General features: G+C 50.7%; 5 protein-coding genes and 1 long non-coding RNA gene across 27 annotated transcripts; 4 read left to right on the top strand and 2 right to left on the bottom strand.

Annotated features, from left to right (window-relative positions):
* Positions 1–48,401: 48,401 nt before the first annotated feature.
* Positions 48,402–67,356, top strand: Kifc1 (kinesin family member C1). 3 transcript variants are annotated; one of them, XM_063239065.1, is made up of 11 exons: positions 48,402–48,711; positions 59,818–59,955; positions 60,044–60,143; positions 60,929–60,973; positions 61,063–61,113; positions 61,277–61,677; positions 62,297–63,076; positions 63,271–63,561; positions 63,652–63,725; positions 63,823–63,898; positions 67,011–67,356. In XM_063239065.1, the coding sequence occupies exons 2-11, from the start codon at positions 59,929–59,931 to the stop codon at positions 67,053–67,055; spliced, it is 1,890 nt and encodes a 629-aa protein (XP_063095135.1). In that variant the 5' UTR covers positions 48,402–48,711; positions 59,818–59,928; the 3' UTR covers positions 67,056–67,356. The 3 variants fall into 3 exon arrangements, with proteins under 3 accessions (XP_063095135.1, XP_063095134.1, XP_013012515.1); XM_063239064.1 differs by lacking the exon at positions 48,402–48,711 and adding an exon at positions 49,040–49,242; XM_013157061.2 differs by lacking the exon at positions 48,402–48,711 and adding an exon at positions 49,272–49,439.
* Positions 67,357–68,161: 805 nt separating this feature from the next.
* Phf1 (PHD finger protein 1) lies at positions 68,162–72,919 on the top strand. Of its 5 annotated transcripts, none has more exons than XM_013156969.3 (15): positions 68,162–68,342; positions 69,042–69,217; positions 69,293–69,374; positions 69,469–69,564; positions 70,017–70,117; positions 70,201–70,349; positions 70,454–70,549; positions 70,669–70,737; positions 70,853–70,976; positions 71,055–71,122; positions 71,272–71,376; positions 71,477–71,666; positions 71,759–71,853; positions 72,068–72,145; positions 72,310–72,919. In XM_013156969.3, exons 2-15 carry the CDS (start codon positions 69,062–69,064, stop codon positions 72,596–72,598), a joined length of 1,698 nt encoding a protein of 565 aa, XP_013012423.2. In that variant the 5' UTR covers positions 68,162–68,342; positions 69,042–69,061; the 3' UTR covers positions 72,599–72,919. The 5 variants fall into 5 exon arrangements, with proteins under 5 accessions (XP_013012423.2, XP_003473965.2, XP_013012425.2 ...); XM_003473917.5 differs by having other exon boundaries at positions 72,065–72,145; XM_013156971.3 differs by having other exon boundaries at positions 71,488–71,666; positions 71,785–71,853; positions 72,310–72,567.
* Positions 72,920–73,028: 109 nt separating this feature from the next.
* Cuta (cutA divalent cation tolerance homolog) lies at positions 73,029–74,559 on the bottom strand. 2 transcript variants are annotated; one of them, XM_003473705.5, is made up of 6 exons: positions 74,417–74,559; positions 73,891–74,099; positions 73,676–73,735; positions 73,546–73,591; positions 73,379–73,428; positions 73,029–73,247 (listed from the first exon to the last, which is right to left on the bottom strand). In XM_003473705.5, exons 2-6 carry the CDS (start codon positions 74,070–74,072, stop codon positions 73,121–73,123), a joined length of 465 nt encoding a protein of 154 aa, XP_003473753.2. In that variant the 5' UTR covers positions 74,073–74,099; positions 74,417–74,559; the 3' UTR covers positions 73,029–73,120. The 2 variants fall into 2 exon arrangements, with proteins under 2 accessions (XP_003473753.2, XP_005005492.1); XM_005005435.4 differs by having other exon boundaries at positions 74,284–74,446.
* A 1,873-nt stretch (positions 74,560–76,432) lies between these two features.
* On the top strand, positions 76,433–105,458 carry Syngap1 (synaptic Ras GTPase activating protein 1). 11 transcript variants are annotated; one of them, XR_010044143.1, is made up of 20 exons: positions 76,448–76,653; positions 79,677–79,798; positions 81,508–81,613; positions 87,609–87,700; positions 88,105–88,226; positions 89,825–89,978; positions 90,170–90,268; positions 92,202–92,825; positions 92,914–93,058; positions 93,260–93,404; positions 94,630–94,866; positions 95,012–95,213; positions 95,328–95,506; positions 96,005–96,046; positions 96,240–97,314; positions 97,691–97,864; positions 99,040–99,251; positions 100,276–100,366; positions 101,084–101,163; positions 103,554–105,458. XR_010044143.1 is itself a non-coding variant. In XM_063239054.1 (19 exons), exons 1-19 carry the CDS (start codon positions 76,587–76,589, stop codon positions 103,698–103,700), a joined length of 4,029 nt encoding a protein of 1,342 aa, XP_063095124.1. In that variant the 5' UTR covers positions 76,437–76,586; the 3' UTR covers positions 103,701–105,458. The 11 variants fall into 11 exon arrangements, 10 of the variants coding, with proteins under 10 accessions (XP_063095129.1, XP_063095126.1, XP_063095124.1 ...); XM_063239054.1 differs by lacking the exon at positions 101,084–101,163 and having other exon boundaries at positions 76,437–76,653; positions 99,046–99,251; XM_063239053.1 differs by lacking the exon at positions 101,084–101,163 and having other exon boundaries at positions 76,445–76,653.
* Positions 105,412–106,128, bottom strand: LOC101788769 (uncharacterized). Its single transcript, XR_216364.4, has 2 exons — positions 105,938–106,128; positions 105,412–105,690 (listed from the first exon to the last, which is right to left on the bottom strand). It is a non-coding gene; the product is annotated as an uncharacterized LOC101788769 (long non-coding RNA).
* A 27-nt stretch (positions 106,129–106,155) lies between these two features.
* Zbtb9 (zinc finger and BTB domain containing 9) lies at positions 106,156–136,848 on the top strand. 5 transcript variants are annotated; one of them, XM_003473916.5, is made up of 2 exons: positions 106,156–106,303; positions 106,646–110,390. In XM_003473916.5, exons 1-2 carry the CDS (start codon positions 106,156–106,158, stop codon positions 108,136–108,138), a joined length of 1,641 nt encoding a protein of 546 aa, XP_003473964.3. In that variant the 3' UTR covers positions 108,139–110,390. The 5 variants fall into 5 exon arrangements, 3 of the variants coding, with proteins under 3 accessions (XP_003473964.3, XP_013012411.1, XP_023422422.1); XR_010044144.1 differs by lacking the exon at positions 106,646–110,390 and adding an exon at positions 132,948–136,848 and having other exon boundaries at positions 106,208–106,303; XM_013156957.2 differs by having other exon boundaries at positions 106,229–106,307.
* Positions 136,849–138,224: the final 1,376 nt, after the last annotated feature.

Below are 138,224 nucleotides of genomic sequence, written 5' to 3'. Positions count from 1 at the left end.
CTCTCACAGGCAGAGCCGTTACTAAAATCCACGAGAAATCCACTGGATTTCTCAGTGATGACCAAGAAATGTGAGATTTGGAACTGATCATAACTACCATTTGCTCAAAAGGACAACAGGTGACAGCCTCACCTGGCTGTGACTCCGTGGGCCAGGCCCCACACCAGATTTTGTCTTAGGGACCACTTCCTGTCCCCCCCCCAAAAAAACCATACCTATTTATGGCTTATCACACTGACCACAAGTTTACAAAACTCTATCTTTAAGCCTTTATTTTGAGAATGTGTCCTTTCCCTTTCTCTCCTCCCCACACTGTGTGCGGACTCATTCCCCACCGAGATGGGGGACGTGCGCCCAAACAGTGTTGGGAGGTATGCGCAGGCCGCTTTAAGCTCTCACGCCACACCCCAGCTCTGCCCACCGTGCGCCACACCACACGCCCCTCCTGCCCCACCATCACTGTGCACCCGCCACCCAGCGCACTCTGCTTACACCACCCCCACCCTGCATGCAAGCTCAGAGCAGTTCTGGCTCCGCCCGAGTGCCAGAGTGCGCCCCACCCACTCTGCACGTGTGCGGTGTCCCCACCCTGGGCGCTCCGCCTATCCTAGGCGCGTCTCACCTGAGTGGTCCCAGCCCCCACCCCAAGCGCAAACACTGCTCTGACTGCGGCTGCTGATCTGATGGTGTATTCCTGCTTTCATATATAAAATTCAGATTGTTTCTGCTGCCTTTTTCTTGTGTTCCAGCCATGGCAAATGTTTTCTTTCAGATCCAGATATATGGTTAGAGATGTTTCACAAATTTCTTCGGCATTCAAATGTTAAAATGCTCATGGTTAACAGCCATTTAATGTTTTATATTAAGCTTATTGCCTATATTGTACTGTACCATTACCAGTCTCCTAGATGTTTAACAACTAAAATTAAGAGGTAATTATAAATTTCTTTTGCTGGGAACCACTAGCTCTTTTCCAAAAAAAAGGGTTATATGATACATGCAAAACAATGAAACCAACACTGCGGCAGAAGCCAAACTTAAACCTTTCCCAGCCTGTCTGCCTGCCCTGGCTCAGCCCTCCACTGAGCCATAATTAACTATATTCAACTGATATTAAATAACACCGTAGCTGATTTCTCTCCTAAATAAAAAGGAAAAATTAATTAAACAGGCCATTCTCCAAAAATCAGATGGCATTAGACATTTTAATAACATAAAGAGATACTTATATATGACATAAATGACATGTCAGTTCCTAAAATTCCCTGGATGTTGTCCTCCTTATGGGAAGCCATTAGTAAAATCATAAAGACCCTGTTGATTGTATTTGACTCCTGCATACTTACTTAATTCTATAGATACCTTCTATTGTAGACCAGATCCCAAAACAAAAAGGCAAAACCTGACCCTCAAACCCCAGAGACCACCTAAATATGGCTTTTGGTGTTTTCAACCACAGAGATAACAGTGACACTTGGAGTTCTGAGACAGGTAACCTGATACAAGGTGGAGCTGCCTGGGTCCCCCCATGGACCATGCCTCAAATGCAGCAGAAGGACATTGTGCAAGAGAGTGCTCTATCCTGGCGTTCCTTTGAGATCTTACCCCAGGGCTACTGGACTGTCCTAGCCACCAGAGAATGGGTAAGCCGTCCTAACTGCTAGCCCTCACAGGAAATGCCAACACTGCCAGATTCATTGCTGACAGATCTGCTTAAACTTGCTGCTGAAGACTGACGGGGCTCAGGGCCAGCAGCAGTCCACTTTAAGGTGTCTGTTTCAGGGTCCCAAGTCCCACTAAAAGTCTCAGGTAAGACATTATACTTGTGGACATAGAGGCCATATATATAGAGTTCTTCCTGAGTTTTCAGGCTGCTATAGTAAGTCTTCAATCTCTATAAGGGGATATTGAGGGTCATTTACAAACAGGGCCATTTACAAACAGGGCCTATTTCATGCAGGTTCCAGACTGCTTCTTCCCAATCCACCCAGTGGTGCCAAATCTTCCCTCCACCACTCACTCTACAGTCCTAATGTTAAAAATGCTTGTTATTCCCTTGTGTTTATACAAGCTGACCCAGACACTGAGGCCTCAACAGCTTACACCTGTTATCTCTAGTAAACCCTCTCTTCAGTGATATGTACCACCCCCTTCCTTTCTTATTCACTAATTTCTCACAACCCTGGTCAAGACTGACAGATAAATTTTGTCTTCTTACTTTGTTTATACTTTTTCAGGATACATAAAAGCCTTTCCCACAACCAGGGAAACTGCTGATATACTTACTAAAGTCCTCTTACAGCAAATCATTCCAAGAACTACAACCAAGATAAAATGGCCCTTACCTGGTCTTCTTGACAACCTCAACAGCGATCAAAGCTGCTAGACTGCCATCCTGGTTTCACATCACTCAGGCTAAGTGGTGCCCTTCCAGCCCTAGATCTAACCATCCTTTTGCCCACTCATCTCCACCTCACCAAGGCCTCCCAGCCACAACTCTCAGGCTGTCATGTTTTGTTATCCAATTTGGTTTCTAATTTCTTATCCTTTTTTAGAGCCGGACTCTCAACAGTATTTCCTAAAAACTCCCACGTCATGCATACCAGAGACAAGCCTTACCTACCTACCCTCTTAACTTTTATGCTTTTAGATGGGGGAATAATCACCTCCCATAACTTCACTCCTCCTAACCCCACACTTATTTTTCAGAATTCTACCTCACCGTGACAATGATCCTACCTCAGCGTGGTCCTGATATAATAACATGTCTAAATCAAAGGCACCGCCCCTTCTACCTCACCTGGGTCCTTAAATATGACAGTGCCATGCCTCCTCATAACATCGTGTCCCTTTGTTTTTCCAGTCTAACATACGTGCATTCACCAGTGATAAAGTTGTCCTGGCTAAAACACCTGGCACCAGCTTCTACATGGGCATCAACTGTCATCCCCTAAACCTCGACTCTCCTAAACCCCAGTACAGTGCCCCCTTCCAGCAGGAATCAGTAAAAGAAAGAAATCTCCGCCCTTTTTCCTAATAATCATAAGACAGGAATGAAAGAATCTTGCCCCAGTAAAGCCAAGGAGCTCCATCTTCCCCACCCCTAGGAATTTGCCTCTGGCACGAAATGAATACCAATGGGCTACCTGGGCATCACTAATGTCCCTCAGGCACCACCCTAAACCTAAGCTACATGTATGCCCCCACTCCACATGTCGGATGGAGAGATCACCAACCCTGGGGAGAGACTGCCAGCCCCCAGGGACTATACGGGACCCCAGTGGGTCGGGGGTGTCTCTCCCCACATTCTTAAAATGAAGGTCATTTATATTTCATACTTCTTATCTTTTCAGCTGCACCACAATTCTATCAGTATCCACCTGTAATCCCAGTACTCAGGAGGCTGAGACAGGAGGATCACCAGGAGTTCAAAACCAGTCTGGGCTACATGGTGAGCTCAAGGCCAGCCTGAGCTGCAGAGCAAGACCATGTGTCAAAGGAAAGAAAGACAGAAATGCAGATCAGCAGAAAGAAAGAAAGAAAGAAAGAAAGAAAGAAAGAAAGAAAGAGAAAGGAAGGTCTCAGACCTAGTTTGGAGGTCTTCAGTGTTTGCTATCCGGCTGTAAGAAATCAAAGGTTACCAAGGGTGCTCAGATATTGGGGTGCAGAGGCCCAGGGACAAGTGAGTGTTTCGTGAACCCGCCTGTGTCAGCCGCTGCTGAAACCCAGAGGAGGCCTGACTGGCTGTCACAGGGTGGGGCAGCCACCAAGGGATTCCCTGAATGAGGCTGAGCTGTCCCAGCAGAATGAGCTGGCACGGTGTGTGGGGATGGGGGTGGGGAGCAGCCCCACACATTCTCCCCCACTTTTGGCTGTGAGAAGAGGGTCGATAGGGATATTCCTTACTTGTTTCCTCCTCCTCTTCCTCCTCCTCCTCCTCTGACTTTTTGAGACAAGGTCTCCCTGAGTAATGCAGGCTGATCTTGAACTCACTATGTAGCCCAGGCTGGCCTCGAACTTGCAGCAATCCTCCTGCCTCAGCTTCCCAAGTGCTGAGATTACAGCTGTGCACCACCAGGCCCAGCTGGGTTTTCAAAGCATCGTTTGTCAGGAGGGCTGCCATTTCCTGCGGGCACCAGACCACTCCCCAGGTCCTTGGCGGCTCTGCCTTATGTTACTATTTAGTGAGGGCCAGCAGGTGCTGGAGAAAGACCGGATGTGAGAGAGGTGATGAGAGGAGCGGAGGAACAGACTCGAGACACATTTCACATAAACTTCCTCATAGATAAAACAGAAGTGTGTGAAGACATAGAATCTGTGACAGCAGAGGAGGAGCTAGACGAGAAACCAAAACTTGCGTCCCTTTTTCAGTACTGAGGGTTGAACACAGGACTGCTCACTGAGCTGCATTTTCAGCCTCTCACTTTTCACCTTCTGACACCCTAACTTGTCTGTTTCCCTAAATTGCCCTGGCTGGCTTCAAGCTGAAGATCCTCCTGAGTGTGGTGGTGCACTCCTGTAATACCAGCACACAGGAAGGTGAGGCAGGAGGATCTGCTGTGAGTTCAAGGCCAGCCTGAATTGCATAGCAAGGCCCTGACTCAAACTAACCAACAAATAAATAAAAGTTTTGATATGCAAAGCATGAACCAGAGTCCAGCGGGCATGGGTTACTCCTGGGCAGGTGTCTCAGTCAGCAACTGCTGTCACCTGAGAGGCCAGCGTCTCTGCTGCAGGTCCTGGGGACCAAGCCTGGGGCATGCTGGACCTTCAAGCATCCCCGTGGGCCTCTTCAGCCCCAAGACGGGTTTAAAGGCATCAGGAGAAGGGAGGAGAGGGGAGAGGGGGGAAAGAGGAGGGGAGGAGAACAGAGGGAAGGGCAGGGGAGAGGGAGAAGGGCTGCTCTTGACTACAGTGTGGAGGCTGCCAGGGTCAGTGCCTACTGCTGAAGGAGAACAAGGACCGGTGGGTGCAGTGAGGGGAAGGCCAGCGCAGGGGGATGGAGGCTGGGGGAGGCTAAGTGTTCAGGGGCTGGTGGGGCAGCTGGAAGAGGCTCCCTGGGCACCTGGAGGGGAGGAGGCGTAGCATCTCCTGGACCCAGAGTCCAAGGCTCTTCTCAGCCTGCATGTGCTGGTACTGGCTGCCTTTGTCTTCCTTTCTTCTCTCTCTTTTTTCTTTTTCTTTCTTTCATTCTTTTGAAAGGAGAAGGAGAGGAGGAGGAGGAGGCGGGGGAAACAAGTAAGGAATACCCCTATCGACCCTCTTCTCACAGCCAAAAGTGGGGGAGAATGTGTGTGGCTGCTCCCCCACCCCCACCCCCACACACCGTGCCCGCTCATTGTGCTGGGACAGCTCAGCCTCATTCAGGGAATCCCTTGGTGGCTGCCCCACCCCGTGACAGCCGTCAGGCCTCCTCTGGGTTTCAGCAGCCGGGTCTCCATGCAGTTCGGGCTGGCTTGAGCTCACTTTGTAGCCCAGGCTGGTCTCAAAGAAACAGTGATCCTTGGCCTCAGCCTCCCGAGTGCTGGGATCACAGGCGTGAGCCACCTTCCTCAACTTCACCCTGTTTGGAAGAGACAAGAAAAGAGAAGAAAAAAGGCCAGAATGCAGCTCAGCGGGGCTCCTGGGGTTCCATCCTATCACACACAGGCGCACAGCCTGGCCTGGTCCAGGGTCGCTTGATTTATGTCCCGTTTTAGAGACTCTTCCTTTCCTTACAGGCAGCCGAGTTAATTAGAAATATCACAGGCAGGCAGCCAGGGCGGGGCCCACGGAGGAGCCAGTGCAGAAGCCCAGATAGCCTGCGACTTTGGAGGAGACAGACACCACTGCTGCTGGCCAGACCTCAGGACAAAAGACAAAACAGATGCAGCCGCGCCTTCAGCATAAACCTCAACTCAGGATTGAGGGAACCAGGAGGAGCCACTAACCCAACCCCTTCCCCCAAAGGCGCTGTTCTGTATTCATGCCTCCCCCGTTGCTCCCAGGTAATCAATCTTACCTGGGTGATTAGGCTCCTAATCTTACTGATTGACCACAGTTCTGTCCCACCTCAGGCCGCCTGCCTTGCAAGTTCCAATTTCTCCCCACATTGGGCCCACCTCACCTTGTGGTTTTGCTCTATAAAAATCTCTGGAGAAGGTGGGGTCCTCAGCAGCCCTCTTGGGACACTCCTCTCTCTCTCTCTCTCTCTCTCTCTTTCTCTCTCTCTCTCAGACAGAAGCTTTGTTAAATATGTTCTGCTCTTAACCTCCATTGTTGCTAAAACTTATTCCTCGATTTTAGAGAGCACGGACTCCTACCATTGGGAGTTTCATTACCGAAGTCAGTTTCACTCAGTCAACAAATGTTTATCACTGGCCAGAAGCAGTGCGGGACAGCAGGAGAGGTGGCAAGACTTTCCACTGTGGCCAGTGGCTGCATTGGTGACAGAGCTGGGGCCCAAGTGAGTGTAAGGCAGGGCTGAGGTGCACACTTTGCACCGGGTCAGGGACAGTGTCCTTGCCAGTGTTAAAGGCAGACTAGCAAAAGAAAAACAAAAACAAAACAAATTAGCTGGGCATAGTGGCACACGTGTAATTTCAGGGAGGCACAGGCAGGAGCTTAGCAAATTTGAGACCAGTCTGGCCTGTGTAACCAAACTTCACCTCAAAATTACATTTAACTAAATTAAAAAATAAGGTTGGGAACATAGATCACTGTGAAGGTGCTGGGTTCAGCCCCAGCATGGGGAGAAAAGATGCCAAATGAAAAAAGAAATCAGGATTCTACTGAGCCTCATGTTCTGGGAGCTGATGGGATGCAGGGTGAGTGGAATGCCCAGACAGACTCACGCACATCCCAGTCCAATGTGGAGGTGATAAGCTGCAGAGGCTCCTTCCCCACAACCCCACCAGACATCATCGGGGAGTGGTAAGGATGAGTAGTTGCATGGCCCTTACCATTTAGTATGTGGCATTTGTTAGGATTTTTGGCGCAGTTGAGAGACAAAAGCAGATAAGAAAAACCTTTCTTGCCAGCACGTGAGGGCTGTTGAAGACTGCAAGGAGCCTCAGACAGGGATCTTATGGAGTTGGGCTGGGAGTGGAGACTGGATCATGGTGTCAGGAGAGGACTGGAGGATCTTTGGTGCAAAGCAAGAGCAGGAGTTCATTTTGGGCTTGGAAGAAGAACACAGACGTCAGCACTGGAGGGACGTGCTGTGGTTCTAGGGTCCAGCATCATGTTGGGCAGGCGCCATGTCAAGTCTGGCAGCGTCCCATACAAGCAGAACCTGTCATTCCTGACTTTTTGTTGATACAGGGTGATGACTCCAAACTGATTCCTGCTGACAAGGGACGTCGTGGTGGGGACTGTTGTCATCAAGATGATGGTGCCAGAGGTCTGGGCCAGGACAAGGAGTTCTCCGGTAGTGAAGGCCTATATCCTAGATTGAAGAAATCTCAAAAAAAAAAAAAAAAATTTAAAAACCAGGGTTCCATGAGCAGAAGGCTAACAAACACTGATAACCACCGCAACAGAAGGAAGATGTAAGGAATCCAGGATCCCCGTGGTAGCCAATGGGGAAACCAGGAGTCCTGTTGTCCTTGTTTTTTCTGTGTACTCTCTGATACGTTTTACCTTGTCCATGACGATTCCCAAATAGTTTGAGGATGAGGGGTCCATTAGTGATGGGGTTTCCTTGAATACTGATCAGCTGCTTTCCTGCTGGATGGGAACATGAGAATAAAGGATACTGAATGTGTATTTTGAGTCAGTATAGATATTTATGACTTTATATTTGACCAATGTGAGAGCTTGTGTAAGGGCGACAAGTTCTGCCTTTTGTGAAGGTGTCCCAGGTAGCAGTGGACTCGCCGCTATCACCTTAGAGCGCTAACTGTAGCATATCCTGCCCTTTTTTGAATGTGTGTTGTTTGAGCTACTGTCTGTGGACCATGTGCTGGAGGCTGCAGGGAGAGGGGAGCTATCAAGGTGGGGAGGGGGCGGGTCATCTGTAAGACCTCAATGCAAGTGCAGGGAGGAGTCACATCAGAAGTGGGGGGTAAGCTGGCTGGGTTGGGGGGACCTTGATGGAGATAACAGCTGAAAGGTGCTGCACGAGTATTAAGTAAGCCCGTTGTGGGTGGAAAAGAGTCATTAAGGTAGAGAGTGTTTCATGTGAAGGGGATGAGGTGAATGGACTGTGACTGATTGTCCTAAAGTGAACTTTTCTGCTTCTTGTGTTAATGTGGCTGCCTCAGTAAGAGCCCACAGTAAGAGGCCAGCCACGTACCGTGTTGTCTGATTGCTTTGAGAGGTAGGCTACTGCCTGGAAGCAGGGCCCCATTTTGTGTCTTAGGACTCCCACAGCGTTGTGACCCTCAGAAATAGTATACAGAGTAATGGGTGGGGTTGAGCTTGGGGGAATGAGAGCTGGGGTTCTTAAGAGGGCCTCTTCTAGCTTATAGAATGAAGAGCTTATAGAATGGGCAAGAATTGCAAAATTAAGAATCCAAAGGCAAAAGAAGTAGGCTACACCAAGAAAGGATAGAACTTGTTGTTTTGAAATGGCACCTGGAGGTCATGGGGAGGGCTTGGCAGTCAGGGGCAATCAGATGCATGGTTGGAGAAAGGGTGAGCCCCAGACATGTGCCTTTTGGTGAAGCTATTTGGGCTTTGGTGGGGGAACACTCTATACCCACAACCCAAGAGAAAGCTGAGAAGGGTAGCTGTATGACTAGAGCATAAGACAGGAAACAGAGAGGGAGATCATCCATATATTGAAGTAGAATGCTGGGTTTGAGGTCAAGAGTTTTAAGGTCAGTTGTAAGGACCTGGCCAAAGAAGTGAGGACTATCTCTGAATCCCAGAGGTAGGACTGTCCATGTAAGTTGTGAGGACTGGAGGGTGTCTGGCTCTGTCCACATGAAAGTGATGAGGTCCTGACAATCCGAGTGTAAGAGGATGGTGAAAAATGCATCTTTGAGATCTAGAACAATAAAGTGGGAAATATACAGGGGAATGTGGGAGGGCAGGTGTAAGGGTTTGGTGCCACTGGGTAAATCAGTGTCATAATACTGCTGATAGCCCTGAGATACTGACCTAGGAAGTAAGAGCTGTTGGGTTTGAGCACAGAAAGGATAGGGGTGTTGTAGGGTGAATGAGCAGTCCTAAGAAAGCTATGGGGTAATAGGCATTGAATTCAAGTCCCTGTTGGTGTTTGGGGACTATTAGATATTAGGATATGCAGGGAAAAGTTGTAGGATCTTTAAGGTGGATTAGCACAGGGCTGACATGGGTAGCGTGAGCGGGGCTAGAAGTGTCCCCAACTATAGAATCAACAAAGGAGGAGGGAGAGAGGGAATGGAACTGGTGACACATAGCAGGTGAGTTTGAAGGATGAGAGCCATGGGAGGGAAAAGGTGAGAGAGAAGTTGAGATTTTGAGCAAGTCTCTGCCCAAAAAGTATGTGGGGAACCTTGGGATAATGAGACAATTATGGGTAAAGAGAAGGGTTAGAAATCGGCAGGGGATGGGTCCTGTCTGAAGGAGTTGTGTAGGCTGGCCATCAGCTCCCACAATGGAGACCATGGATTAGGTACAATGGCCTGAAACACAGGAAGAACACTGGAGGTGGCCTCAGTGTCAGCAAGGAAGGACAGTCTCACCTGAGATATCCAGCAAGACTCGGGGCTCTGAGAAAGATACTTTGATGGGGGCTGTGGGCTCTGAGCCCCTCAGTCCTCTTCAGTAGTGAGACCATGTAGGCTGGATACAGATGAATCTACAGCAGTGACGAGACCTCCTGTGAGAGCAGTGAATTTGATGACTTACCCATTCTCTGGTGGACAGGACAGTTGTACTTCCAGTGACCCTCCTGGTTGCGGACGGGACAAGGTCCTGGTAGTGGCCATTGTTCGGGGCAGGCTTGTGTCTAATGTCCTTCTTTGCCGCACTTAAAACATGGTGTGGGGGCTCGAGTAGCACCATTTTGTTTTGGTTTAAGTTTCCCAGAAGCCTCAAGTGCTGCAGCCAAAAGTTGGCATTTAAGTTTGTCACATTTTTCCTGTTTTTTTATAGTTCTTTTTTTTTTTTTTTTTGGCTTTTTTCGTTTTTATCGGTACCAGGGATCGAACTCACGACTGCCTGCTTTCAAGGCAGGCGCTTATGCCACTGAGCTAAATCCCCAGCCCCTTTTCCTGTTTTTTTTTTTTGTTTTCTCTACTGTTGAAGACACAGGAGGCCAGATGAAGATATCTCCCTGTGGGGCCTGGGGGGCCAAGATCTGTCCTTTCTAATTTAGCATAGATTTTACAGGTAGACTGAGAAATGAAAAGGGATTTGATAAGGACCTCAGGGCCTGAGGGTTGACATTAGTGTATCAGGTTAAGGTAGAAGGGACACAAGAAAGAAACTCAACAGGGTTTTCACCAGGGCATTGGGTTTGTCCGTGAAGTCTGTTTAAGGGAAATTTTACTTAGGCCCACCAATCATTACATCATGCGTTGTGAGCTATTATTTCCCTGATAATCCCACTGCAGTGGCTCCAGCAGGATATTCAGGGCCAGTCTGGTGTCTGTGGATAGTTTTGGCTCGGACTGCTTCCCACAGTTGAGTTTTTTCTTGATGGGAAAGGGTGGATGTGGGGATGACATAAAGGGCTTTGTAACGTAGGTCATAGGAGTTAATCATGAATTGGAATTCTTTTATACAAATGTAAGGATCTGTGGAAAAGGAGCCTGGTTTATGAGATTTGGGATCAGTCAGAAAGAGGAAAAGGGACAGGAATGCATACCAGCCCATTAGGGCCGGCCACCTCAGAAGGAAGGAGGGGCTGGGGTTGAGGAAATGGCCGCTGGCTAGAAGATGGGGTGGCTGGTGAGAAGATGGCGGGAGGTGGAGGGAGTGAGACTCAGTGTGGTGTGGAGGAGAATATGGCGACAGAGAGGGCAGAGAATCCAGAGGAGAGAATAGCAATGGAGGGTGGAGGAAGAGGGAGTGGCGGGGGCTGTGGGGTGAGAAGGGGACAAGTGGGTAAGGCCGGTTGGAGAGGCTGAGGGGGTGACAGAACCAGGAAATGGCAGAGGGGAGGGACAAAAGCAGAGGGGATGTCATCAAGAGGACAGGTAGTGTTGTCAGGTAAGGGCTTTGGTATTTGGGCCGCTCCAAACACCTGAGTGAGGGAGGGACATGTCCTGAGAGCATGTAAAAAACGCTAGCATGTCGGTATCTCTGACCATTTGCACTGGAAAACATTGTCTAAGTCGTGGAGGACATTGAAATCAAAAGTGCCCTCCTCAGGCCAGGGGCTGCCACCATCAAGCTGGTGTTGGGTCCAAGCCATCTGGCAGTCAAGGATGATCCATTTGGGTTTGATGGTCTCCTGGAGTCCGAGGGTGACCAGAGTGTGTTTGGGGGAATGGAAGGAATATTTCCCACAGTGAGCTAATGGAAGACTGAAGCCAGTCACAGCCCCCAGGGAAGATCATCACCCTCATTGGAGGTGTGATAGAGGGAGGTACCCTGTCAGCCCCTGTAGATCACCACCCAGGGGATGGAGGGCATCCCAAAGGACGTGAGAGTCCTGACATGGCGCCCAGAATTTTTGAGAGAGAGAGAGAGAGAGAGAGAGAGAGAGAGAGAGAGAGAGAATGGCAGGAGTTCCTGGAATGAGGAGTGGCTCGCCTGTGACAGGTGGATTGGGCTGGTTTGGATGGAGGCTGGTAACAGCAGAGGCAGAGATGAGATGAGAGGGAGGTGGCTCATTGGCGGGGGGAGCTCAAACTAGGGTGGCTCCCAGGAGCTTCACGCCCCAACCAATCCGAGTCACGGCACCAAAATGTTAGGGTTTTTGGTGCAGTAGAGAGACAAAGAGATAGGAAAATCCTTTATTGCCAGCACATGAGGGCTGGTGGAGACAGCAAGGACCCCCAAAACAGGGCAAGCTGGGAAGTGGCCTTTATGGAGTTGGCTGGGGGTGGAGACTGGGTTGTGGTGTCAGGAGAGGATTAGAGGATCTTGGGCACGTGTGTAAAGGAGGGGAGGAAGTTCATTTTGAGCTTGGAAGAAGAACACAGAAGTTAGTACTGGCGGGACGTACTATCGTTCTAGGGCCCAGCGCCATGTTGGGCAGGCACCACATCAAGCCTGGCAGAGTCCCACAGGAGCGGAACCCAGCAGCATGTAGTGACATTTGGGATGTGAGTGCAGGTCTCCCCCAGGTGCAGTAAATCATCCTGCCAACCTAGAGGGGCAGAGCAGTAACTCCCTTTCCCTGTGGAGCAGGTAGGGATGGACCTCAGGCCGCTCTGGCAGCAGGGGTCACAGCAGTGACGGAGTCAGACAGGTCTCATTTCCCGAGCATCCTCATCCTGATATAAGGCCACCTCACAGTGCATTCCGTCAGGATGTTTCTCATCCCAAAGGGAAGGGACCGCCTGGCCCTGGGGTCTTACCATGCTGCGTGTGTGCAATTAACAGTCACTTTTGCTGAGAGCCTGCACCGAAAGCTTTACCCCTCCAACCCAGGCATTCACCTCCTTATATCCCATCTCCATTTCTGAGGTCTGCCTCGAGTCCTTCATTTTGGCTATTTTAACCTTTCAGGGTCATTGTTGTGGGAGCTGGGACCTAGGGTTGTGTAGCCTTTGGCTGAGATGAGTTCCGTTCACCCCAAGGACTAGCCTGCCAAAGTAATCCATAGTCTTGAGGTGGCACCTTATCAGGTCCTGGTCTAGTTTATCCCAAGTAATCTGACTCAGTCCACACCTCCCCCCTTCACTTTTGGTCCCTGTCTGCTAGTAGACTGAGCTAATTCCAAGAATAAAGGCTTATTAGAGTGGCTGGTGAAATACGGATCAGTGTAAATATTTTTGTCTCACAGTGCTGGGGTTTTGATTAGAATTACTCCCCAGCCAGTGCAATCAGGATCAAGCCTGAGGGCCTGAGGCAGCAACAACCCTCAGCTGGTGGGACACCAGGCAGGTCAGGTGCATCCGAGCTGGCCCAGTAGGGGTCTCCCTGGCCAGAGGAGCAAACTCTCCCCAAGCACACACAGCAGAAGCATCTGCACCCTCATGTAAAGCCTCTCTCTTCCCATCCCAGAGGTACAGAAGCCAACAGACAGTTTGATAGGAGATGGCGTCTACTACACGTGTAGCATTGTTTTCTTTGAAGTAGGGTCTTTCTAGGGAGTTCAGGCAGGCCTCAAACTCACTATGTAGCCCAGGCTGACCTCAAACACACAACGATCCTCCTGCCTCAGCTTCCCAAGCAGCAGGGACTATAGGGATGTGCCATCATGCCCTGCCATCAACTACCTTTTGCATATTTGCCCGGCTCTACTCTCCATCGCTGTGCTCCCCAACTCTCCTGTGCACCAGTCCCTTGTGGTTCCACATGCTGCTGAGCCTGACTCTGGCCTGCTGCTGGCCAGGGATACACATGGTAGACCAGACTGTCCTGATCATGTCACATGCATGATCCCTGTAATGGTTTGGAACTTAAATGTCACCCAAAGCCCACATGCTAAAAGGCTTACTGCCAGCAGGAGTGCAACGGAGAGTGGTGGGACCTTTGGGAGGCGGGGCCTAGTGGAAGGAGGTCACGGGGGCGTGGCCTCGAAGGAATCTTAGAAGTCAGTCCCAGCCTCCCTCCCCCTCATCAGGTACTGTGCAATTGCAGGCCCTGAGCGACAGGGACAACACACGGGGGGACTGGGCTAAAAAAACCATCAATCAAAATAAAACTTTTTGGTACCAGGGATCAAACTCACAACCTAGCACTTGCCAAGCAGGCGCTTGTGCTGCTGAGCTAAATCCCTGGCTCCTAAAACTATTTTATTTTTAAGATCGGGTTTTGCTGTGTTGTCCAAGATGGCCTTGAACTCACTATGCAACTCAGGCTGGTCTCAAACTCACAGTTCTCCGGCCTCACCTCTTGAGCGCTGGGTCACAGATGTGTGGCATCAACCCAACTACTTTCCCTCCTCTTAGTTTTTGTTGTTGTTGTTCGGTTTTGGTTTTGCCCTGAGACAGGGTCTTGCTAGACAGTTCAGGCTGGCCTTAAGTCACTGTGTAGTGCAGCCTGACCTCAAATTCACCGTGATCCTCCTGCCTCAGCCTGCTGAGTGCTGGGATTACAGACACGTGTTACCATGCCAGGCTCTTTCCTCCTTTTAAGTTGATTATCTAAGTTATTTGCACAGCAACAGAAAGCTAACAGCCTCCTGCCTAGCTAACAGTGGTGCTTCAGCTGTGTGCTGCTGCGCTGCGTAGAGAGTAAGGACTCTGAGGAAGGGCGGTCCCTGCCTCTCCGCCTTCTGCTGCAGTCCCCAGCCTCCAGCCAGCGTGGCCCCTTCACAGAGCCCTGGCTTCTCACCCTGGGCACACAACAGGCGCTTCTTACTCTGAATTTGCATCCTGCATAGAAATGAAGCAAGATATTATTGCTAGGATTATTTCCAAAAGATGAAAAATATTTCCAAAAGATGAGAAGTATAAAATAAAAAGCGGCCTTTATTCTGAGAACACGGAGAGAGATGACCGTCATCCCCCACCGCTGGCGACCGGGGATCTCTCCGGTGGACACGTGGCGTGGGGGCCTGTAAATAGCCTCGGTTTGGGGTGGAACCTAAGGCGGGCATTAGGGAGAAAGGTTCCTTTTCCCCCACAGCCCCACCAGCATTTTTCATTGTTTGATTTCTTGATGACACCCATTCTTTCTGAAGTGAGGTGGAATCTCAGTGTTGTTTTAATTTGCACTGCTTTAATGAGCAATGATGCTGAACATTTTTTCATGTATTTATTTGTCATTTTTAATTCATTATGTGAGAAGTGCCTATTCGTTTTAGATTGAGTCTTTAAATTTGGGGCAGTCTGATTTCTCTGTGTACTCTAGATAGTAGTCCTTTGTCAGAGGAACAGCTGGTAAAAATTTTTCCCACATTGCGAGTTATCTCTTCAGTCTGTGGTTTCTTAGGCTGTGCAAAATCTTTCTAATAAGATGATATCTCAATTGTTGATTCTTTGTGATGTCTCCTGTGTGAGCAAGGTTTTGTTCCTGAAGTCTTTGTCTACACTAATACGTACAAAGTCAGTTTTTCCAGAACTTCTTGTTAGAGAGGGCATCTTTCTTCCAGTGAAGATATTTAGTTCCTTTGTCAAAGATAAGGTGGCTAAGTGTGTTTGGAGTTGTTTCTGCATCTTCTAATCTGTTCCACTGACCCTTGGGTCTTTTTAAAAATTAATTAATTAACCAATCTCTTTTGCTAATATCAGACTGTTTTTTTTTCCCCACAATAGCTTTGTATTATAATTTCAAGTCAGGGATTGTGATCCCCTGCCTTGCCTTTGTTGCCCAGAACTGCTTTAGCTGTTTTAGGTCTCTTCTTGTTCCAAATGAATTTTAGGAATGTTTTCTCTAATTTTTTTGGACAGGTTTCACTATGCAGTTCAGGCTGGCCTTGAACTCATCTTGGAGCTCAGGTTATCCTGAAACTTGCAGCAATCCTCCTGCTCAGCTTCCATAGTGCTGGGATTACAGGCATGCACCACCACACCTGGCTGCTTTCTCTAATTCTATGAAGTGTGCTATTGGTATTTTGATTGAGATTGTGTTAAATCAGTATAACAATTTTGGAAGTATGGGCATTTGCACCGTATTAGTTCTTCCTGCCCAAGAACAAGGGATATTTCTCCATTTCTAATATCCTCCTTTTCTTCTTCAGAGTACTGTAGCTTTCAATGTAAAGGTCTTTTATTTCCTTTGTTAGATTGATTCATAGGTATTTCATTTTTTAAATGCCATTATGCATGGTGTTGTTTCTCTCATTTCTCTTTCTGTGACTTTGTTGCTTGTGTGCAAGCATGCTATTGATTTTTTTTTTTTTTTGTCTTTTTCGTTTTTATCGGTACCAGGGATTGAACTCACGACTGCACACTTGCAAGGCAGGTGCTTATGCCGCTGAGCTAAATCCCCAGCCTCTGATTTTTGCTGACTTTGTGTTTAGCTACATTATTGAGTTTGGTTATTAAATCTAGATGCCCTTTGGTGGAGTTTTGGGGGCTTTCTATATAGAGTTATCATGTCATCTGCAAATAATGATAATTTAACTTCTTCCTTTCCTATACTTGTCCCTTTTATTTTTCCTCTTGTCTAATTGCTCTAGCTAGTGTTTCCAGAACTATATTGAATAGGAGTGATGATACTCAACATCCTTATCTTGTTCCTGATTTTAGGCTGAAAACTTTCAGTGTTTGTTTATTTAGTATGTTGGCTGTTGGTTTGTCATGGATGGCTTTTATCAGAGTGATATAAAGACCATCTATTTCAATTTTCTGTAGAGTTTTAATCACGAATGGGTGTTGGACTTTCTTGAATGCTTCTTCTGCATCTATTGAGATGGTCATATGGTTTTGTCCTTGGATCTGTTAATATGGTGTATTATGTATATTGATTCACATATGTTGAACCATCCCTGCATCCCTGGGATGAACCCTACTTGGTTGTGGTGTATAATTTCTGGATGATCTGTTGCATGCTGTTTCTCACTATCTTATTGAGAACTTTTGCATTTGTGTTTATTAGGGAGGTTGGCCCGTAATTCTCTTTTTTGATTGGATCCTTCTCTGGCTTTGGTATCAGGGTAATGTTGCTTCCAGGAATGAGTTTAGTAGTATTGCTTCCCTTTCAATTTCATTAAAGAGTTTGAGAAGTAGCTGCATTAGATCATCTCTAAATTTCTTGCAGGTTTCAGCAGTAAATCCACCAGGGCCTGGGCGTTTCTTTTTTTGGTAAGATTTTACTTACAGCTCCAATTTCTGAATCACATGTAATTACATCTTCAAAATCTGATATTGGTTTATCTAGAATTTTTATATCTTCTTGATTCAGCTTTGATAATTCATATGTACATAGGAATCTATTTTCTATTTTCCATTTTATTAGACTAAAGGTCCTCATAGTAAATATTGATAATCTCTTGAGTTTCTACAAAATCTGCTCTCAACTTTTTCATTCCTAATTGCATGGATTTAAGTCTTTTATTTCCCTTTTTTTTTTTTACAAGATAAGGGTTTTAAATTTTCTTTAATCTTTCAAAGAGCCAACTCTTCAATTCACTGATTCTTTGTATTATTCTCTTACCCGCTATTGCATTAATTTCTGCTCTGAGTTTCATCATTTCTTCCCTTAAATGAGCTTTTGGCTTGACTTGCTTTTCTTTTTCTAGAAACTCAGGGTTTAGTATTAAGTTGTTTATTTGAGCTTGCTCTGTTTGTTTTTGTTTTTTTGCTCTTTTTCTAATATGGGAATTTATCACTATAAATTTCCCTCATAGGACTGCTTTCATTGTGTCCCATAAGTTCCAATATGTTGTATTATCAATATTGTTGAATTGTAGAAACTGTCTAATTTCTTTTTAAATTTCTGTGACCACGTGGTTGTTCAGGAGGGTTTTCTGTTGGAGGTGTTGAGGCTGAGTACACGTGCAGGGCTGTGGGGTGGCCGGGCATGGCTGAACTGAGAACCAGGAGACACCTCAGGGGGCAAGACAGGCCACAGCTGAGGCCACCTGGAGACTGTCTGGATAGTTTTCCTTAATTAGCATCTGTCAGTTGTTCTGAGGGGTCCTTAACCCCGCCCAAGATCCTGCTCAGGTTTCCTGAATTTTCCACTCAACTCCTCGCTTGTTCTGATTAAACACCGGCTAGCAGAGTTATGAGCTCTGCCAAGGATTTCAGTCCTCCCGCAGCCCTAAAGACCATGCTGCTGGTCTCATTCCTTTGGGCCTTTGCCGTGTACCTGTTTGGGGGATTGGGATCTAGGCACAGACCCCAACAGTTTTCCATGTGTTTATGAAGTTTCTGTGGTTTCTGTCGCCATTGATTTCCAATTTCATTGCACTATAGTCTGATAACATGCATGGGACAATTTCGATTCCTTTGCACTTAGTTAAGCATATTAATGAGCTTTGTGGTCTATTTTGAAGAACATCAGCGTGCAGCAGAGAAGAATGTGTATTCTGATGCTGTGGGGTGGGATGCTGCGGACCTCTACTAAGTCCACTGTTCAAAAGTTCGGTTCAGTTCTGATGTATCTTTGTGGATGCTTTGTCTAGTTGATCTGTCTGTTTGTGACAGTGGAGTATTGAGGTACTCCATTATTAGTGCTTATTTGATTTTTTTTTTTGTCTTTTTCCTTTTTATTGGTACCAGGGATTGAACGCACGACTGCCTGCTTGTAAGGCAGGCGCTTATGCCGCTGAGCTAAATCCCCGGCCCCGCTTATTTGATTTTTAATGTCATTATTTGTTGTATATAGTTGGGCTTGCTGGGATTTGGTGCATATGTATTTATGACTGTTATCTCTTCCTCTTGGACCATTCCCTTTGCAAGGATTAGTGACTGTCTTTGTGTCTCTTACACAGTGCTGACTTGAAATTCACTTGTCTGTAAGTAGAATTGCTATCTCTGCTTTTTTCTGGATTTCTGTTGCATGGAGTATTATTTTCATCCTTTTCCTTTAAGACTCTGAATTTCTTTTTACACTAAATGTGTTTCTTGTATGCAGGATATTGTTAGATCTTGTTTCTTGATCCAGTCTGCCAGACCGTTTTTTTGGGGGGGTTGTTGTTGCTGTTTATTTGGTGAATTGAGGCTGCTTACATTAATGAATATAACCGACATGAACTGACTTACCCTGGTCACATTATTTTCCTGGTTTTGACTCCCTTTTACCCCTCCTCTGCTTAGTTACTTGCTGTCGGGGTCGCTCCCGGCCGGCAGGAAAGACACACGACAAAGTCTGGCGGTGTGCAACCTTGCCTTTATTTGTCTCCGCGTGGGCCCCGCGAGGCCTCCTCTCTGCCACCAGCCCTTTCTCGCCGGTGGACTTTCTCTATCTCTCTCTGTGCTTCCTGTCTCGTGGCGGGAGAGGCATTCACTTTTATAGGGTGACAGTGGCCAATCAGTTCAAAGCGCGCGATGCGGGCTGATTGGCTAACATCAGTTGTTGCTAGGCAGACTATCTTACAGAGCGGGTTGTTTAAGTCGCCAGCGCAATCAGGGGGCAGGAAGCAGGCGCCAACTTGACTCACTCGATGGGAGGGGCAATCTAGCTCAGGCTCCGCTCCCACCCACAGGCCCTATGTCCGCCAAGTAAGGCGACCGGTGTTGGCCGCGGCTCCCAACAACTTGCTTTCCCTGGTAGATTCATTTTGTTGGAGTTCACAGAGCAGTAGTCCTTGTTACCTCTTTCTAGAATGTCCTGCAGAATATTTTGGTTCTCATGAATTTCTTCTGATGTTCTTTGTCATGGAAGTATCGTATTTCCTCATCAATTTTGAAAGGTAGTTCTGTGAGGTATATAAACCTGGGCTGGAGGACTATTTTAGGGCTTGAAATATTTTGCTTCAAGCTTTCCTTGACTTCAGAGTTTGTGTTGAGAAGTCTGCTAAGATTCTGATGTACTTTCCTTCATAGGTTATTTGTTCCTTTCCTCTAACAGCTTTTTCTTTTCTTTCTTTTTTTTTTTTTTTATCGGTACCGGGGATCGAACTCACGACCACCTGCTTGCAAGGCAGGTGCTTATGCCGCTGAGCTAAATCCCCAGCCCCACCTCTAACAGCTTTTAATATTCTGTTCATGTACTGAATTATAGAATGTAAACTATTAGATGCCATGGTGTAGTGTTTTTTTTTTTTTTTTGATCATGGTTAGTTGGAGTTCCATATGATTCACTTACTTGTATGTCAAATTCTTTTTCTTGCTTGAGAAGTTTTCTGCCATTGCTCTGTGAGCAGACTTATTTTTGGTTTTTGTTTTTGGGGGGTTTTTTTGGTACTGGGGATTGAACTCATGACCTTGTACTTACCAGGTAAACACTTAAGCTACTGAGCTGAATCTCCAGCCCTGAACAGACTTATCTTTAAACATCATTTGTGCTCTCTCTGGCTTTTTCATTGATGCTGCAGCCCGTGTTGCTCTTGAACTTCCCAGGATAAGGACTGCAAAGAGTGGTGAGAAGGCGAAGAAATAAAAACAAGACACAGAAATCTGGGATCCAAGCGCCTGCCTGGCAAGCGTGAGGTTGTGAGTTCAATCCCTGGTACCAAGAAAAAAAAAAAAGAAAAGAAAGCCGGGATCAGGTGGAGCCCTGTCTCCCAATGGGAAGAAAAGGAACACTTCAGTCAATGCAGTGTGTTTATTTGTACATTTAGGAAGTTAAAGCCACATGACACCCCATAGCCTAGCAATCTGCCTGCATGGCAACCTACGGGGGTGGTGTTCTCTGGACTGGGCCAGCTTGGTCGCGTGGCTTGCCTTGCTCTGTGTTCTAGGAATGTGTCCTTCTCCAGCCTCTGCACATGGGATGGACCTCCAGCTTCAGCTGCTCCCGTCACACTGACCTGATCAATCTTATGTTATTCTTCTTTGCTTCACATAGCAGTGGTTGGACTGATTTTTCATGATTATGTGCTGTTTTTCAGAAATTTTTCTTTTCATGAACTACAACTGAAATTCTATGTGTGATATTGTGTCCTCACATTGGCTCATTCTGCCATGCATACCTGCAGCGGAATTTTTATTTTCTTGATATCTGAATCTGTTTCACAGATTCCATTTCTTCCTACGTTGGATGTTCACAGTTACTATCATTTTCCTAAACTCCCCTGTCTTTAAAAACCTGTATGTGCTCTAGAGTCACCAAGGATGTCTTTCATTATGGCACCATCTCTGCAGTTATCTGAGAAATTGTTTCTGATTTGACTTTTCCTAGAGCCTCATTCATCTGCGCTTGCTCCACAGTTAATGCTTCAGAGTGTCCAGGTGGGGGCTGGACTGTCCCACCTCACTGCCTCCTGGCTTTGCCTTTGGTGAGCTGGAAGTGGGGTTACATCTTGCTTAAGTGCCATCCCATCTTCAATTATTTTAACACTGGATTGATGCTCGTATGGTGATTATGGCAAGTGACTTTTTTTGCTAGTATTTAGAGCCCGTCTTTCTCCAGCCTCTGCACATGGGATGGATCTCCAGGATTTAAGAAAATCCCTCTCAGAGATGTTGGCCAGTGTAGCTGCTGATTTTTGGGTTTTGAGTCTGTTGCAAGATCCTACCTCATCAATTTTTTGGAAATGAAAAGTTGCTGCTTATTTGGCACGGCCCCTGGTCCTTCGGCACTGGCCTGTAGTATTGTTTACAAGCCTTAGACAATCTCAGTCTCGGCACAGCAGGAGGAAAAACTGATTGGAACAATTATATCGTGTTTGCTAAAGAACTATACTCAGGAATAACAATAGCATGAAAGACAGCATAGAAACTGAAAAACTGGTAACTACTATTTGCCACCTTTAGCTGTATGAACTATATTTTAGTTATATAATAAACTTTAAAATGAACCAGAAAATTGTGTACAGTACACAGGCACTCAGTATGATGATTTTAATCTCAGGGCAGAAAATTTCAAAGGGACTGGGGGAGGAATAGTGAAATGGAAGAGGGAGAAATCAGAAGCAATGGAGGACAGAGGACCAGAACACAAACTGCTGGTGAAGAGACAGGAAGGAAAGAGAGGAGGAAGAAAAAAACCAGCAGAACATAGCCGGGTGTGGTGGCTCACGCCTGTAATCCCAGCACTCGGGAGGCTGAGGCAGGAGGATCATTGCGAGTTCGAGACCAGCCTGGGCTACAGAGTGAGCTCAAGGCCAGCCTGAACTGCATAGTGAGACCCTGGCTCAAAAAGACAAAAAAAAAAAAAAAACCCACAGAACAAGGAAAAACTAGAAACAAGGGTCACACTCATATAAAAACAAGAACCAACAATCAAGAAAAAAGAAAAAAAACTGAACAATAAACTGTCCACTTCAGGGTGTGTCTCTGCTGTCCCTGGAAGACAGAGTGGGCAGACAGAGCCACACTGGTGCTGATGAGTCCCAGCGACATACCTGTAGATTTATGGCAGGGTCATGGATAATCCCAGCACGCCTGCACCTTGAGGTCCACTGAAGTTCCGGCCAGTTTAAGGCCATGAGCCTAAAACCAGGTTTGTTCATCTTACAATGCTCCATGTGCCTCTTGCCAGCTTGAATCGGCTCTGCTTCACCCTGACACTGGGAGCCACTAGATGGAACAGCCCACAGCTGCTCTGAGGCCTGAGCTCAGCTGGCCTGTCCCTAAGGGGGCTCCCAGCCAATCGACCTGTCCTGGGAAACACCTGAACCTGAATAACTCACCAGTGACTGCAGTCAGCTGTGCCCGCTGTTTTCCTCCACTGGTGCGTTTCTCCATGCTGGTCTCTTGGGTCACCAGTGGTCACCATATTCTGCGGGTTTGAGCCACCCATACACAAACACACACAGAGTCAGGGCTCAGGGAGAAGGCACCGCCTGCCACCCCCTTCTTGAGTGAGGCGTCTCTCCACTCTCCTCTGGAGTTTAATTCTCACTTACATCCTGCTGGGTCCTGGGAACCCGCCTCCCTTCTCTTCCTCATGTTCCTATATTCCCGTGTCTGGACACCAGATCTCAGAGAGGCTCTTTCCCTGCTGTTCACCACTTGGATCAGTCAGGGTTTACTAGAGAAACAGATATAACACAAGATGTACAAATGCATCAGAAATGACAAGATTCGGCTTACAGTGGCCAGCCACAGAGTCATTAAGGAAGCTGCAGGCATGGCTGAAGAGTCCAGCCCAAAGGCAGAGCTCACTGCAGTGTCCCTCAGGTCTGTATCAGGAGGTCAATGGGTCTGTGATGGAAGACTGAAGAGCCCCAGGCAGAAGCCAAACAGTCTGTGCCAAAAGCCACAGATGACGTCCACACTGGGTGAGGACTGGAGCTTTTTCCAAGTCATCAGTCCATCCTCATTTGCCTTTTTCTGTATGCAGGCTGCTCCCCTCAGCTGGGTGTGGCACCCCCACATCTCCTGCCTTCTCTTACACAGGCTCAGGATGTTTACAAAGTGAGACCCCTCACTCCCTGCTGAGATGCTAGTAAAGCTGCTAGACTTCTCAAATTGACACAGTGTATCACCCATAACACCACTCCATCATCTTCCTGAAAGTCCCTTTTTATTTTAAAACTATTTCCTATCAGAGCAATTACATAAGTTCTAGGAAAGCACATTTCATTCTTCTGACACAACTTTTGGGCCACTTGAATGAACAGTGATTTCCAAAACTGGCTCGGAAATTGTGTATCATAAGAGACTTCAGGGCCTTCCGTCAGCCCTACTATACTACTGCAATTTCATGACACCTGCACGTGCTTAGAAATTACCTTCCACTAGGGCGGAGAGTGTAGCTCATTGGTAGAGCACTTGTCCAGCATGTACAAGGTCCTGGATTCGATCCCCAGCACTGGAAGAAAAAAGTGCCCTTGAGCTGAGGGTCATACAAAAGTTCTCAGTACCTAGTGTCTCCCATCCTGCTTATTGCAGTCAGCGCCTTCCGCTGCACTGGAATAGTTTGGGAGAGCAGGGAGAGAGAGACTGAGATGGCAAAAGAATCTCCAGCCATCTGTTTAGCATAAAAGGCAAGAGCTCTCTTATCACTCCAAGAACTGGAGTCACTAGGGAAATAAGCACCATGAACTAAAAAGCCCCTGCTAGTGTTTGGGTAGAAAAACAGAAGCAGAAAATTTCCACTGTCTCCCACTTGACCTTGTATTTCCCAAAAACATCTCAACTGATATCACTGGGCTGAGGGATAGTCACTCCTTGATTTCAAGGAAACCATTTGGAAATATTTCTTAGAACTCCATGTGTGGGTAAATGCTATAATCCCAGGGCTCTGGGAGGCTGAGTCAGAAAGATCAAAAGTCTCAGCCAGTCTTGGGCAATTTAACAATTTAGTGCCTCCCTGTCTGAAAAGAATTTGTTTTTTACTGCAGAGGCCAGGGATGAAGCTCAGAGGCGCAGAGCCTGTCCTGCAAGTGCAAGGCCTGAGTTCAATCCCTGGTACAAAATTTAAAAAAAGACTAAAGCATGCATTGTAGGTCTGAAGTGTATAGCTAAGTGGTTTCATACCTGTCTGGTGTATGCAAGGCCCTGAAGAAAATCACACCTAGTATTATAATGGTATCAGATGACATTTGAAAACAGTGAAAAAGTTTTGCATTTCAATAATGTCTCACTGTGAGTGTGTGTGTGTGTTTTGCTAGGGATGGAATCCAGGGCCTCCTGCTAGGCAAGTGCTCTACCCCCCAGCTGCATGCTCAGTTCTCTACTGTCTTATGTGTGTATCATCTACTTAGGTCTCAGTTTTGTGAAACGGGTCCTCCTATGTAGTACAGTCTGACCTTGAACTCACTATGTATTCCAGGCTGGATTCAAACTCTCAGTAATCCTGCTGCCTCAGCGTCCCAAGGGTGGGACAATAGCTGTGTGCCACCGCACTTAGCTCCACTGTACATTTTTATTCACTGATTAAAAGATTGACTGTGGTATTGTGGGTTCCACCTAAGGCCGGTGGTAGTCAGGGGCTATACTACTGAGCTACATCCCAGGCCTTACACTGTATTGCTCAGGCCATCATCATATATGTGGTCAGGCACTGACTGAAATGTTCTTATGCCCTGCACAATTGTAATTATAATGGGGTCAGTGAGATCATAGACTGATAGGACTATTTCCAGAAGATGAAAAATATTCCCAAAAGATGAGGAGTATAAAACAAAAGAGGCCTTTATTCTGAGAACACAGAGAGAGAGGACTGGTGCGCTGGCCGCTGAAATCTGGCGATCTCTCTCACGCGGACACGTGGCGTGGGGGAATATAAGTAGCCTAAGCTTAGGGCAGTGCCCTAAGGCCATTAGAGATGCACAGGTATTTCATTGGCATATGTTTGGCGCCAGGGGCAGGTTCCAAAGGGTGGGGGGTATAGGGGTACAGGTAAATCTCTAGGGGCGGGGGAGACAGGAGCTCCCTAATTCCAGCTGAGGCTTTTTCTGGCTACAGTGTCTGGTCTGGGTCAACAACCCTTTCATATCCCGTCTTATGATTATTATGAAAAGGGGTGAAGATTTCTCTCTTTAACTACTTCCTGCTGGCAGGGGGTGCTGTACTGGAGCCTAGGGGAGTTGACAGGATGACGGTTGATGCCCAGGTAGTCACTGACGCCAGGTGTTTTAGCCAGGACAACTTCACTGGTGAATGTATGTATGTCAGACTGAAAAAACAAAGAGACATGATGTTATTAGGAGACATGGCACTGTCATATTTAAGGACCCAGGTGAGGTAGAGAGGAAGGTGCCTTTGATTTAGACATGGTATTTTATCAGGATGATGTTGAGGTAGGATCATTATCACAGTGAGGTAGAATTTTGAAAAATAAGTGTGAGGTTAGAAGGAGTGAAATTATGAGAGGTGATTACTCCCCCATCCGAAGGCATAAAAGTTAGGAGGGTAGGTGTGTAAAACTTGTCTCCAGTCTAGGAGTTGAGCTGGAAAAAATAGGGGGAGTAGGGGAGACAGTGGCTGTACCAATATAGGGAAGGTGAGGGCCTAGGCTTTCAGGGATGTCACGTTTAACCAGACAGCTGACGGTAGAAAGAACCACGACAGTTATCACATAGAACATTATAGAGATGATCTTACACATGATGTGGGAAATTCTAGGAAAGACTGTCAAGAGTCCTGCCGTAAAAATGATCATTAATAGAGCGTAAGAGATTAGGAACCAAATTGGATAACAAAACATGACTTAGCCTGTTAACTGCGGCTGTGAGGCCTTCGTGAAATGGAAATGGGTGGGCGACAGAAGATGAGAGGACCACTCAGAATGATCAGATTTGGGGCTGGGAGGGCACCTCTTAGCCTGAGTGATGTGAAACCAGGATGGGAGTCCAGCAACTTTGACCGCTGTAGGGGTAGCCAAGTAGACCAGGTAAGGGCCACTCCACCTTGGTTGTAGTCCTGTGGATTTAGAACATTTGAGATAAATTAGATCTACTGGGGATATGGGAGGATCTGGTTTGGTCTCTCCAGAGTGTTGTGGAAGGCAGAGATCAGCATGTTGTCACAACAAGTGTCGAAGGAAGGAGAGGACTGGGACATAGTCAGCCAGGGGAGGGAGATTTGGGGGAGTAGGAAGATTGTGGAGTAATAATGGCCTGCTGTACATAAGTTCAAATGGACTTAAGAAAGTAGGAGCCCGGGGAAGTGCCCTGAGCTTGGCTAAGGCTAAGGGCAAAAGTTGAGGCCAAGGTTGGTGTAGTTCTAAAGTGAGTTTTGTAAGGTGTGTCTTTATGAGGCTATTTGCTTTTTCTACTTTTCTTGAGGACTGTGGATGGTATGGGATGTGTAGGTGCCAGCTGATGTGTAAGCTTGAGGATACCTGTTGAGTGATCTGAGAAATAAAGGTGGGACCATTATCTGATGGAATATTCTGAGGTAGACCAAACCTTGGAATGATTTCTTGTAATATGATTTTGGTAACTATATCAGCAGTTTCCCTGGTTGTAGGAAAGGCTTGTATCCATCCTGAAAAGGTACAAACAAAGGTGAGAAGATATTTGAGAGTCTTGTGACGGGGCATGGGTATAAAATCTATCTGCCAGTCCTGACCAGGAGCGTGTCCCCGAAATTGATGGGTAGGAAAGGAAGGGGATGCCATGCATCCCTGAGGAGAGGTCCTGGCACGGAGATCACAGGTGTGAGTAGTCTTAAGAATGATAGCTTTTAGAGAAGGGTGTGTGACTATTGGGGCTAAGAGTTTGTATAGGACCTGTGATCCTATATGAAAACAGTGGTGTAAGTTGGTGATGATGTCTGAGGCCTGTTGATGTGGGAGAACAAGTTTAGATCCCTGAAAAATCCATCCCTGAGTGTTTTGTGTGTAACCTGGTTTATGAAGTAACTGTAACTGCTCTGGTGAATAACTGGGCTGAGGTAGACTATTTGGGACTAACGGGAGAAGATGAGAAGGACAGGGCCTTTGTGCAGCTAACTTGGCTTGTGAGTCTGCAAAGGCATTGCCTCGAGCAATAGGATCTGTAGAGCTTTGGTGTCCTCTGCAATGGATGACTGCTGCCTGCTTTGGAAGTTGGGCTGCCTCTAGAAGCTTAAGGATAAGGGGAGCATTAATAATGGGGATTCCTGGAGTTTGGAGAACATGGAGGACAGATAGCAACAGCTACAGAGGCTCTCTGAAAGACCCAGCTTAGAATTCAGGAATGGTGCGGAGTAAGGAATCATAAGCAAGAGGAGATATGCCCTGCTGACCCAAGAATGAACTGGGCTGAGAGAAACCAACTGGGAATGCAATCCTGGTGCTATAACAGGAACAGAAAAGCCTCAATGTGGATGCTGGAGCCCATGCCATTGGAAACCGCGATTTGGGTTTCCTGCCGCCGTGGCTGCATCTACATCGGCTCAGCAGGAAGAGATACGCATGAAAGCTCTGAGAACGGGAATCCATGAACCGAGTTGAAAGCAGGATTGGCGGGGAGCTGTGCATTAACCTGCGGTGAGTGAGAGAAACTGGGACTCTTCACGGTCTAAGAGACTCCAACAGAGGACATTCTTGCACCAGGCAGACTTGCGGGAACAGGGCGCTGCAGTGACTTCAGTCACGTATCCCCCTCTCAAGCGGGATTGGTGAGCAGTGCCTAGCCTACGTGACGCTGCTGGCTGAGACCCAGTAGGCTAGCACAACCCGGGTCCAAGCACCTGAAGGTGACCTGGAGGGGCGGGCCCCACATAGGCAGCCTGGTCAGCAACTTCCTGGTGTGCTGCGGTGGGCAGGAACACCTAGCCAGCGCAATTCAGTCAGACTGTGGCTGACAGGGAAGGAAGCTGGGCCTCCTATATACACTTGCATATATAAGGAACAAAGAATATGGGAAGAGGGAGCAACAAGAAAGGCTCCTCAGCCCCCAATTCTGAGAAAGAGACAATAGCAGACACAGCACTAATAGATATAAAGCGCTATCTCCAGAGTCTCATAGACAAGTTCAGGAATGAAGTTATTAATGACCTGAAGCTAGACATAAGCAGAATAGTTAGAGAAATGCTAAGCACCACCCAAGAAAAAAACAGATGGTGGAATGGAAGAACAGAAAAAGAGAGGAGAATTGTTTGATGGAGAAAATAGGGAAAGCATAGAATATGTGAAGCAGGTTCAAAGAGATTACCAGGAAACTAAAAACTCTATCGAAAACTGGCATAACAGCTTGAAAGAAACTAAGGACAGATTATCTGAACTGGAGGGCAGATTTGTAATATGAGAGCATGAAATGAAAAACTTCTTAAAAATAACAAAGAAACAAACAGCAATAATACAAAGACTAGAAAATGATAAGAGGATCTATAACTTAAGAATTAAGAACATAAAATAAGAAGTAGGGACACAAACAAATGAACTACAAAAGCTACTCACAGAAATAATCCAGGAGAATTTTCATAATTTAGCAAAAGGTAAAGATACTCAGTTGTATGAAGCATACAGGACCCCAGCCACCTACAACCAAACAGAGCAACACCCAGGCATATAATAATTAAAATTCCAGAAATCCGATGCAAGAACAGAATATTAAAAGCTGTCAGAGACAAGAAACAGATCACTTACAAGGGAACACCCATCAGAATTACAGCAGACTTCTAGGCACAAACCATCAAATCATGAAGAGCATGGGGGGAAATAATTCAAGCTTTGAAAGATAATAACCTCTAGCCAAGATTGATATATTCTGCACAACTATCCCTGGAAACTGATGGAAAAACAAGGTGCTTCCAGGATAAAAGGAACTAGGGGAATATGTAACCACCAATTCAACTCTACAGAGAATACTGCAGAATATTCTAAAGAAGAAAAATACAAAGAATCCAGAAATAGTGGCAGAGAGGCCACAATGAATGGAGCAGAAAACAAAATGAAGAAGACAAACTGAAAACTAATGACAGAAAAAGAGCTCAACAGAAATGAGGCAGAGAAGATTGGATGATAGGAACAGCTATTTTGGAGAAAATGATGTCTTAATAGGGAATGCTGATTTAGTATCATCTTGTTTTGAAGTCTCATCAAGCTTTTGTTCTTCTGTCTCCATTGGTCTAAACAGGTTGTATCTTATTGGATTTTATTGTATATGGTAGTATAAGCAAAAACTTTTATAGACAAGGAGATTATACAGAAACCATTGTTCATTTTCTGTTAGTTGATTCTAAATACCCTGTAGTACTGTCATTCTTGTAAATGGTTTTACATTGTTTTGGTATATTTGATGCTACAGTATACGAAGTTATACTCAAAGATTTTAAGGAAAGAGACAATATGGTAACTACTTTTATGTTGGGATTATCTTGTGGTGAAACAATATTTTGCTTAAATGGTTATGTTTTGATCTGTGCTGTTTTGCTGTTATGCCCTCTTTTATCTGAATCTCCATTTTATTATTTACTTTTTTATTTTTATCCTTTTAATTAAGGGAAAAATAAATAAAAAATAGCAGGATATATTATAGTAACCCACTTTGACTTTCCATTATCTTGATTTAAAGCCCTGTATTACTCTCACCATCTTGTTTTTGACTGATGTCCCCCTATTCTGTTTTGCTTGATAGTACCAGGTTCGAAAGTTTAGGCAACAGCTGTGAAGATAGTGGGATTCATTATGATGCCCATTCTGGTTGACTATTATCTACTTTTGAAGACCTATAATGTCTCCAATGTTTTGGTTTTGTCGGTTTTGTTCTTTACTGTTTTGTTCAATTTTATTATAACTGATGATATAGGCATTTCTATTAGAGATAGAGGGAGGCATTATGGTAACCATTGTTGATCACCTTGTATTATGCTTTTACATTATCTATTATGTCCACCCTTTTGATTTGACTGATTCTGCTCTGTTATGTCACATTTGGTTCTACTCTCTTCCAAAAAAGTAATAAGAACTGTGGGAGCAACAAAACCCAAAATGTATAATTGTCATTGTACAAAAGAGAGGAAAAGAAAGTGATAAATGATATAACTGCATGTATATTTAAGTGTATAAGATAGATAATGATATTACTGAGTTTTGTTGGATCATTGAACAGAACTGTTTGCAGTCTCACTGTTGGAATGTCCACTTTATAAGCTTTAATTTTGTAACTTGAACAATTATTTCTAAGATGACAATATGTAATCCATTAACTAGTGATTTCCTACTGTTTATTTTTTTCTGTAAATCTGTATAACTTGTACCCTTTCTCTGCTTTTTTTCTTTTCTCCTTAAATAAATAAAAAATTAAAAAAAAACAAATATAAAAATTAGAAATCATTGAAACTTGCCACATTCCTAGGAAGCTGTGCAAGCCACCCTCCCTCCAGAGAAAAGTCAGCATCTCCAGAGAATTGATCATGCTGGGACTTGGAGGACCAACTAAGAAATCAACTAGCCAGCCTTCCTGGTAAGCTGTGCAAGCCATGTGCATTCCCGGGAGCGAACAGTCAGACAGCACCTCCTGTGAGCCTATCACGCGTGGATAGCAAATCAAACAGCATCTGTATCCCTCCCTGCCACTGCCTCAAGCAACTGGATCATTCTGAGGTCAGCCTGAGTTCTGAGCTCAGCAACTAAGGTAAAGCAACTGGATGCTTGTACTGTTTGGTTGATTATGCAGGCCTGGGGCTAGTGGTCTGAGCATCTCTTGGGAGGATGACAGCATGCATATAGCAAATAAGGGGGATTCCCTTCTAACTTGTCTTTGAAGTAAAATATTATTTTCATTCTTTTGCTTTGTTATGATTGTTTTGCTTTATTCAATGTTTTGTTTTGATTGATTTTATAGTGGGTTTTTTTTGTTTGATTTTGCTATATCTGATGGAATGGACAACTATTATGAAGATAACAAAATATACTATGGTAGCTATTATTGTTTTTCTGGTATCCTGCTTTGAAGTTCTGTACCAATTCTGCTGCATTGTTTTGATTGGCTTTGTTCTATCTTGTTTGGTTGGATTTTACTATCTTTAAAATTTAAAAAAAAATTTAAGAAATAAATGAAACTTGTATTAAAAAAAATAATGGGGGTTCCCTGAGTGGAAATAAAACCTCGTTCTTGCCAGATAGAGGCATGAGAGTGTAAAATGCTAAATGTATACTTTGAGTCAGTGTATATATTTATATTATTTTGCCTGAGACCTCCAGTGAGACTCGGGGCTCCGTCAAGGTGACTGGAGTGGGGGCCGTGAGCCCCAAGCCCCATCAATCTTCTGCAGCAAGTCCAAGCAGGTCAGTCAGTGACGAATCTGGCATTGACGAAGTCTCCTGTGAGGGTGAGGGATTAGAGGATGGCCTAGTCGCTTGCTGGTGCTTAGGACAATTGCTCTTCATCTTTGCAGTATGGGCAGGGCCCAGGAGGAATGCCAGGGTTGGGGCAGTCTCGTGCCCAATGTCCTTGTTTGTTGCATTTGAAGCATGGTTCGGGTGGGACTCGGGAAGCCACACCTTGTTGTGGATTTTTTGTTTTGGGAGCCCCGAGTGGCACTGATAAGAGGTCAGACTGATATTTAGCAAACTTTAACTTTTGACCTTGCTTTTCCTCTTTCTGAAGCTTTTCTCTATTATTGAAGATATGGAAGGCTAATTTAAGTAGATCTCCTTGTGGAGTTTGAGGGCCATGTTCAACCTTTTGTAATTTTGCACGAATATCAGGAGCAGACTGTGAAATAAAATAGGAGTTAACAACAATCATCCCTTCATGAGGGTCTGGGTTTACATTGGTATATTTAATTAAGGTTTCCCGAAGCCGATTTAGAAACACAGCCGGGTTTTCATTAGCCTCCTGGACCTGTTCTAAAAGCTTGTTATAATTAGTGTGTTTGTCAGCGATCTTATTAAGGCCCACAATCAGACACTCAATCATCTTATGTAATTTGTTGAACCTTGACCATTTTGATAGTTCCAGTTAGGGTCTTGGTCTGGCACAGCAACAGGCCCAGGGTCGTTGTCAGTGGTATTTGCCCTGTGCCTGCGGTCAGCTTCCTCTCGAGCTGCTTCCCACAGCTGATTTCGCTCTTGCGAGCTAAGGGTGGTATTTAAAAATCACATAAACATCTTTAAAATGCAAATCATAATAACTGGTGATAAATTCAAATTGCCTGATATAATTCTGTGGGTCAACAGAAAAGCTGCCTAATTTATGGGTAATCTGAGACAGATCAGAAAGAGAAAATGGCACATGGATATTAACAAGGCCTTCAGGGTTAGCTGAAGGGCCAGCTTGCTCCCGAAGTGGCAGCAGAGCCTGAGGAGAAGAATGTGGAGGAGAGTGCCATTGGGCAGCTATCCACCCAGTAGATGTGTGTGAGTAATTATCTGAAGAGCGGCTATAGAGCAGCAGCCGCTCACCCTGTGAGGAGGAAATACAGGCAGATGGGATTGTACTGTGTGCCTTGAAACAATAGGATTGGTGTGGGCCTTCACCGCGGTCATATGGACTGCGACAAGGTGGCTGTTGCTGTTCCCAAGAGGAGCCACAAGAGGGTACCCATTGACCGTGAGACCAGAACAACATGGTGGCACCCTGTTGCCATGGTAACCAAACAAACATGGCGGCACCCATGTGATCCCTCTGAGCATGGCGGAGGCCCGTCACCATAGCAACTATCTGAACATGGTGGCGCTCCATCACCACACGACCCATATGAACTTCCGGAACATGGTGGCGCCCCATCGCTATGGCAACTATCTGAACATGGTGGCACTATATCGTCACATGACCCGTCTGAACTTCCGGAATATGGTGGCACTGTGTTATCGCTACAGCTGCCTGAACATGGGGAGCATGGCGGCTGTTTATGGCGCAAGCTAGAAAAATCACGCTGTGTGCCAGAGGGGCACAATGAATGTGACCTAGTGTGGTAGGTGGGCGGTGAGAAGGTATCAGAGGGTAGAGCAGAGCTCCCGGGAGAGGCCTGTATCACGGAAGGTGGAGGGGGAGACGATCGCACAGCAGGAGGTAACTGTGACGCATTGGGACCAGGACTGCTGAGAGAATCAGGCATAGGGCGAGGGGAGAGCGATCCGGCAGGAGGTAACGGCAGGGAACGAGTTTGGGGGTAGGCAGACAGCGGCCCAGCAAACACCGGAGGGACGTCCTCAAGCAAATCCTGAGGGCAGGATGGAAAAGTTTGCGGCGCAGTAGAGTTAGCTAAAAGGATCTCAGCGGGAGCACAAGACTTGATGAGAGACTAGCGTGTTCTCAGAACCAAAAATGCCTCAATGTACAAGAGCTCTATGACTCTGTCACTGGCTCGACAGAAATCATGAAGTGTTTTTAGAATGGAAACATCAAATGTCCCTTCCCGAGGCCAGTGCTTGCCAAGGAGTGGGCATGTAGGCCAAACTTCCTGGCAGTAAAAAGTTAATAATTTAGTTTTTATGGTACTTTTAATTTTCAAGGTACATAAATTGGAAATTAAGCATTGTAACGGCATTTTTTTGGATGTAGGAAGTAAATTTCCCATTGTTGATTAAGGCAAGCAAAAAACCGGTTGCCCAGAGAAAAAGCCGTCACTGATCCTGTGGCGCCACGAGGTGGGGCTAGGGTTCCAAAACCCGCGTATTCCAGTCGTCACTGAGAAATGTACGAGTGGAGTTTGCGGAAGGTCAGTAGCAGCTTTGCCAGCGAAAGCATGAGGCTTTTGAGGAAAGCGAGGTATTTTTCAGTGTGGGTGGTCCAAAAATTTCTGCTTTGGACTATCAGAACCCAAAGAACATGAGAAATTTTAGTGTGGACACAGGCTAGCCCAGAAAAACCTGCTCAGGGCTGTCCTAGGGACGTGAAAATGCTAGAGACCCACGCAAACGGGGGAGACCAGTCTACTGGGGCCTGGCCCAGTGCCACGAGTCTTCAGGAGTGTGCTCACCTTAAATCAATCTGGGTGGTGGTGCGTGGAGATGGCCAGCGAGAGGCGAAATGCATCTTGGCAGAAGGAAAAGTGCAGAATCAAGCCAGGATGTTACCGGTTCATGAATCGGCTGCGGACCCAACTGGGCGTGTGTCCCAAGAGTCAATAGCCTGCCGATCAAGTCACGCGGCACCAAATGATAGGATTATTTCCAGAAGATGAAAAATATTCCCAAAAGATGAAGAGTATAAAACAAAAGAGGCCTTTATTCTGGGAACACAGAGAGAGAGGACTGGTGGGCTGGCCGATGAAATCTGGCCATCTCTCTCACGTGGACACGTGGCATGGGGGAATATAAGTAGCCTAAGCTTAGTGCAGTGCCCTAAGGCCATTAGAGATGCACAGGTATTTCATTGGCACACGTTTGGCGCCAGGGGCAGATTCCGAAGGGTGGGGGGTATAGGGGTACAGATAAATCTCTAGGGGTGGGGGAGACAGGAGCTCCCTAATTCCGGCTGAGACTTTTTCTGGCTACAATGTCCGGTCTGGGTCAACAACCCTTTCATAGACAGTGGGTTATCAACAGATGGTTACGATCAACATAACGGGTATGATCCACTTGAGATGAATAACTGCAGGATAGAACACTGAGTTCCACAAACACATGCCGTACTTTTCTACTGTAAATTTTCACTTTAGCGTGACAGGGTCTGGCAGTAGACTGTGCCTCAGTACCTTTCCTGAGGGATACAGGAAACAGTCTTTGTGTGTACCCATTTGGTATGGCGAGAAGCAAGTTGACTGTCAAGCCAGGATTTCACTGATACGATGCTCCTTCTAACGGGTTTGGGATGTATGTTTACCTAAGCATGACAGAGGGTATAGTGCACCCACACCACTTGGGGATTTGTTTTTGTTTTTGTTTCTTTGTCATTTATTTATTTATTTATTTATTTTGTCTTTTTCTTTTTTATCGGTACCAGGGATCGACCACACACTTGCAAGGCAGGCGCTTATGCCACTGAGCTAAATCTCCAGCCCCTCTTTGTCATTTTTTAAAAAAAGTTTTCTTTGAGTTCTCTGGTAGAAGTAGTCCAGTTCATGGTTGCAGTCTCACTGTTTGAATCCCCACGTTATATCTCCACTTCAGTATCTTGAATAACTATTTGTAAGAGGACAATCTGTAATCATCAACTAGTGATTTCTTACTGTTTATTTTTTTTAAAATATGTATTATTTCTACCCATTTTCTTTTTTGTTTAGTCTTTCTTTAAATAAAATTTAAAAAAAAAGAAGTAGCCCAGTATGTAGTAAATGGCACATAAAAAAATCAGTTTTGCAAGTTTTGGAGGAGGTTAAAAGATATTCATCAGATTACTCAAGCACGGGTGATGGAAATGCTCCATTACGGTAAAATGTTTATTTTCATAACAGAAGAGGGCGTGGGAGGCTGGTGATGATGATGATGATGACTTTGACATTGGCCATGTAAGCCAAAGTTTCTGTGACAGCGAAATGGAGCAAGAACAGACTGATGCAGACACATGGAAAGCAAACCTCTGGATTCAGATGACAAAGAAAACAGCAATCATCAGTGTCTGTGAGAGCTCCTGAGTTCCCGGGGGTGCAGGGCGAGAGTGATGAGAAGATGAAGAAAATACAGACAGAGACAGGACGCGGGGGCCAGGCAAAGCCCTTGTCCAGATGGGAGGAAGAGGCTGCTCGGCCACCACAGAACGTTTATTTGTACACTTTTCATATCACACCTCTTTGCTTAACCAGCTCGCTTCTTACACCCTGTGCTCTCAGGCTGGAACACCTGCTCACCTCCAGCACTCCATGCCCTCAGGGTGTTTCTTAGGTGCTCCATGCCCTTTGGGGCACTCCTGTTTGGGCCCTTGGGCTTTGAGCTCCACACATGTGAATAATCACTAACTCAGCGGCTCCCACCAAGCAATATGAGTACATATTTGACTAGTTGAAGTGTTTCAAAATTGTCACACAACCAAATGGGACAATGCAATGTTCAAAGTAGGTCTGAAAATAAAGTGAGAGTCTGGCAGGGGTGAAATGTAGTGGACAGAATGCTAACACTGTGATTCAGTGTTGGAAATTGTAACAGATGAAATGTTACAAAACTCTGTGAAATACACAAAGGTTTAAGTGGAAGTAAAACATTCTGTACACACCAGTAGCCATATTTAGAAATGTATTTATTATAACACCTCACTAGCTGAACTGAAAGCATTCATAGTCCCCTGTACTTAGCAGAATTTCTCACGGTGATAGCAGGAATGTAAAAGACCACAGAAAAGTGATAGGTCAAAATACGGTATAAAAATTTATGCTTTTTTAGATGCAAAGAGTTTTATGCTTTCATTTCAGAATTTATCCTGGAATTCAGCCATCAGGTCTTTATTCGTATAGTAAAAATCCAAATGATGTTGTGAACAGATTCCCAAACTAATAAGAATGTAATATTCAATAATTGGTGCACCAAGATGGGCATGCTGGGACACACTGTCATCCCAGCACATGACAGGCTGAGCAGGAGAACTGCCATGAGTTCAAGACCACCCTCAGCTACACAGTGAGTTCAAGGCCAGCCTGGACTACATAGCAAAACACTGTCTCAAAAAGATTGGTTTATCAGTTTCCAATGTTACATTTGCTAACAGGGCATAGGCTGACCAGCGCAGGAACTGTACACAGGAACAAAGCAGAAATTCCAAACGAAAGGTTGTAATTTGTTTTCTTTCTTTCTTTCTTTTTGGTTGCAATTTCAAAACAGAGAATTGTATAGTACAATCTTTGGATTTCAGAAAGGTTTACATTGGCCTCATATAGGACAATGAAAAACAAACTGGTACTGCTGATGTCACCATCGTACAATGAAGAAACTATGAAAAGGAAGCATCAACAGAACAGAAGCCTGACATGAAAACTTTCTACAACAAACCAACGGTAGAGCAGGTGCTGATGCCGAGTTATTTAGCAGCTATTATGTCACTCAAGGCACAAAGCACTGGCCAATGGTTGTGCTTTACTTGATCCTAAAAAGATGTGGAGCAAATAGTTTGATAGTTTAAAAAGAAAATAATGATTGCAAAAATACCACAGAGAAATTTTCTTAGAGGATTGGGACTGGAACTCAGAACATTTACAGCAGAGGAAATGTGTCTGCCCAGGGAACCACACTGGTAAGTGACAGGTGAATAGGCAGGTGCAGGATCCCAGAGGTCTACTATGACAACAGGGAAGCCAAAATGATGCCAGCTGTGCCCTACGAGAAAGGACGGGAAAACAAAACATACGTGCTATCAGTGAAAGCCAGACGTGTGCATGGAGCCTGTAGCTGTTACGTGTGAGGGCTGCCTTACCTGTGGCACTTAGAGCAATGATCATTTCTGTGGTGGTCTTTGGTTTGTGTTTACATTGCAGTTCACATAGGCTTTTTTCTGTGTGTGTCTTTTTCCTTTTTATTGGTACCGGGGATCGAACTCACGACTGCCTGCTTGCAAGGCAGGCGATTATGCCACTGAGCTAAATCCCCAGCCCCTCACATAGGTTTTTATTTGTGATGTTGCCTCTTAGGTTTTGTAAGCAAGTACACAGTAGACTTGATAATGTTGATGTCTTTCTAAGCACTCATGACACACATAATGTTTTATTTTATTTATATCTTATTCCCATTAGTGCATGTTGTACAACATGGTAGGAAGTTCCTGATGAAACAGGAAGAGAGGTGACAACACTGCCACATGGGAAAGGAGAGCTAAGCACACGTGCTCTGAGTGTGAGACGTATGCAGGGAATGTGCAGTTTTCACACGTGGAGACGTCCTTGAGTGTGACGGTTGAAGCAGACATTATTTCTGCGGTAGACTTCTGCTTGTGTTTCCATTGTAGCTCATGTAGGTTTTTATTTCTGAAGCTGTCTCTTAGGTTGTGCAAGCAAATACACAGCTGATGTGAGAATGTTGATGTTTATTCTAAACATGCAATACATATTAATAATTTAGTACTTTATCTTATTGGTATTTCATGTTCCTGTTAACTACACATTGTATAATATAATAAGAACCTCCTGATCATGAGATGCCAAGTATGTCCTACTGCTGTAGTCAGGGGTTGTACACAGAGAACAATTCAGATCAGTACATGGAGTTTATAATATTTTTATAATGGTCACTGCGAGTTAAAAATGCAGGAAATCTATTTGCAACACCAAAGACATAGATTATTTAGTCAAGAGCCTAAACCCCAAAGCAATGACACACGAGTCCAGATAAAAATCCAGAGCTCAGGACAATGCCTCCCACGAGTCCAACTGGAGGTCCAGAGCCCACAGGAAGGACTCACTCCAGTCTCTTTTATGGATCCGTGCTGGGACAGGGTCAGCGGTGGAAGCTAGAAAGTCTATGCCAGCAGGATGAAGGAGCTGTGCTAGTGGGATAAGGGTTTTACGCTGGAGCTGAGAAGTCACACTCACAACAAAGACCAGGGCTATCCTGAAGACACCACAGCTGTCAGTAGTGACACGGAGGCCCTGAGCTCCTCTGACGGCAAGCACAGTCGGGTATGTGCCAGGAAGCAGCGTGACGAGTTCATCCTGGAGACCAAGCAGCACATATCTTCCCCTCCAGAGCGAGGAAGCAATGCTTGATGTGAAGACCAAAGCTTCTCCAGGAGAACCAACAGCTCAGACAGCAACTCGTAGAAGAACCCACAATGCCTCCTTAATGCCTCAACCCTCTCACCTCCCTTCTTCTCCACCTATTTATCCTGGCAACCCTCCTCAGGTGGAGCATCTTCTCTCAATGCATGCTGATGTAATCCAGCTGGCGTTAAGTTGACCACCAGTTCTTGAACCATAACACCTACAAAAAAGGCCAGGAAAGCAAAACACATGTGCTGACAGTGTAAGTGATAGGTGTGTGTGGATCATGCTGTTGTCATGTGCCTTAGGTGTGATAACTGAAGTCAAGATTTTTTGACTTTTTGATGAGGGCCCAGTTCTTGGAGAGTGTTACTGGTATTTTCATTGTAGTTCATATATGAATTTATTTTTGTTGCTCTTTTGTAGACTTTATATACTTAAAACCAGTTGAAGTTGAAAATTTTGATGCTTGTTTTATAAACTCACAATAAATATTGGAAGTATAATACTTTAGTGATTTTTTTCTATTAATTACCCATGGTTTAATTTTTTTTTTTTTTGGTCTTTTTCATTTTTATCGGTACCGGGGATCGAACTCACGACTGCCTGCTTGCAAGGCCGGTGCTTATGCCACTGAGCTAAATCCCCAGGCCCCACCCATGGTTTAATTTTTTTTGTCTTTTTCCTTTTTATCGGTACTGGGGATCGAACTCACGACTGCCTGCTTGCAAGGCAGGTGCTTATGCTGCTGAGCTAAATCCCCAGCCCTTACCCATGGTTTAATTTTAAAAAATTACAATTGATAACTTATCAATAGAAATATTCCAAAGAATAAACTTGGGTTTGACATAATAATGTTTATGGACCTTTATGGCAAAAAATGTGCTATGCTTCATCTAAACACAACTCACTATAATAAATATTCCAGCAAACATAGTTTCTATTGCAATCATGCATTAAGTTTTGGAAAGAGTTCCAATTACTCTGGTGATGGCAACTTTTTGGCAGAGGAAGCTTTTTTTTTTTTTTTTTTTTTTTTTTTGGTCTTTTTCGTTTTTATCGGTACCAGGGATCGAACTCACGACTGCCTGCTTGCAAGGCAGGCGCTTATGCCGCTGAGCTAAATTCCCAGACCCTACAGAGGAAACTTTTGAAGTTAGAGAGTTTTGTTCCATTGTCTATCAGAAAAGTCACAAGTTGCCTCTGACTTTCGCAATGACACAGGCTCTTGGGGGCCCAATTTAATAGAATTTACCCTGTCCTACTCATCCAGGCCCAACAGGGCAAGGAAAGTTTCAATTTGAAGTGGGCCTGGATAGTCAGGTTTCTTTGTGTCTCAAAGACAGAGTGGGAGCATTGATTTTTGTGTTCATAGCCCATGTAACTCTTAGCAAGAGGCTATGGTCTTCTATCAGACTGAATTTTCTTGTGGACATCAGGTGCTTTTCTTTTATGTGTTTCTGGGTAACAGTGATTGGTGGGTTCTTTGAGAAATGCTGATCTTATACTTCTTGGGGGTGACCTTTGGGGGAGGCCATGGAACTCATTTGTCAAGGTCAACAGTCCAATTCTTCCTCAGTTAGAATGTGGAACTCAAAAGTACTTTCTGACAGCTATCTTTGGTGTGTGTTAGATGACACCATCTAACCAGGATAGGAGCAGAGGGCTCTGGAGAGAGGGCTTCTGTAACTGAATGCAAGCCATGGCTGCCAGTTCAATTGGCTGGAAGTAGACAAGTCAGGAGTGCGGAGTGAAGCTATAGGTGTTGGCAGCAATAGCAGTGGCCAACGAGGGTACTAATATGGAATTCTCAGGAAGAATATTTTCCTTTTTTTCCCTTGAGGTGATGGAAGCAATTTGGTTTCATTTTTAATTCCATAAAATCCCTACACTCAGGGTTGTGGATTTTGACTAATTGGTTCCCATCTCTGACTTCCTATGTGTGTGCTGTGTACCCTTGAACAATGGCACAACAGACAGAGGACGGGCACCCTCAGTGAGAGTGAGAGAGAGACCATCCAGATGCCCACCTGGCCATGTGCCTTGTGGGGATTAGTACAACTTAGCTAAGGCCTCTGTTTGCCATATGTCAGTCACCATGGATCTACAAATGAGGGCCCAGTTCTTCCTAGTCTTGGTGCAGACAGAGCAGCCTATTGCTTATGCTGTCCATTCCGCTCACACATTCATTCAGCAGGCTCTAAGAGGTTAAATCTTCCAATCCCCTTCCTTTGAGGGTGGTCCTGACTAATGAGAGTTGATCAGAATCCCCTTCTGCTCAAGCTGAGCAGGACTGACAGACAGACTACTTGGGGTGCCCTGGGGATTCTTAACAAATCAGGTAGGCTGGCTGGCAGATAGAAAGACTGCATCCTCCTCCCTTTGGGGTCAGATGTGAGCCACTGGAGCAGGGAGCCAGGAATTCTCCTCCAGACCTCTGAGGGGTTTCAAGTGTGCACCTTCCCATTGAAAGCTGGAGAAGTCCTTGCTCCATCCACAAGGGCCATGACTACAGCAAACAGAAATGCCAAGATGACATGTAGGATTTGGAGGCAGATTTATTTTTGTAGATGGATACCAATCAGGATCACTCTCCAAATATTAGAAGTACAGATACAGAATGGCTTGTCACTTGGAAATTGGTTCTCATACTATGTATCATAGTGAGCAGCTATTCATCACAGTGACCAATTCTTTTGTTCTTTCTTTCTTTTTATTTTTATTTTTGGTATCAAGAATAAAACTCAGTACCTCATGCTTACCAGGCAGGTACTGTGCCACTGAGCTATATCACCAGTCCCAGCCATTTCTAAGAAATAAAAGTAATAGGAACTGTAGCCAGAACTATTATCTGGGTGATTGACAAACTGAAGTATGCTGGCTGAGGGCAGAATCTTCTGCTATAGTCCTAGCCAATTCGTTGCATTTGCATTGCTGGGGATTGAAGCTACTTAGGGCTTTACATTTGATAGGCAGGCATTTTTACCTCTGAGCTACATCTCCAGCCCACCAACCAATTCTTTGGGTGAGACAGAAAGAGCCTGGAACCACTGGACACAGCACTTTCCAGCAATATTATTTTTATTTTTTAATTTTTGGTGCCAGGGATTGAACCCATGAACTTGCGTTTGCCAAGCAGGCACTTACGCTGCTGAACGCCCCTGGCCACTTTCCAGCAACATTAGCACTGGGCCCAAAGTGCATCATCAGCCCTTTGCTCCCAACGGGAGAAGTCTGGGGGTGAGGCAAGGCCTCCATATTCTCTAGGCTGAGTAGCAAGCACAGAACCAGATGACATGGAGTAAGGAGGGGAACACTTTTATATTTTTGAGCCATATTATGTAACTGGATAAATACGTGATGATGAAATAAATTTCTCAAAAATTCTGCTGGGAGTATAAATTGGCACTTGTTTCCTAGATGTTTAGGACAACTGAAAGCACAACACTTTTCAGGGGAAGTGCTGGGGCTTAAACCCAGGCTCTCACGCATCTTAAGCACAAGCTCAACTCCTGAACCACACACAGCCCTCTCCAGGCTGTGTACTAATCAACATCTCTCTCTGCCTCTGTCTGTTTCTGTCTCTACCTGTGTCTTTGTGTCTGTCTCTGTCTCTCTGTCTCTCTCTTTCTCTCCAGAATCTTACTGCGCAGTCCAAACTGGCTTGATCCTGCTTCTTCAGCCACCCAAGTGCTACAACACAGGCATGTGCCACCACACCCTGCTCCTAGCACCCTCCCTTAGTGCAGCATTCCAATTAAGTGTTTCATGCTGTGAAGTAAGGAAATAACCACACATTGCACCAGAATTTACAAAAATGAAGTACCAAAACAAAATTTTCACCAATGGATACTATTATATGAAACAGGACAAAACTGTCTTACATCATGTAAATTTGTGTAGATATCAGCACCACATACCTGCTGGTGATCCACCCTTGACCCCACTGCCGAGGCCTGGCCCTGGCCAGGGAACTTACAGTCCAGGATAGACCTTAAATATACACCCACACCATCCAGGGAATACTTGTAAAATGTGATGGATGCTGTGACAGGGAGACGTCTGGGAATGGGCGGAGCACAACACAGCTGTTAACAGCACTGATCTGAAGGCTCCATGGGATCAGTGTGCCACAAACATTACAAAAATTTAAAACTCAAAAGCATACTTGGTTCAAATAACATCAAGTCACAGTGATATTGAATGTTAAAGCCAAGAATATACTTTTCAGGTTGCTTTCATTAACTGTGCTCAGTGGTGGGTGCCAGTATTCCAGTTACTCAGGAGGCTGGTGCAGGGGAATCACAAGTTTGAAGCCACCTTGGGCCACAGGACAAGACCCTTAACTTAAAAATTACTTCTATGCATACTAGTAATGCTATGGCAAACATAAAAGACTGAAACAACTCCCAGAATTTGGAGGCAGATTTATTTTTGTCCATGTGCACTGATCAGGGTGATTCCCCAAATATCAGGCGCTGAACTGTGGTGCTCTAGCGCTTATACGGGATAGGCAAGCAGGAAATACAGGGGCAGAATGGTGTGTCAACTGGGGGTTGGTTCTTCTAAGATGCATCACAGGGACCAGCTGTGCATCACAGGGACCAGCTGTGCATCACGGGGACCAGCTGTGCATCACGAGGACCAGCTGTGCATCACGGGGACCAGCTGTGCATCACAGTGACCAGCTGTGCATCACGGGGACCAGCTGTGCATCACGGGGACCAGCTGTGCATCACGGGGACCAGCTGTGCATCACGGGGACCAGCCGTTTCTAAGAAACAAAAGTAACTGGCACTGTAACTGGAATATTATCTGGACAACTAAGAAAATGACATATGCTGGCTAGGGTAGGGGGCATCTTCTGTACAGGACAACCAATGAGGAGGTCAATGCAACGTTTGTTTGTTTGTTTGTTTATTTATTTATTTAGAATGTAGTGAAATACAACAAAACAAGACAGGACATAGCCAGTTGAGACAATGCAGTGAAGCTGGTACAGAACTGCACAGCGGGTTACTGGGATAACAGTAATAGGTGCCATAGTATATCTTGTTATCCTCACAACAGTTGTCCTTTCAATCAGGTACATGAAAATCAAACCAAATACAGAACATTATAAAACCTATCAAAACAGAATATTGAATAGAGCAATACCATTAACCAGAACAAAGCAAAACAGTGATAACAATATTTGCCTTCAAAGAGATGGTGGAAGGGGGAGATGGGATGTTTCATTCTCAGCCTGCGCAGCTGTGGGCTCACGGCTGCTTAACAGGGAGGCGGGCTGGTTGCTTGGTGTCTAGTGCCCTAAGTTCCAACATGGCGCAGATCTCGCAGATGCTGGGTGGTTCTTGTAACTTCTATTTAAAGTAAAGGAAGGAAAAGCAGAGAGTGAAGAAAAGAGAAAAAAGGAAGAGGAAAAAATAGTGAACAATAAAAGAGAGGCAAGAAGAGATATGTCCCGCAAGCAGGATGGACAAGCTTGCACAGGCGGCAAACTCATGGCCGCCATCTTTCATGTCCTCCAAAACTTGGGCCATTGGAAGTTGCTGTGCCGTGCATCTGGCTGTGATTGACAGACCCCATCCCGTTGCTCAGCCTCTCTTCTGCCTTGGGTTCCATCCTGTTTTCCAGCCACTCTGTCACGCCCTCATCTCCTGCCTCAGTAGTTCTTTTTGCCATGGGTACTGACAGTAGCATCACAGTGTATCTTGCCATCTCTCACAAGGCCTGGGAGATCTGTAAAGGAAACTGAAAGAGTTTTCGGTATGATAAAAGAGAGAATATAAAGAAAAAATAGTCTTTATTCCAAGGACGTGGAGAGAAGTCCATGACCATGGATGGCCTGGGTCCCTCTGACCGGAAACCTGGGCCATGGGATCTACATATAACCTCTGACCGGGGGTGGTGCTTAGGGCAGGCATTGATGACGCTCGAAGAGCTAATTGGAGTTTTCTTCCTGCACAAACAGGAACGGGGGTTGCAATTAAGCTGAAGAAGAAGCAGGAAGTGGTAGGCGTCCTGCTTTGGCCTTCCACCACGTTAGACCACCGCCATAATCGTACAGTAATTTATACCAGGGCAAGAACCTTTCATTCCCATCTTTGTATTGTTAGGATAAGGGCGAGGTCTCTCTCTTACTACTTCCTGCTGAAAAGGGGGCACCATATTGGGGTTCAGGAAGGTTGACGGGATGATAGTTGATGCCCATGTAGAAGCTGGTGCCAGGTGTTTCAGCCAGGACAACTTCATCACTGGTGAATGCCCGCATCTTAGACTGTAGAAACAAAGAGACAAGGTGCTCTGAGGAGAAAGGCCACTGTCATATTTAAGGACCAGAGGAGGTAGAAGGAAAGGTGTCTTTGATTTAAATATGCCATTCCATCAGGACCATGGTGAGGTAAAATTCTGGAAAATAAGTGTGGGGTTAGGAGGAATGAAGTTAAGTGATTATTCCCCCATCTGAAAGGGTAACAGCTAAGAGTGTAGGTAGGTGGGGCTCGTCTCTGGTCCAGGAGTTGAGCTGGAAAGAAAGGCATGAGAAATATAAGGCCTGAATGAATCAGAAACCAAGGGGAAAACAGAGGGAGGAAGGGACATGGGCTCTGAAAGCACACGTTCTAAATAAAAAATTCCCCCTAACCTGCAGGGTGGCTTTAGGAAAGTAAGGGACTGCCCAGGGCTGTGCCACTCAAACTGCTCCTGAGGTAGTCAGACTGGAGACTCAAGTAGCATCAGGCACAGAAGCATCTGCCACCAAGCTGGGCTAGTACCAAAGCATTGGAAGAAAAGTGGCTTTTTCACAACATCAAGTCTTCTTCTCCATGTATATAGTATGTATTTCCCTTTATTTAGATTTTATTTTGTATCTCATCATTTTCTCCACCAAGGGGTAACAATTTACTGCTGAATTGTTCCTAGCCAGGAGTGGTGGTATATGCTTTAATCTCATGACTTGGGATGCTGAGGCAGGAAGATCACTTCAAGTTTAAGGCCAGCCTGGGCTACATAGTTCACAGACAGCCTGATCCTGTCTCAAAAAACATTTTTATTACTGTTTTATATTTTTGTTTCTATCTTAAATGGTATATTTTTTATTAAAATTGTACTGAGGTACAAGATATAATACACAAATCAACAGTACAGTTTGATTTTTTTTTTTTTTTTTTGCCTTTTTATCGGTACCAGGGATCGAACTCACGACTGCCTGCTTGCAAGGCAGGTACTTATGCCACTGAGCTAAATCCCCAGCCCTACAGTTTGATTTTGACATGTATACATTCATATAATGAAACAGTACAGTGTTGCACTGTTGAAAGTTACTCTCTTTCATTCTTTTTTTTTTTTTTTTTTTTTGGTACTGGGGCTCAAACTCACAACCTAGCACTTGCCAGGCAGGCACTTAGGCCACTGAGCTAAATCCCTAGCTCTTTAAGGAGAAACTTTTTTTTTTTTTTGGTACTGGGGATTGAACTCACGACCTAGCACTTGCCAGGCAGATGCTTGTACTGCTGAGCTAAATTCCTGGCCTTTCATTCATTTTTGAGACAGGGTCTCACTGTGTAATTTGGGCTGACCCTGAATTCACCATGTAGCTCAGGAAGGTCTCAAACTCCTGCTTCAACCTCCTGAGTCCTGGGATTACAGGCATGCAGCACCACACCTGGCTTGTTTTTTGGGGCATGGCACTGGGGTTTTACACATTCGAGGCAAGGACTCTACCACAGAACCACACGCCCAGCCCTAATGTTACACTTTCTAAGGGGCCTCGCTGATAACAGAAATTGATTTTTTTTTCTCTTAAAGTTGACTTGGTATATCGATTTTGCCATATTTTTTTGTTTTTGTTTTTTATCAGTACCGGGGATCGAACTCACAACTGCCTGCTTGCATGGCAGGTGCTTATGCTGCTGAGCTAAATCCCCAGCCCACTGTATTTATTTTATATACAGTAATTTTGCTGAACTCACTAATTCTATCTGAATTTTCTTTTATGCTTACTACACATGCAACATGCAATAATTCCATTTGCAAATGCTGACATTCTTGCTTCTTTCCAATCCTTATACATGTGTTGCTATTGGACTAAAACTTCCACTTTGACATTGATGAGGACTATCAACAGCAGCCATCTTTGCCCTGAGCCTCATTTTAAGAGGAATACTTTCAGCTTCTCCCCTTTATGGTGCTATGTTTTGAAAATGTCCTTTATCAGGTTATAGGATTTTTTTTCTTTCTTTCCTTCTTTTTGTTTTTATTTTATTTTGGTTTTGGTTTTTTGAGATAGGGATTATATATGTATACAACCACACCTGATTCTATTTTTCTTTTTTTTTTTTTTTTTTTTTTTTTTTGTCTTTTTGAGACAGAGTCTCTATCCAGTTCAGGCTGGCCTTGAACTCACTTTGTAGCCCAGGCTGGTCTGGAATTTGCAACTTTTGATCCTCCTGCCTCAGCCTCCCAAGTGCTGCGATTATAGGCGTGTACCACTACACCCGGCTGACTCTATTTTTCTTTTAGTATCAAAAAACAGAATATTTTTCTGCATCAAGTGAAACGAATAGTCCAGTGTGGTGATGTACCCCTACAATCCGAGCATTTGAGTGGCTGAGGCAGGAGGATCACTTTGAGTTTATGCCCAGCCTGGGCTACATAGTGAGTTCAAGATAAGCCTTGAAAAAGATTTTGCCTAAATGGCAAGATTCTGTCTAACAACAACAACAACATAAAGAAATGTCCCCTTTTAATCTATAATGGGTCCTTATGTCTCCTACTCAAATATCTGTTTTAGCTTTTTAAAAAATTTATTTTATTTTTGGTGCTGGGGATCAAACTCATGACCTTAAGCTTGCCAGGCAGGTGCTTATGCCACAGAGCTAAATCCCCCGCCCATCTGTTTAGCTCTGATAAATGTCATTCGTTATCTACCCCTCAAGCCTCCCTTCTTACTATCCATTGAGTATTCTCCAGTTCTCTTTCTCCTCCTCCTCTTTCTCCTTCTCCTTTTTGTTCTTTGAGAACTCATTGAGGACTCTCCTGCCTCAGCCTCCTGAGTACTGGGATTACAATAATGCTTACCAAGCCTAGCTTTCCCTCTTTATGTCTTTTTAATGTCTCTCTTCAAGCTCCTGCTTTTTGACTCCTGGGGTATCAAAGAGAAATGATACCCTAGATGGCTGCCAGGCATGGTGGCACATGCCTTTAATCCTAGCACTCAGGAGGTTGAGGCAGCAGGGTTATTGCATGTTCAAGACCAACATATGCAACAAAGTGAACTCAAGGCCAGCCTGAACTGCATAGTGAGACCCTGTCTCACAAGACAGGAAAAAAAAAAAAAAGTCTGGGGATCCTAACAGGGATTTCACAGTGTCTCCCTGGTCTGCGCTCTTCCACAGTGGGTTTGAAGCCAAGTTGAAGCCAGGCAGCTCTCGTTTCAGTCCTAAATTCCTAGACTGACAGATCTTAAAGTCCCCTATGGTTTTTTGGTGGTTTTTTTTTTTTTTTTTTTTGGCTAGTCAAGTGAGGCAGTGTAGTGGAGAAAGAACAAAGAAATCTGTAACTGGTTGTGCTCAATTAGTTGTAAACACCACTACACTCGGACCAGCCAAGTCCCCTATGTTTTAAAAAAATGTTTTACAATGATAGTTTATTTAAGAGAAAAACTAACAATAAGAGTTTCAAGACAGATTAGTAGGGTGATTACAATAATTAATACGTTGCATACTGTCTTTGTAGTATTCAGAGTATGAGACACAGGTGTCCAAACAATTAGCACAAACCAAGTTCCCTAAGGTTTGCCCGTACATAAAGCCCTGTCCTGCCCGCAGGATTGGATGGAAACTCGGCAAAATCAATCAGTCTGGTAACTATTTGGCAAAGTAGTGGATTTTTTATACACAAGAGGTTCCTAGGACTGGCAGAGGGCATGTGGATCTGGTCCACCTCACAAACAGCAATGTGACCTTGTCCTGTATTTGACACCGATCCTTTCCAAATCTGTGCCCTTCAGCTATCTTGCAGATAAACGCGAAGCACTTGGTAAGAACTCAGTGAACTTTTGCCACTGGTGGACGAGATAATGCACATTCAGTCTGAAAAGCATAAAGCACTCCACAAGTGGAAGCAGTAAGCCCAGCGTGCGAGCCCCCAACGGTTCACCAGCACCAGCCACAGTGCCCAGCTTCGCAGAGGACGGGTGAGAGGGGACTGCAGAGAAACTTCCGGTTCCGTGGAGCTCCAGGTTGGTCCTTAAATTTGGTGAGAAATGACAAAATGACCGCGGCAGCGCTCACTGCCAGCACCGGTTCAACCCGACCAGCAGAGGCCGTGCTCGAGCTCCGGTCACGATGACCGGCTAAGGGATTAAGCGTGCGCTCCCCCACTGCGCCGCTAGGAGGCATACGCTCCGCCTTGCACCCGGCAAGAGTCCAGGTGCGCACGCGTAGTTCCCTTCCGGGGTCGTCCAGCCCGTCCCTCCACACCAGGTACGCTCAGCACTCAGCCCATTACGTTCGTGCGGCGTCTTCTGCGCATTCTTTGACGTAGTAGCGCCGGAGAGCCGAGCGGAAGTCCAGCGCGCCGAGCACAGGTGCAAGGGAGGCTGGAGGGAAAAGCGAGGCCGGAAGTGGGATCAGCTGCGCTGACGTCCCGGCCCGCGAAACTGGAAGGAGGAGGTGCCGGCCGCGTGGGTGTGGCCTTGGGTGGCGGAGGGCTATGTGATTGGCCCTCGGCTGTGGCGACAGCGACGATTGGCCCCTGCATGCGGAGCGTGGTGAGGCAGGGTGGTGACCGTTGAAATTCAAAAGTGGCGGGTGTGGTGGGGCGCGGGGTTGGTGTCTGCTGGTGACTGCCGGTGTCTGTCCGGGGCCGGAGTGCGCGTGCTGCGTGTCGCGAGCCTTGGGCGCGCGGTCCCTCCCCTCGCCTCGCACTCCCCGCGTGTGTGCGCCCGAGGCGGACATGGAGCGGCAGGTGAGTGCAGGCTCCGGCGGGGACGGCGCAGAGGCGGCCCGGCCTCGGGTCTGCGGGGCGTCCGGTTTGGGAGGCTCCGGTTCCGTACTTCCCGTGCGCGCGCGAGAAGGGAGAGTTCCGAGGCGACCCCAGCCCTTTGCGGAACGGTGTCTGAGCCCGAGTCCCTGCGGATCGCTTCTGTGCGGTCTGCTTTCTGAGTCAGTGTGCAGCAGAGAGGAGCGGGACTGGGCGATCCGGCCGAAGGAGGGCTCTCTCCTCGCCCGAGTCTTAGAGATCGCTGCTCAGTGGGATCACGGCTGGCCTAGGTCGCGTTGGTGACTGGCTACGCCTCGCAACCTTCTGCAGAACCCCTCTCCCGCGGTGCCAGCTGGGCGTGACAGCGTGCGCTGGTGCAGAGCCCTCGGGTCTGATCCTTTGTTTACCAGACTTTCACGTCGCGTTTTACCCATTTACCCGCAGGCAGGAGTCAGCCTGCTAGGAGAGGCTTTGTGCGCCGGCAGCCCAGGCAGAGCGCGTTGTCACATGACCGAGAACACTACGGGGAGTCAATTTTGATTTACTCACCAAATACAGTGAGCATCTGTCTTGTGCCCGGCACATCGCGGATACTTAAGGTGCAGCTGTAAGCCATACGAACCCAGCCCTCCCATGGGGATCTGTCACTCGCCTGGGAGAGACGGGCCATAAATGTAATAAGGAAGTTATGTAACTACTAGATAGCCTGAGTTCTGTGGAGAAAAGGACAAACTCAAGCGCGTTAAGAAGGAAGAGAGGCCAGCCGGCGCGGGATCCTGTTAGAGTGGTTGCAGCGAGCCCGCTGAGGTCCAGTGCTCCAATGGATGCCGAGGGCAGGGCAGAGGGCAGGGCAGTCCCGGCGGAGGGAATCTGCGAAAGCAGCTGCCAGGAGTCCAGAGCTATCCGCGTGGAGCGAGCTAGGTAGGGGTGGTCAGGGTTGCTGACTGCTGTTTGCTTCTTGCAACATCAAGTGGGAGGACCTCGACCTATTTGTTTTACGTGTTTTGCTTTCTATTTTTTGGCTGTACAGGGGATTGAACCGGAAACCTTCTCACTAAGCCACGTCCCCAGACTTGTTTTATTTTTCCAGACAGGGTGTTGAGCCAAATTGCGCCTGCTGGGTTTGATCCTCCTGCCTATGCCTCGCAGAGTGCAAGTTGCAGGCATGTCCCACCATGCCTAACTCTGTCGGTGGATTTCATGGCTACTAGACTGAAAAGGGGTAGGGAAGGATGGAAGCAAGGTGGTCTGTTATGAACGTAGCAGATTTTCTCAACTTACATTTTCAAAATGTAAAAAACTTTATTAGTCCATGTTGGCAGTAATCGCATTCATTGTGCCAGTTGATGCATGTACAGAATGCATCTTCTTTTTACTTCTCCTTCCTTCACCCTGCAGGTCTTTTCTTCTTACCATGTGTAAACGGTCTATCTTATTAGTATCTTTTTTATCTCTACATTTTGGGGGGCGGGTACCGGGGATACAACTTGCTGGCAAGCTTGAATGTCTTGATTTATTTCACTTAAAATTATGGTCTCAAGGTGCATCTATTTTCCTACAGATGATTCATTTGTCCTTTTCCCAGAGTAGTACTCTATGTGTGTAAATACCACATTTTTAATCTATTCGAGTGTTGATGGACATACAGGCTGCTTCGAGGATTTAGCTATTAAGCGTTATGCTGCTATGAACATGAGTATGCATGAATTACTGTGGTGGTCTAACTTTTCAGGAAGATACCTAGAAGGGAAATAGCTGGATCAAATAGAACTTCAATTCTGACTCTCTGAGGAATCTCCCTCGTGGTCACACTGGTTTATATTCCTGCCAACAATGTAGAATAGATCCTTTTTCCCCACATTCTCACCAATATTTGTTATTACTGATTTCTTGATGATGGCTGGTTTTTTGGAGTAAGATGGAATCTCTGTTGTTTTAATTTGCATTTCTCTAGTGGCCAGAGATGTGAACATTTCTGATGTGTTTATTGGTTATGTGTACTTTAGAGAAGTGTTTGTCTCTGTTGTCTTGTTTTTGTTTTTGTTTTGGTGGGGGATTTAAGACAGGGTCTCACTATGAAGTCCAGGTTGGCCTCAATTTGTGGGGATCCACCTTCCTCAGCCGTCCTCGTGTTGGAGATCCAGGTGTTCCATTGAATCTTTTATTTTGGGGAGGTCTAGTTTCTTGGAGTTCTTTATATATTCTAAATATCATTAACTATCTGAAGTGTAGCTGGCAAAAATTTTTCCCAATTCTTCACTTTTAAGTTCCTTTGATGTTCAAGAAGTTTTTATTTATTTTTTCCTTTGGTCTTTTTGTCTTTTTGAGACAGTGTTTCACTATGTAGTTCAGGCTGGCCTTAAACTCACTTTGTAGACCAGAGTGGCCCCCAACTCACAGTGATCATCTTGCCTCTGCCTCCTAAGTCCTGGAATTACAAGCATGCACTACCTTGCCTGGCTCAAGATGTTTTTTAATTTGATTTTTACTGCCCCAGGTGTGGCGGTGCACACCTGTAATCCCAGCACTTGGGAGACTGAGGCAGGAGGGTCACTGCAAGTTTGATGTTAGCCTGGGCTTCGGAGTGAGTCAGTGTCAGCTTGAGATATATAAGGAGGCTCTGTCTAAAAAAAAAAAAGCCAACCCCCCCTTCCTGGAGCTAAAGATTGTTTTTGTGAGTTCTACAGGGGGTGCTGCTGGTACTTTGATTGGGACTGCGTTAAGTTTAGATGCCACTTTTGGTAATGTGGCCATTTTGACAGTATTGGTTATTCCTACCTAGATACAAGGGTTATCTATTTCTATTTATTTTCCCTTTCTGGTTTTTTTTTTTTTCCTTCTGTTCTTTCTTCCAACAAGGACTTGCTGTGTAGCTCGTGATGACCTTGTACTTGTGGGGATCCTCCTGGTTCAGCCTCCCAAGTGCCGGGATTACATGCATATACCACCACACCTGGCTATTTCTATTTTCTGCCATCTTCTTTTTCAGAGTACCGTGTTTTTCATTGTAGCCTCCTTGGTTAGGTTAATTCCTAAGTGTTTAATTTTTCTTTATGGTATTGTGAATTGCGTTGTTTTTCTAAGTTCTCAGTGAGTTCATTATTGGTATATAGGGACCTATTGATTTTTGTGTGTTAATTTTGTATTGTGCTACATTGCTGAATTTGGTTATTCTAGGAGACTGTCGGTGGAATTTTTTGGGTCTTCTATGCAGAAGATCATGTCACTTGCAATGATGATTTGACTTCTTCCATGTATATATCCTTTTATTTTCTTCTGGTTGATTGCACTGGCTAATCTTTCAAGTACTATATTGAACAGGAATGATGATAGTGGGGATAGCCTTATGTTGTTCCTGATTCTATTGTTATTTATTCATTTATTTGGGTTTTTGAGCCAGGGTCTCACTGGGTAGTTCAGCTGGGCTTAAGCTCACTATGTAGCTCAGGCTGGCTTTGGAGGGTGGTTCTCCTGCCTCAGCCTTCGAAGTTTGAAATTATTGGCATGTGCTACCACACCGGCTTATTCTGATTTTAGAGAGAATGTTTTCAGCTTTTTTCAATTTAATATGATGGTGGCAGTAGCTTCGTCATAAATGACTTTTATCGAATTGAAATGAGGTCCTCTATACCTTTTTCCTTCAGTGTTTTTTTTTTTTTTTTTTAAATCATGAATGGATACTGGATTTCGCCAAAGGCTTTTTCTGTGTCTGTTGAAATGATTGAGTGGTTTTTGCCACTGTTTCTGTGGTATTGTTGATTTGCGTATGCTGAACCATCCCTGGGATGAAGGCTGTGTGTTCATGATGTATATATGACCTTTCAGCTAATTTGTTGCATTGTTCGCCAGTATCTTGTTGAGGGCTTTTGCATCTGTGCTCAATAAAGAGGTTGCCTGTAGTTCTTTATTGGGTCCTTTTCTGGTCTTGAGATCAGGGTAATGCCAGCTTCGGGGTTGACTTTAGCTGTACACCTTCCTTTCAGTTTCATTACAGACTCTGAGGAATATTGGTGATCTTCCCTGAAGTTCTTGTACAATTCAGTGGTGAAGCCACTGGGCCCTGGGCTTTACTTAGTATGTAGGTTTTTTTTATTAGTGTTGCATATTCATTGCCTGTTATTCATTATTCTGGGTTTTCATATCTGGGTTCAGTTTTGGTAATCTACATGTATTCAGGGATGTATCCATTCCTTTTAGAGTCTTCAGTTTACTAAAGTACAAGTATTCAAAGTAGTTACTAATTACCTTATAGATTTCTGAGGTGTCTGTTGTAATTTTAACGTTTTCATTGTTCATTTGGTACTTGGAATTGAACTCAGGACCTTGCGCTTGCTGGGCAGGCACTTAGGCCCCTGAGCTATAGCCCCAGCCCACCCTTTTCATTTTTAATTGCATTACATGACTTAGGGCCTTTTTATTTTCTTTTTTAATGGTTTTGTGTCTTGTTTTGGTTTGGTTTGGTTTGGCTTGGTTTTTTGAGATAGGGTCTTACTATATAGTTCAGGCTAGCTTTGAACTCACTATGTAGCCCAAGCTGGCCCGGAACTCATGGCAATCCTCCTGGCTCAGCCTCCAAAATGCTAGGATTACAGGTAAGATAGTGGGGTGAGGCCAGGGCCATGAGTTTGCAGATAACCCAGCCTGGTCTGAAATTTACAGTCCTCTTGCCTCAGCTTCCTGTGATTACACCTGTAATCCATGCCTGGCTCTGGATTCCGTATACATCTTAAAGACAGAATCAACTATGATTTGCTGACAGATGAGATGTAGTTAAGAGAGAAGCTAAAGGCTAGGGACTTAGGTCAGCGGCATAAGCACTGCCTGGCAAGCACAAGGTCATGAGATCTCCGACACCAAAAAAAAAAAAAAAAAAAAAGAGAGAGAGAGAGAGAGCCGCTCAAGTTCAAGGCCATCCTGGGCTACATAGGAAGTTCAAGGCCAGCCTGAATTGCATAGTGAGATCCTGTCCCCGTGGGAAAAAAAGAGAGACAGAGAGATGGAGACCAAACGTGGTAGCAAATAGCTCTAATCCCAGCACTCTGGGAGGCTGAGGCAGGAGGATTACAAATTTGAGCCCAGCTTGGGCAATTTAGTGATTTACCAAGACACAATCTCAAAGTAAAAAGGGGCAGTGGAGAGATGGGAAATGTAACTCAGTGCAGAGACCCTGGGTTCAGTCACAAGGACAGGGAAAAAGAGAGAGGACTCTGAGATTTTTGGCTTGAGCAACTGAAAAGTGAAATTATTACCTAATGAGGTAGAGAAACTGAAGTCTTGATCGGAGATAGAGCTCCAGAGCATCTCCATCCCGCCTCAGTGGTGCTGGTATCCCCCAAAAGAGGATGGTGTGGACCCCAAGAGCAGCACAGCCAGCCAGCGCTGCTCCGCGGTGGGAACACGCGGGCAGGGCAGGAAGACTGGCGCAGGATTCGGTGGAGTGCGCTGCTCAGGCGCTGCAGAAGGGTAACAGGAGCGGCCCTGCGCCCCACATCAGCAGTGGGACAGAAAGGTACAGCCCCGCTGGCCACTGCCTTGCGACACAGGAAACCAGATGCATCCGTGGCTTCTGCCTGGGCCGAGCCCCGTTCTTCCGTTCGAGTCTGGTTGGAAGCATGGCTGTGCCACACACCCAGCAGCCCGCCTGTGGCCTCACCTCGGTTTGCGCTGGCGTGCGGAGGCTGGGAGGCTGGGATCCCGAGCTTTAGCGGGCTGGGGTGCACAGCAGCCGCTGGGCGCCTGCCTGCAGCCTGCAGCCTGGCTGCGGGAGCACCTCCCCCTTTGAATCTTCTTGTGGACAGGGCATTGTCTATACAGGTCCATTGTCGTGGTTATAAAACATTTAGTGAAACAGCTTACATTTGTATTTATTTTCCATTTCATATTTCTTTCCCCCGTGTGTTTTTTTATCTTAAGCCATTTCCTTAAAAAGTAAATGTGAAGAGGAAAAAAAAAAAAATTGAGAGCGCTTAGCGTATCTTTGATACTTAGAGCCTTGGGAGAGGATGGTGAGAGACCCACGCGTGAGGTAGGACAGCCAAGGAAGGGGTCTTTAAAAAACTAAAGAAATGAGCAGTCTCGTGGGGCAAGATGATTGATGGCATCGGGTGCTGCTTGGCTGTCCAGAATCCTGAAGAGGAGGAACCGATTTAGCGGCGGAAGTTACCGCGCACTGGATCAGCGGCTGGGAGAAGGCGGGAATGGCAGCCTGGTTAGACAGCCAAGGACACCGAATACTTCACAGACTGTGTTTGAGGAGCTTCGTTGCAGGGGGCAACAAGGGAAAAGCCTAGGAATTGCCAGGGGAAGAATGATGGGGGAGCGTGCTTGTGTGATGAACTCTGAGGAATGAGGGGTGGAGGGGAAAAAGGGGTCACCGAGCCACGCCCTGAGCTGGTGAGACGGGGTGGGATCCAGGGCACACAGGAGGGTTTGCCTAGGAGCAGCATCTAGCCCAGATCTTGTGGTAAAGTGGATGGATGCAGATGACGGGAAAATATGGCGAATATTAATTTTTTTATGATCGAGGGAGGAGGATGTAAAAAGAATTAAATGTGTTAGGCACCTGCACCAACTCCCTGAGAGCAAGGTAACCTCTGTGGACTGCAAACGTGGACTGATAACATGTTTCCTGATTTTAAAATTGGGTTGCCGGACGTGGTGGCTCACACCTGTAATACCAGCACTTGGGAGGCTGAAGCAGGAGGATCACTGAGCTCAAGGCCAGCCTGCACTGCATAGTGAGATCTTGTCTCAAAAAAAGGAAAAAGTATTGCAGTAAAAGGCTCATTGCCATTAATCCCTCTAGTTTCAAAAACACTTATCCCATCATTCTTGCCACTCTCCCAAGCATTTCTGAAATTCTTCTTGAGTGCCTTGGTTCTGCTGTCTTGCTGCTTCTGACCCAAATCAATCCCAAACATTGACTTTTCTTGGTTATTTTGACTTTGGAGAAGAACCAGAAGTCCCATGGTGCCAGGTAGGGTGAATAAGGTAGCTGAGGCCACACAGTAATGTTTTTACAAACCCCCTTACTGTTGGATGGCACTTGGAATCAGCACACACCTTATTTTGTATCATATAAAGACACCAAAGAGGACTTCACAACCGGTGAGGGTTGTTTGTTTGTTTGTTTGGTACCAGGGATCAAACTCATGATGTTGCAATTACCAGGCAGGTGCTGGTGCCACTGAGCTAAATCCTGGGCCCTGTAGCTGTTCTTGGACTGTATGAGGGGTTGGGTGAAAATGCATTCATGTTGCAGCTTAGTTCTTTTTTTTTTTTTTTTTTTTTTTTTTTTAATTTTTTTATTGGTACCAGGGATCAAACTCATGACTGCCTGCTTGCAAGGCAGGCGCTTATGCCGCTGAGCTAAATCCCCAGCCCCTTGCAGCTTAGTTCTTATGTTTCCGGTTCTGGAAGTTGGGGATCATTGTGTTGTTTTATATGAGGAAGAAAAAGAAACACTGTACAATTTGAAGCTGACAGATCTTAAGTATAAATTCTGAGGAGGTAGCTCTATAGTAGATCTGCAGTAGTAGAGATCTACTGTTATAAAAAATTTTTAGTGTTTGATGTTGGAATACTTAATTAAAATTTAACTAATAATATTATTTGATTAACTTAAAGTTAATAATGGTACACATTTTTACAAGTAAGGAAGAACGAACCCAGGAAAATGCTACCTTTTTTTCCACCTTAGATGTATTGCAGTATATATATTCCCCCATTGATAGTTACTTTCTTTTTAAGTTGTAATATTTTTATTGGTACATGTTCACAGTACATAAGGGCCACACTCATTGTGGGGGGTTGGTTCCTGCACCAACACATCTCAGTTCTTCCCCCAGCTACCCCTTCCACCACCACCACCACCCCCTTTTTTTTTTTTGCAGCATCAAATTCATTTACTTGTAAGTCCTTATAATCATCATGCGCATAGATGAACAGCCAGGCTAATGGGCTGAAACAACAGGATATTTAATTTCATGCCTTCAAAAAGCACCGTGTAGCAGAGGTTATGCAGGAGACTTTGGCCGTGTAGTTAGGAACCAAACAGACGCGTTCTCACGGTGCACACAGTAACTCGGGAAAGACGCAAGCAAATGACACTGAACGAAACCTGCCTCGCGGTGTGCTTCCTGGTTTTCTCGGGCAGGCTTGCTGAACACTCTTGAATGTGTATCACTGTATCACAGGTTGCTCCAATTCCCTTTCTCCACTGAAGCTTAGCACCTCATAAAAATAAGTCTTCACATACTCTTGGATCTCATGTTCTTAACAACAGTTTTAAAGCGCCCCCCCCCCCTTTCAGCATGCAGCAAAATGTGAGGAGCCCTGCACGGTGCCAGCCTGGAACCCAGGGCTCAAGCGCTGGGGGCAGGAGGATCGTGAATCCTCGGCCAGCCTAGAATATCAGTGAGACTCTGTCTCAAATTTAATTGAAAAAAACTGAAAGCCACCCTTTCTCCTGCTGTGGGTCAGCGCCCCCCCCCACCACTGCCCCACATATACACACACTAGGGGGTATTACACTCTACTGCCCAAAGGAACCCTTGGCATCCAGTGAACTTTTGTATCCAGAATGCTAGGCGCTGAGAACATCGCTGTGGGAACTGAGAAAATACATTATTTTCTTTTTTGGTGGGGTGGGTGTGGTACCGGGAATCGAACTCAGCGCCTTGGCTTGCTAGGCAAGCACTTGTGCTGCTGCGGAGCTGAGTCCCTAGGCTCTTTTCTCAAGTTCAGTTCTTGCAGCGCCCCCGTGTGGAAAGCGAGCTGGTAGGGGGCCGGCCGTCCGTTCGCTGAGCCCTGCTCGGAGAGCCCATGCCTTGGGCTGTCCTGGGCTGCCCGGGATGCCGGCCTCTTCCCGCCGCCGCTGCTTTTGTCTCATTTCGTTTTGTTTTCTTAACTACAAACCTAGTTATAGTTTCCTGACTACAAGTCCTGAAAACCCTTACTCCGCGCAGGATCCCGAACCCTTTTCCAGTACCCGGCCTCCACAGACCCATCCCTCTGCCCCCCTCATCACCTCTTTGCCCACTGTGCACGTGCATCCCAGATGTGCAGAGGATAGAACCTGCCTGGCTTCCTGGCGTCTTTAAGACTCCATCTGAACTGTGACGCCCCACAGAGGGCTTCTGGGCCACCCCCACCAGAACCGCTGGTGCCAGTGCCGAAGGTCCTGGGTGCTTCAACCCCCCCCAATCAGACCGGTCATGCAGATGACAGCATCTTGGCACCAAGCGAGGCTGCCTAGAGGAGAGGCCTCCTTCCCACCCCAGCGGGGGGCTCAGCCCGCTGCCACCTCTGGGTCTTCCCGCACAAGTTGCCCACCTCATGACCTGTCGTAATTCTTTATCTTCCACACGTGGAGACATGGGTGATCAGAATGGAACTGGCTCTTCACTGTATGCAGGTGTGAAGCCTAGAGACCATAACCTGGCATCACAGCCTCACAAAGCACTGTGGTCTCCTGCGTCAGCACACGGCCCTGGCTGGGCATGGTGGCGCGTACCTGTAATCCCAGTGTTCTGGGAGGCTGAGGCAGGAGGGTCAGGACTTTGAGTCCGGCCTGGAGAAGGTACAACCTTCTAGAAATAAATTTACGGGGCGGGGTGAGATGTAGCTCAGCTCAGAGGCCCTAGGTTCAGTCTCCAGTTCCACAAAAAGGAAAGAAAGCAAGCTGTGCTTTCTGGGAACCCGACTGTCTAGATTCTTGCTGCCTGTTTGTTTTGTTTGTTGTTTCTAGCTTTTTGAAGAAGACAGGGCTTGCTATGCAGTCCAGGCTAACCCTGAGCTCATTATGTGGCTCATGCTGGCCTGGACCTCCCATTGACCCTTCCTGCCCCAGCCTTGTGAGTGCAGGGATCACAGGTGTGCACCACTACGGCTGCCCCTCTTGCTGGCTGATAGCCCTGGACCAGGTGGCTCCTGTCCTCATCTGCAGGATGGAGTTCACCCAGTGCCTCCTCCACTGGCCTCTGGGAGGCCAGGGCTAGTGGAGAGGAAGCTGCTGGATGCCTGCTCCTCCCGGCCCCCTGCAACCTCGCCTGTCCTCCATGCCCAGCGATTTATGGCTGCAGTTCTGCTGAAAGGCTGCTGCTTTCCAGCCCCATGGCACATGCCTGAGGCTTGCTTTCTAGAAAGAGTGAGGGTGTCTCTCACTGTCTGAGCCCCACCAAGAAGGCAGCTCAGGCTCATAGGCTGCCCCTGCCTTCAGGCTGGGGTCCATGTTTGAACATGCTACCTGGCTGGGCACAAACTGGGTTCAGTTAATTCTTGAGGTGATGTTGAGGATGAATGCTGGGGAAACGGAGGTTTTGCAGGGTGCTGGGTGACAGCTTGAGGTTCTCTTTCCCGTCAGAGGCCCCCGCTGCTGGAAGTGAAGGCAAACACAGAGCTGAAGAAGAGCCTGGCCAAGGCCCCCTCCCGGCTTCCTCTCTCGGGAAGCAGGCTCAAGAGGGGCCCAGAGCAGATGGAGCCGGCCTTGGAGCCTGCGAAGGTGAGCCGGGTGCGGGCGCTGGGCCTGGGCGCTGCCGGAGCAGAGGTGATGAGGTGGGTGAGTGGACCCCATCCTTGTCTTTCCCCAGAAACGGACGCGAGGCCTGGGTCCAGCACCCAAAATCGACACCTTGTGTCCAAGGGCACCGCCGCTCAGCACAGCTTCGCAGAGCCAAGGCCAAGCTGCAGGTGGGCTCGGGTGGAGGGGGACAGGACAGGGAAGGGCCATGCTCGCCCGCTCACTCTTTGAACCACAGTCTGCCTTCACAGAGGCAGTAATGCCGCACTGGGTTCACAACTCCAGCGGCAAGAAGATTGTTATGTAGGGACGTTTCCTTCCCATCCCATCCCTGAGCCATCTAGATCCCCTTCCCAGAGGAAACTGAGCCCTCTAGGAGATTCTTTTTGAAGGAAAGCGGAGGTGGGGGCAGTCTCACTGTGTAGCCCAGGCTGGCCCCGAACTTGATCCTCCTACCCCAACCTCCCAGTGCTGGGATTCCAGGTGTGCCCCACTACAGCCGGCTCTGCTGGGCAAATTCTGTTTATGTTCAAGCGAATGCAGACGTCACGCCCACTGTCCTCCCCTCAAATGATAGCGTCCTCTTCCGCAGCACTGCCTCCCTCCCCATTTTACTTAGCACACTCCAGCTTTCTTCTTGGCCTAGAGAGTCCTTGGTCCTCAGGGAGATGTCAGTTAGAGCTGGCTGGACCTAGGGGACAAAAGCAGTTAATTTATTTCCAGTGCTTAGAAAAAGCACCTCATTAGCTGGGCATGGTGGTGCGTACCTGTAATCTCAGCCCTCTTTCAGACTGAAGCAGGAAGATTGTGAGTTCAAGGACAGCTTGGACTACATAATAAGACACTGTCTCCGAAAAAGAAAAATCTCAAAAACCAAAACAAAACTCCTCCTGCTGGCATAGCCAGTCTGTGCCACCTAAGAGTTACTTTTCTACACCCCTCCCCATCTCTGCAGCTCAAAGATTTCCCAGGAAGACAGGACCATGCCCCCCAAGTACAGGTAATAGCTTCTGCTGAGAAAGTTTCCGGGCTGTGTGGTGGTAGAGGGAGCTGGTTCTGTTATCTTACGTTACCTCCTCAATCCCTTAGTGCTGAAGAATCAGAGGCTGGTCCCCCCTGCTCCTGCCCAGAAGCCTGCTGGTAAGTAACAAACAGGACCACTGGGTGACTTTGGGAAAGGGACGAGGCGGTGGTGAGTGCCTAGGAGCAGCCACTTGTCTCCTGGCTGTACAGAGGGGAAGGAGGGGTATGCAGCAATGGGAGAGCGAAGACCACAGACCCTGGCTGTTTCTGTGCCTGTCAGCATCCACTGCTCCTCCTGTGGTGGGAGGCAAGAAGCCTGGCAGACGTCCTGGCTGGGACCTAAAGGGTCAGCTATGCGACGTCAACGCAGAGCTGAAGCGCTGCCGAGAGAAGACACAGACACTGGACCAGGAGAACCAGCAGCTGCGGGCCCAGCTCCAAGAGGCCCAGCAGCAGGCCAGTGCCCTAGGGACGGAGCGCAGCAGCTTGGAGGGGGAGCTGGCCAGGGTGCGGGCCCAGGCTGAGCAGGGCCAGCGGGAACTGGGGAGTCTGAGCGCCAGAGTGCGGGAGCTGGAAGAGCGGCTGAGCACGCAGGAGGGCTTGGTGCACACGCTCCAGAAAGAACAGCTGGAGCTGCAGGAGGAGCGGAGGACACTGACCACCCAGCTGGAGGAGCAGGAGGTGAGGCGGGTGCTCCTGTTCCCAGTGGTGCCCACGCCCCTCTCCCACCCTGGCTCACTTTCTGCCCCCATCTGCCTGTACCTCCTTTGTGTTCCTCATGTCTCCCCAGCCTGCCCTTCTCCTCTTCTCTGCCCCCCGACCTGATGGCAACCCCTGAGGTACCGTGTCCCCACCCCCACCCCCACCCTGCCCCGTGTCCAGTGCACTCCTTGGTGGACTCCAGTGAGACTGAGTGGCATGCAGACGCAGTGAACTCAGCTGTCCCTTATAGCCCTCTCTGGAGTTCTTTCTGCAGCCCAGCCTTCCCTACATGGGCATCAGCCTAGATAACATCTTCCTGGTACCCCTCCTGCATAAACCCATAGCACTTTCTGACCTAGTATTGATTTCCTCATTCCTTTTTCTTTTTCTAGTCTTTTTGCAGTATTGGGGTCCACACACTATCTAGTTACGTGCTCTACCGCTGAGCCACGACCCTAGCCTGATGCTGTTTCCATATCTATTTCACTCTTTACCAGGGAAGTCCTTGGGGCCAGGGACCCCACCTTACTCGAGCCCTGACTTAGCCACATGATTTGTTATGCCAGATCTCACTCACTGTCTGTTCTACTCTGGGCAGAGGCGGCTGCGGGCATCAGAAGCGGCGCTGTCGAGCAGCCAGGCGGAGGTGGCATCGCTGCGGCAGGAGACCACGGCCCAGGCAGCCTTACTGGCTGAGCGAGGAGACCGCCTCCATGCGCTGGACATGGAGCGCCGGCGGCTGCACAACCAGCTGCAGGAACTGAAGGGCAACATCCGGGTATTCTGCCGGGTCCGCCCTGTTCTCACAGGAGAGCCCAGCCCGGCCCCTGGGTTCCTCGTGTTCCCCGCTGGGCCTGGGGGGCCCGCCGACATCCCCACCCGCCTTAGCCTCACGCGCTCTGACGACCGGCGCGGCACCCTGACGGGGGCTCCAGCCCCACCTACCCGCCACGACTTCTCCTTTGACCGAGTGTTCCCACCAGAAAGTAGGCAGGACGAAGTGTTTGAGGAGATCGCCATGCTGGTCCAGTCGGCCCTGGATGGGTACCCAGTGTGCATCTTTGCCTACGGCCAGACTGGAAGCGGCAAGACCTTCACGATGGAGGGTGGGCCCGAGGGAGACCCCCAGTTGGAGGGGCTGATCCCACGGGCACTGCGGCACCTCTTTGCTGTGGCTGAGGAAATGAGCAGCCAGGGCTGGGCATACAGCTTTGTGGCAAGCTATGTAGAGATCTACAACGAGACTGTCCGCGACCTGCTGGCCACTGGGTCCCGGAAAGGCCAAGGAGGCGAGTGCGAGATTCGCCGGGCAGGACCAGGGAGTGAGGAGCTTACTGTCACCAATGCCCGCTATGTCCTTGTCTCCTGTGAGAAAGAGGTGTGGACCCGCAGGCCCTGGAACTGGACAGTAGGAGAAGCGGGAGGTGGACAGCGTGGGTGGGGAGAGAGGCGGGCGGGAAGAGGGGGCGAGAGGATGGTTTGTCTGCCCGCCGTCCAGCTGCGTCTCTTCTCGGATTGGAATGCAAGCTCCCCAAGGGCGGCGGCTGACTTCTGCCTCCCTCGCCTCTCCAGGTGCGCACCCTGCTTCAGCTGGCCCACCAGAACCGGGCTGTGGCCCGCACCGCCCAAAACGAGCGCTCCTCCCGCAGTCACAGCGTGTTCCAGCTGCAGATTTTCGGGGAGCATGCTGCCCGGGGCCTGAAGTGTGGGGCCCCTCTCAACCTTATAGACCTGGCTGGGAGTGAGCGACTGGACCCCAGCCTCGCCCTGGGCCGTGAAGAGCGGGACCGCCTGCGGGAGACACAGGCCATCAACAGCAGCCTGTCCACACTGGGGCTGGTCATCATGGCCCTGAGCAACAAGGTGGGATGGGGTGGGGCAGGGTAGCACTACAGCTCAGGTGGGCTGCAAAGGGCCTGGGCCACCCTGACAGCCTGCTCCCCCTAATCCCAGGAGCCCCACGTCCCTTACCGGAACAGCAAGCTCACCTACCTGCTGCAGAGCTCCCTGGGTGGCAGTGCCAAGATGTGAGTGGGGGGGTGGGTCTGCTCTCAGGGGCATGGGAGGAGGGGGTGCTTACTTCCCTGGCACCCGCATTGCTGAGCCACAAGCGTCTCCCCGCAGGCTCATGTTTGTGAACATTTCCCCGCTGGAAGAGAACGCCTCCGAGTCCCTCAATTCTCTGCGCTTCGCCTCCAAGGTGCGTGCACCACCAAGCCCTGTGGACAGCCCGGTGGTTAGCAGCGTCTCCGCTGTGGCACCTTCCCCCACAAAAGACTGACCATCAGCCAGGCACCTGGCACTGCCCATCTGGTTCCTTTGTGTGGGGAGGAGTAGGCATGGACCCCCAGCCTTATATTAAGCTACATCCTCCAGGCCCTTCTTTTATTTTTCCGATAGTTGGCCAGGCTGGCCTCAGATTTACAATTGTCCTGCCTCCGCCTCACCAATAGCTGGGATTACAGGCTTGTACCACCTGACTCCATGAACTGTTGGCTTTTGAATTTTTGAAAAAATAGGTGGCTAAATGATCAAAATGATATAGTATTCTCTTTTTTTTGTCTTTTTGAGGCAGGGTGTCACTATGCAGTTCAGGCTGGCCTTGAACTCACTTTGTAGCCCAGGCTGACCTCAAAGTCACAATGATCCTCCTGCCTCTGCCTCCCAAGTGCTGGGATCACAGGTGCATGTCACCACATCCAGCTTAAAATATGTTACAAAACAAGGTATATGGGTATTCTCTCCAGTGTGTATATGTAGGTATCTATTTCTGTGCCTGTTTGTTGTGTTCAACAAAGCAGCCCAAAGAGCCAGAGATGGTATCGCATGTTTATAATCCCAGAACTCTGAAGTCAGAGGCAGGAGGATTGTAAATTCAGTTCTGCCTGGGCGACTGGGTGACTCCCTACGACCTTGTCTCACATACACACTGTGGGAAGGTAGCTCAGTGCAAAGGCTGTGTTTAATCTCCAGGCTGGGGGTGGGGAAACCCTAGGACTTGTACCCATTAGCACTTGGGTCCATCACATTGCTTTTAGGTTTGCCTGGGATTCTGTGGACACACACACCAGAATCTCTTCACCAGTTCCCTCTGCTGGACACTTGCATTGTTTTTGCCTTCTTCTGTTACCAAGGCCACACTGAGGAACTCCAGTCTGTGTTTCCCATTACCTGTCACTCTCCAGGGAATGCTTTTGGAAATGGGATTGCTAGGACACAGGTGGCCATGGAGCATCCCAAAGTGGGAGCTCAGGCTCCCATCCCCCAGGGCTCAGCCTGAAGCCTTGAGTTCCCTGGAGGTTTAGGGCTCCTTCCTCTGGGTTTGCAAGTCAGCTCCCAGGCATCCCCAGCTGGGGGAGGGGCTCCCTTGGTCTCCCCTTCTCCTGGGGGACAGGCCTTCCCTGGATTCTACCCCACCCCATTCTGGGCCCTCCCCACTTTGAGTGCTACAGTTCCTGGGGAGTGGCAGCTGCCTGGGCTCCCATGCCACCTCTGCACATCCACTTTGGTTGGGCTCACCCCCATGATCTGCCTGTCCCCCACTTTTTTCACCCCACCTTTGAGCCTTTTATTAACATTATGTCAACAGTGTATTTCAGGAAGTTAACGTCCCCTAAATCCAGTTCTTTCACCCACCTGTCCCAAAACTATGATTTGCACATTAGGTTTGTTGAAATCTAAATCCAGGTTGCAAGCAAGGACCACTTCTTTCAGTTGGAACATCTCAAATGTATTTGATTACAGGCCCTCTCGCTACTTTTCTATATTTGTTGAAGTAAGGTCACTTCTCCTGTAGTCTAGGTTTTGACTGGTTGCTTCCTTCTGCCCCTCATACTTTTTATCTAGTAGTTAGATTGAGAGGTTTGGTTACATTTAAATTCTAGTTCAGATTTCTTGGGAAGAAAACTTAATAGATGGTGTAGTACACTTCCTGTTACGTCCGTCGTTGAGACAGGGTCCTGCTGTGTACTGCAGGCTGCTCCTAAACTCACAGCAGTCCTGTCGTGGGAGCAGGACGTGGACCACCACACCCAGTTAGTTCTATTTTTTGTGTGTTTGGTTTGACTTTTTGGAGACACGGTCTCAAAAAGGCTGGCCTTGAATACAACCATCCTGCCTCAGCCTCCAAGTGCTGGGGTTATATAAATATTTGACACTAATTAGAAGGCTTGCCTTCTGATGAATTAAATACTATCAGATTTGGGGGTTGTCAGCCTGATGCAGTTAGAAACTCAGTTGATTTTCACCTTGATTCTAACAAATGATGACCTTGTGTAGATCTATTTCTTTAAATTGGTTATTTCCTGCTGGGTGTGGTGATACACACCTTTAATCCCAGCATTTGGAAGGCTGAGGCAGGAAGATCTTCAAGAATTCAAGGCCAGGCGCTGGGGATTTAGCTCAGTGGCATAAGCACCTGCCTTGCAAGCAGGCGGTCATGAGTTCAATCCCCGGTACCGATAAAAAGGAAAAAGACAAAAAAAAATTAAAAAAAAAAAAAAAGAATTCAAGGCCAGTCTGAAGTGCATAGTGAGATGCTGTCTCAAAAGTTATTTTCTAATCTTTGTTGTCTATCAGTAATGTTTTCCTGTCTGAGAAGTGTGCAGTAGCATTATGTCTTCTAAAAGTGTTTACACCTTAACTAAAAACATTGTACTGCTAGAAAGTGAAAGTGATAAGTATTGGAAAATGGCACCACTAGACTTGCTTGATGCAGGATTGCCACAAACCTTCAGTCTAAACCCCGCCCCACACACACATTCTATGAATTGCAGTAAAGTACAGTAAAACAAGGTGTGCCTGCCTTTGGTCCTGCTGAGGTTTGGTCCATGTAAGAACAGAAAGATGGGGTTCCTTGAGTCTCAGCACTGAGTTGATATCCTAGCAACTCAAAAGATGACTCCTGAGTTTTAAGGCAGGGTGGAAAGTGTTTCCACTTTTTCAGAGCTTATATATTTCAGGTGTCAGTCTTCTCCAGTCATTGTTACAGCCCTGCACCACCTTGCTGGGCTATTCCTCATGTCCTTTAACAAAACCCTGTTGCCTGTCCCAGGTCCCCATTCCTCCTTACTTCCTCCCAAGACTCAGGATGATTTTCTGGGGAGCCCGTGCCATTTTCTGGTGGCAGCACTCCAGGTCTCCGTCCAGGGAACTGCTGAAAACAGCAGTGCTTGTGCTTCTGTCCTCCCGAGGGCTTCCCTGGGAGCCATCGGACTGACTGTGCTCGGAGGACCAGCCTGAACTCGGGAAGACTCTTCTCAAGGCTGGTTCTGCAAACAGCTTCTAAACTCCTGTTTGCTCTCTGTCCCCAGGTGAACCAGTGTGTTATTGGTACTGCCCAGGCCAACAAGAAATGAAGATGAAGCCTGAGCCTCTCTGTGCTTTGTCCGTGTGTCTGTATTGGAAGGAGACAGATTTCTGCAGGATGATTTGTTGGGTGAAGGGCACTATGTACTCTGTTTATCAAATAAAGAACACTGCTGGGCGTGATGGCACGCTCGCCTGTAATCCCAGCACTGCAAGAATGAGGCAGGAGGATCACTGACTTTGAGGCCAGCCTGGGCTACCCAGCGAGACCCTGTCTCAAAAAACAAAAATACTAGGCACCCCTCTAAGGTTGTTGCTCTTTAAATAAAGGTTTTATTAGCAGTTGCCAGAGACGGGCGGTTTTTCTTATAAGCTGCGGCTATGCTCTCCATCCTGTGCTCTGCAGGGGGAAGTGCTTGGGCTTTGCATACCCAACCGACCCCACGCCCCCGGCCCAACCCAGCCGCCACCGAGGCGGTGCCTCCCCGTGCAACGCCGCCCGCGCGCCTCCCCGCCCTTTGCAAGTCGTCCCTTTCGAACCACCGGGCCCCTGCCCGCCTGCTGTCCATTGGCTGGCGCTCGGCGCGTCACCAGCCCACCTCCTGGGTACTGACCCTCCACGTCCGCGCACCGCCCCGAGACGGGGACGGGCGGGAAGAGCTTGGAAGCGGGAGCCCTCGCCGAGCGCCAACCGCTGCCCTGTAGAGGAGGGGCCCGGCCAGCCCAGGTGCCTTGCGCGGGAGGGGCCGCGCGTGCGCAGAAGCGCGGTGGGGTGGGGCAAGGCATCGGCGAGGAGGGGCGCGGGAATGGCGAAGGGGCGGGGCCTCGAGGGGCGGGGCTTGTCTGTCCGTGGGGGTGGGGCGGCTAACGGATGTGGCACTGGGTGGGGGGCGGCCGCGGAGGGGATTCCCCCGTGCCCCCGGGGCGCGTCTCCCCGCGGAGGGGGCTGCGGGGATTCCCTCGGCCTCCCGGGCCCGCGAGCCTTGGCCGCGCAGGAGCAGCCGCCCGCCCGGCGCCCTCGGGCCCTCCGAGGTGAGGGGGTGGGGTGAGTGGTGCCCGCCCCCCCCTCCGGCTCCTCCCCGCGCCGCCTCGCCCCGCCGGTCCGTCCCTCCCCTGCCCTCCCCTTCCCTGCCCGCCGCCTCCTCCCGCCGCCGCCGCTGCTTTGGCTGCTGCGTCATACGCCCCAGAGCCGCCGGGACGGAGGGGCTGGGCCCGGAGACCCCCGGCTTCCGCCCGCACTGTCCCTGGCGCCCCGACGTGCCCTCCCTGAGCGCGGGGCTCGCCCAGGCCCCCGACGTCCGCCCCTGCCCGGCTCCCGGCCGCCCCAGCTGTCACCGGTAAGAAGGCAGCAGGAGGCGCGCGGGTGGGGGGGCAGGACCGGGGCGGCGCGGGGTGGTGGAGAGCGAGAGCCCCGGGGCCCAGGGCTCGGGCCGGGCCGGACCGGGCCGGGCCGGGCGGCAGCGACGCACGTCCCTGCTCCTACTGGCTGGGTGGGGAGTGAAGCCCGGGACGGGACACGCCCCCCTCGGGGTGCTCAGGGAAGTTGTCTACCCGGGGCACGGAGCCCCTGATTCGAGGGTGACCTGACATAACCTGGCACCCGGAGGATTGTTCGGAACCAGACGTGCAGGCCCAGGGGGTTAGCCACTTGTACTCTGGGAGACTTCTACAGAAAAGTCCCCCAAAAATGGGTGGGCAGCAAAGCAGGGTACCCCAACCAAGCGTGCTACCTCTATGCAGTTGCGGGTAACCCTTGCTTCTGCAGCCATCGTTTCTCCTGAGATCCCAAGGCCGGGATGTACTATCCCAGGAGAGCTCTGGAAGCTGGGAAACTGGAGAAGTAGGTTGGGGGCGGTGGAAGAGAAGGGGGAGCAGGTTGAAAGAGCTGCAGTCCAGGAGCTGGGGAGGGTCGAGCAGTGTCCGGGGAGTGTGGAGACTGGAGATGCGGATGCTTCGTCCTTGACAGAAAAATAAGCAAAGAAAATGGGGCGACACTTTCTCAGCCTTCATAACCACCTGTTTTCTTTCATTCCCAGTCAGCTCCCCCCAGGATGCAATGGCACAGCCCCCCCGGCTGAGCCGCTCTGGGGCCCCCTCTCTCTGGGACCCCACTTCTGCTCCCACCTCAGGCCCCAGGCCTCGACTTTGGGAGGGGCAGGATGTCCTGGCCAGATGGACGGATGGGCTGCTGTACCTGGGCACCATCAAGAAGGTGAGGCCTCTCCCTCTGCCCTCTCTCCCTCCTACCCTCAGCCATGCCTGGGGTCCTGTGTCCTCTGTCTCCCAGGTGGACAGCGCCCGGGAGGTGTGTCTGGTCCAGTTTGAAGACGATTCCCAGTTTCTGGTTCTGTGGAAAGACATCAGCCCAGGTGAGACCGAAAGCACCGAGACCTCGTGGGTAGAAAGCAGGTTTCCTGTGGCCTGGGGCTGGGGGAGGCCTTCTGACATCCCCACTGCCTGCAGCTGCCCTTCCCGGAGAGGAGCTCCTCTGCTGCGTCTGCCGCTCTGAGAACGTGGTTGCTGGGAACCGGCTGGTCAGCTGTGAGAAGTGTCGCCACGGTGAGAGGGCTCTGGACCCTTCTCTGTAGCACTGGTCCTTGTGTCCCCTGTTCTGGCCTGTTCCTCAGGCCACCACTCTGGCCCGAATCCTTATCTAGTGACAAGGGAAGAGGCTGCTGTAGAAATAAGGGGTGTGAGGGGCTGGGGATTTAGCTCAGCGGCATAAGCGCCTGCCTTGAAAGCAGACAGTGTGAGTTCGATCCCCGGTACCGATAAAAAGGAAAAAGACAAAAAAAAAAAAAAAAAGAAATAAGGGGGGTGAACAGCGCAGGCAAAAGTAGCCCACACCCATTCTGTTCCCACCCTGTGCTAAGGGGGACCCTAGGAGCCTGGGTCCTGCCTGTGAGGTTGGGGTAATGCATCTGCTGCGGTAGGTTGAGTGAGTTTAGTAGGATGGGTTGAGGTGGCTGCTGCTGCCCTGCACAGGCTCCAGTGACCTTGTCCTTGTTCAGCGTACCACCAGGACTGCCACGTACCCAGGGCCCCGGCCCCAGGAGAGGGAGAGGCCACAGCCTGGGTCTGCCGTCAGTGCGTTTTTGCCATCGCCACCAAGGTAAAGGCACCACTCAGAGGCCCTCAGCCTTGCCCAGGCCCCCTGCTCCCGCCCCTGAGGCTCTGCCTGCTCTTGCTCTGCAGAGGGGGGGTGCGCTGAAGAAGGGTCCCTATGCCCGGGCCATGCTGGGCATGAAACTATCCCTGCCATACGGACTGAAGGGGCTCGACTGGGATGCTGGGCACCTGAGCAACCGGCAGCAGAGCTACTGTTACTGTGGCGGTCCTGGGGAGTGAGTGACAGGGCAGCAGAGCCCGGGAAGAGAGATGAGGGTGAGGGAGGATGAGGGTGGCACAGGGGAGGTGAGTCCGGAGTCACTGTGCCGTGTGCCCTCAGGTGGAACCTGAAGATGCTGCAGTGCCGGAGCTGCCTGCAGTGGTTCCACGAGGCCTGCACGCAGTGTCTGAGCAAGCCCCTGCTCTACGGGGACCGGTGAGCCTGGTGTGGGCGCCCCCTGCCCCGCCTCCTGGGTGCTGGGTGCCACTCCTGTGGGGAGTGCTCAGTGTGCCAGAACCAGAGCCAGGTGTGTTCTCCCCTCCCGCTGTGCCCAGGTTCTATGAGTTTGAATGCTGCGTGTGCCGGGGGGGACCTGAGAAGGTGCGGAGGCTGCAGCTGCGCTGGTGAGCGGCCGGGGCGCCCCTGGGACAGCGTTTCACCCTCACGCCGCTGCCGCCCACCTTGGGCTCCTGGGTTTGGTCACGCTCCCGTGGCCTTGGTGACATGATGTTTCTCCAGGGTGGACGTGGCCCATCTTGTCCTCTATCACCTCAGTGTTTGCTGTAAGAAGAAATACTTTGACTTTGACCGTGAGATCCTGCCCTTCACCTCAGAGAACTGGGACAGCCTGCTCCTGGGCGAGGTAGGGGGTGTGCAGGCTAGGGGGCAAGGTAGGGAGGGAATTGCTGTCCACTGAGCCCGCTTACCTTCCACCCCCCAGCTCTCAGACACCCCCAAGGGAGAGCGTTCTTCCAAGCTCCTCTCTGCTCTCAACAACCACAAAGACCGGTGAGTGGAGCAGGGGAGGCAGAGGCAGGAGGCTCTGAGACCAAGATTTGGAAGCTGAGCGGGGAAGGGGCCCCGCCACACCTGGCTGACCAAAGGTGAGTGGCCAGCCTCTTCTGCAGTGCTGAGCCCGTGTGCCTTCTTCGCCCCAGTTTCATTTCAGGGAGGGAGATTAAGAAGAGGAAATGCTTGTTTGGGCTCCATGCTCGGGCCCCCCCTCCTGTGGAGCACCCGCATGGAGACGGAGCTCCCACCAGGTCACTGGTCCAGGGAGGATGGGGGACATTTCCAAGGACTGGTCTGGGAGGTGTCTGGGGTGTCCGGAGGGGGCTGGGGGGATAAGGAGGCCTCTTACAGCTTCCCTTCAGGGCAGGGCCCTGGGGGAGGGGTCTCACGTCCCCTGGGGAAGCGACGGAGACCAGAGCCGGAGCCCCTGAGAAGGAGGCAGAAGGGGAAAGTGGAGGAGCTGGAGCCACCCTCGGCAATGTGCAATCCGCCAGAGGCCCAGGAGCAGAGGGAGCGGGCACGGCTGCAGAGGGCGCTGCAGGTATGGGGGCGACGGGGAGCCCAGGGCCACAGGCCACAGTGGTGTGGGAAGGAACCAGAGGTGACCCCTCAGTCCTCTGCCCCTTCTCCTAGGCCTCAGTGTCTCCATCACCCCCCAGCCCTAACCAGAGCTACCAGGGCAGCAGCGGCTACAACTTCCGGCCCACAGACGCCCGCTGTCTGCCCAGGTCAGTGACCCATTGCCCACCTCCCTGGACCTTGTCCCCTGGAACTCTCATCCCTGTCTCCCTCATTCAGCTGCTCACTCCTTGTCCTAGAGACTGCTAGGGCAATGCTTGGTGCCCAGCGTTCTGGGGATAGTGGTTGTTGAGCCTCAGCCTTCCCAGGGGACATCCTGTTCTCTTGTTCTGGTCCTGACTTCCTTCCTTCCAACCCCAGCAGCCCCATCCGGATGTTTGCTTCCTTCCACCCTTCTGCCAGCACCGCAGGGACCTCTGGGGACAGTGAACCCCCAGACAGGTGAGACTCTTCCCCTTACCTGGACGCCCCTTTTCCTCTGTGGTCTCAGCTTCCTTATTCTTTGAGCATCTCTTCATTCCTCTGACCCGCACGGGGCCCTCTATCATCCAGTCAATCCCTATGGGTGTCTGTCTGGACTGATGATGACTGCCTTCTCTTCCTAGGTCACCCCTTGAACTTCACATCGGCTTCCCCCCAGACATCCCTAAAAGTACCCCCCATTCGATGACTGCCTCGCCCTCCTCAGTCCCAGCCCCCTCCCCAGGTCTTCCTAGACGTTCCACACCTCCTTCTCCCCTGTGCCGCAGTTTGTCTCCAGGGACTGGGGGAGGAGTCCGAGGTGGGGTTGGCTACCTGTCCCGAGGGGACCCTGTCCGGGTCCTTGCTCGGAGAGTCCGGCCTGATGGCTCTGTGCAGTATCTGGTTGAGTGGGGAGGAGGGGGCATCTTCTGAACAGCCTGCCCCTTGCCTCCCCATCCACACCTGCCAGCACTTTCTACCCTGATCTCTGACCTCACCTGCAGCTGGGATGTACCTGGAGATAGGGGGGTTCTCCCCACTGCCAGGCTGGAATCCAGGGGGCATGAGAGGAGGCTCTTCTCATCCCTTCATGATTCCTGACCCTAGTCCTTTCCATTTCCTTTGATGTTATTTTGTTACAGCTTTTTAAATACTTTTAAAAATTATTGAACCCCTGGGTGCAGAGACTGGGGGGGGGGGTACAAAAAGGGATGCTGGATTCTGTATGACTAAAATAAAGAGAACTAGAAATAACTTAGTAGCCGTGAGTCATTTTGAAAGATGGGTGGAATACAAAGCTAAAAGCACTGAGATCTTCCCCAACCAAATATGCATATATGACAAGGAAAAAAGACAAAAGGCAGAAAAACAAAAGAGGGGATTTATTGGGGTTCAGGCATCACCTGGAAGAACAAGGGCACTGAAGTGTGAGGGGATCATGCCAACAATGGCTCATCATGGCATAACCGGGCTGGAATCCATCAGTGACTTGGTGACCTGGCACACCCAGTGCAGATATGGGGGGTTCCCCTGCTCCACAGGCAACGCGATCACCTCCGCCACTTCATAAGGGTGCACAGAACTGTGAAAGTGACAGGAAAAGGGGTTACACAAGCACCTGAAGGAGCCCCCCTCAGACAAGCAAATCCACACGAGAGAGTCTCTCTCTCACACACACACACAACACACACTCATCTTTGTCCAAATTCTTACCGGACAAAATCTGTCAAAGCTGGGACCAGGGAACTTTGGGTTTTAATCATCTACGGGACAAACAGAAACAACTGAAGCAAAGGGCAGTGGTGATCTTAGAGCCCTCCGAGAGGCAGGGTTGAAAGGACCGGAGATGAAGTTGGCTTGGGCAGGGGAACGTTTCTCACCATCAGCACCTCACTGTCTTCCTCGATCTTTCCTTTCCACTCATAGCTGAGATCAGAGCAGAAGAGGGGAGAGTGTTGGGAAGCAAAGCCTCCTGGAGGAAAAAGACTCCCAGGCAGCCCCTTCACTTACATGGACGTGATCTGAGGGATGAGGTTGACGCAGGCTGCCAGACGCTTCTCCACCACGGCCCTAGAACGAAGGAGAGCCCCAATCAGAGCGGCCAGGACCCCAATTCGGGCGACCCAAAGGTTTTACCGGGCTTGGCAAAGCTGGCGCCCAGGAAGCAGCCCCTCCTCCTCCATCCCCGACTCCTGACCACGCTCACTCCTCACTGCAGCCCCTACCTGGCGATCTCCTTGGCGACCTTCTCGTTGGGGCAAGTGACGAAGGCTGCGGACACTGATCCCGGAACGTAGCCGGAGCCCGAGGTCGGGCTGGGCTGGGACGGGGGGCTTCCAGACGCCATGGACAGCAGAGCTCGGGGCAGCGACAGAAGGCGGGAGGCCGCGGGCAGCAGCGCCGGCATCCACAGCAGCGATACCAGCACAGCGGCCTGGGGGAAGATTGATCTCTGCTCCCAGATGCCCCAGAGCGCTGTCCTCCCTCTACCGACCCGTCCCTGAAGCCGGCAGACAGTCGGAAAACCAAGCCCAAGCCTGGGTTTTCACCCGGAGATTTGCAACGCGGGTCTGTTTTCGGGGACCGGAAGGGAAGGGGCGGACAGGGCGAGCACTCACCCCTCCGCCGAGCAGGGCTGTGGACGCCCGCGACCCCCTCATGCAGCCTATGCCAGTAGAGGAGGCAGGACGCCAGAGATCACACGTTAGGCAAGAAAGGACCCCAAACCGAGGCAGGACGGCCTCTTCTTACCTGGGTGGCAGCCACGTGATAAGAAAACAGCACACCCACGTGACAGCACAGCCCGCCAGCCGGAGTCTCCGAAGCTAGCCAATCCCAGTGCTCACGTGTCTCGGGTTGCTCCGCCTCCCGACGGGGCGGGGATAGAGGCGGTTGGACCAATCGGTAGCCAGATCTGCAGAAGTGCGCGGAAATGGCACGCCCATTTTCCAAACGCCGGGCTGCTGGCTGAGGAGAGCCGCTGCGGCGGTCCCCTGTCACGTGACGGGGCCCAGCCGCTGTGGCAGCGCAATTTCGGGGCGTGACAGGAGGCAGCCAATTGCAGGCCAGCCCCTCGGAGCACGTGACTCGAGAGCTGTCTTCTGGCAGGGGGGGCCCGCAGTCCCCGCAGACGAGATGCGTCAGGCTGTGGAGTGGGGAATCATGCTTAAGCCCCAAAATGTGCCTAGCAGCAGCCCCTACCCTGGTTCCTACAGGGGTGGGAGGGTCCGGGAAGCTGAACCTCGGGAACGAAGAGAGCGCCCCCTACCCTTGCAGTCAGGACTGCACAGTGCTTGGGAGAGGGAATGAGCAGGGCTGAGCTGACAGGCCAGCTGTCCCTGGGTAGGGGGCCGTGATTAGCCACGGTGCAGGCATGGCAGGGCAGGGCATGGCATGACATGTGTAGGTGAGCAGGAAGGCATTTCCAAAGGCTGGGTACAGGTTGATCAAACGCCTACCTGAACAACCAAAGCTTGAAGCAGTGGTGAATTGGAGGGAAGGAGACAAGCATAGCAGAGATGGCTCTCTCCCCTCTCCCCTCTCTGTCCCACTGTCCAGGACTGGGCCACCTCTGGTCTTGGGGCTCCTTTCCTTACCCATCCCCCCAGGAGCAGGACTTGCTCTACATAACCTCCCTGGGGCCCAAGCACATCCAGTGACCCAAAAATGTAGAGAGGGGCCAAGGAAGAGGCCAGAGGAGTGGGAGGAGACAGCAGAAAAAAAGGCTCTGCTACCCAACACCCCCCAAGTTCTGGGGTCCTTGAGTGGCTGAGAGCTTCCCAGGCTGATGTTAGGACCCTCTCATTTTTCGCATTTCTGGAGTAGGGGGTGGGGTCCCTGAGGTCTCTGTCTGGATTTCCGGTTTGTCTTTGAGTCATCCCTGTGGTCTTCAATATTAGTGTTGGGGTGGGGTGTGGTGATCCCAGCACTCCAGAGGCTGAGGCAGGAGGAATCACTCTGAGACCTGCCTGGGCTGCAAAGTGAGTTCAAGACCAGCCTGAACTGTATAGCAAAACCCTGTCTCAAAAAGACCAAAAACCAAAACATTAGTGTTGGGATCCTTCTCAGAACTGAGTTCCCTTTTTTGTTGTCTTAGGGAGCTCTGTGTTTTGGAGTCTGATGGTCACTCTCTGGGGTCTTGCAAACTCTGATAGTTCTTGGGTCTCTGGGTCCCCGAGTCTGAACTTCTCTGAGGCAGAGTCTGGGGTTCCTCACATCTCTCCCCAGGTCTGAGCTCTGGCTGGTATAGGTCTGGTCTTTCTAAGCTCCCTTTCATCTTTTTGCTTTGAGTCTAAATCTCAGGTCTTGATCTCTGAAATCATTACCAGGTTCTCAAGTCTAAGATTTCTGTGGCTATGAAGAACCTTTTGGAGCCTGGATTCTCACATTCTGTTTGTGATTCCCAGGTGGGGGGCTAGGGTCTTTATTTGTGAAATCGAGCTCTCTTTCCTCTATGCCTGGGGTCTGTGTTTCCTATTAGCCTGCTCTGCACCGGAGCTGAGGTGTCCTCTCTGGGTCTGGGGTCTGTCTCTCCCTCCTAGGGTCTCGGGTCTGCCTGTCTAGGGCCACTGTCCGGCGTGTGGGACTCAGGGGGCTCGCTCACTCGCTCCCCTCTCCCTCCGGGTCCCCCTGAGTAGGGGTGGGGGCTGCAGTCTCTCCCTCCTCCTCCTCCTCCTCCTGCTCGCTCCTCTCGCGCTCGCTTCCCCCGCCCCCCTCTCTCTCTCTCTCTCCACTGCCGCTGCTGCCGTTGGCTCTCATTCTCCTCCTCCTCCTCTTCTCTCCTCCTCTCTGCTCCTCTCTGCTCCTCTCTCCTCCTCTCTCCTCCTCCTCCTCCTCCACCTCCTCCTCCTTCTCCCCCTCTCTCTCCCCCTCTTTCTCACTTCTCTTTCTCCCCCGTCCCCCTCCCCTCCCCCCAGGCCTGATGAGCAGGTCTCGCGCCTCCATCCATCGGGGGAGCATCCCCGCGATGTCCTATGCCCCCTTCCGAGGTACGCGGTGGGGGAGGGGGAGGGCCGGCCGGGGGGCAGCAGGGGGAGGGGCGGGGCGGGGGAGGGCCGGAGCGGCTGGAATGGAGGGAGAGGGGAGGACCGGGAAGGCAGGGGTGGGAGCAAGGCAAGGAGGGATTGGAGGCTGGAGGGAGAGGGGCAGGTAAGGGGTCGAGGGGCCGGGAAGCAGGCCTCGGAGAGGGGCTGAGGGGAAATGGTAGAGGGGCGAGAGCGCCAAAGGGGTGGGGAGGTGAGAGGCAGGGCTGGGGGAGAGCTGCGGGAGTCATTTGGGGGTGGGAGCTGAGTGTCGGGGAAGATACCCTGGAAACAGTCTTAGGAGAGACACTGAGAGGGGAGAATGAAAACACAGGGGTGAAGCCCAGAAGCCAGGAAGCGCTGGGGGAAGACGGTGGGGGCCCAGAGAAGGGAAGGGATTAGGAAGAGAGGAGGATGGAGAGAAGGGGCCAGATGGAGAGAGAGGGAGGCAGTGGGGGGGTGGAGGTCCAGATGGAGGGAAGAGAGGAGGGAGAGGGAGAGGGCTGGGGGAGGGGAGGCCGGGGCAGGGAGGGCCGGATTGTATGTGTGGGTTTTTGGGGGGATGCAAGTGAGACTGAGTGATGGGAGTAGAGACCGGGTAACACCTTATCCGGGACGCACACCCTCATTCAGGCTGGTAACCGGTGAAATGCAGCCTCTGGGGTCTTAATCGGCTTCCTTCACTTCACCACTTTTGAGCCCCTCCCCCACCCATCCCTTATTTCCATTCCCCCTCCCTCCCTCTGCTGTCCATCACCTATATCTTTCCCCTCGTACGGTGTCCGTTCCTTATATGAGTCCCCCTTCTGTCCTTCCCCTGTATCCGTCCCCTCTCTGATATCTGATCTGTCTCATGGGCTCTTCTCTCGGGAAGCCCCCTTGTGTCTGTGCCACCTCTCTACTGCTTCTTCTTTACCCCATGTCTTAGTCCCCTCATTTGTCCTCATTTCCTCTGCCCCTGTCTGGCTGAGCGCTTCTCGTGTTTTCCCACGTCCCTAGGAGTTTTCTGTGCTGTTTGCTGTTACATCCATGCAGTTATTTTTCTCCTCTTGGCCCATCCCGTTTCCTACCCCACTCCCCGTCTTGTCACCATCTCTGTACCCACTCACTTTCCCGTCACACCTCAGTCTGTCACCACCCCTCTTTCCTTGTCTCTTCCACTTCCTAGGGTACTGGAGATTTGGGGTGCAAAGATACTGAGGTTTTGATGGTTGGGACGGGTGTCCCCACCTGAGGCCTTGTGGGGCATCTCATTCCAGTGTTTTCCCTTTATCAGCCATGGTCCTGTGTCAGAGGTCAGCACCGTTCTAAGTCCAGACTCTGAGTGTGTGAGTGTGAGTGTGTGCACGCGCCTGTGTTTTCAGAGTTGCTCCTAGGTTTCTCATGTCCTCCTGCTCCCAGGAGAAAGGTGGCCTTGAAGTCTAAATGCTTCCCTTAGCTGCCGCCCACACCCCTACCCAGTTCTGTGTATCTGTGATTCTCCCTCTGGCTGTGCAGTCTGCAGTCTCAAAGTTTAGGTACCAGTGATCTTTGTATGCTGTCGGTTGAGTCTCTGAGATGCCTTTGAGATGGTGAAAGTCTCAGAGTTGTGGTTTCTAGACTAGTCCTGCGGGCTCATCTTGCTGTGAGGTGCAGGCTGGGTAGATGTGACAACCATGTTTGGGGGCAGAAGCTAGATATTTCAAAGCTCCTGTGCAGGGTTTTCCACTGGGGTGACACTCAGAGGCCAGCTCTGCAGTACGGCTGTAATTATCCATGTTAATTGTCTCATAAAGCGGACTGAATTTGTTTTCCTTCCTCTAAACCTTCTACTCTGACACCCTAAGCCTAATTTTGACACTTTGATGTCAGCAGTCTGACTTCTGTCATACTTCTCTAGGACCTGGCCCGTATCCCTGAGATTGAGGGCGGCAGGAGGGAACCTTGGGCCAGATCTGAGCCTGGGTGACCTTTGCTCTACTGTTAATCTTCCTGGAGCTTTGTGTCTTGTGTCTCCCTTGAGCTCTTCGCTGGACCTCGGCAGCCCCTGGCCTGCAGCTGGCTGCCATCCTGTTGACAGGAGCTAGCCGGGAGGAGGGTGCTACGAATTTGTGACCTCTAAGCAAATAATGGGGAAAGAGATCCATTTGGTTGCTGTTCAGGAAACACGGGCATATTTCCTACCTCCTTCCACCTGGCCGCTGAGGGCCAGATGCCGACCAAAGCCATCTTGTCACTCCCACCAGGAACAGAACTTTCCCTGAAAAATGAGCGGGACTAGGAGAGATCAGGGAGGTGCTCTCCCACCTCCGCCTTAGTGAACAGTAACCCCACTTCCTCTTTACCAGGTGTTCAGCGCGCTCGGGATCCAGTGGCCCAAACTCTTACACACACACACACTCGGCTTCCTTCCTGCAGCAGCTTAGGTTCCCTTGCTCTCACAGGTGGAGACCCCACCTTCGAGGCCTTCCATTGCTGCCCAGATGCCCTTGCCAGCTGTTTCTTCTGCCAGTGTTACTGCTCTCCCATCTTGATACTTCCCCAAGTGGCTGGACAGTTCCTTTCCCTGTAGTTGTCCCCAATTGTGTCCCTCTCTGTCATGAAACTCCGTCACCTGTAGTCTTCCCCTCTGTAGTCTTCCTGTAGGTCTGCAGAGCCCCCTATGATTCCCCTAAACCCCACAGAAAGGCTGGGCTTCTGGTCCTTTATAACTGCTGAGAGCCTCACCCTCAACTGCGATCCTCTCAAGGCAGGTGGGACTCCCTTCTCTTTTTTTGTCTTGTTGAATCAGGCTTTTGCTATACAGTTCAGGCTGCCCTTGAATGTGCTTTGTAGTCTAGGGTGGCCCTGAACTTGCAATGATCATCCTGCCTCAGCCTCCTGAGGGGTACAGTTACAGACTTGTGCTACCAAGTCTGCCCTCCATCTTCCACTTGGTGAGCTCTCTTCTTGCCATCTGGACTCTGCTCCCAGTCATATAACCTTACTGTTTCTGTGTCTTTGTCTCCCAGATGTACGGGGACCCCCTATGCACCGAACCCAATACGTTCACTCCCCGTATGATCGTCCTGGTTGGAACCCACGGTTCTGCATCATCTCGGGGAACCAGCTGCTCATGCTGGATGAGGATGAGGTGAGCAGAGCAAGGAGGCTGGGAATTGTCCACGGGTAGTTGGGGAGACCAAAGAGAAAGATGGGGTGCATCCTCAGTGGAGAGGAGACACAGGAGGGCTGATAAAAGCGCAGCGAGCTCAGGGAGGTGAGTTGGGTTGGGACAGAGGCACAGTCCTTCTGTCACCTGGGCCACAGGGTCTTTGAGAGCGTGTTGGGCAGATGTGGCTCTGAAGTTTTGGGTTGAAGATTTGACCACATCTAGTGTGGAGCAGGCTAGAAAGGAGAAGGGGATGGGGAAGTGGAAGGGATGTAGAAATGGGGGGACATCCTCCCTCCCCACTCCTGCTCCCACTCTTCTATCAGGGGTACAGTGGAGGAAAGGGAAACTGAGGGCTCTAGGCAACAGGCAGAGGATAGTGGGGTGTGGGGTAAGTGAGAGGGGTTGGGGGCACCAGGTCTTAGCATGGGCAGCAGTGAACACTGGCAGGCTACCTGCACTCAGTGTAAACCAACAGCCCCCCAACGGGACTTGCTGGACACGGGGAGGAATGTAAGGAATGGGGGCCTGGGGAAGGCAGAGGCAGAGCCGGACTGCTGGCCCGGGTGGAGGTGGAGAAACAGAAGAGTCCTATGGGAGGCAGAGACCTTGTAAGGAGACATAAAGGCCAGAGAAGGTTTCGTTCTAATCTGGGAGCAGGGTCAGCTGCAGAGGGTCCAGCAGAGCAAGGGCCATACCCCAGTGCTGTGCCCCAGCAGGGGGCTGATTTGAGGATGAACTTTAGGAGTGGTGGGCAGCCAGGGGAGCCTGAGGCTTGACGGCTTGGAGATGGCCCAGCGAGGCAGGGCTGGAGCAGGGGTTAGGGTGCACCAGGGTGTAAGGGTCCTGGGGTACAGGTGAGCCGCCTGAGTAGAGAGCTTTCACCCCACAGAGTAAAGCAGTGGCACCTAGGCAAGGACACCGGGCTGCTGTGGGGAGAGGTGGCCTGGAGGGTGTTGTCTAAGTTCTGGGTCCTGGAAAGCAGCTGAGGAATGCACTAGTGGGCATCAGCCTTGGCCAAGGGCCTGGAGTCTGCAGGATGAATTGGAAGAAATGGAACCAACAGGAGCAGGGGTGGTTGTGAGGGTGAAGGTACAGGACTGGGCGCAGGGTGAAGAAATGACACAAAGAGGCACACACTGAGGAGCCCAGTGGCCACTCACCCGAGGGGCATTCGGGGTGGCTGGAACCTGGGGCAGGAAGGCGGGGCTGAGCTGGAGCAGGGAGTGGGTGGACCTGGGAGGATGGCAGCATGTAGAGTCACCGTGGGCTGGGGCTGGGGCGTCCAGCTCCTGGGGCTCCTGGACGGTGAGGAGGTTGGGATGGACCTGGAGCTGAGGCTTGAGAGGTCCGGTGGGGGTGAGGGAAGGAGACCGGGGCGGGGGGAAGGGGAGGTTGGGTCCCAGTCTGGCCAAAAGCCGGGCCGTGGGCGGGAGACAAGCTGTGACTCCTGATTATAAATGCAGCTTCTGCTGCCCCCGTGACAGCTCGAGGGGGAGCAGCGGGTACGGGCAGTGGGGGTTGGCAGGGAAGCAAGGAGCGTGGACCAAACGAAGGTCAAGGGGAGAACGGATCGGGAAGTCGCTGGCTTCCCGCGCGGTTGCGGGGCGCGGAGGAGGACTGGGGGGAAACTGCCAGAGGGAGGGCCGGACGTCCCCGCCCCGAGGCCTGACACACCCCGCATCCCCTAGATACACCCGCTTCTGATCCGGGACCGGAGGAGCGAGTCCAGCCGCAACAAACTGCTGAGGCGCACCGTCTCCGTGCCGGTGGAGGGGCGGCCCCACGGCGAGCATGGTACGGCGGCCGGGCAGGCACGCGCCGGGGGCGGGGCTGGGGGCGGGGCTCCGGGGCGGGGCTGGCCGGGGATGCATCCCGGGGGCGACGGCGCCCTCGTCTGGGCTGTGGAGCGGCACCAGGGCCGCGCATCCGAGGCCCTTGCGCGTCCTTGGTCCTCTCCACGTCCCTTTTCCTCTCCAGCAGCGAAGTTTGACTATTTTCCTGGTGCTTGTAAAAATAGTCTCTTTAGATCTGTAGCTTCCTGTCCGAGTGCGCCTGCCCCTGCCCCTGCCCCTCCCAGGCCTCAGTCTGGCGTCTCGGCGAGAGTGACCCAGTTCCAGCCCTCCCCCGACCTCTGTCCCACCCCCATGCTCCCGATTCTTCTCCCGAGACCTTCAGGCCTGTGGTCCCTCCCTCTTTTCTTGCCCCCTTTTTTTTGCCTCTTCTCATCAACTGCTTCTATTTTCTACATCGTTTCGCCCCCTTTTCTTTTTCCTCTCCGATTCCTCTTATTCTCTGCATCCCTCTAGAGCCCCCATACTTCCCCACGGCCCTCAGTGGAAGTCCGTCACTCCCATCGCCTGGCTTTCTGTCTGCAGAGCTCTCAGCTCAGTCTGTCTCTCTTAACTCTCTCCCTCTCTCCATCTGTCTCTTCCCCTCCCTCCCCCTTTTTGCCCCCCACCCCCCTCTTTAGTCATTTAAAAAAAGATTTTTGTCTTCCTGAGAAGTTCGCTTAAAAGGGTTTCCATGGGAACAGTGAGGGAGATGAAGGCAGAGAACAGATCTGCAGCCAAGGTGCAGAGAGACGCCCTCGTCCCCGAAATCCCCTCGCCAGTGCCCCCTTTCTCTCCCAAGATCTGGGGGCCCTGACCCTCCAACACCCCCCCCCCCGTTGACCCCATTCTCCTGCCAGCCCCCAAACCCCTCAGGGATCCAGGCTTCCAGTTTCTCATTTAGCCAGTGGCCTGTTCCCATGCCTGGGTTCCCTCCAGCCACCTTCTGATGGGTCCAGGCCTCACTGCCCTTCCTTGGGGGCCAGCTGTAGACCTTGGGTGGGAGGTCAGGGATTCCTGTCGTTGTCATGGAAACCTCTGACTGTGAGGGCAGTAGGTAACATAGCTGAGGTCAAGCCTGGTGGTAGTGGTGCTGGTGGACACAAACTGATGCCTGCCACACACGTGTGTGCACGTATCTGTGTGATTTAGTGCCTAGTGTACGCGTTCCTGTGCGCGTGTACACCTGTGTGCCCAGGTCAGAATGGTCACTTTCTCACAGGACATGTTTACTGTGGGTCCTGTGCTCAGACCACATATTCCCATCGTTTTGCATTCCCTGATCTCACAGTCTGGGGTCTCTGACATGGGTCTGGCGGGTTCGGAAGTGGGTGGTAGGGTGGTACTCGTAGGTGGCTGTTGCTGAGCAGAGCTTTGGTGAGGGTTGGGAGGGGCATCCAGTGTAGAGATATAGCTAGCTAGATACAGATATATTTGAGGAGAGGGTCTGTGAGCGTGGATAGCTGACTGGGGTCTGCAAAGGGACTTGGAGCGTGTGGAGGGCACGGCGCATGTGCGGGGAACATGGGGTGGTCGAGGCTGGGGGTGGGAGTGGAGGGCTAGGGTCTGTGAAGGTGTTTGCTGAGGCTGTGGACTCTCCAGCCCGGGAGAGGTCGCCGGACCTTCTAGGGGCAGCGGAATCCAGGGCTCCTCCTCTGCTGGGTGGAGCCGCGAGCCCCCATTCCCACCGCGGTTTTATTTGGGGGGGTCCTTTTCAGGAGGAATGGTGGGAGGCCTAGGTGGTTTTGGGGGTCCCCTTGCCCCCCTCCCCCGTCTCTCTCGCGCTGTCTCCGGGCGACGGGGCTCGTGACAGAGGCGGCCACGGCAGCAGCGGTCGCCTAGCAACGGCGGCGGGGCCCGGGCAACGGCGGGAGCGGCGGCGGAGGGAGCCGTTCCCGCGGCCGTCACCGCGCGGCCGTCCCGGCCGTCCTGGGCCCCGCCGCCGCTGCCGCTGCCGCCGCCGCCGCCACCGCCGCCGCCGCCGCCACCGCCTCCGCCGCGCCGGGCCGTGCGAGCCGGGCCGCACCAACCCCTCTCCCTCCGCACCCTCCCCTCCCCCGCGCAGGGGCGGGGCCCTTCCCCCACCGGGGACACCCTTGACCCTCCTGGGGGGCGGTACGAGGTAAGGGCGGGGCCCGGCAGACCAGGAGCGCGCGTGGGGGGTGCGCCGCGCGCGCGTGGGGCGGGGGCGCGCGTGTGCGTGGGCGCGAGGAGGGGGGTGGGAAGCCGCGGCGGCGGCGGCGGCGGCGGCAGCTGCTCCCTCCGCATGTTCTCGCTGCATCTTCCGAGTGGGGGGAGTTATGGTAACCGGAATGGGGGTGTTGGAGGTCGGGGGTCCGCACGGCCTCGTGGGGGCAGGGTTGCGAATGCGTGGGGGCAGCCGATGTAGTGGGGGTCTTGGAGTCCCCATGCTGGGGCAGCCCGTGTGTTTGCGTGTGCGTTCGCGTCCGTGCCCGTGTCCCCTGTGTGTTGGTGCCATGTGCACACGGAACCCAATTCCTCGTGCACACATGTGCAGTGAGTCGTATGCAAGCTTGTCTGGTGTTAGCCTGCCTCTGCCTAAAGGTCTTGTTGGACCAGCTAATCGCTTATAGTGCAGCCCGTTCGTTGGCCATGCTGACCCATGTCGCCTCTGACCCCGATCACGCACGTCCCTGGCTGGGGCTCACCTGTCAGCCCCTCCCTTGTGCAGGAATGTGTGGCCTGCAGGATGAGCAGAATTGTCTATGTCCCTGCTGGCAGGTGTGTGTCTTTGCATATGTGTTCTGGCATTGGCCTGAATATCTGTGTCAGGTCCAGCATGGGTGTCCAGGGTATGTCTGGATGTGGGTGGCATGCAGTGGCGGGGTGGAGTGTGTGTCCCTTGAAATCTTAGGGTTGGTGAAGCACCTTTGGGAAGGCAGGTGGGAGACCCTGCCTGGCCTGGGAGTGGGGACAGGAAAAAGCTCAAGAGGAAGCAGTGGGGTTAAGAGGAGGAGTGGGGAGAAGAGGGCACAGGGAAGAGAGCAGCTTCTAGAGAAAGGGAACTCGGGACGGAGCAGAGCAGAGCAAGCCAGACTTAGAAGAGGGAAGAGGGGGTGGGCTTCAGACCGGGGCTGGGATGGAGATGGTGGGCACTGGGTCTGGGCCCAGGGGCAGAGCCAGGAGAGAGCAGGCCTTGCTCAGGTGAGGACTGAGGGGGCTGGGAGAGGACTGGGGTTCACTGGGCCTGGAGGATGGGGAGGCCCACAGGGTACAGGGCCTCACTACAGGCCTGTCTTGGCAAGGAGCGCCCTTAGAGGGTCCTAGAGGTCATATTCCTGTAGGGAACGCTGCCCCCTGCTGCTCTGGCCCCTGTCCAACTGCATCTTTCTCTGACAGTCTTTCCCTCTTGCTCCTCTGAGAGCCCAAGGGTGTGGAGAGCACAAGGCCAAAGGGAAGGTTAAGGGTTTGGAGGATCCAAGGGGGCAGGGATGCTGTGGGAGGGCAAGATCAGAGATGTCAGAGGGGCGGGAGTCTAAGCCCTTCTCGGTGTGTGCGCGCGCGCGCGCGCGTGTGTGTGTGTGTGTGTGTGTGTGTGTGTGTGTGAGCGCGACTATGTATACAGGGTGTGTACATGTGTGGGTGTGTGCACAATGCCTGTGTTACGGGGCTGTGTAGGTGGCTGTGATGTGTGTGCATATGTGTATACATCATGCAGCGATGGGACACAGAGACCCAGCCAGTGGTGTGTGCTTTTCAGGTTTGCTCTGTGTGCATGCAGTGTTGTGTGCTGTGTTCTCTGTACATGTTGCTGCCTGCAGCACTAATAACAGGATGTCCTGTGTTTCTGTCACTCTGCCCCCTTCTGTGTTTCTGCTATTCTCTTCCTTGCAACAGTGAGTCTTTGTAAGCATGTGTGTGGGGCTTCTGCGTACCTGTGTGAGTTCCTAGGTCTTGGCTCCCGGTGCTATTTGCTTCTAAGGTTATATTGCTTCCAAGAACCAAGCAAACCAATTAGCAAATTCTTTTTTCTTCTATTCATGCTTTGGTTCCAGAGCAGAATTTTAGTGTCTGGAAAGTTAGACTTTATGCTTTTCTTGGGCATGTGAAAATAAAGGCTGAGCCTTGTTCCCTGAAGTGAGAGAGAGGCAGCCATAACGGAGAAGTGCGGAGAAATGACAGGAAAGGCGGTGTCCAGGACCTTTGGACACACTTGTTAGCCTGTAACAGAGCAGTAATGCATTGCTTCTTGGTAGCAATCATGAGTGCTGGTGTCAGAGGCAGTGAAGAGACAGAATGAGAAAAGGCTTGTCCCAAGAATGCCTGGATATTGTTGTAGTTTTCTTGTGAATGAACGCTGTTCTGTGCTTTTGCCGATGGGAAGACCTTTGTGTGGGATTGAGGTGTGTCCTTGTGCAGATGGCACCCAGGGTCATGCTGTACCCAGGCACACATCTTGGGGTAAACCAGCATTACCCTGTGAGGGGGACACGTGTGTGTCTTCCGTGATACACGTCCATTTCTGTCGTGTGTTGCCCACCATAGCCTGCAAGGCTCAGGCCACCAGTCCACCCCAGCAGCGTGCGTGTGGCTGTCCGTGGCTAAACATGTGGGCCTCAAGGCCTCTCCAGGTTCTGTGGTGTCTCTGTTTGCAGCTGTGTGTCTGGTGAGTGCAGAGATTCCTTTTATTTCTGTATTGCGGTCTCCATACGCTGTTCAGCCCCAGCCCAGTGTGTCTCTGTGCTGTCTACACGTGTTTCTGGGAGACTGACTGGTCGGGTTCTTGTGTCATGGGATCCGGATTTTTGTATGCAACTCTGACATCTGGGTTTCTTAAGTGAAGGAAAGCCCGGGACTGATTCTAGGGGAATCTGCAACTCTGCAAGTGTTCAGTGAAAATGTAGTATGGCCCTCCCTGGTTCTGTTCTGGAACCTAGAGGGTTAACAGGCAGCTCTTCCGGTCCACCCCCCCCCAGCCGGTAGCTTCTTGTTGCCGTGGAGATGGTGGCCCCGCCCCTGATGCAGCACCTGCCCCCCCATTGGCTGCAGTGGTGACTGTGGGGCTGAGGGGGAGCCCAGGCCTGGGCAGCCATTCTGGAGCTGGAGCCGGAGCTCGGCACCCCCCCACTTTCATTCTCCTCCAGCCCCTCGGCCCCTGGGCCCCTCGAAATTCCCTGCCAGCAGAGCCTCAGCTTTCTTCCTCCGTGCTGCCGTTCTTCTAGGCCCTCGGCAGGCGGAGCCTGAGCCGCATTCACCTTCCCCCCCTCCTCTTCGACCCTTGCTCGAGGAGTCCCCAGCACCCCCACTGCCCATCTTGCCCACTCCCTGCCCGCTCCCCTGTAGTCTCTCCTTCCCCTTTCCGCCCGTTCCCTTCGGAGTCCCTGCCACTGCAGTGCACGTGGAGCCGGCTCTTTTCCCCCTCCCCCACCTGCTCCTTCCTTGGATTTTCTGTCCCTAGTTTGTGCTCTGCCACCCCTCCCGGGTCCCTTCTAGGGGCTCCCCCTCTACCCGGGAGGGAGGGGGTCATGGGAGGTAATCCGAGTGCTCCAGACGGACAAGGGTTCTGGGAGGTGCAGGGGAGGAGGACGATGTCCCTGTCCCGGAGGAGAGGAGAGCCTGCCTGCGGGCAATGACCTTTAACCCAGCTTCCCCCTCAGCCAGCCCATCTGGGGACTCCCGTCTTTATTCCTGGGGTTCCCCGACCTTCTGGCCATGCGCGCCTGCTGACCGCCACCCTCAGTCATGGGCTTGAGGCCCCCCACTCCGTCCCCCTCGGGGGGCTCGGGCTCGGGTTCCTTGCCCCCACCTTCCCGCCGCCAGCCTCTGCGCCGCCGCTGCTCTTCTTGCTGCTTCCCGGGGGGTAGGTGAGGCCGGTGCTGAGGGGCCGAGGGTGGTGGGCAGTGTTCTGGGGCCACGGTGCAACCCGAACCCGCAGCTCCGCGTCCGGGCGTGCCCCCTCCCCAACTGCTCTCGGGCCCTCTCCTGCCCTCCCCCTCCAGAATACCACTTGGGTCGCTCGCGGAGGAAGAGTGTCCCAGGGGGAAAGCAGTACAGCATGGAGGCCGCCCCCGCTGCGCCCTTCCGGCCCTCGGTGAGTGAATGGAGGCCGAGCGCCCGCCAGATGTGCTTAGCGGGCCCCGCCTCCAGCCCTAGCCAGAGCCCTGGGTGTCTAGAGGGTCCCGAGGAGAGCCGTCCTGTGTGTGCCTGCGCGCGAGTCCCCTCCGCTCTCCGGTGTCCCCCTTTTTGGCTCTGCCCCCTGCTTCTCAGACCAGCCCTCCCACCTTCTCCAAGCTCTGTGTGTGTGCGTGTGTGTCTGTGCACACACGCTTGCACCGCACCACACCGTGCCGTGGGAGCAAGTAGACACTGATACCAGGGCTTCTATCCTCTTTCCCGCCCGCCGCGTCACCTCCCATCAGGACTGTCCTCAGGCTGAGGGCTCAGTAGGTAGGACTGACCCTGTCCCGACCCACCCCACGCCATTGTCACCCTCAGCAAGGCTTCCTGAGCCGAAGGCTAAAAAGCTCCATCAAACGCACGAAGTCACAGCCCAAACTTGACCGGACCAGCAGCTTTCGCCAGATCCTGCCTCGATTCAGAAGCGCTGACCATGACCGGTAGGTGGGGGTGGGGGTGGGGCAGAGCCTCAGGAGGAGATGGGGACGCGGGCTGGGATGACTGATGGACAGGGCAGGGGAAAGACTGACGGACAGAGAGCTAGCTGGAGGCTGTGTGCAGGGAGGACCACTGAGGCAGGCAGGACATGGCCTGGCTACAGCCCAGGGTCAGAGGAGCCACACAGAGGGCCAGAGGAGGTGTGGAGGGAACATTGTAACTCCGAGGAAGGGGCGGAAAGGTCGAGGTGCGGGGGAAGGTGGGAGCGCAGGACATAGGGGTCAGTGGGCTGATGTGAATAAAGACCAGGGCTGGGGTCCGCACCTCTGAGGGACAGTGCAGAGCGGGAGGGAGATGGGGGTGCTGAGACAGGTGTGCAGTGAGAGGCGGCGAGCAGAGCCCGCGTGTGGATGCACAGGCTGAGGGCAGAAAGGGCAGCCCTGGGAGAGGTCGGGGGTGCCATCCCCAGGCTGGCTGAAGGAGACCCCTGGATCTTTGTCACTGGCGTCTGCCTGTTGGGCCCCCTCTCTGGGTGTTCCCCTTGCCCCATCACTCTCCTGGGAGAACCCTGTCCTTCCTTTCCCCTAGTCTGGCCGCCCCCAGGCGGTATCGGGCAGGTGCAGAGGTTGGGATGAGGTGACTCACACCTTTCCCTGCCCCCACCACGTCCCCGGAGCTGGATTTGGGGCCGGTGGGGGGAGGGGCGAGGGCATGGTATTCCTGGCCGCGGGGGTGGGGGGCCGGGGGAGCGTGGCGCTGACGGCAGCCAGCGCCTGTGATGACGGAGCTGCTATAAATAACTCCACGGAGGCTCCCACACCCGAGCTCCCCCTCCCGCGGCTCCGGCTCCGGCTCCGGCTCCTACTCCGCAGCCCCTGCCCGGCTCTGGTCCTCCGTGCTCTTTACTGGCGATTCACAGCGGGCTGTGCCTTGCACCCTTTCACCCTCCGCTCCCAGTCCTCCCCCCAGGCCTCTGCTTCGGGCTCTGCACCAGCCTTCACCCGAGCTTTCTACCTCTGGCCCAGCTGCCCCTTGCTGCCCACTGCTTTCTCTTCCTTCTCACTCTTTGCCCCTCACCCCTGCCCTGGTCCTTACTTTCTCATTCATCCGGAAGCAGAATCACGCAATGGTGTTCCGTAGCAATGGTGTTAGGTACCCTTGGTTGCCAGGTCTGGGCCAGACAGGTGTTTTGGTGGCAAGTCCGTTGCCACTGCTTCTCTCCTGTGTCTCCTGTTGCACTGGGGCTCTGGTTTCCTGGGGTCACCTGGAGGTCCTCCCTGGAAGTGTCCCAGGCCCCCCTGTTTCCCGCCACTCCCTGTCCCTTCCTGCCACCATTTCTGGACTGAAGTATTCCAGTGTCCCCAGACTTCACAATCCCTGACTAGAGATGAGGGAGCCCCTAAAGCATTCTGGCTTCTCTTGGGCCCCTCGTGTCCTTCCCAGGAGAGGTGGGATTTCTTCCCATGAGGCTGTGTGCGCTTGCACAGGGGCTCAGGAGAGCTTATCCTTAGGTCTGTCCAGAACAACACTGGTAAGACAGGGCCTTGGGTGTATAAAGAGAATGGAGGTCCTGACTCTCTCCATCCCAACCCCCCGCCAGGGCCCGGCTGATGCAAAGCTTCAAGGAGTCGCACTCCCATGAGTCTCTGCTGAGTCCCAGCAGTGCAGCCGAGGCCCTGGAGCTCAACCTGGATGAAGACTCCATCATCAAACCTGTGCACAGCTCCATCCTGGGCCAGGAGTTCTGTTTCGAGGTACTGGGTTCTCCTGGGTGGGGATGGCAGGGGGCAGGGGAGTGTGACCTAGTAGAATTGGCACAGGTGGGGATGTCGAGGTGACAGAAGGCTCCGGGTCTGCTTAGACCAGCAGGGAGGAGATGGTGGGGTCTCCATCCTGGGGAATTCTCCTGGAGTCCTGTCCCCTCAACCCTGCACACCCACACTAGGTGACAACGTCGTCAGGGACAAAGTGTTTTGCCTGTCGGTCCGCAGCCGAAAGGGACAAATGGATCGAGAACCTGCAGCGGGCAGTAAAACCCAACAAGGTACAGAGAGCAGAGGGGCCATGGCAGAGGGTGAGCCCCAGGGGAAGGGGGGCCTAGTAGTTGGCTCAAGGGGGGAGTTTCAGGGGAGGAGGAACAGAAGAGGAGGGGACCTGAGGGGGGGGTGATCCCCGTTTTGTGAATCCTTTGTTTCTTCTTTCTTTCGGTCCATATCGTCTGCATCCTGCTTCAAGGTCTGTTTCCCTGCCTGGGAGTCATACTCCGGGCGTGGCCACCCATCTCCTTGGCAGGCAGTGGGCAAATGTCCTGCCAGGTGCTCAGCTGGGCCCTGCTTTCGGGGCACCCTGGGTTCAGTTAAGTAGCCTCTGTACCTCAGTTTCCCCACTCACACTGGCAGGAGTGAATTTGGACAAGATGATCTCTCTCCCTGTGGCAGAGAGATGCTACACATTTGGATTCTTGGGGTTCAGTTTCTCAGGAGAGATACTCCCAGCTCTGCTAGCTAGTATCTGTACCCAGTTTCCAGTGAGCTCACAGCCCCGTCACCCTCCTCAAGGACTCTTGTTTCTTCACTGTGTTTCTTCTCTTCTCTTCTCTTCTCTTCTCTTCTCTTCTCTTCTCTTCTCTTCTCTTCTCTTCTCTTCTCTCTTACTATATGGGGGATTGAACCCAGGGCCTTTGCACTGAGCCTTTGCCTGGCCCTTTTTTTTTTGTCTTTTTCCTTTTTATCAGTACCGGGGATCGAACTCACGACTGCCTGCTTGCAAGGCAGGCGCTTATGTCGCTGAGCTAAACCTCCAGCCCCTGCCTGGCCCTTTTTATATTTTGAGACAGAGTCTCCATGAGGCGAGGTTGCGCAGTTGCCAGACTGGGCTTGAATTTGTGGTCTTCCTGTGTCAGCCTCCCCAGGTGCTGGGATTACAGACCTGCACCACTATGCCTGGCCTCTCAGTGTCCTTAAAGATCTCCATTCCAAACCAGGCACATGGTGCAGACCTCTCATCCCAGCATTCAGGGGACTAAAGCAGGAGGGTCACTGGTTCCAAGACCCCAAGCCATGAAAGGATGCTGGCCTGACCCAGCTCACAGAGTCCACACAGCAGGCTCCCTAGCAGCACTCGCAGGGTCGGCGACCCTCCCAGGAGTCACAGCCCCACAGGCCCCTCTCATGAGCTCCTAGCACCTCCTCATCCTGTGTTTATGCAGTTTGTTATCACCGTTTGCAGTTTCTGTCTCTCCAGGACTTTACCACGCTTCTCTCTAAATTCTGCTTTCATGTATTTGGTTTCGTTGGGCCAGTTTTTCCCTGGTCCTTACTCTGTTGTCCAGTTAGGAGCCACTCTCCTGTTTCCTAGGGGTGCTATAAATGTGACGACAAACTGGGATACATGAAGCAATAGAAATACACTATCTACATTCAGGAGCCTAGAAATCCAAAGTCAAGGTGTCTGCAGGGCATGCTTCCTCAGAAGCATTAAGGACAGCTTTCCCTTGCCTCTTCCTAGCTCTTGAACCCAGCGCCTCCACCCTGAGCTACATCCTCAGCCCTTTATTATTTTTTTTAAACTTTGAGACAAGGTCTTGTTAAGTTGCCCGTGTTGGACTCCAGCTTGCAGTCCTCCTGCCTCAGCCTCCCAGAGTGCTGGTGTTAAGGTGCACGCCAACACACACACACCATGTCTGTCTTTAAACCTCTCTCCACGGTGAAGACACCGGTCACTGGGTTACACAGCCACCCAGAACACTCTCATCTTCATCTGATTATATCTACAAAGGCCCTGTTTCCAAATAAGGTCACACATTATAGATGTGAAGAAGATGCGAGTTCTGGGGAGACCCCAGTCAACCCGGGACACTTCCCTGACCTCACTGGTGCTGACCCAACCCCACTTTCTCACTGTCTCCCCTCCTTTGGTGTCTGTGTCCCTCTGCCCCTTCTGTTTAACCCACCCCGCCCCCCCTCACCCCACGCCAGGACAACAGCCGCCGTGTGGACAACGTGCTGAAGCTGTGGATCATAGAGGCGCGGGAGCTGCCCCCCAAGAAGCGGTACTACTGCGAGCTCTGCCTGGATGACATGCTGTATGCACGTACCACCTCCAAGCCACGTTCAGCCTCAGGGGACACTGTCTTCTGGGGCGAGCACTTCGAGTTTAACAACCTGCCGGCCGTGCGTGCCCTGCGGCTGCACCTGTACCGTGACTCAGACAAAAAACGCAAGAAGGACAAGGCGGGCTACGTTGGCCTGGTGACTGTGCCCGTGGCCACCCTGGCTGGGCGTCACTTCACAGAGCAGTGGTACCCCGTGACCCTGCCAACCGGCAGTGGGGGGTCCGGGGGCATGGGCTCGGGCGGGGGCGGTGGCTCTGGGGGCGGCTCTGGGGGCAAGGGCAAGGGGGGCTGCCCGGCCGTGCGGCTGAAGGCGCGCTACCAGACCATGAGCATCCTGCCCATGGAGCTGTACAAGGAGTTCGCCGAGTACGTCACCAGCCACTACCGCATGCTGTGCGCAGTGCTGGAACCTGCCCTGAGCGTCAAGGGCAAGGAGGAGGTGGCCAGCGCGCTGGTCCACATCCTGCAGAGCACAGGCAAGGCCAAGGTGGGTGCCATGCCCAAGCCACGGGTGGCAAGGACCAGGTTGCGCCTAGCCCACGGAGACCAAGCCCTGGCTTCTCCTGGCCCCCCAGGACTTCCTTTCCGACATGGCCATGTCAGAGGTAGACCGGTTCATGGAACGGGAGCACCTCATCTTCCGAGAGAACACGCTTGCCACTAAAGCCATAGAAGAGTACATGAGGCTGATTGGGCAGAAATACCTCAAGGATGCCATAGGTATGGCCCGCCCCAGGCCCCCTCCCTCACCCTACCTGGCTCTCACCCACCCCGGCCCCCAACGTGGCTGCCCCCGCCCCCTGGCCACCCTTCCTCAGCACTGCAGCCACCTAATTCTGCCATTCTTCCAACCCAGGCAGCCCCCCACCCCTGCCCTTGGAAAGTGTGACCACTCCCTCCTTGTTGTGCCCCTACCCCCAGGGGAGTTCATCCGTGCCCTATACGAATCCGAGGAGAACTGCGAGGTTGACCCCATCAAGTGCACGGCGTCCAGTCTGGCAGAGCACCAGGCCAACCTGCGCATGTGCTGTGAGTTGGCCCTGTGCAAGGTGGTCAACTCCCACTGGTGAGACTGGGGACGCTGGGTCGGGGGGCCGGGGTCCAGGCAGTTGTGTGTCCATGTGTCCATCCATCTGTCCATCCTCAAAGAGGACTGAGTACCAGTTATTGGCTAAGCGTGGTTCTGGGCACCGTAGGGCAGACAGAGGCCTGGGCCTTGGCCTCAGAGGGCTTCCACGGACCTGAGTGGGGACAAAGGAAATGTGCAGAGAGCTACAGAGTCACTGTGGCTCGTGGAAGGTGCTGAGCCGGGGTCCCTGGGCAGGCGCTGGAGAGGAGCCGGGGAGTGGCGCCCAGGGCAGGGCTGGGAAGACAGGCAGGTGCCAGAGGCGGGGACCTCATGATGGCAGGAGCCTGCGCAGGCCCAGGAGCTCGGCAGGGAGCATAGGCTGTGGGATCAAGGTGTGGACGGGGTGGTGAGCATTAGGATATGGAAGGCCTCGGGTCCAGTTCCTTACAGGTCATAGCACGCCATAGAGGCCCTGCCCCAGACAGTGTGGGGCTGAAACTGCTCAGTGAGAGCGAGTCCCGGGGCCACCGGAGTCAGGGGTTGTCACTGATGGGTCAGACAGTGGCAGAGATGCAGAGAAGGCCCTCCAGGGAAATGCCTGGTGGCTGGGAAGGGGGGGTGGTGGTGCATAAAGGCCACATCAGGAGACTGCTGGCCTCCGAGACAGAGACAGATCCTGGGGAGTCGGGAGGAGCCAGCTGTAGGTGTGGGGGCGACAGTGAGCCAGCTAGAGTCAGCTAGTGGAGTTTAAGGTGTCAGTGGGACACGGAGGTGGAGCTGGGGGTGGGGAGAGTGAGCAGAGCCATCCAGGCACTGGGGTCACACCTTGGGCAAGTTCATCCCCATCTCCCTGGAGTCCAAAGAGTTGGGGGGTCCGAGCTCCCGGTACCTCAAGTGACCCTCCATCTCTCCCATCTCTGTCTCTCCCTGGTGTCTATTTCTCTTCTGCTCCTCTCCTTGTCTCTCTGGCCCACCCCTCCGTCTCTCTCCCCTGCCCCACTCTCCCCTGCACTCTCTGCCCACTCTGTCGGTGCCCTGTGCCCTCTGCCATGACCCCCTCCGCCCTGCCCCCGCCTCCTTGTCTCTCTGGCCTCTGTTTCCGTGCCCTCGCCTCCTGCCACCCCCCTCAGCATGTTCCCTGGAAGCTGAGGGTCTCTGGGGCTCAGTCCCGGTCTCTCTCTTTCTCTCTTTCTCTCTCTGTCTCCCCGCCCCTCCCCCCCAGCGTGTTCCCGAGGGAGCTGAAGGAGGTGTTCGCTTCCTGGCGGCTGCGCTGCGCAGAGCGGGGCCGGGAGGACATTGCCGACAGGCTGATCAGCGCCTCGCTCTTCCTGCGCTTCCTCTGCCCGGCCATCATGTCACCCAGCCTGTTCGGGCTCATGCAGGAGTACCCGGACGAGCAGACCTCACGCACGCTCACCCTCATCGCCAAGGTCATCCAGAACTTGGCCAACTTCTCCAAGTGAGGGCCGCTGCGCTTTGGGCTGCGGACAGGACCAGGGTGGGAGTGGGGATGGGGGGGTCTCCTGAGTCCCCCGAGACCCTGAGGACCGCTGCGCGTAAGGCTTTCTGCACACATGTGACCTCTGCGTTCCGGACCCGGCCAGGTTTACCTCAAAGGAGGACTTCCTGGGTTTCATGAACGAGTTTCTGGAGCTGGAGTGGGGCTCCATGCAGCAGTTCCTGTACGAGATCTCCAACCTGGACACGCTGACCAACAGCAGCAGCTTTGAGGGCTACATCGACCTGGGCCGGGAGCTTTCCACGCTGCACGCCCTGCTCTGGGAGGTGCTGCCCCAGCTCAGCAAGGTAGGGGACTGTCCACTCAGGCCACCCTAGGGCCCCCAGAAGTGCCGGAACAGATGTTTCTGCCTTCTGGGGCCAGGCCCCAGGGCCCCCCAGGTGACAGTCTTGCCCTTCCAGGAGGCCCTCCTGAAGCTGGGCCCGCTGCCCCGGCTCCTGAATGACATCAGCACAGCCCTGCGGAATCCCAATATCCAGAGACAGCCGAGCCGCCAGAGCGAGCGGCCCCGGCCTCAGCCCATGGTGCTGCGGGGGCCTTCAGCTGAGATGCAGGGCTACATGATGCGGGACCTCAACAGGTGAGCGCCCGGACCCTGCCTGCACCCCAGGAGCCTGACTCTCCCATGCTGGAGATTATCCCCACACCCCTTGCGCCTCCCTCTGGGGCTCGCAAGGAAGGGAAAAGACAGCAGGTCCTCAAGGGAAAATGGTATAGAAACAGGTACAGGCAGTGGGAGGCTGAGAGCCCTTCAAAGCCTGGGGGCGCAGAGACTGAGCCCCAGGGGGGCTCGACAGCCCCAGCTTAGATGTGAGCTCGGGGACTCCAGGGGTCCGTTCTTCCCGGGCTGGGCTCAGCCTCATGTGGGTGCAGGCATTGGCTGCCAGCCAGAGCTGAGCAAGCCTCCCCACCCCAGTCCGTCCTGACCTCAGCCCTCCCCCGACACCTGACAATCACTGTGCCGTAGCCCTGCTCATGCCGCCCCTCCGTGACACCACCCCCACATCCCCACAGCTCCGTCCATCCATCCACACCTCTCCTTCTCTCTGTCTGTGCTCGCCCCTCTTTCCATCTCCAGCTCCATCGACCTTCAGTCCTTCATGGCTCGAGGCCTCAACAGGTGAGGGGCTCTCCCCTCCCCAGCCCCCTTTCCGCTGCAGCACCTCATCTCCTCATCCCTCCTGCTGCCCCCATCACCCTCCCCCAGGGGCTGCACCCTCCCCTTCTGCCACTCCCCTGGGTGCCCCTGCCTGGCTCTCAGCCCTCACCCGTGGGTCCGCCTCTCACCCTGCCGCGACCTTCTCTCCCTGCAGCTCCATGGACATGGCTCGCATTCCCTCCCCAACCAAGGAGAAGCCGCCCCCACCGCCGCCTGGTGGGGGCAAAGACCTGTTCTACGTGAGCCGGCCGCCGCTGGCCCGCTCCTCGCCGGCCTACTGCACGAGCAGCTCAGACATCACGGAGCCAGAGCAGAAGATGCTGAGCGTCAACAAGAGCGTGTCCATGCTGGACCTGCAGGGAGATGGGCCTGGTGGCCGCCTCAACAGCAGCAGTGTTTCCAACCTGGCGGCTGTTGGGGACCTGTTGCACTCCAGCCAGGCCTCTCTGACGGCAGCCCTGGGGCTGCGGCCCGCGCCTCCTGGACGCCTCTCCCAGGGGAGTGGCTCCTCCATCACGGCAGCCGGCATGCGCCTCAGCCAGATGGGGGTCACCACGGACGGTGTCCCTGCCCAGCAACTGCGCATCCCCCTCTCCTTCCAGAACCCTCTCTTCCATATGGCGGCTGATGGCCCAGGGCCTCCGGCAGGCCACGGAGGAGGTGGCGGCCATGCCCCACCCTCCTCCCATCACCACCACCACCACCATCACCACCACCGAGGTGGGGAACCCCCAGGGGACACCTTTGCCCCATTTCACGGCTACAGCAAGAGCGAGGACCTCTCCTCGGGGGTCCCTAAGCCCCCCGCAGCCTCCATCCTTCACAGCCACAGCTATAGTGATGAGTTTGGACCCTCTGGCACTGACTTCACCCGTCGGCAGCTCTCACTCCAGGACAACCTGCAGCACATGCTGTCCCCTCCCCAGATCACCATCGGTCCCCAGCGGCCTGCCCCCTCGGGGCCCGGAGCAGGGAGTGGTGGGGGCGGCGGTGGGGGCAGCGGCGGGGGCCAGCCGCCTCCCCTGCAGAGGGGGAAGTCCCAGCAGTTGACAGTCAGCGCGGCCCAGAAACCCAGGCCATCCAGCGGGAACCTGTTGCAGTCCCCAGAGCCCAGTTACGGCCCCGCCCGTCCACGGCAACAGAGTCTCAGCAAGGAGGGCAGCATTGGGGGCAGCGGGGGCAGCGGTGGCGGAGGGGGTGGGGGGCTCAAGCCCTCCATCACCAAGCAGGTAGGCAAGGGTGGGAGGGAGATGCTAGGGTGGGGAAGAGCTGGGGCGGGGGTGGCAGGGTGCGGTGGCGGGGCAGGCACTGAGCTGGAGCCACAGCTTACTCCTCTCGCTCTGTCCCCACTGCTAGGGCAGTGGTGAGTGGATGGCATCACAGAGCTGCAGTACACTGTGTGCTCTGTAGACCCCAAGGATGCAGTGGTGGACAGAGACAAAAACGCCCACTCTCATAGCGCTGTCCCTCCTCTCAGGTCTAGAGGGGACAAGGGCCAGAGCAGGGGGACAGGTCTGAGGCCTTCGTCTCTGATGGCTCTATTCACTCTCGAAACATACCTGCCTTCTCTCCTTTACTCTCTTGGGTCCACGCTGCCTGATTAAGCATTCTCAGACGCCTTCCACGCTGAACCCCACGATGCCAGCCTCGGAGCGGACCGTGGCCTGGGTCTCCAACATGCCTCACTTGTCCGCCGACATCGAGAGTGCCCACATTGAGCGGGAAGAGTATAAGCTCAAGGAGTACTCCAAATCAATGGACGAGAGCCGGCTGGACAGGGTACAGTGGCCCCCACCACCCAGACCCCGTCTCTTTTCCCCACCCATGGGGGAGGCCTCCCGCCAGTGCAGGGCAGACAGCCAGGCTCGGGCACTTGTGCACAGGAAAGTGCAGGACCCAATGCTGTCTCTTGAGAAGGCTCTGTTCAGCCTGTTGCAGGAGACCAGGTCTGTTCAGTCCATTTGAAAGTCCATTCACCGTTTCCTGGATTACATAGCTGCACACTGCGTGAGAGGAGATATATTTTATCTCGGGCCCGTTCTCCCTCCGGACAGCTAGCGCCCTGCTCCTGGCACTGCTCAGGGGAGCAGCTGCTTTAGCAGCAGTGGCAGCTTCTCAGTGGCGCGGGGGCCGTATTTGGACAGCACAACTGGATGATGTGTCCGGGGTGAGACTGGCTATGTGCGTGTCCTCTTCAGAGGGTGGGGGAGGCCTCGAAGGTAGCTTTCTGTGTCCCCTGGTTCAGATGCACAGACCCAGATGGGGATTCCGGGTCCCCTACGCACATTGGGTGTGGCTCATCAGTAGAGCAGATGCTAGGCATGCCCGAGGCCCTGAGTTCGATCCCTGGGCACTGACTCTGAAGTATTAAAGCAGCTGCACATGTGAGGCACGTCCGTCTTCTTGAGCACACCAGCATGCTCTGGAGCCAGAGGGCAGATCAGAGGATTCTCTCTGAGTTCTAGGGCCCAGAGTTTTGGGGCTTGTGTTGACAGAGGGGTGTTCCTAATGTCTCAGCTGGGGACTCAGGACAAGCTGTCCCCGGACACAGCTGGGAGGGAGTCACGTGGCACAGCAGCCCCAGACCCCCATCCAGTGCCGCATCTTCCCGTGCTTCCTCCAGGTCCTGCCCTGGCTTAGGAGCCTCTTGGCCATTGCTCCCTGGACACATTCCACTCACTCAGGGTGTCCGAGTCTGGGTCAAGGGTGGGTCCTCCTGTGTGCCCCTGGCTGTGTAAGGCCACAGACAACACTCAGTGTGGCGTCTGAGACCCTGCTCCACCTTGAGGATGCCCCTGCCTTGTGGCAGAGCCCCCGGGATGCTGGGCAAGTGTGTCCCTCGGGCAGGAAGAGGGCTGTGTGCTCCTGCCCATGCAGTGCAGACACAGATGGGGCTGGTGGCTGGGCTCAGGGCAGGTGCCCTCATAGTGCGGGGTCGTGTGCCCGGCGGGCAGGTGAAGGAGTACGAGGAGGAGATCCACTCCCTGAAAGAGCGGCTGCACATGTCCAACCGGAAACTGGAGGAGTACGAGCGGAGGCTGCTGTCCCAGGAGGAGCAGACCAGCAAGATCCTGATGCAGTATCAGGCCCGCCTGGAGCAGAGCGAGAAGAGGCTGAGGCAGCAGCAGGTGGAGAAGGACTCACAGATCAAGAGCATCATCGGCAGGTGAGGGGCGGCCCGGGGAGGGCTCGCAGGGAGAGCCTGAGGTCCGAGGGAGCTGGAGAGCCAGGTTCTCCTCCACCCCACACCCCACTCAGGGGGACGGAGAGCTGCTGCCCTGGGGCCTCACTTGCCCACCCGTCACCAGGAGGGGCAAAACCTGCCTAGGGCACCGAATGCCGTTTACTAAACTTGGTGTCTGCCTGACCTGATCATACTCCTATAACCTGTGGAAAACACCTCATCTTTAGATGAAGCCTAGGCCAGGGCTCTCCACAGGTCATTCACAAGTCAGCCTGTGAGGTTCACCCCAAAAGCTAAGCAGTGAGTCCCAGCCAGAGGAGCCCCTGAGCACCCCATTCCAGGCCAAGCCTTTCCCTCAGCCTCTGAAGGGGCTTTGTGTCCATGCGTGGCTCCAGCTGCACTGCGAAGGACAGATCCCAGCAAAGGGCTGGTTACCTGGAGAGCTGAGGGTGGGGCTCCCAGCTCTGCTGCAGCCAGAGCTGGCCCCGTCTTGATCCATTACGTATTTCTCTAAGGAGTCCTTGATATGAAACCTTTTTTGAACCCACCATTCTGAGATGCTTTGTGGGAAATGGCTCTGAGAACCTTCATCAAAGGCAGGAGATGCTGGGAACAACAAGGATCGCTCAGGCCTCTCTGGGCTGGGCGCCCAGGGGTGGTCAGCGAAGGTAGCCTCAGTTCACCAAAGTGGTATGGAGTCAGAGAAGCCAAGTCAGCCACAGAGTCTGAGGCGAGAGCACTGCTGTCCCCATCTGTTGAGGAGGGCTGCAGCCCTCTGGTGACAGAGGTCTTGGAGGCACCGGAGGAAGCTTCCTCAGCAGGGGGTGTGAGGGTCCTGAGAGGGAAGTGCTGAGCAGGACTGGGTGGTGCCAGAGGAGGGATTCCAGGGAGAAAAGAGAGGAGACCCAAGCCTTTCCTGGGGAATGACAGGGCTTCTGGGACCAGTTCTGTGGGCGGGCTCGGAGCCTGTGCCCGCCACTAACCCCACTGAAGCCCGTCCCTTCAGGCTGATGCTGGTGGAGGAGGAGCTGCGCCGGGACCACCCCACCATGGCTGAGCCCCTGCCCGAACCCAAGAAGAGGCTGCTCGACGCTCAGGTGGAAATTACAATGTCATTTATCTTCTCCGTGTCCCATCCCCATCCATCCCACCGTCCTTCGTGCACTCACCACGCCGGCCAGCCCAGCCCGTCGCCATCTGTTGTCTGTCCACTGGCCGCACCTTGCGGCGCCCCTGGTGACCCATCTCCATCCCATCGTCTGTGCCTTGGTCACCCCCGGCAGTGTCCACCCACCCCGTGCCTTCCTGCCCCTCCTCCCACCCTGTCCTCCTCCTTGATCTTCTACCAGTGCCTCGGCCTTTCCACCCCAGAGCCGCCTGCCCCCTTCTTTGACCAGGGCCAGGGGATGGCCTTCCTGGCTTCCTCTGAGCTCTTCTTGGGCCTAGAGTGCTAGAAGTCACTCTGTGCTGGAATGGCGCACGGGGTCCCCTGGAGATGCAGGGTCTCCGTCACCCCTGTTCTGGTTCCTGTCTGACTCCTTGGCAGCCTCCTAGCTTCTCTCCTGTTTTTCACAAAGCCTCCCCTGGAGCTCTCTCTGGGCATGAGCCCAGCCCCCTGCTGAGTTCCCTCCCACCCTGGCGCCCGCTCTGCCACACACCTCTGCTGCTACCCTCTGCCCCGGCCGCCTTCCAGGCCCTCCTGTCCCTCTGCACCCTCAGCCCTTGCTCTCCTCCCTCCTCTGCGCTGACCACCAGGCCTCCCTGCTCTGCCACCAAGGCCCCTGACCCCGTGACCCCGCTCTCTCCCCCTGCAGCTCCTCATCAGGTAATTCTCCTGGTTCCGCTTTGACCACGGGCGGAGGACACAGGGGGAGGTGACTCCGGACCACTGCAGGTTGGTCATGAAGCCCGCCCCCTCCGACTGTCCAGAGCCTTTCCCTTCACTGCTGCCCCCCACGGACCCCGCACCCCGCACTGTCCAGCGAACACACCTGCCCCCCTCACCTCCGCAGTCCCGCCCCACCCTACACAGCCCACTTGGTAGGCCACACCCCTCCAGACTCCCAGCCCCTCCTCACCGCGCCCTCCTCTTCCTCTGCCTCTCCAGTGTACGTCTGTCACCCCCCATTTCACCAGAGCGTCCTTGGGAGCAGGGCGTCGGGTGGGTTTGTGAACAGGGCAGGAGCGGGTGGGTGGAGGCCCTGGCCATGGGGGCCATGCGGAGCGCAGCAGGTAGGTCGGGGCTTCCTCCTCCTCCCTCACTCGGCTCTCTCTCACTTGTCCTCTTCCCTTCCACCTGACAGCCCACTGCACCTGGGGCTTGAGGGAGCTCCCCAGGGGAATTCGGCATGACAGTTAATTCAGAGGGATGTAGAGGGGTGCCCTGGAAAGGATGCCGTTGAGCTGTCCTGACAGTGGCCAGGGCGTGTGAGAAAGGAAGAAAGGAAACCTGGACAGACATAGGACTCGGCTCTGCCCCTGTAGCTGGGGAGGCCGAGGCGAGGAGAGACCTTCCTAGGTCCCTTCAAGGGCTCAACAGCTGTTCGGGTTCCCAGGCACAGACGACAGGAGCAGCATGTTGGATAACTTCTGTTCCTTTTTTTCCTGTCGTTTATTTTTTTGAGACAGTGTCTCACAATGTATATAGCTTAGCCTGACTTTGAACTTGTAGTGATCCTCCTGCCTCAGCCTCCTGAGTGCCAGGATTACAGGGGTGCATCTATTCTTGCCATAACTCACATCCCTGGGCTGCTAATGCCACGCACTCCCCCTCTCCCACCATGCAGGGGTCTTGCCTGATGCATCATCCTGGAAGCTGTCAGACATTGTTTCTGAGATGCTGCTTCCCAGTGGGGTTGAGCTGCAGTGGGCAGTGGCCCTTCACGCTGTAATTTTAACTCTGCCAGCCGGGCCCCTGTCAAAGTAGTCAGTGATCACTACACAGATGCTCAAATGCACCAGGGGACCTCACTATTTCAAGGGCTCCTGCAGAGAATTCTTTGTAAAATGAATAACAGCACCCTTATTTATCTACTTTCTAAATTTGGGTCCACGGGGGTGTTGGGGGCATGCCCGCGCCAGAGGGAAGGGAGTCTGAAGGTTCCTTCCCTGCCCCCTGCTGCACTCAGCGCCTGGCCATGCATCACTTCCTTTCCCACGGATGGTGAGCTAAGGGGGCCGCTTTGCCTAAGGCAGGGGTTCATGTGACCTGAGAGGTGAGTTCTGGGGCATGGCCATCTGGCCAGGTCTAAATGCCCTGCAGCCCAGAAAGTACTTTGGACATTTCTTCTAAACCACCTGCAGGCCATTGATTGAAAATTTTAATTTTGAGGCCAGATTTTTTGAAAAGCTACATGTGTGCCCAGAAGTGTGTGTGGGGGGTGGGGACTTGAGTGACTCCCTTCTCTCCCTGCAAAGGAACAGAAGGAACCAGCAGTTGGTCTGAGAGCCACAGGAGGAGATGAGAATAGGACTGGGGTGGGTGTAGGGTCGGGAGCCCAGGGAGAAGACTGCGAGGAAAGTGGGGGAGACAGGAATGGAGCCCCCATCTGATGTTGTGTTTGAGGAGATGGCCACTCTGAATAAGTGACAAAACTGACAGTGTGTATTTAATGAGATGCATGTCTTCAAAATACATCCAGGAGGTAGCCCTGGTGAGCAAGGCCTTTTCCCCTGCAGCCCCAGGGAGCAGCCCTGGGAGTTACACGGGATTGGAAGGGCTGTTAGCTGCCGCGGTGAACACTCCTCCCACAGACACATGCCCACCCTCAACTCTTAGCACACCCTTTCTTCCCAGATAAAGGCAAACCCAGGCCCAGGTTTTGTGCCGATTACCACAAAATTCCAAATCGGCAGGGGTTTGGATTAATGATGTTTTGCTGTACTGCCTCCCCTGGTTCCTCAGTGAACGGTTCCTGCCTGGGCCGGGGGCGGCCCGGAGAGCAGTGCCCAGAGGAGGGCAGGGCTGGGCGGGCTGGCTGGGAGCACGGAGGCGAAGCCTGTGGGCCGAGGCTGGGCGCGCTGGGGAGCGCGCTGCCTTTGAGCTGGTTTCCTGATGTGACGCTGGGTTGGAGGCCTGCAGGCCCTAGTTAGGAATGGGGTGAGTCTCCCCGTCCCAGGGCGGCCTGTAGGTGAGAAACAGCAGGAGGCGGAGACTGCGGGGAGGAGAGGGTGGGCGCGGTGTGCGGAGGGGCGGCTGCAAGGGAGGCCGCTGCTGGGGTCCTGCAGTCAGGCCCCCGCGAAGCGTCTCAATAAGTCCGCGCTCTCCTCTTTGGTGTCTTGCAGGAGAGGCAGCTTCCCCCCTTGGGTCCAACAAACCCGCGTGTGACGCTGGCCCCACCTTGGAACGGCCTGGCCCCCCCAGCCCCGCCCCCCCCACCCCGGCTGCAGATCACGGAGAACGGCGAGTTCCGAAACACCGCAGACCACTAGCCCGCCCAGCATCACAGACCTCCGCCGCCTTCCCTGGGCCCCGCCCCCGGAACAGCACCAACCACCAGGACTGGACGTCACCGAGGGACAGCGGGATTGGGATTGCCTCCCTGAACGCCTCCTTGGGGGGCATTGGCTCCCCGCCCCCATCGCACCATTGCCAGGAGGGAAGGGGGGACCCTCAGTTGCCCTCTTTTCCTTCCTGTTGGGGTGCTGCCCCCTCTCTGACCCCCAGGGACCCTTGCCCCAAGACACCCCCTACCCTACACAGACCCCTCCACTCTGGGGTGCTATCCCCATCCTCTGCCTCATCGTTCCCCTGAGCACTGGGGGACAGACCCTCACCCCCACTCTGGGGGTGTGGCACCTCCAAACTTTCAACTTCAGGGTGATTTTTTAGCAGTAACCAGAGCTGACAATCTAACTCCCCTCCACCGCCCCATTGTGGCCTCCCCTGCCCCCCTTGTTATGGGGAGGGGACCCCGGGTGAGGGGGCCCTATTATCCCTTGATTTCTCAGGAGCGTCTGGGGGGGCTCAGCACGCACAAACTCCTCCTCCTTCCACTCCTAAAGTTACTCCCTCCCCACCCAGAACCCAGATGGGGTGGAGGGGGCCACCGGGGCAGGGAGGGGGCGGCAAGGGGGGAATGGGAGCGGTCTCCCCTTCTTCTCACACCTGATCTGCTCTCGGCTGGTCCCAGAGCGGGGTGAGGGGGCTTATGCCCCCCCCTCCCCCAGTGTGTTGGGTGGGGTGGAGTTGAGGTTAGGGCCAGGGGTTAGGGTTTTGGAGGGTGTGTTGGGGGGGAGACAGGTAGTCAATCTGTTTTACCCCAACACACAGTCTCCCCACTCCTCCTCTCTCTCGGTCTCTACTCCCGGGGGGAGGGGGGAACTTACTCTAGGAAAAGCCATGTCTCTCTCCCCCAGGGTGGGGGGGACCTGCGTTGGAGGAGGGGTGTTGGGGGGCCCCCTTCCGTGACTGTCCCCCCGGGGAGGTAGGACAGGACTGGGCTTCCCTCTCATCCTCTCCCCTGCCCCAATCTCCTTCCACCTCCCTCCCTCCCGCCAGTCCACAATTTTTCGGTGTTTCTCTGTACATAGCTCTCTGGCGGGATAGGGGAGGTAGGACGGATGGGGTTTGGGGTGGGTCGGCCTTGGGAAGGAAGAAGCCCCTCCTTGGTAACCCCTCTTCCCTGACTGCTGTCCTCTACCCAGCCTTGTTCCCTCCTCTCTTGCGTTTGGTATTGAGACTTCCCAGACTCCACCCTTTCTTTTGTATGGACAGTTCCCCTTCAGTCCCATCCCCCTACACACATACACCCAGCCGGGGCCAAATTTATACTTATATAAAAGTTGTAAATATGTGAAATTTTATCCCTGTGCCCTCTCTGCTTTCCCCACCTCAGGCCCTGCCCTAGGACCCCCTTCCTCCTCTTTGGCTGTTGTAATTATCTGGGGTTTGTACTGTACATATCCGGGGTGTGTGTGTGTGTGTGTGTGTGTGTGTGTGTGTGGGCTGGGGGCGACCCCTCTGTACAGAGCTTCCTGGCCCCCTCCTCCCCTGTCCTCCCTCCTCCAAGGGTAGGAAGGTGCTCTTTCTACTCGTTTTATTTTGTTTTCTCGTTCTCCCTCCCGACCCTATTCCCAGCCTTCTCTGTCCCCAACCACTGGCCCCCTTTCTCCCAGCCCCATTTCCTTTTTTTCTGGAGTGTGTGGTGAAACAAAAATCATGTTTAATAAACGGAGATTGTTCTTTTATCGCTGCGCTGACTTTCTTAAGCTGGGTCTCCGGGCACAAGTGCAGGGGACAGAATCTCCCCCTGGATAGGATGCTGACAGCCTGGGGGCAAGGGCACAGTCCCCTTGGATGTCACTCTCCCGGCCAGCGAGTTGGAGCAGGAGTAGTGTTGGCCACGCCCGCCCGGCCAGGCGCTTTCACTGAGCCTGTAGGAGCAGAGGCAGCACACATCCTCTCCAAGGGATCGATCGCCTGGAAATAAAGACTTGCATTGTTGGGGCTGGGGATTTAGCTGAGTGGCATAAGCGCCTGCCTTGCAAGTGTGTGTGGTCGTGAGTTCGATCCCCAGTACCGATAAAAAGAAAAAAAAAAAAGACTTGCATTGTTAAAACGCTACGGTGCGAAGCAGAGGAAAGAAAGCACCTGGTTCCTGGACAAGTCTGGGTTCCCGATCTGCCACCCGCCAGCCGAGCGGCTGCCCCAGGGTGGCCACACGTACCTCGCCAGGCTGCTGGGAGGACATAGGTGACCAGCGATCTCACTCCTCTGAATGCCCACCCGGACTACGGCAGGCGCTACGCTTAATTCCCCGGGAAACGCTGCCCGCTCGGCCGGTGCAAGCCCGCGGCTGCCGGCTCCCCTCGACACCCCATCCGCAGACTCCGGGACCACCGCCTTCCACAGGCCCCGCCCCGCCTGCCCGTGCAGCCAATCAATATGAGGCTTGTAGGCCTTCGCGCGGCGATTAGCTGCAGCCTCAGTCCCGCCCTGCGCTCCCGGCTACGGTGTCCGGCGAGGAGGCGGTGGCTTCCGGCCGTGGACGGCGTGGTAGCGGCTGAGGTGCTGCGAGTCCAGCGTCGCGTGCGTATGTAAGGGCGGGGGCGTGTCGGCGGGAAGGTGGCCGGCCCGGCCTCGTGGTGTCTGGGTGGCCGAGGGTTCCCGAGAGCTTGCCTCTGGGCGCGCGCGAGGCAGAGTGGGGGGCGTCTGCGGCCGGCGAGGTCGCGCTCCCGGCCAAAACATCTGATTTCCGCCGAGCTGAAAGTTAAAACCGCGGTTGGTGCGCTGTTTTTGTTCTTGGTGGGCAAGACTCATGTACGCCGATGCTGTCGCAGACCGAAAAGTTCCCAGGTTGTGGGGGAAGAGGTAGTTTGAGGTGACCTGTCTCCTTGTCTGGGGCTTCTGTGACCTGCATCTCTTTCTGTCACAGCCATTGTCCTGCGTAAAGTGTCCCCCCAAACTCCCATCTCTTTACGATCCTCTGGGGCCCCGCCTGAGATGATGGATTCTTCCACGCCTCTGCCTCCTGAAACCCTGTCTCCGATGTGCAACCCAGCCCCACGGACAATTCATATCGCCTTCCCTCGGCACAGCTCGTTGTTGCTGGAATCCCTGAATCGCCACAGGCTGGAGGGAAAGTTCTGTGATGTGTCCCTGCTGGTGCAGGGCCGGGAACTTCGGGCTCACAAAGCGGTGCTGGCTGCTGCCTCCCCTTACTTCCATGACAAGCTGCTTCTGGGGGATGCACCCCGACTCACCCTTCCCAGTGTCATTGAAGCGGATGCCTTTGAGGGGCTGCTTCAGCTCATTTATTCAGGGCACCTCCGCCTGCCAGTGGATGCTCTGCCGGCCCATCTCCTTGTAGCCAGTGGCCTTCAGATGTGGCAAGTAGTAGATCAGTGCTCAGAGATTCTTAGAAAACTGGAAACTTCAGGTAGTGGAATTTCAGCCCGAGGAGGAGCCTCCTGCCACACACTTCTTTCCACCACATCGTCTCCAGGAAGCTGGTGCATTCGTTCTTCCTCTTTCCAGACCCCAGTGCAGCCTTCCGCTGCTACTGAGAGTCCTGCCTCTACTGAGAGCCCCATTGGAGGGGAGGGCAGTGAACTGGGAGAAGTATTACAGATTCAGATAGAGGAAGAAGAGGAGGAGGAGGAGGAAGAAGAGGAGGACCAGGAGTCAGCAGCCACACTCTCTCAAGCTCCTCAATCTCAGAGAATGTCCGGGAGTTTTCCCTGTATTCGTGGCTCCCACCCAGTACCCGTGTCTACTACTCCCCACAGGCTTCCAGAGGGCGAGAGTGCACCTCTTGAGCCTTCTGCCTCTCCTACACTGCCCCCTAAAATCTTCTACATTAAGCAGGAACCTTATGAGCCTAAGGAAGAAATAGCAGGAGGTGGAACTCAGTCTGGAGGAACAAAGGAAGAGACCAAAGTATTCCCTGGTGGGGACTCTGCAGACAATGGGGAGCTAAGGTTTTTGTTGCCCTCAGGAGCAGGGGCCACATCTGGAAGTGGGGGTCCATCCTGGAAACCAGTGGATCTTCATGGGAATGAAATCCTGTCAGGGGGTGGAGGACCTGGAGGGTCAGGGCAGGCTGTTCATGGGCCTGTGAAGTTAGGGGGAACACCCCCTGCAGATGGAAAACGCTTTGGTTGCTTGTGTGGGAAGCGGTTTGCAGTAAAGCCTAAGCGTGACCGGCACATCATGCTGACTTTCAGTCTTAGGCCCTTTGGCTGTGGCATCTGCAACAAACGCTTCAAGCTGAAGCATCATCTGACCGAGCACATGAAGACCCATGCTGGGGCCTTGCATGCCTGTCCCCACTGTGGCCGACGGTTCCGAGTCCATGCTTGTTTCCTTCGCCACCGAGACCTGTGCAAGGACCGAGGTTGGGCTACTGCCCACTGGACTTACAAGTGACTGTTAAGGTTGTACTCTAACTCCTGCGACAAGATAGTCACTGCTGCTGGTGGATAATTAACCTTTCCCTCCCCCAGCCCTGTGTGTTGTAATCACACCAAGAGATTAGATGTATTTTGGACTTCTTATTCTCGAGTGTGAGCTTCTACGTGGTAGATGTAAAAGCTCCAGGTTTATCATATCACAAAGTTTTCTGTAACCATCCTATACAAAAGTAGTGTATGGGACATCCTTAAATCACTCACTCGCTCCTAATGGAAATTTATAGTTTTATAGTGTTAGTGTCTGTGGGGGAAATTAGTTCAGATTAGAAGATTATTTGTAAAAGAAGAGTTAGAGCAAAACAGAATAATAAAATGTTTCAATTAGTATCCATGAAGAGTTAAAGGAGCTGGTCTCCGACTGGAGATATCTGATTCGGAGCTCAAATAATTCAGATTAGGCTTTCCTCTCCCTGTCATTGATGATGATGTTTGAACAGAAATCGTTTTACATATTTTTGTTTGGTATATCTTTCCAGCAGCCCTTCAGATTGAATTTTGCTTTCTCACCAGTAGATACTTTCCCAACACTTTTGTAATGTAGTTGAGCACTTTAACAAATTGAGCGTTCCGTATGTCATTTATAGAGTCCTCTTTACTAGGAGGTATTCCCTCACCAGCCTGTGCCTCTTGGCTGCCTTTCATCACCACCTATAACTTGTATGTTGATCCCAGTGTTCAGTGTGACCAGTGAACTCAGGAGATGGCAGCTGACTAAAATGTGCTCAGGGTAGCAAAGGTGCTCTCTAAACCAGCTGCCATGGTCAGAGGGACCCGGGACTGAGGCCACGCTGGCCGAAGGCCAGAGAGTAACTGCCCAGTGGGACCGCGCTGCCTCCTTTTCCATCCCGCATCTGTTAGAGATGGCCCCTCTGCTGAGAGGTGGACGGGTGGATCCTGGGATGGGAGTGCAGGGAGACTCAGTAGTTACTTAATTTCTTCAAATAAACTCTGTCCTCAAATCTAACTTGACAGTGGTCAGGTTGAGTGATTTGTGTGGAAGAGATGCAAGAACAGAGCTGCAGAGTAAGTGCTCCTTTTGCAGCCAGCTTTTGCTGAAAGCAGAATAGAATGTTTTCACAAACAGCCACAGAACGCTGACTTGGATTTGGACCCTGATCTGCCACTGAGAAACCTTGGGCGAGTTACCTTTCAGCATCTGAAAACTGTTAGGATTACTTGGCTTCCTGTCTTTTTTTTTTTTTTTTAAATAGGGATTGATCTTTACCTGCAATCCCCAACTTCCTTATTAGGTTCCAGTGTTTGTTGTTTGATTTATAATACCAACACTTAGTGCAAGGCTCTGCTCTCAAAAGGTTCATGCCCACCGCTGAAGCTAGACAGCTAAGGACAGTGTGGCATAAGAAGTCCACCATGGGGGCAGTACTGGCTGCTTAGTGGCACAGAGGAAACTGAGTAAAGACCTCATTTATAAAACTCTGCAGAGATTTCACAAACAGTTCTTGCATGACCAGAATGTGGTATGGGTGATGGTGAAAAGGAGCTGAATCCAGGACCAGGGTGGAGCCAGCGTGCTCCTCAGAAGTTGCTAAGTATGGGTAGCGTTTAGAGAAATGTGACTTTGTGGCTCAGAAGGTGAACTTCAGCTGGGATTTGTTGGCCTCTCAGGAGAGATGGCGCCATGGTCCCATCTCCCTGGTAAGGACTGTGAACATAGTAGGAAGGAGATAGGCAAGGAGCCTGCCCTTTGGTGCTCACCGATCCCGCCCTTCTGCTGTTGCCGGCACGCACTCTGTGGGTGTAGGTGAGTGTGTCCTTTGGCAGTGCAGGGTGTATTGGCCGCAGGCTGACCCTGGCTGACCTTATAGAAGGAGAATTTATGGAAGAATGGTGTGTGGCACCCAGAACAGAAGGAAGGGCTCGAGGACCAGCATTTTGAAGAACAAGATCAGGACTAACTAGGGTTCATGGAGCAGGAATTCTTGTGCGTGTACTGGGAGGTGGTGGCTTGTTGGGTTTTTTCCTTTTGGTACGCGCCTGGGCCTTGCATGTGCTAATAAGTACACTCTTCTGTGAGCTGCACCCCCAGGTCTGATTCCTGTTTCTTGTGTCACAGGTCTAGAGACTTAAATTTCCTGGAAGAAAACTTTGTGCATGTCTGTTCTCTAGCCAGAGTACTTCTGCTCTGTCACCTGTTTATATGATGCACGTGCACCAACTCCCTGTGATAAATGTGATCAGTATTCCAAATATGGGCTGATAATTTTTTTTTAAGAAAAAGAAGAAATAACGCAAAATACATGGCAACAATAGAACCCATAATGTCACAGTGGCAGCAAAATGGGCATGGAATCTTCAAAGGGTTATTGGGCTCTTGGGACAGCGAATGGAGAGTGTACTGCTCAGCCCACAGCAGAGAGGCTGCACCCTAGACAGTGCTCCCACTTGTTACCTATTGGGGGACCCTTAAAACCAGCTGTTCTTTGCATTTAATGGTTGTCCAAGAAATATCAGACTTACTAGGTGCTGCATGCAGCACTCAGGAGGCTGAGGCAGGAGGATCACTGTGAGTTTGAGGTCAGCCTGAACTGCATAGCAAGATCCTGTTTCAAAAACCGGAAAAGAAAAAAGAAATGTGAAATCTGCCAATTCTATGAAGCCAACTAAAATCCTTGTTAATTTTCCAAGTATTATTCTGAAAAATCAGTTTCATGATAAAAGCTCTTGTTTTCTGTCTAGCCCTATTCCCAGAGCTCCCTGAATTACCTCCTCCTCCTGTCCTCATCCTCTGTGTTGCTGTAGTTCCTCATCAATGTCTAATCGCACTCGTAGGGTTGTGGGCATGAGTACATGTAAGGACTTAGCCTTGCACACAGTAATCCTAGGTGGTGTGAGCTTATACTGTGTGGGTGAGTTCTGTTGTCATCAGTTTCCCACACCTGTACTCAGATGGGTTCTCCCAGGAAGGAATGCATGCATACGGAAAAGTATTTTCAACCAAGCTGAGCGTGATGGTGCACAGCTGTGATCTCAGCGCTCAGGAGGCTGAGGCAGGGGGACTGCTTCGAGTTCAAGGCCAGCCTGTACTACATGGTACATACATACTGAGTCTCAAAAAACAAATATTTTCAATCAAATGGACTTAGTTGTATAGCATTTAGTAAGGATGAGACATTATTGTCATTGTTACCTGTCTTCTAAGTGGCACATATATGCAGTGGAATATTATTCACCCACTAAGGAGGAATAAAATTCCATCATTTGCAAAACACTGCCTGGATCCAGAGACCATCACGTTTCAGCAAATAAAGCAGACCTAAGAAGAAAAATATGGTGGGTTCTTAATACATGGAGGGCTGGGGATTTAATTCAGTGGCATAATTTTCGGTACCAAAAAAGCAAAAAATATACTAATACATGGAACCTAAAAAAGGATGACAAGATAGTGGGAGATGACGGTTAGACCAGAGGAATGAGTGAGTGGGCTGTAAAAGCAGACCATGAGGGGATGATAAGAACGAAAACCTCTCAGGAGAAGATGTGAAGCCAGGGGGAGGGCAAGGGACCAGTGTGTTCTGTGCAGCTCCACCAATATGGAACCCATTAATGAGCAACAGAAAAGGGTGCGTCATAGCCGGGACCCCGCGTCTCTAAGAGACACTTTTCTACTCATTGTGTAGGTAAGCCAGCTGTGTAGCTAATGGCCAGCATCATAGTGCCTCGCCTCTAGCCTGCTGCTTCTACATCGTGTCTGGGTTTGTAATTGGTCCACCATCCACTCACATGCCCAGGGTCACCTGTCAGGCCTCTCCCACCCGGCTGTCCCAGCCCACCGCCAGTGCTGGGGATCCAACCAGGGCCTCCTGTGTGCTAGCTGAGGGCTCTGCCACTGCACCACCAGGTTTTGTTGTTTCTCCAGTTCTGCAGATGGAACCCCAGGCCTTGCACAGGCCAGGCAGTGCTGTGTCTCTGAACTACCTGCCCAGCCCTCTGAAACAGTTCAGTTCCATTAGCCTCACTAATGCTGCAGTCTCCTAACTGGTTTTTCGTGGCGTGTGGGTTTTTTGTCTTCAGTTTTTGTTGTTTGGGTCTTCTGTCTTGCTTCTCTTCATATTTTGCATACCATGGCCAGAGTGGGCTTTCTAAAGTAAAGTTACTTTCACCACTGCCCAGCTTAAACCTTCACTGACTCCCTTTTATTGGCTTAGGAAGCCCAGGGGCCTGGTTCCAGTTCCGCAGGCTCACTGCTGATTACCATCTTGTCTAGGGCTCTGCTTTTTCTGTTTCTCTTGCTCCTCTCTCAAGGGGACAATTCCCCTTCTTTTTAAAAGTCAGTTGTAATGCCACTTTCCTGGGCGCAGTGGTACACACCTGTAATTCCAGCACTGAGAGGCCAAGGCGGTCTGCACCCCATAGCGAGACCCTGTCTGGAAGTGAGTAATAAACACTGGGTCACCTAGGAATCTGCCTGCCCTTAGGCTTGGGCAGGCCATGGTAGCGCTTACCTCCCAATGTCTAGCAATTTCTTTGATCCTGTATTTTCCGGTTCCCCTGTGGTTTCCCATTGCACGTGGGCAGTGCCTGTCCTCACGGGCTGAGCTCCCGGTGTGATGAGGAAATACACCAGCGAGGAGATGAGAGAAGAGGAAAACCCACCAGGCAAGGGAGGCAGGAAGAGGTTCTGGTAACGGGTTGAGTAGATGCAAAGACGAAGAAAGAGATTGGTTTGCTCAACAAGGGTGGTGCACCAGGAGCCAGAGAGAAGGAATGAGTTGTGATCCAAGCAGTGGGTTGGGGCTGGGTCGTGCAGGACCTTTCACATCAGGATGAAGAATGTGGACTTGGGCCAGGGATTTAGCTCAGCGGTGTTAAGTGCCTGACTGGCAAGCAGGAGGTCATGAGTTAGATCCCTGGTACCAACAAAACAAAACACAGTGGACTTGGAAACACAATTGAAAGGTTATAAAAGATTTTAAGTAGGGGTGTGAGGCTGGGATGTAATCTAGCACTAGAGTGCTTTTCTAACCTGCAGAAGCCCCTGGGTTCAAGCCCTAGCACGGAGGAGGAAGGGTGGGGGACGGAAAGAACGAGGAAGGGAATAGTGCTCTCACCATCTTAAAAAGGTTTCTCTCCAGCGTGAATACTGGAAGCGGGAGGATGAGGAGCTGCTTCAGGAATGCAAACGAGGTGGGCAGGGCGCAGCGGCAGCTGCTGCAGAGCCGTGGATGAATTAAAACTTGCATTTGTGTGCGAGGCTGGCAGAATGTGTTAATGGATTAACAAGAGAGGCAAGGCACATGGCAGAGCGCAGGGCTCCAGAGTGAGCCGCTGAATGAGAGTCATCTGAGGAGAAGACAGGAATATAAGATGCTTGTGGGCGTGGAGCGCATTGTTTTTTTTAAATCACCACAAGCTATCCGAGGGGGCAGCTGCCTGGTATTTGTCAAGGGTTCATCTGGAGTAGGGCTCAGCAAACTTATTCTAGAAACAGTCAGATAATACATGTTTTAGGGTTTGCCAGGCAAGAAGCAAACTCAAGGATATTATAAACATTTTTGAATTTTTTCATAAAGGTTTTTTGATGTAGTGGGCATGGTGGTGGTGCACACTTGTAATCTGGGCACCAGGGAGGCTGACGCAGGAGGAACACCACAAGTATGAGGCCAGCCTGGGCTACACAGCAAATCCTATCTCTAAAAAACAATGCACAGCCAGGCATGATAGCACACGTCTGTAATCCCAGCACTGGGGAGGTTGAGGCAGGAGGACTGTTGCAAGTTCAGGACCAACCTGAACTACAGGGTGAGACCCTGTCTTTAAAAAGACAAAAAACAGAAATAAAAACAAACCAAAAAACATTGATGGACAAAATTCAAAATATAATAATCGAGTACAATTGTTTGCAGTGCAGGTCTGCTGCTCAATTGGGACTCGGAGGCCGTGTTTCCTGCCATGGTGGTAAACACTCACCTCCTACTGCTGATCTGTAGTGAGATTTTACATGTTGCACGTCTGCAAGCTTGGCTGGAGGAGCTTGACGGGGGCACAGCCTCTTGTGCACCCTCACAGAAGAATGATCATCTGTTAGAAAGGTTCTTCGCTACCTCTGCACATGCCGCTTCCGGAGGGGCTCATGGGGAACAGCAAGGATGGGGGCGCTGCCTTCAGAAACAGACCCGCTGGCCCCACTGGGTGGCAAGCGTTGGAGCCAGATTGCCTTCACCTCCCAGACCTCTCCTCTTTGCAGAAGTCCTTACAGAGTTAGATGCCGTGAAACCCCGACATGGACCCGAGGCACACAGCTTGCCCCTAGTGTTGTAATGTTAGGCTCTTCCGTCTCCATGGCCGTGCACGTGGCAGGGGGGTGGTGCAGCCAGACAAGTGGAGCAAACGCCCCCCACTCCCCCACGTAAACAGCTGCAAATCTTTGGCCTGTTAAAAAGCAGGTTAAATTCATTAACCTGAGTTTAATTTGCTGGCTGTAACAGCAAATGTGCAGTTTAGGTTCTCTTCCATAGCTACCCCCAATATCCCAACTCCTGAGCTATGCGGTAAGCTCTGAAGGGGTGTGCTCAGCATTCCCAAAGCTTTTGCATTTCAGCCTGGCCTTGAACTCACTAGGTAGGATCCAAGTTGTGGCAGTCCTCTTGCCTCAGCGTCCCAAGTGCTTGCATTACAGGCCCGCACCACCACTCCTGTCTAGTGTTCACATCTTAACTGGACACCTCTTGTTTAATTCAGAACCTCCCCAGGCTACCAGCAGTTTTATCGTTGGTTAGACACTACAAAAATGAAACTTTTGCACATGGATTGGAACTGTTGTGTCCTGTCCCCTTTCCAAATGTTATCTTCCTGAGAGGAAAGAGAGGTCCTAACCAATTGCTTTCATGAACAGTGATGCCAGTGCAGTGAAACTAACGTCTTCTCGGCAAAAAGCCACACAGGTTATCCTGGCTAGTTTATCATTATTTACACAGTGTCTTTAAATCTGATCTCATACAAATTATTGTAACCATCATCCTAAAAATAGTTCAGTTTTCCTACCTTGAGTTCCTCCAAGATGCCAGAGCAAGTGAGAAATCATCGCCTGGCAGAGTAAGAGGGGCCAATCTGACACCCAGAAACCTGTGGGGGACCATGGGAGGTAAAGGAGGGCAAAATACAGTTCAAGGGGACCAGGCAGGACCTGTCTCTAGCACAGCCATCTAAGCCATTGGCCCACTTCAGGAGCAAAGGAGGAGCACAAAAGAGGGCGTGGTGGGCTTCGACTGGGGTAGACAGGGAAAAGTTAATGGAAACAAGTGCTTCCCTAAGCCCAGACTCTTTTCTATTGCCCTCCAAAGGTGTTGTCTTGCCTTAGAGCACCGTGGCTGTGAGGCTTTCTCTGTGCTGCAGGAAGCATGGCAGCCTTCTAGTCTCAAAGCAAGGTCACCCCAACCTCAAGACCATGGAGCCCCAGTCACATAGCCTGGCCCCCAGCATAATACAACATTTTGAGCCAGGCACGGTGGTGCATGCCTGTAATCCCAGCACTCAGGAGGCTGAGGCAGGATCATTGCAAGTTCGAGACCAGCCTGGGCTACAAAGTGAGCTCAAGGCCAGCCTGAACTGCATAGCAAGACTGTCTCAAAAAGACAACAAATTTTAAAAAACCCAAAATAATAATAATAATAAATATTTTACATCCCCTGACCCCTGACAAGTAATGGTTCATCATTCTTTCCAAGTGAAAGGAAATCATCAACAAGGAGGGCTAGGACTCTGTCCTGACCTCCTCAAGCCTGAGGAGGGTTTATAGCCTTAGCTGACAAAATCCAGAAGCTCTCAATATCTTGATTCAAGGACAAGGTGACAGGTGGCTCAAAATGAAGAAGAGCTTTCAAGGTTTTATTTACCTTGGCCTGTGAACCCCTTCATTAGGAAACTTTCTCCCTCATTATTTTCTGAACATCGTGACAGCAAGGAGTTACTTACAAGTGACTACAGAAATCTGAGGTTCAAACCTGTATGAGCGGAAAGGAGCCATACGATCATATTTAAAAAGATCAAAGTTTTATTATAAAAGTACAGCAGAGGGGGTAATACCAGCACTGAGGAGGCTGAGACAGGAGGGTTGCTGTGAGTTCAAGGCCAGCCTGGGCTCCATAGTGAGCTCAGAACCAGCCTGAACTATAGTGAGAGCCTGTCTTAAAAACAACAAAAAAAGAGCACCGCAGATATGGACATAGTCAAATAATACACAACCAGGGGAAGGACAGCACCAAAGATGAAGGGGAGTCCTCTAGGGAAGAATCTTGCATAAGATGGAGCCTTGGACAGGTGAAGGGAGACAATGGCACCCCACACCCAGGTCCTCCAAAGTGACTTGGTGTCCACAGGCCTGTGTGGCTGGGGTCTGGGCGTGGTCAGTCCCTCCTGTGTTAATCGTTCTGTGTACATTCCTCTCCCAGGAGTGAGCCAGCTGCCCTGCAGAGAGGCCCCACACCACGGTCACTTGAGCAAGTATGTACACTTCAGATGACTCCTTGGAGACTTAACCCTTTCAGCAAACCAGGACTGAGGAAGCTCTGATATTGCACGATGACTGTGGCAGTGGTGGTGGCTGTGTAGTCTGGGCTGGGCTTGAACTCAGTGTGCTGCCCACCCACAGTGATCCTCCTGTCTCAGCCTCCTGAGTGCTGGGATTACAGGTTTGTGCCACCAAAACTGGTTTATTTTTGTTCTAGCATATGATTTTAGCTGGGCATATTCTTTACTTAGGGGGTACATATATGTCTTGGTTACTTTTTTCTTATTGCTGAGACAAAATACCTGACCCAACATGAAGGAAGGGAAGGTGTATTTCTTACAGTTTTGGGAGTCTTCAGTCCATACTCAGTTGGCTTCAAGACAGGGTGGCGTGGCTGAGAGGCAGTCATTCATGGCGGCTGCAAGCTACACGAGCGAAAAGGGCAAAAGAAGAAAAAATATGCCTACTTCCCTCCCTTATATTGTATGCAGGCTCTGCCGGTGGGCGGGTGCAGCACTGACACCACCAATCCCAGTGCTAGACAATGAACCAATCACAAACGCTAGATTCGGCCGCCTCCATGACTGGGGGCCACCTAGACACAAACCATAACAATGTGAAGTCTATTATATTCTTCTCAGTTCCTACCTTTTAGCACGTCATCACATCATAGGTTAACCACCTCAAATTGAAGGTTAGGTAGAAGGTAGCTTCTCAGTTGCAATTAAATGAAATACGGAATTTTCTCTCGCAGTCCCATGAAGGTCCAAAAAGCCTGCTGAAACTAAGCTCATAAAAATATAACTGTTGCTCAAAATTTGTATGGGAATGGAGATCTTGTTTCTCATTTTAGCTTCTGCTAACATAGGAAGCACATAAAGCAACTTGACTTTACCTGCGATTCCAACACCTTTAAGCATTTTACTGCAGTGTAAGTTGTTGGGAGCAGGAGCCAGGGTCCGGCAGTGAGCGGTCGTGGAAAACCACACCCTGAAGCTGGACCTCACCCAGTTCCTCACCCTGCAGTAACTCAGCCTTCTAGACAAAGCATCGCGCTGATATGAACCTGGGAATAGCTTCATAACATAAGCAATGAAGTTTCTCACGGGCCCAGGAACACGTTTACCTTTGCTGCATGCACAAGAAAGTGTCCTGAAGTGACTTGTACTGCTCTTTGTTTGAAACACTATAAAAACTCTGGAGTCCTTTAATAAATCGCCTTTTGCCTCCTGAGCAATCGGTCTCTCTGCGTCTTCAGTCTCTCACCTGACTCCTTCCCCGCGCTGGCCACGGCACCTGGCAGTAAGTTTGTCATGTATGCACTCTTTCTCCTGGTAAGTACAGGTTATATTATCATGTCTGCAGCAAAAGCAAATTCTAAAGCCAGTGTTTGATGATAGCAGTTCTATTAGGGTTGTCCAGAAAAATAGAACCAATAGGATATATGTAATACGTATACTATGTGATTTGGGTTTTTTTACAGTTTTTTTTGAAAGTAGTAAACACAACAGAACAAGACAGAATAAAGCAAACTGAGACCATGTAGTGAAATTCGTAGAGAACTTCACAGCAGGTTACCGGGATAACACTAATAGGTGTCACAGTATATTTCATTATCTTTATAATAGTTGTTCTTTCAATCACATATATCAAAATAAAATGAAATACAGAACATCATAGAATTTATCAAAACAGAATATTGAATAGAGCAGTGCCATTAATCAGAATAAAGCAAAACAGTAATAAAATATTTGCCTTCAAAGAGATGGTAGAAGGAAATCCCCCTTATTTGCTATGGTCAACCTCCCAAGAGATGCTCAGATTTCTGGTTCCCATTTGCTAACGGGGGGGCCAGGGGAAGGGGGTAGGGGAAGGGGGATGTTAGACTCTATGGTGTGCACCAGTAGGTTCACTATTGCTTAGCAGGGAGGCAGGCTGGTTGCTTGGTTTCTCAGCGTCCTAAGTTCCAGCATGGTGTGGATCTCAGGAGACACTGGTGGTTCTCCCCCTGTAAGGGCCGCAGTCTGCCTCACTGCAGCCGCTTACCAGGGAAGCCAGCCTACATGATTCGTTTTAAGGAACTGGCTCACACAGTTGGGGCTGGTAAGTGTAATTTGTAAGGCAGGACAGCAGTTGGAGATTCAGGCAGGATCTTTGTGTTAGCAGCTTGAAGCAGAATTTCTTCTTTTCCAAGAAATACCAGTCTTTGCTCTTAAGGCTTTTAATTGGGTGAGGCCCACCATCATCACTGAGTAATCTCTTTCACATAAATTCGACTGATTACGGAGGTTAACTGTAAGACACCACTAGAGCCGCCCTAGGCTGGTGTCTGACTAAGGGGTGGGGGTACCGTAGCCTGTCTGAGGTGACACACCAAGTTTAATCCCTACAAGTAGTTGGTTGAGGGCATGTTGCGCATGGTGGCACGGGCCTCTAATCCCACGACTCAGGCCTGAACCACAGAGCGAGACCCTGACTCAAAACAAAACAATAAACAAATAGTTGAGGGCATAGTCACAAAAGTTTGTCTCTGCTCAAAGTTCAAGAAAAATCCCAGTAAAACATTGCCACTGAGTTAGCCATTGAACTGCTAGGTGGGGGTGAGGCAAATCAGAGTTTCAGTTTTTATTTCCTCCTCTTCTTCTCTCTTGATACCCGTTCCTTTCTCCCCTTTCATCCTCTCACTTCTTCCCTTAACTAGCCTTGAACTTGTGATCTGCCTGCCTCAGCCTCCCAAGTAGCTGGGCCTATGTGCATGCTCAACCTGATTTCAGCTTCTATTTCCGATAAAACTATGTTAGTTAAGGCTAGTAAAACAAATTACTATAGACTGCGTGGCTTAAACAACAGGCACCATTTCTCACAGTCTGGAGGTGGGAAGCCCGAGACACAGGTGCCGGAAGATCTGCCTAGAACCCGCTTCCTGGGGTAGAGAAGAGAACTGACCTTCACGTCTCCTCCCAGGACGCTAATCCATACAGTAGGGCTCCTCCACCTCCAAACACCGTCACGCTGAGGATTAGGGTTCAGTATGTGAATTCGGGAGGGAAGAAAATATTCACACCTCAGCGTTATGTGAAGGCCACAGGATGAGATTGTCCAGAAAGTGTACACTAGAGAATAACAGAGGGCCTGGGAGTGTAGCTCAGTGGCAAAACACTTGCCTGGGCCTCTGGAAGCCCTGGGTTCAATCCCCAATCACACACACACACACACACACACACACACACACACACACTTTTATAGAATCTTAAATACTTGACCAGGCATAGTGGCGCATGCTTGTAATCCCAGAATCCAGGAGGCTGAGGCAGGAAGATCACTGGAGTTCAAGACCAGCCTGGGCTACAAACTGAGCCCAAGGCCAGCCTGACCTGCATAGGGAGACCCTGTCTCAAAAAGATTGAAAAAAAAAGACAAAGATTTTTGAGTGAGAATATATTGATAGGTAAAGTGAGCAAGTCTAGCCAGATACTCTAGTAATGTTAAAAGAGAAAAAAATGTAATTTTCTTTTTGTACCAGGGATCGAACTCACGACCATGCACTTGCAAGGCAGGCACTTATGCCTCTGAGCGAAATCCCCAGCCCAAAATACAAATTTTGCTTTCTTTTAACCTAATGGTTTTGAAGCATTTTCCTGGTTCACCCTAATTACTAATTTATTATTTCAAATCACTCAAAAATTGAAAATAAAGTGGTTTTATTTATTAATATATAGTCATAAATTGGTCAATTTAAAGAAATTTTGAGAAATAAACTTAGAAATATTTATAAACACTTAATATGTTTTCTGTCACTTTTCCTTTTTTCCTTTGTATCTGCTCTAGAAAATAACAGAGGGGCTGGGAGTATAGCCTACCATGTCTTTCCTCACAGTCACCATCTCTGAAGTTATCTGAGAAACTGCTTCTGATCTGAATTTTTCTACAGCCGCTTTCATCTGCTTTGTTCTTTCTGCTGTAACCACCTCAGAGTCCAGGCGGGGGGCTCTCAGATTGTCCCACCTCGTTGCCCCCCAGCTTTGTCTTTGGTGAGCTGGAAGTCTGGGGCTGCATCTTGCTTACGTGTTTTCTCATTTTCTTTCTTCTTTTTTTAAGTTTAATTTCTGGGCCGATGCTTGTCAATTGCCTATGGTGAGTAGCTTTTTGCTAGTATTTGGAACCCTTAGGAAATGACTGCTGCTCTGAGGTGTCTTCCAGGTGTAGCTGGCGTTGTGTTTTGAGTCTGTTACAAGATCCTACCTCTTCCCCAATTTGGTAGGGGTGAGAAGTTGCTGCCTGCTTGGCTCAGGCCTTGGTTCTTTGGCGTTGGCCTATAATAGTCTGTAGAGTGCTTAAGGGAATCTCAGTCTTAGTACACCAGGAAGAACAACTGGCTAGAACAATTATGTCCCTTTGGCTAACGTGGCGCAGTCAGCAGGAACAGTAGCATCAGACAGCCTAGAAAATGACAGACCGTGTAACTATGAATTTCCCGCCTTTAATTGAATGGTCTAGATTTGTGGTTATAACAAGGTCTAGAATGAATCAGAATACTGTATGCAGTAAATAAGCCCTCAGCATAGTGATTTTACTCTAAGGGGAGAACATTTAAAAAGGTTTAGGGAGAAAATAGAGAAATAGAAAAAGAGGAAGAGATTAGACATGACTGGGGGACACCGGAAGCTCACTCACACAGCCTTTGGGAAACTGGTAAAGAGGACAAGAGGGAAAGAGGGAAGGAAGAAATAAACAAAGGACAGTGTGAGGTGTGGAGGCCCTCGGGAGGCTGAGGCAGGAGCATCACGGTGAGTTCAAGGCCAGCCTGCGCTAAGGGAGTTGAAGCCATCCCATACTACATAGCAAGACCCTGCTTCAAAACAAACAAAACGCAAGAAGAGACCAAAACAACAAGAAAAAGGCTAGAAATCATGTTCACACTCATATGAAATACGAACAAATCGTCAAGAGAAAACAAGCAAACAGACAAAATATAAGGGAAAAAATGTCCAGCTCCTGGCGAGTCTCTGCTGTCACTGGTAGGCAGAGTCCAGTGCGAGTTGGTTAACACCAGTGAGCCGGCAGGATCCATGCTGGGTGATCCCAGCACACCTGCACCTTTAGTTCTCCTGAAGTTCCGGCCGGTGTAACACTGTGAGGCTGGAACCTGCTTTGTTCAGGCTGCAACGTGTCCTGTGCCTCCTGTCAGCTTGAACTTGGCCCCCTGCTCCCTGGTGACTTGAACTGTGCACCCTGACCCTGTCGCTGGGAGCCGCTGGGTGAAGCTGCCCTGCAGCTCTTCTGAATTCTGTGCTCGGTCGGGCCCGTTTGCACAATGCTTACAAGCCAATCACCCCTCCTGTGGGTTGTCTGAACTCTCAGACACCCTCCTGCATCGGCCTCCCTAGTGCTAGGATTACAGGTGTGCTGTCATTATTTTAAATGGAAAACATCACAATGGATTCCCAGCACACCAAACCCATCCAGTTTTCCTTGAAATACTTGGCATCACTCTATGACAATCAACCAGGTTGTTCTGCTTCATATAAAGCTTTTCAAACAGCAAACATCTAATTGTTTAACACTCAATTAAGCCACTAATGAGTTTATTTATGTAATAACATTGTAAGATACAAATGTTTTCCTCTTCAGGGCTTCAAATGTGCGCTGCCTTGTAAACGATCTGTGAAATGAATCCTAACCACACAAGGAATGGGAAGAGCTCTGAGCAAAACCAAAACGAATCAGGAACTTTTAAAACGGTCACCGAAAACCGGAGCCGAGAAGGCAAAGGGGAGGCTGTGGTCGCTGCTGCTTTTCTTCCTCAGTTGGTGATGCAGGTGAACAAAACTGAGCCATGGACAGGTCCTGGTGGTGCGTACCTGTAATCCCAGCACCGGGGAGGCTGAGGCAGGAGGATCACTAAGAGTCTGAGGCCAGCCCGGGCTACCTGTGAGACCCTGTCTCAGAAAAAAAAAAAAAAAGTGGAAGACAGTGACCCATCCTCTGAAAACTGAACAGCATGACAAAAAACCTCCCTCCCTTTGCCTGTGCCAAACTGCCCTGCTCCTGCGGGGCTGCCTGGAGTGCATCTGTGGACATGGCCTTGCTGTGCTTGTCATCGCTGTGATTTCTTAGCAGCAAACAGTGATTATTCCGTCTCCGTGATCTAAAATTCCCCTTCAGGATTTGTTGTCAAGGTCTTGCGCGCTCCTTATTTTTGTTTTGCAGGGCTGACATAAAATACGGCAACCTGAGCGCTTTAAATAACGCTTTCTCTTCTGGAGCAGTGGACCCTCGACTTACGAACCTGATCCGTGCCTGAGAAGGGGTTGGTCAGTGGCAGGCTCAGGCCCTCTCTACACGGCCTTGGGGTCTCTCCCGTACTCCTTAGAGAGACACCGGCCCGGGAGTCCTCCATTCACCCCACACAGGAAAGGCGAACATAATGCTCCATCCAGGGCTCTTTAACAAGCTCTGACTATGAGCCCATCTGGAAGCACAAGAGGCCGGCACTCAGTCACAACTCAAGACTTCTGCTAAAAGCTAAAACTCAGATTCCGATCATAACTCACATTGTTTGTATGTGAGGCTGGTCGTCACTTGAGGGTCTGTTGTACTGGTGTTAAACACAGTACACTCCGCACTATGTACCAGCCCTTTTCTTTTTGTTTTGAGCCAAATTTAGGATCTCACTAAGTTGCCCAGATTGGACTCATATTTATAACCCTCCTGCCTCAGCCTCCCAGAGTGCTGCGGTCAAAGGCACGTATGTGCGCCCTGCCTGGCTCTTGTGTGTTTGTTAGAGATGAGGACTTGTTATCTTGCCCAGGGTAACCTTCGACTCCTAGGATCAAGGAGCCCTCTGCCAGCCAGTGTTTGTCCCTCACAGCTCTGGAGACCCGAAGTCCACAGTCAAGGTCCCAGCAGGTTTGGTTCCTCCTGGAGTCTCTGGTGTGGGGCTTTTGGACAGCAGCAAACATCCGCCACCCGGCGCCGCCCGGTGGGCTGCATCCACACCTTCTCCAGCACGGGCTTGAGAGGCTGCTCCCCGGGGCTCCCCTCAGAGCGCTCTGCTCTCCACCCCTTCACCGTGCCCCTCGATGGGCCCCTGTGCGGATTAGGCAGGTGCTCTGTACTAAGCTACACCCCAGTCCTTTAAGTTACTTTGAAACAATTGGCCAGGATATAACTCAGTGCACAGCACCTGCCTGGTAGGCACGAGGTCGTGAGTTCAGTTCCCCAACCCAAAAGAAACCCAAAAAAACAATGTTTTGAAACAAGCTCTTGCTTGATAGACCAGGATGCCTTCAAACTTATGATCCTCCTGCCCCAGCCTCCCTGGTAAGTGAGATTACAAGCCTGCCATACCATCCTCCCTACATTCCTAATTTTGATTCCTGTTTGTCTGACAATAAAACCTAACCTGAAAATAACCTTGAAAACTAGAGACCAGAATGCCAGCCCCTCACTACAGAGGGGCCACCAAGCAGAACAGTGAGGTAAAATCCTCTGCATGACACTGGCCATCACCGTGGGAATGATCAGCACTTATTTTCCAGTTGGGTCTTATTTGGGGGAAAACGTGGCATGAAACTGTCCTACTGAAATTAACACATGGTTTGTGTCTCTCTCTCGTTTTGGTACCAGGGATCGAACACACAAACTTATGTTTGCCAGGCAGGAGCTCGTCCACTGAGCTCAAGCCCCTGCTCCTGGTCTGTGTCTCCTTACTGGACACAGACTGATAAAGAATCGGTGCCAGGAGTGGTCCCAGGAAACAGACGAAGGAAAGTTAGGATTTTGGCACTGGTCTGTGTCCTGGGGCTGAGCTCAGCATTGACGTTGGCAACAGAAAGGCTAATAGTTAGTCACAGAGTGCAGGGCATGAGAGTTCAGAACCCTGTGGTTCCAGTCAGGTCCCAAGTCAGGTGCATGCCTCGGGGGCCCAGAGAGTTGTGATTCTTCAGCGGATGGATTTGGCCGTAATGAGGACCCTAAGGGCTGTGGGGTGGGACAGGGTGGTTGAGTGTCCTTGGAAGCTTATCAGTGAAACATAGTAGCTCTGGTTTGTGAATTCTGATGGAGAACCAGAGAGCTGCCAAGATAACCCCAAGGAGATCCCTTATTTCTTGTAGCCCTAGGCGGATACTGCTAAAAACAAAAGACAAAATTTAATTGTACAGAAAGCAATGTAATTGTGCAGGTGGCCGAATTATTACAATGTTTGAATTCCTGGTCTTGCCAAGGACATTGGTCCGGAAGGGGTGGGATCCTGAACCTTGGCCTTAGATACCTCAGGTAAAATGAGAATTAAGACCTTCAAATGCAACTGGTCATTTTGAGTTCCCAAGCTCGCTGAGTCCTCTTATTGGCAGAGGTAGCTTGTCCTTTGCAACTTGAAGATACCTGCGTTCCCTAGCTTGGAAATTGAGGGCAGCCTCAGATTCATGCTCTGTGCCCTGCTGTCACGAGGTCCACGAGTCTTGTCAAGGCTCACTATGTTCCCTAGGGACAGGAATACTCCGATTCAAGAGGAAATGGCTTATGTGCCAAAGGGTGCACATATACTAGTGTGACCTTAGGGATGCATGTGAGATTCCAAGGTCCTGTGTAAGTCAGTTTCCCATTGCCGTAACAAACATCCATGCTAATCAACTTATGAAGAAATATTGATCTGACTCACAGTTTTGGAGAATTCAGTCCATGGTCAGTTGGGCTGTTTGCTTTTGTGGTATGGCAACGCATCATGGTGGGGAGCAAGGATGTGATGGGGATGGAGATGGAGCCAGCTGCTCCCCTCACAGCTGCAGGGAAGTTGGAAGAAACAGACAAAGTGGGTGTGTGTGCCACGCTGGTATTCCAACCCCCACAACTGACCTAATTCCTCCCAATGAGTTCCCCCTCTTAAAGGTTCCTACCTTGTAATAAAGCTATATGTAGGGGGCCAAACCCTAGCTCATGAGCATTTGTGGGATGCTCATCCAAACCACAGCAAACAGGTCAAGGAAGCCAAAACATCACATTAGGCCAAATTATTTTTTATTTCATTTTGGCCTTTTTTTTTTTGTACTGAAGATCGATCTCACAAGCTTGTACTATGCAGGCAAGTGCCTGAGCCTCAGAGCTAAGTCCCCAGCCTAATTCTGGCCTATTTTGAGGCAGGATTTTAATATATGGTTCAGGCTGGCCTCAAATTTACAGCGATCCTCCTGCCTAATCCTCCTGAGTCTGCCATTACAAATTGTTTCTTTTTAGAGAGAGCATCTCACTACATAGCCCTGGCTGGCTTTAAATTTGTAATCCTACTGCCTCAGCCTTCCAAGTGCTGGGATTACAGATACCCATCGTCATTCCGGCTTTCTCCTCCTCCTGTTTTTCTCCTTTCTCCTCTTTCTCTTTCCTTTTTCTCTGTCTCCTTGGTTTCCTCCTGTGCTAGGAATCAAGCCCAGGGCCTCATACACGATTGGCAAGGGCTACACCACTGAGCGGCATCCCCAGCTCTAAATTCTTTTATGAGTGTGTTTACTAAAATTCTAAAGAAAGAGATTAATTAATTGATTAAAATTCTGGGTGTGGCACATTAGTTTGTGTAGCTGGGTGTGAATCTTACTGCCTATTCAGTTGGTTGACTGAAACTTAAAACTCAAGTTTTTTGTTTCGTTCTCTTTTTCCATTTTTGTTTTTCAGGCAGGGTCCCACTATACATTCCAGGCTGGCCTTGAACTCACTTTTTTGTCCAGGCTGGCCTTGAATTTTCAACAGTCCTCTTGCCTCAGCCTCCCAAGTGCTGAGATTAAAAGTGTATGCTACTATGTCTGGTACTATACATCAATTTTTTTTTTGGTATTGGGGGGATCGAACTTTGTGCTTGCCAAGTAGGCTCCTATGCCGCTGAGCTAAACCTCCAGCCCCTATAAATCAATTTTTAACACTTACAGAGTACTGTAGGTTTGTGCACTTAAAAGACACACAGAGGAGACCAAGATGGCAGAGCAGCAAAAACAGCGTCTCTGAGAGCCTCCGCCCAGAAACTGGAATACAGCATCATGAGGAAGACAAGAAGGAAGGAAGTGGTACACGGACCCAGGAAGGATCTGAAGTGTGAACTTAAGCCCACAGAGAGAGAAAGACTAAAACTTCAACGAAGAAGAAGGAGAAAGAGGTGGCCAGTGGTGCCTTCACCCTGAGACGGGACGCACTGCCTGGGAGTGTTCGAATCTGCAGACGCACTGTGGCGGTGATGGTGGTGACTGGCGAGCCCAGAGCCTCTGCAGGGCGGTGTGGCCGTGGAGGATGGCACTGGCTGGCAGTGAGTGCAGGGGAGCGTGATGGGCTGGGAGCCAGCTGGAGATGGGTGAGCTGGAAGCCAGAACTCCCACCAGCTCCCTCCAGCAGATCCCGGCTGGGCTCAGGCTCCTGGAAACTGCTCAGCGTCCGTGAGCGGGATGAGGCTGGTCTCAGGCCTGCTGAGATTGTCCACCACCGCTGGCCTGCTGGGGAGCTCTGCATGGACGGGACTCTGCCTCCACAGGCTGCCTACCCGAGAAGCCAGAGAGTCCTGGGCGTGGGCTGCTGGGCTTTCTTTGTTTTTTTCCTCTTTCTCCTTCATTGTTTTTATATTTTGTTTTTTCCTTTTTATCGGTACTGAGGATTGAACTCACAACCGCCTGCTTGCAAGGCAGGTGCTTATGCCGCTGAGCTAAATCCCCAGCCCCCCTTCATGGTTTTTATATGAGTGTGAAAGTGGCTCCTAACCTCTTTGTCCCTGTGGTTCTGTTCCTTTTATCTCTTCCATCTCTTTTCCATCAGTCTTCTGTACCAGTTTGACAAATTTGGTGTGAACCCCCTTTGTTCTCCAACCCTCTAATCTCTTTCTCTTCTACTTCTCTATTTTCTCCCTAATCTATTTTAGATTTTAACCCCCCAGAGTAAAATTGATGCATGAAGGATTTATGCACTGCGTAGAATTATCTGATTCATTTTACATTTTGTTATATAACCACAAATCTAATTCATATGGATAAAAGTGGCAAATTAAGCGTTAGCTCAGTTTGTTGTTTTCTTGACTGTGTTTGATGCTTTTGGCACCACTATAGCCAAAACTGACATAGTTGTTCTAAACAGCTGGTCCTGGTGTTCCATCACTGAGACAGAAAATACTGCGGCACAGTGCCAGACAGCCAGGGACTGGGCCAAACAAGCAACAACCTCTCATCTCCAACAAACTGAAGAGGTCAGATCTTCCAACAGACTCAAAACCAGCTACACCTGGAACACACCTCAGAGAAGCTGTCATCCTAAGAGTCCTAAATACTAGCAATAAAACAATGATAGCCAATTTATAAGCACCCTCCCAGGAATTAAACTTTAAAAAAGAAAGAAAGAAAATGAAAAGACATTTATACAAAATGCAGCCCCAGTCAGCAACTTCACCCAAGGCAAATCCAGGGGGCAATGAATGGGGCAATGTGAAATCCCTCCACCCGGGCCTCTCTGAAGTGGTAACAACAAAGCAATTGAATGAGGCTCTGGAAAAAATGAAATCAGAAATAATCTCTCAATAACTACAGAGATTACCAAAGTACACACCGTGCTTAGTGACATTAGAGCAGACACAGAAAAAAAATAGATGAGGTAAAGAAAATTACGGAAGCTTGGCACAGGAAAGAAATGGAACCCATAAAGCAGAGTCAAGCAGACATCCAGGAGAATAAAAACTCCACTGAAAGTATTCAAAGATTAGGCCAGTGTGAGGACAGGATCTCAGATATTGAAGACAGGCTTGCAGTTAGTGACCAAGAAAAGAAAGAGTTCTCAAAACTAGCAAGGGACCATGAGAAATCAATCCAGCAGCTGCTAGATGAGACAAAGAAGGATAACATAAGATTGATTGAAGTCAATGAACAAGCAGGAGATACCACAAATGACATTAAAATCATGTTCACAGATATCATGACAGAAAACTTTCCTGGTAGAGAAAAAGAATTTGACATACAGAAAAATGAAGCCTATAGATTTCCAGTTAGCAATGATTAAGAAAAATCTATAACCAGACGTATCATAGTCGATTCCAGAAATTCAGCACAAGAATAAAATCCTAAAAGCTGTTAGAGAAACAAAATTAATCACCTATAATGGAAAGCCTATCAGAATCACAGCTGACTTAGCACAAACTCTCAAGGAGATATTGAAGTATTACAAGTTCTAAAGGAAAACAACTTCCAACCCAGACTGATGTACTCTGCAAAACTATCTTTCAAAATTGATAGAGAAATAAAATACTTCTATGACAAACAACATCTGAGGAAATTTATGACCACCAAACCAGTGCTCTAAAATGTCCTGAAGGACACTCCAGAAAGAAGTAATAAGGACTACAGCTCCGTGAACCCCAACAGAAGGAACCCACCAGGAAAGGCAAACAATTAGGGGGAGCAGGAAAAAGAGGAAGTCAACAGCAAGAAAACAACACGACAAGGATAAGTCAATACATGTCAGCTAAAACCATCAGTGTTAATGGTCCCAATTCACCAATCAAAAGACACAGACTGGCAGAAAAGATCAAGAAGCAAGATCCAACAATATGCTGCATACAAGAAACACATGTAACCCAGAAAGAAATTCATAGACTGAAAGTCAAAGGATAGAAAACAATATGCCATGCAACAGGAACCTAGAAAAAAGCAATGGTAACTATTCTATTTCCAGAAAGTGAATTTCAAGCCAATACTAACCAAGAGAGATAAAGAAGGTCACTGTATCCTGATAAAAGATAATACCCAAGAAGAAGAGATAATAATCATAAATATATATGCAACAAATACCAGTGCATCCAACTATATAAAACAATTGCTAATGGACATGAAAAATCAAAAAAGCCCTAATACAATTGTATTGGGAGACCTCAATACCCCACTGCCACAAAGAGACAGATTAACTAGACAGAAAATCCATAAGGAAATACTAGAACTAAATAAAACTTTTGAAAAAATGGACTTAAAAGATGTCTATATAGTGTTCCACCGCACAACATCAGAATACACATTCTTCTCATTTGCACATGGGACATTCTCCAAAATAGACCACATACTGGCTCCTAGAACATGCTTGAGTAAATGCAAAGGAATTGAAGTTACCCCAGGCATACTATCAGACCACAGCGCGGTAAAACTGGAAATCCACGCTAAAGGAAACCACAAGACCTTCATAAGCACAAGGAAATTAAATAGCACCTGACTGAACAACCAATGGGTCACAGGTGAAATTAGAGAAAAAATTAGACAGTTTTTACAGTTGAATGGTAACACAACATACTGGAACTTGTAGGACACAGTGAGAGCGTCTTTAGAGGGAAATTTATAGCAGTAAACACCCTTACCAGGAAAATACAGCAAGTGCATACAAACAACTTAACGGTGAACCTCAAACTTCCAGAAAAAGAAGAGCAAGCTAAGCCAGAAGCTTGTATGAGGGAGGAAATTATAAAAATCAGAGTAGAAATTAATGCAAAAAAAACCAAAGAATCAATGAATTGAAGAGTGGGTTGTTTGAAAGATTAAACAAAACTGACAGACTCTTAGCCAACCTTATCAAAAAAGGAAATAAAAGATTCAAATCCATGCATTTGGGAATGAAAAGGGTGAAATCACAACAGATCCTGCAGAAATCCAGAAGAACATCTAGACCTATTTTGAAAACTTGCATTCTGTTAAGGTGGAAAATACAGAATAAATGGCTAAATTCCTACATACCTGTGAATTACCAAAGATGAATCAAGAAGATATAAAAATCCTAAATAATCCAACATCAACAAATGAAATTAAAGATGTAATTAAAAACCTATTAACAAAGAAAAGCCGAGACCCTGATGGATTCATACTGAATTCTACAAGAAATTTACAGGAGACTTACACTACTTCTGAAACTCTTTAATGAAATTGAAAGGGAAGTAATACCCCCAAATTCATTCCTGGAAGAAAGCATTACCCTGATACCAAAACCAGAGAAGGACCAACTAGGAAAGAGAATTACAGGTCAGTCTCCCTAATGAATGTTGATGTGAAAATCCTCAATAAGATACTGGCAAACAGAATGCAGCAAATCATCAAGATTATACACCATGGTCAAGTGGGATTCATCCCAGGGATGCAGGGATGGTTCAACATATAAAATCCATAAATGTAATACATCATATTAGTCTGCACCAAGGACTTCGGATTCTTCCACGGAGTCAAGATGGCTGTGAAAGGCAAACATTAGTTTTGCAAGTGGGAAATGAGTAATTGAAGTATAAGAAATCAGACTGCCCCTTGGTACTGTGCTACGAGGGCTCTAGGGACAGACCGGAACCTAGAGTTCACACAAGGTCTGATCAAAATGCGATGCTCCTGCCTCAGCCTCCTGAGTGCTAGGATTACAGGGGTACACTACCACACCAGTCAGGGACCTGGCCAAGATCCCCAACTGCCTGCATGAGGGGTACAGCAAAAGGATGAAATATCAAGCAGACAAATTTAGTAATGCATGAAGTGGGGCTGGGAAGTCCATGCTTCAGACAGGCAGAGACCAAGACTTCCAAGCCAGCTGTGGTGGCCGAGTCAAAATCCATCCCGCACCTCAGTGCTAATCTCACTGATGGATAAGAAGGTGATTTCTGCTATTCTTTTTGTCTTTTTGAGACAGGGTCTTACTGTGCAGTTCAGGCTGGCCTTGAACTCACTCTGTAGCCCAGGCTGGTCTCCAACTTGCAGCGATCCTCCTGCCTCAGCCTCCCAGTGCTGGGATCACAGACATGCGCCACCACACCTGGTTTGATTCCCACATTCTGACACTGGCCCACAAGGCAGCTAGGGCAAGGAGAGCCCAGGACACATGCCAGTACTATGTCAGTTTATAATTTGTGATCACTGACACATACCTAGCCTAATAATTTTTAGGCAGAGTCTGTTTGGCTGTGTAGTCAGGCTGGTCTATGACTGCTTAGGTTGCCCAGCCTGCTCTTAAATTTGCCAGTCTCCTGCCTCAGCCTCCTGAATGTGGGGATTTACAGGAGTGTAACCCACATGCAGCTCATTTAACACATCTTTAAACTTATTTCATATTTTAAGACTTCAGAATTCTAGGTGTCTTGGTCTCCACTAGAAGGGAACTTTTCGTTCATCAAATCAACGTCCCTCTACAGAACAAATGAACAGTTTCTCGGGTGGTGGTGTGGCTCAGTGGTAGAGAGCTTGCCTAGCACGTGTGAGGCCTCAGGTGTGATCTTCCCACATTCTTTCTGCATTTGAGTGTTCTGACTGTCCCAGTGGTGCAGTCCTGGGGAGCCCCCGGACCTCACATCGGGAAGGTGATTTGATCACAGAGGCGCCATTCTGGTCCCTGCCTGCTCCTCCTCTCTCTGCTCTCTGACCTCCCCGTGAACGGCTCCCCCTGCCAACCATGTTGTTTCTCCCTGGGAACCCAGACCACAGGCTGACTCCTGAAACCCTGAGACGCAGCAAGCCTCTTCTTTAAACTGTGGGCACTGGGCTTTTTATCCCAGCAGCGAGAACGTGACTAAGGTACACCCAGTTCCGAGTCCAAGTCCGCCCCAGTCCAGACCCAGCCTGCGAGGCTGAGGGAGGCCTGTGGCTCTGCAGAACTTCACGGTCCAGGCCAGGCGCCACCTTGTGCTCGTCATCCCTCTTCCTGTACATTTGCTGGAAAGTGTAAATTTAAAACTTGGATTGGAGCTGGATCGAAGATTATCGGCTACATCACGTCATCATTCCCAGAACAAACACGCAGAAGCCGACCGAGTGCTGTGCTGTGTTACTGACCCACCCGGTTCACACTGCACGCTTTTCTTTCCTATCGTTTTTCTTTTCTTTTGTGCTACTGGGTACTGAACCAACACCTTTGCACTGAGCTACATCTCTAGCTCTTTTTATTTATTTGTTTATTGCTTTCTTTTTACAGCCTATAATGATTGATACTTGGTGTCAACCTGAGAAGCCTAGAAGCTTAGCTAAGTAACTGTCTATAGGGAGCCATGCAACAGCCCCATTGCTGCCTCCCTGCCTCTCTCTCTCCTGTGGGCACAACGCGTCTGCCTACATTAACCATAATCCTCTCCTGCTTACGTCACATACCCGGATGTGACGATGACCCTGTTGTATTCATCCCCATGGCCTCTTCCTGTCCCACCAGCCTGCCCTTGGCCTATAAAAGATGTAATCAGTTCCGGAATAAAAGGGCTTGATTGGAATCTCTCGACTTGCCTCAGTCTCTCTCTCTGTCTCCCCCATGTTTTTATTTAATCCCTGTTCCCCCTCCAGGTACACCCCACGGATTGATCCGCGGGTCGGATCAAGTGGCGCCCAGCGTGGGGGCTCCTGGCACGGGAGAGTCAACGAGGGAGCCGTTCGAGAAAGCTGGCTAAAAGAGAAAGCAAATTGAACCAAAGATCGCGGCAAAAGGAAAAACAAACTAAATCAAGGATCAAAGCTAAAAGCAAAAGGACATTAAATTAAGGACCGAGGCCTGCACAGACAACTACCCGATGTCCCGCCCGAGTCACGGTGAGTGAATGGCAACCCCATTCCCTTTCCCGGACATGGGTCAAGCATTGAACAAACACAAATTGTTCGTGGGAGGCCTTATAAAGGCATTAAAGACAAGAGGGGTAAGGGTTAAAACAAAAGAATTATTGCAGTATTTTCAATTTATTCATAAGGTTTGCCCTTGGTTTCCCCTAGAGGGTTCTATAGATACCAAGAGGTGGAAAAGAGTAAGAGATGCTTTAAAAGATTATTATAGGGTTTTCGGTCTGGAAAAAGGTTCCGTTGACCACCTTTGCATATTGGAATTTAATGTCTGAGCTGCTTGCCCAGCGGCATGCAGATCCTCAGATTGAGGAGACGGTCGCACAAGCCCTCTGAGCTACACAGCCTTACAGTGCCCCAAGATGGCGCCTGCCTCGGCAGGCCTCATAACACTCTTAAAATGGCGCTTGCCTCACTTCCGCCACATCAGCGTGGGTCCCTCCCAAAACTGTGTTTCCGGTGACGGAAACAAACGTACCTCCCCAAGATGGCGCCGCACAGCCGCAAGATGGCGTGAGCACCACACTGCTAGCTTCATAAGTCATTAGGACACATACGCCATTCACAGTGGCAGCTTTAAAAGAATTAAAGACAGCGGTTGCCCAATATGGCCCTACAGCTGCTTTCATTCTTACTGTTTTAAATTCTCTGGCTGACGCTGGCTCACACCTACAGATTGGCAAAGATTGGCCCAGCCCGAGTGACTTTATTGGGTGGTGCTAATCTTTTGTAAAAATCAGAATATACAAAAAATTGCAAAGAGACCGCCAGGCACAATTCACAGGCTGGCAATGGGTGGGACCTTAATATTTTAATAGTGGAAGATGCCTATGCATGCAGAAAGGCTCAAAAAGAGTTTAATCCAACACTTTTTGCTCAAATTCAAACAGCAGCTACTTGAGCATGGAGAAAGCTGCCTACAAAAGATAATATGAGCTCCTCTCTCACTAGCATTAAGCAAGGCTCAGATAAACCCTTTTCAGAGTTTGTTGATTGTTTGATTGCTGCTGCTACCGGAGTCTTTGGCCGTGCTGATGCAGGCACTGATTTTGTTGAACAGCTGGCTTTTAAAGGTGCCGGCACCATCTGCCGGGCCGCTACCAGACCTCATAAAAATAGAACAGGCCTAACAGGATATATACACCTTTGCTGTGGCTGCTACCTTGCAGGAGTGTGCAGTTGGACAGTTCTTGTATCAAAAGCATGAACAGGACTGTTTTGCCTGTGGAGAGAAAAAGACTCCAAAGATAGAGATTCCAATGTCAATTACTTTGACTCATTTAACTGATCGGAGTGATATTGGTCTAGTCTCTTAAGTTTAATTTCAGCATATATAAGGATGGGGACAGCTACTGAGAGGAGAATGAGAGACACTATGGTAGTTATTATTGTCTTCCCCAGTGTCAGATCTTAAAAACCTGAGGAGCCTTCATCATCCTGTAATGATTTGATTGGTTCTATAATATGCAGCGTGTATTTAATGTGTGTGAAGATGGAAACAACTGTTTGGAGGAAACTAGAGACAATTAGATAAACAATGAAGATCTCCAGTAGACTTGCTTTGAAATCTGTATTTCTTTAAATCTTTTTTTTTAAAACTGTTTTGTTCTGTTTTGATATGTTTGGTCTTGCCCTCTTTGAGATAAAAAACAAGTGTGTAGGACTGATAACCACATTACTGAGTTTTTATTGGATCATTGAGCAAAACTATTGGCAGTGTCACTGTTTAAATGTCATTTTGCATGCTTTAATTTTGTAGCCTGAACAGCTATTTCTGGGATGACAGTGTATAACTTATTAACTGTTGATTTCTTACCATTTATTTTTCTGTAATGCTGTATTAAGATCACTATAAGACAGATAGTAAAAAATTGCCTTTCTTGTGCCATGCACCTCCCAGTTCCACACTTTGGGGTTAATCCTAGAGGACTTATTCCCAATGCATTATGGCAAATGGATGTCACCCACATTCCTGAGTTTGACAATCTTAAAAATGTTCATGTAACTATAGATACCTTTAGTGATTTCATTTATACCTCTCCCCAGACTGGCAAAGCTACCAAATGTTATTAGCCATATGTTAACTACCTTATCAGTTCTGAGATGCCCACAACAATTAAAGACTGATAATGGTCCAGGCTATGCTAGTTCTGCCTTTGCTCGTTTCTGTCAACATCTTAATATTGATCATATAAAAGGCATACCTTATAACCCTCAAGGTCAAGGCATAGTTAAAGGGCGCAACTCTCCCTAAAACTCACTGTTGATAAAATAGAAAGGGGGGAGTGGTGCTCCACAAGGGGGACACCTAAAGGTGTTCTATCGCATGCCTTATTCATCCTTAATTTTTTAAATTTGGATGCTTCTGGACAGTCAGCAGCCACGCGTTTTTGGCATTCTGAAACACAAAAGCAATTTGCTTCTGTACTATGGAGAGACCCCCTGATTAATTCATGGCATGGCCCTGACCCCGTTCTCATATGGAGACGCGGTTCAGTTTGTGTTTACTCTCAACAAGATAGAGAGGCTAGATGGCTACCTGAGCGCCTCATAAAACAAGTAGACAGTTCTTCAAAGACCCCATGCGACGCCCAGGAATAATGTCATTTCCTGAGGCACAATCCCCTGTGTTCTCTTACAGGTGACACAACTCCCCAGAGCCCTGTGCTGCCTACTCAGCCTCCTCCTTGAGCCATACCACACCCATGGTGGACTGAGATGCCTGCCAAACAGACTACAACTGCTGAAAGCCATGCATAGAACCCCCAGTGACTGCGGAAGAGGCTCTTCTCAGTCTGGAGGAACACAAACCAGCCAAATAGACTGCGTCTGGTGTTATGTGAGGCAAGCTCCAAGACATAGAAGAACGACTTCAACAGTGACAACAACAAATGGCTGCCAACCCCTTCTCCTCAATGTGTGTGTGGGGGGGAGCTTTTCCCTTACCTAGCGCCCCTTTTGTGTCCCCTAGCTGCCCTATTGCTTCTCCTTTCTGTGAGTCCTTGTATTTTTCAGAGGATTATGACGCTCATTAATAACCGGATAGATGCATTTATGGCAAGACCATTCAGGTACACTGTCATCAGCAGGAGATGGCAGATCAACAAACCTACCGGGAAGGAATTCCCACGAGTGGCCCATATGGCGATGCGGCCTAACTGCCCTGGGGCAATGGACAGGCAGCCAGAGACGGGCAGCTAGGACATACATGCCACACCACCAGCCGCCTAAGACAGGCACAGGACCAACTGCTGTCCCGCAAGCCCATGACGGGTAAGGCCTGGTTGGGTTCATGTAATGAAGTCCTTGACCTAAGACAGATGCTGTCCTCACAGGGCCTGCCATACTCCTGATTAAATAATATAGAAAGGGAGGAGATGTAGGGAGCCGCGCGACAGCCCCATTGCTGCCTCCCTGCCTCTCTCTCTCTCTCCTATGGGCACAATGCGTCTGCCTACATTAACCATAATCCTCTCCTGCTTACGTCACATACCCGGATGTGACGATGACCCTGTTGTATTCATCTTCGTAGCCTCTTCCTGTCCCACCAGCCCGCCCTTGGCCTATAAAAGATGTGATCACTTCCAGAATAAACGGGGCTTGATGGGAGTCTCTCGACTTGCCTCAGTCTCTCTCTCTGTCTCCCCCATGTGTTTATTTTAATCCCCGTTTCCCCTCCAGGTACACCCCACGGATTGATCCGCGGCTGGATCAACTGTCCTTCCCAGGGTGCACAGGACGTGGCCTCAGGCACTGGCATGTTGTTCTCTGCGTTAACTGGAGAGGCTTAGAAGTTTAACAAGTGATTCAGCAGGAGCCAGGGTCTACACTGTAAACATCCCCAGCCTGAGCAGGAGGGCAGGGAAATGGCTGAGGATTAGGGACCCCCGCCCCCTGCACGCAGCCTGCAGACAGTGAAAGGGAAATGAGGGGAAGGCAGCTGGCTCTCCGGAGGAGCTCCACGCTTCACCTTGAGTTTGGACGTGGGCTCCTGTCTCCCAGCGTAGACTGTTCAGCTTCTACCTGGACTCTCCAGCCCTCTGTCACAGGAGGCCGTTTGCCTCCTGATACAGCCTTGCAAGGAACACTGGCGTGAACTCCAGCCCTTGGGCTGGACCCTTCAGCCTCCAGCGGGCAGACGCCCTCTGCTTGCTCCCTCCTCTGACTCTGTCTGACCATTGTGAGCTCCTGTGTAGTGGAACCTTAGGCCCCCGCCATGGATTCCGCTGTCACGTGACATCCTTGAGTCTCTGTTCTAGGAAGTTGAAGACCTCTTCTTAACCACAATATATTACTAATGCCAGGCATGGGACACACTCAGGAGGCTGAGGCAGGAGGATCGCTGTGAGTTCCAGGCCAGCCCAAGCTACATGGTGAGACCCTGTCCCCCTCAAAAAAATTATATTACTAAAAAATAATTGTTTCTTGGGTCACCTGGTTTGCAGTCCATTTTCGTAGTTCTCCAGTTGTTTTTTCCCTGAATATAAGACCCAACCAGAAAATAATTGGCCTTGAAAACTAGAGATAAAAAACACCAGCCTTAGGCTGGGATGTAGCTCAGCAGTACAGCGCCTGCCTGCAAGCACGAGGCCTTGAGTTCGATTCCTGGTAACTCCCTGCTCCCCCAAGGCCACCCCCAATTAACCTGGACTTGCCTTACCTGCCTAACAGTAGCCACCAAGCAAGAGAACAGGGATGGCTGGTGAGGCACGGTGGTGGGGCAGGCATTTGTATCTCTGCTTTTCAGAGCTGGTTATTTTCTGGTTCGGTCTTTTTTTTTTTTTACACTTTTTTTTTCTTTTTTCTTTTTATCGGTACCGGGGATCGAACTCACGACTGCTGCCTGCTTGCAAGGCAGGCACTTATGCCGCTGAGCTAAATCCCCAGCCCCAATTCTGGTTCAGTCTTATTTTCTTTCTTCTTCTTCCTCTTCCTCTTCTTTAGTCAGAGTCTCACTATGCAGTTCAGGTGGCCTTGACCCCTCAGAGATCCTCCTGCCTCAGCCTCCCG

This window comes from Cavia porcellus, unplaced genomic scaffold (genome assembly GCF_034190915.1).
Source record: "Cavia porcellus strain 051 isolate PalLab524CR breed Dunkin Hartley unplaced genomic scaffold, mCavPor4.1 scaffold_28, whole genome shotgun sequence".
NCBI lineage: Eukaryota > Metazoa > Chordata > Mammalia > Rodentia > Caviidae > Cavia > Cavia porcellus.
This window is presented reverse-complemented; position numbering and strand designations above follow the sequence as displayed.

What these genes read in the sequence shown, in the direction of transcription:
- Kifc1 (XM_063239064.1), top strand. An exon ending in TTGTCTCCTGTGAGAAAGAG is followed by an intron (nt 63,077 to 63,270) that starts GTGTGGACCCGC and finishes TCGCCTCTCCAG; the next exon opens with GTGCGCACCCTGCTTCAGCT. An exon ending in TCATGGCCCTGAGCAACAAG is followed by an intron (nt 63,562 to 63,651) that starts GTGGGATGGGGT and finishes CCCTAATCCCAG; the next exon opens with GAGCCCCACGTCCCTTACCG.
- Phf1 (XM_003473917.5), top strand. Translation starts at nt 69,062, where the DNA reads ATGGCACAGCCCCCCCGGCTGAGCCGCTCTGGGGCCCCCTCTCTCTGG. An exon ending in CCCCTGCTCTACGGGGACCG is followed by an intron (nt 70,550 to 70,668) that starts GTGAGCCTGGTG and finishes CGCTGTGCCCAG; the next exon opens with GTTCTATGAGTTTGAATGCT. An exon ending in GACAGTGAACCCCCAGACAG is followed by an intron (nt 72,146 to 72,309) that starts GTGAGACTCTTC and finishes TTCTCTTCCTAG; the next exon opens with GTCACCCCTTGAACTTCACA.
- Cuta (XM_005005435.4), bottom strand. Translation starts at nt 74,325, where the DNA reads ATGAGGGGGTCGCGGGCGTCCACAGCCCTGCTCGGCGGAGGG. An exon ending in CAGCCCTGCTCGGCGGAGGG is followed by an intron (nt 74,100 to 74,283) that starts GTGAGTGCTCGC and finishes ATCTTCCCCCAG; the next exon opens with GCCGCTGTGCTGGTATCGCT. An exon ending in AAGACAGTGAGGTGCTGATG is followed by an intron (nt 73,429 to 73,545) that starts GTGAGAAACGTT and finishes TTTGTCCCGTAG; the next exon opens with ATGATTAAAACCCAAAGTTC.
- Syngap1 (XM_063239053.1), top strand. Translation starts at nt 76,587, where the DNA reads ATGAGCAGGTCTCGCGCCTCCATCCATCGGGGGAGCATCCCCGCGATG. An exon ending in GTCCTATGCCCCCTTCCGAG is followed by an intron (nt 76,654 to 79,676) that starts GTACGCGGTGGG and finishes TTTGTCTCCCAG; the next exon opens with ATGTACGGGGACCCCCTATG. An exon ending in CTGCGCCCTTCCGGCCCTCG is followed by an intron (nt 87,701 to 88,104) that starts GTGAGTGAATGG and finishes TGTCACCCTCAG; the next exon opens with CAAGGCTTCCTGAGCCGAAG.
- Zbtb9 (XM_003473916.5), top strand. Translation starts at nt 106,156, where the DNA reads ATGAGGCTTGTAGGCCTTCGCGCGGCGATTAGCTGCAGCCTCAGTCCC. An exon ending in GCGAGTCCAGCGTCGCGTGC is followed by an intron (nt 106,304 to 106,645) that starts GTATGTAAGGGC and finishes TTTCTGTCACAG; the next exon opens with CCATTGTCCTGCGTAAAGTG.